This window comes from Malaclemys terrapin, chromosome 12, assembly GCF_027887155.1.
Source record: "Malaclemys terrapin pileata isolate rMalTer1 chromosome 12, rMalTer1.hap1, whole genome shotgun sequence".
Classification (NCBI taxonomy): Eukaryota; Metazoa; Chordata; order Testudines; family Emydidae; genus Malaclemys; species Malaclemys terrapin.
Genome location: NC_071516.1, coordinates 4,909,790 through 5,030,397, shown reverse-complemented (window position 1 = coordinate 5,030,397; position 120,608 = coordinate 4,909,790). Strand labels below are relative to the sequence as shown.

Here is a 120,608-nt window from a genome sequence, read left to right as displayed (position 1 = left end):
CCCACTTCATCAATGCGGAGAAGGCAGGTAATCCGGAGAGAGAAAAATGGTATATTGTAATGTTAGGGCATTTACTTCCTGTTGTTACCTTGGCACATCATGATGCAGCATGATAATGGGATATCTGTATGTCAGCATGTCCTTCTCATCGTCAGAACATCACTGCTACTTCACTTTGCCCCATTTCCATTTCCCCAATAAAGCTACCCAGGTTCGCTGGAATGAATCTCAGCTCCGCTTCATAAAAATGTCCTTGGCAGAACTTTCAACATATTCTGGCCTGAGTGTGACAGATTTGTAGCAAAACCAAGTAGAATTGCTTTAAAGCTGCATTAGAAATATCACAGAGTTCTACAAAACTCCACTGCATTGACTCAACTCTCAAGTGACTACTTTCCCACTGTAAGAGGCTTTTAAGAATTTGTTGAGGAGCAGAGACTTTTCTCTGTGAAATCTTGATGGTTCCTGATGGCCTCTGCTCTTGTGTTTACCACCAGATGGAGCACTTTGCACATGAATTTGTCCATCAGAAATAATCGTCTTTCAGACGCATAGTTGAAGAGGAAAAGAAAGAAGCTAAAGGTTCTTTCTGCGTGTCCATACTTAGCATTGAAACCCACCTTTCTGAATGAAAGCATATGAAATCTTCACACTGTACTTCTTACCAGAATTCATTCAAAACTCAAGGGGAAAAGGTCTTCATAGCTTGAGTAAATTTCTATCCACTTTTCAGCCTAGTGATTACAGCCTAGTTTTGTACATCAAGTGAACTGGTGTCTCATCTAACAGACCTTTATGAGAAAATTAATTCCATATCTTAGCTCTCTGTATGAAGTTAAGTTTAATCTGTGTGGATGTATTTTGCTATATTGCTTATTGAAGGGATAATATCCATGGCACTGATATATGCAAAGCAAATAATTGAGCTTGTTGTTGATTAAATGCTGAAGTGGAGCTGTGGCATTTAATCAACAGCAAGTGCCATTTATTGCAAATATGGTTCAGGACCATGACAATTGCTGCCATTGTACTACTAGAGAGCACTTTTAGGAATCTATTCTTATTTTAGAAGGGTTTGCAACTAGTGGGTTGCTATCACCATCTTTGTAGGACTTTACAGTGATGTTTATATCTGGGATAAATCTTAGCTGAATAGGTGGGTGGAATGAACTATTGCTGCTGGCTTTTAGGACCCTCAAAATAAGTGAAGTCCTCTGTCCCCCTCCATTCCTAGTAAGCCTCAAATTGCAAAACAGCAGGATATTTTACATGGGGTGTGTTGCTGTGTCAGTGCATTGATTACAGAGGGAGAGGGAAAGGAGATTGAGAGGGGTGCAAAGAAAGATGGATTAAGGGGATTTATGGGGCATGTGGAGGGAAGAAATTATGAAGGCCCTGACCCTCCTAAAAAGTCATGCTGATGTCCCCCAGAATCCTAAAACTGGTTCCATTAACTACTGATGAAGTGCCCGACAGAAAGTGAATAGCTGATCTAGGGTGGGTCTTTAATGTGAATAATTGATCAAGGGTGAAAGGCATGTGGGGAGAAAGGAGTGAAACCACTGGAGATAGGGTCTGAATGTCAGTAGTGGTTTCAATGTCATGAATAATGATAGTGCTCTCTCTTCGGGACTCCATTTGGCTTAGAATATTCTTTTCTTCTAGACTGTGCTCAGTGTCATTGTTATTAGTTATTATTTGCTTGGCACTGGCAGTGTGCTCAGTGCTTTATCCCATGTGCATGCAGCAACCTGGGGCAGCTGGAAACAACAGCAGTGGATACATATATACTTTGGCCCAGAGCCACAAAATTACTTAGATGCCTAAACCCCTGACTTAGGCGCATGAATCCCAGTTTTAGGCACCACTACAATCCACAAAACCCCTGCTTCAGCGCTGCCTAACCCTGGAGGTGCCTAAACTCACTTGGTGCCGAAATTTCCACAGGTGCCTATGTTTCTGCCTCTGAGCATGCGCACCGCTGCCGCCTTCTCCACATCTAGATACCTATATCCTACATAATCCCTAGTGTGAGCCACAAACCAGGGGCAAGATAGGCGGAGGAGCACTTCTCACCCATGGGCACAATCTGGTAGGTGTGCTGATAGCAGGGATCGGCAACCTTTGGCACGTGGCCCGTCAGGGAAATCCGCTGGTGGGCCGGGATGGTTTGTTTACCTGCATCGTCCGCAGGTTTGGCCGATCGCAGCTCCCACTGGCTTGCGCCGCTTCCCACAGCCCCCATTGGCCTGGAACGGCGAACCGCAGCCAGTGGGAGCTGCGATCGGCCGAACCTGTGGACGCTGCAGGTAAACAAACCGTCCCGGCCCTCCAGTGGATTTCCCTGACAGGCCGTGTGCCAAAGGTTGCCGATCCCTGGCTTATAGCCTGCCCACTGGATTGGGTCCCATCCAAATTCAAAAGCAGGTGGTGGTTTTATAATTTATAAACCCAGTGGTTGTGGAGACCCAGGTTCAAGTCCCATTTCAGGCAGAGGGGGAGAAAGGATTTGAATAGGGGAGTCCAACACCTCTTGGGAGAGGGGGTGTTAACCACTGAGCTATTCTGGTGTAGGTCTCCCTCACGCTTTCCTATGGATGCCACTGTCAGGACCGGCTCCAGGCACCAGCCGACCAAGCACGTGCTTGGGGCGGCACCTTGGGGCAGGGCGGCGCTCAATTTTTTATTTTATTTTATTTTATTTTATTTTTGATTCAGCGGCATGGCGCTCGGAGGGGGAGCGGGGGCTTCAGGCGGCGTGGTGCTCGGGGGGTTGGGGCTTCGGGCAGCGTGGTGCTCGGAGGGGGGCAGGGCTTCAGGAGGTATGGTGCTCGGAGGGGGGGCGGGGGCTTCGGGCGGTGCTCGGAGGGAGGGCGGGGCTTCGGGCGGCGCAGCGCTTGGAGGGGCGGGGCTTCGGGTTGCGTAGTGCTGGGGGGGCGGGGATTTCGGCGGCACTCACGGGGGGTGGTACAGTGGGGTGGCGCTCTTCTTTTTTGCCTGGGGCGGCAAAAAAGTTAGAGCCAGCCCTGGCTGCTGTATTGTGGATTAATAATTAAAGAATCACTGGAGCAGTGAGACAGGAACGTGGGTCTCTCACATCCTAGGTGGGTGCCCTCACCAGCAGGCTATAGAATCATTCTTCTGCTGGCTTGCCCAATGACTACGATCATTGCAACACATAACGCCCTTTGTGGCTCTGGACCCTTCTAAAATGTTTCCAAAGCTGTTTCGACCAGACTCCATGGTACGTTTTGCTTTTACTGGATGTTCTGTGAACTGGATGTCCTGTACCTAATGCATCCTTGCATATACTTACTTGATGTTTTGCTTCTTTGCCAAAATTAAGGCAAGTACCCAGAGACAGGACAAGGCTTTATGGTTTTTTATTTCTTCCCCTTGGCGCAGAGCAACATTTTCAGTTTTGGCTCAGGGCAGCAGAAAGAGCTTATCCTCCGGCAATTGTAATTCATGTTGAATATGCCTCTTAAAATATTTTTATTGTGCAGTTATTTCACTTTTACAACATGTGTGTATGATACTGTAAAAACGAAAAGTGAAGTTGGACAGGACTAGCGTAGCTGAACTTAATCAAAAGCAACCCAAATAAGTCCTTTGACAAGGGCTTTAATATCTCTTCAGCACTATTGCTTTGTGGCACCACAGTTCTGCTCAGAAGATAGAAGGAGATCGTAATGCTGGTCACACTGTTGCATGGACAATCCCTAATGGTATAAGTCCACCCTCCCCATCAATGCTGGCCCAAGGCCAATCATGGATGGTACAAACTGCCCAACCAGGACTGCTTCACAAATTATCCCTGTTGAGGCAAGCCCTGCTATAGAGACTGAAGCAAGATCAGTGGCATAAGACTCCCAGTGGAAACTGCCCCTGGACAATACCTGGAGCATTTCCAAATAGTTCCGGAGAGAGCTTACAAAGGACAAATTTTAGCATCCCCAGCCATGCAATGAAGACTGCTTGATGGATGGACCTCTTTATATGTGCTAACTATGAGTTAGGGCATCCAGGTCTAAATGATAGCTCTTGTCCTCCATTTCATCCCCAAATATTCATCCCTTTGGCATAGTCCAAATTTTAAGCTTCTCAGGAGACTTAGTAAAGAAGGGGAGTCCACATTGCCTAAATATGATAAAAAAACCCAACGCTCTCAGTGCTGCTCGCTTTGCTACATAAAAGGCACAATAGCTGAAAATAAGTATCTAGGACTAGATCCTTACCAGGTGTAAATCAGCGTATTTCCAATGAAAAAAATGGAGCTGGACCAATTTACAACAGCTGAGGAGCTGGCCCATAAGAAAGAGCAATAGCAATTTCCTAATTTGTGTCTAATAATGAGAAAATCCTAACAGATTCATGCCATACTGAACAAAAGACGCGTGCATGCATTTAAATAACGTGGAGCTTTTTGCTGATTAATTACAAATTGGGTTCTTCTTCTTTTGCATTTCCAATTAAGAGTTGGAACAGATGGTGAAAGCTTAATTTAAACTTATATATCCCTCGAAATAATCAGAATCTCCCTGTGCTGGGGTTTCTGCTACATCAAGAGGCTTTGAAAAGAATCAGGAGTAGAGGAGAAGTCGTCTTTTATTAGAAATTTATGATTGGGTTAGCTAGATGACCCAGAGGTATGCTAATGTTCTGTATTGCCTTTTGCCTGCGTATCACCAATTCAAATCCATTCCGAGGCCGTAGACTGAAAGTTGTTGACATCAGATGGACGGTTGTGTGGTAATGACTTCAATCTAGTTTCTAGGGGACAAAACCCACATGATAAAAATCATCATCAAGATATATGCATCCGAAGAAGTGGGCTGTAGTCCACGAAAGCTTATGCTCTAATAAATTTGTTAGTCTCTAAGGTGCCACAAGTACTTCTGTTCTTTTTGCGGATACAGACTAACACGGCTTCTACTCTGAAATCATCAAGATTGGCACCCTTGCAACCAGTTTTCATCGCAGCATATGCACAATGTGCCTAAGGTAGCATGTGACCAGGATTCATCACTGAATTTGGTCCACTGGTTGGATCCTTAGCTTCCCCGGTCCAGGCCAGGTACTGAAAGGGAGCACGACATGGACATTGATCCATGCCCTCCCTTGGGCCATAGTTACTGAGTTACCCTCTGCCATTAGGGCCTGAACAGGCAAGTTGCTGAGCATTCTGACTTCAGAGCATATCAAAAAGAATGGAAGAAGAAACTGCTTTTAAAAGAGTAAGGTCCAGAATTTCAAAAATATTAGGCTTGCAAAATGGGTGTGCAACTGCATGTCATATTCCTGCATGCAGATACCACAGATGAGTGTGCAAACGGAGCAATTGCACATGTAAATATGCTTAATTACTATTTGCCTATGCAATCACCCAATTTGCAGAAGCTGTTGTAATAACTATTGTACTTGCACAAAGTGGGAGTGCAATTGCACCTATTGTGCTTTAATAAATCTGCCTGTGAGACTGTGCTAGCTGTAACTCGCTGGTCACAGGTAATTGTGAACAGAAAAGATCACAATTCAACTGTTATGGTGGAGATTGTTGACACTTGGGGGCAATGGCTGGGTAGTGAGGTAATTAGCCCAATAAGGGGACGGTATACAATTGTCAGGAATAGGACCTAAGCGGGGAGCTCAGAGTGAGTTCTGTGGAAGGCTGTTTCAACCGGAGTGCCATGTTCTGCACTGCTTGGAATCTAGTGATTAAAAGTACATAACGGGGGAAAGAAATGGACTGTATGTTGTGGGCTCTGCAATTAAAAACAAAAATCAGACTTCTCCATTTCACTGAGGGGAGTACAGCTACTGACAAGAAGTCAGTAGTGAAATGCAGTGTGAGGAACAGAAGGCTTCACCCTGAGGAACTATTGGGATGCGTTACAGTCTTTCCACACAGGAAACTGAAAGAAGGCTGTGGAATTCTGAGCGAGGACCGGCTCTCTCTGCTCAACAGCTTGGTAAAGCTTGTCAGAGTGCAGTAGCCAGAGAAGAGCTTTAAATACATAAATAGATAAAGATTGCAGGTTAATGCAAAGCCTGCACTTTTTTTTATTAAACTACAGTTTCCCAGTGTTTTAAATAAACAGTTTTAATGAGGTCTCTGAGAAAGGATTACCTTCTTTTCTCAACTATTACCAAACTCCTCAGCATCCTCCTTCACTGTCCCTTAATTGCCCCGTTATAGTCCAAAGCATATTAGATACGTGAAAGGACACTTCCTTTATGCGACATTATAGCTGGCATAATACCATTATTGCTGAATTCCTCTATGCAGATGTGTTTATGTTTAGGGGATATTTGAAAGGTTTAAAAACAATATTCTCCTGGGAACCATATTAATCATAGTCAGCCTCATGGGCTTGATCTCCTTTCTTAACCATGAACTTTAATACAGAAACATTTTCTAGCACAGCACTTTCTGAACAGAGACTAATTAAGCCCCAGAGCAATTTTCTGTCCAGCACCAGAAGCAGCAGCAGGTTGTCATCAGGTGCAAGTGGCTTTCGTTTTCAGTTTTGTCTTCCCAAAGATGCAGAGGTGTCAGTAGAACGGCTGGCCTGTTGAATGTGAACAGAAATGGAAAATCAGCTTGTCACAGGTAGGGCTCTGCTCCTGCTTTCCAGTCCCTCGGAAACAGCTCGGCCTCCAGCACTTAGATGTCCACACCATGCTGTTTATTTCAGACCCCTCCACCAACACCTTTACAGATCCATGGGGCAATACTATTTAGAGCAGCGATTCTCAAACTCTTAATGGGCTCACCAGGGCTTAGACTTGCTGGGGCCCAGGGCCGAAGCCCAAGCCCCACCACCCAAGGCTGAAGCCTGAGGGTTTCAGCCCTGCATGTTGGGACTCAGGTTACAGGCCCCCACCTGGGGCTGAAGCCCCCTTGGGCTTCAATTCCCCTCCGGTCAGTGGGGCTCGGGCGGGCTCAGGCTTCGTTCCCCTGTCCTGGGGTCGTGTATTGTCAGAAGGAGTCGTGGTGCAGTGAAGTTTGAGAACCCCTGATTTAGAGCATCCCCAGGACCCAAGAGGTTTATCTCCCTTCCTCGAGAGCTCTCTGAGGCTATGTCTACACTAGCACCTTTGTCAGTAAAACTTTTATCAGTCCAGGGTGTGACTGATTGGGAGTGGGGCCAGATTGGATAATTCAGATAATCAGGAGAATTGGTAAAGAGCTTTCTATCCCTTGGGGTGGGGGGGCTTAGGCAGTCAGCCCTGCACGGCTGGGACTCAGGCAGCTGGTGATTTGGTTAATAGGGGGAGACAGATAACGGAGGCGTGGATAAACGGGGTTCTACTGTATATCACTAAAACACCGAGTTCAACTGATACCTGTATATAGTGTGGCTAGGGAAACTAAAGTTCAGCATTTCATTTTAATTATGGAAAAACATGGATGTTTATGTTTTTTTTATCAGAGAAGTTTGGGGTTTTTATCACAGGAAACTAGGATCCCCGCCGATTAGATAATTACACTCTATTCCTCAATCAAACCTCTCCCGGGGAGCCAGTGAACACAGTTTAGGCTCCCTTGCTAGTTCCCAGCGCTGTCACACCATCTCTGAAAACAGACACAGTTCAAATGTATTATTCTCACCGTGACCAAATAGCAGGTGTGAAAAATCAGGACACTGTTTTTTCGGAGGAGGGGTGAGGGGATAGTTGCCTATATAAGGAAAGCCCCTAATATCAGGACATCGGTCACCCCACTCTCAGCTGAGTAGACAATATCAAACGTGGCTGCATTCTCTTTGGTTTACTTAGACATTTCATGATACTTTTGCAGTGGCAAAACATTGCTCAGGGTTGCTGCCCCTCTACAAAAGGCCACACTGATTCCTTCTCTTCACTGCTGCAAGATGCCTTTTGCTTACCGTGAAAATCTTGTGAAACTACACCAGCGAAAAGTGATTTGTGTTTTGCCATTTTGCAAAATTGACAAGAAGCCAAAATAAAGCATTTTTTAAAATGGCTTGAAGTGGGTCATTTCTCATCTGAAAAAGAGGCTCGTTCCACCTAGCAGTGTGTGTTTGTAATGTATATATTGGTTGAAGAAAAGGGCTCCCCTTACCCACTTTGTATTTCTGTTCTTTTGGGGACCCGTACAGTTCTTGCTATTTGCTGGAGCTATGATTGGCTGATTACAAAAATTGCAGAGCACCAATGGTGAAATTCACCCTGTTCAGAGGGTCGGCATTAGACCTGTAACCGCTTCAATCCCATTTAAGATTCATAGGTTTTAAGGGGTACATTAGCCTTATACTGGCCTTCTGCCTAGGGGTGAATTTCAACCCTAATGATCAAGACAGTTTGGAAGGCCAGTCTCTGATGTTGAGGACCAGTCTCTTGATCTGAAGGTCCATATTTCCTGTTGAAAAACAGTCTCCAGTGCTGAAGACCTTTCCCTGATAATCTGTGGACCAGCACAGGTGTGGAAACTGCTTATACATTTTCCCAGTGTTGCTGCACTTCTGCTGTCTCTTGGCCTGACTCAAAGCCCACTTAGGTCAATGGAAGCCCTTTCCATTGGCCCCAGTGGACTTGGGATCAGGCCCTCTGGGAAACGGAAAAGAAAACAAATTGACCAGATTAAAGTTCTTTGGAATTTAAATCTTATGGGGATCTGACATTCTACTGAGATCACTGAAAGCTTTTGCAAGAGCAATTATAGAGTTCATTTCTAATCGTGCTGGAGAGAGAAAGACCTACTGTGCCCTTGTCCTTTTGATATATGGGTTTCCTCTCCTGAGCTAGCCTTCTTTTCTAAGAGGATTTTGTCCACAAATGTAAGCTGGTTGGGTAGAGAAAGAGAACTTGGCTTCTGCTGTGCAGATGGAGTGACTGTAGGGAGTACCCTGATTCTTTCCTCCACAGCATTGGACAATGCTTGAGAATAATATCTGGAAACATAATGAATTGGGAATGAGCTGCTGGGCTGCCAACGCACATGGCAATAATCTGGGGAGCACTCAGTGATTTAAAGATCCAAGTTAAATATTTTGCATTCATCTTCCAACCAGCAGCCTTGAGATTTGCTCAGCTGGAGCTCACGTCTCCTGGATAAGCTGTTAAAATTGTCAATAAAGGACTGAAAATAGAGAAGGTTTTCAGTGCGCTGAAGGGCAGTACTTAATCTCGCCCGGTGGGGACAAAAAGGGACATTGATACAAGAGCGATTTACATTAACTAGCGAGAAAGGGCTCTGCAAGGCTCCTAGGTATATTAGAAGCTTCATCTTCTTTCGTAGCCTCTTTCTGCAGCAGCAATGACTGTGGTGTCACAAAACCTGAAATGATTACTTTGCTTTAGCATCAAAAACATAGACGAAGAAGAATTTCTGGGTGAGGGGCTCTTATTTACAAGCAAAGTGCAAAGTAAATAGTAACCCCCTCTTCCCTGGGACCAATGCAATGAGCTAGGCGGTCTCAACCCAGTTCCCAGAAGATGACTGTACACATCACAAAATTTAACCAGTCCTCTGCTGGCTGGCTCATTAGAGCTCCAGGACTGAATGGGCATGAAGACTTTTACTCCAAGACTGAGGCAAATTGGTGGGTCCAGGTGTGGACGTTTACTGTCATACATGGTTTACCTGCTTTCTAAGTGTTCAAAGCTGTCAGGCCAGCATCTTTCAGCTGATACAGAATAACATGGCTACCACTCTGAAACCTGTTACTAGAAGGGAAGTGATTAATACACATATGGTAGGTCAATGTAAGATTGCCTAATCCCCAGTGAGGTCAATTCTATTAACATGGAATTTAGACCACTTAGGGCCTGACCTAGCTGGCCTGACTCATACCTAGGGTGACCAGATGTCCTGTTTTTAAAAGGACAGTCGGTCCCATATTTAAGCCCTCTTGCAGGTGTCCCGAATTTTTCTTAAAAATGGGCAAATCGTCCCATATTTTCTGTCTCCACTCCATCAGTACTGGCAGGTCCTGCTGCTAGCCGGATCCCTGTTTGCCAGTCACCCACTAGTGGTGTGGGGGGGGGGGGGGGGGGCTCCAGTAGCCGACGATGGGGGTGGGTGTGCAAGGTTGGTTAGCTCAGGGCACTTGGAGTTGGGCCTTCTGAGTGCTAGGCCTGTCTCTGCCAGTGGCCTGCTTATGACCTTTGCTGAGTCCCTTAACTGCTCTCCATTTCCCCATCTGTAAAATGAAGGCAATAATACTTATCAACCTCTTTGGCAGTTGTGAATCTTAATCAATGTCTCTAAAGTGCTTTGAGATCCCTACACGAAAAGTATGGTGGCCAAGTTGATCAAAGTGACTGGTGATTTTGGGTGCCCACTTTGAGACGCCTCAAGGGTCCTGATTCTCAGAGAGCGGGTGCTCAGTGCTTTCTGAAAATCCAATCTCTTTAAGGTGTCTCAAGTTGGGCCCTCAAAAGCAGAGGCACCCAGACTCACTAGTCACTTTTGAAAATCTTGGCCATTAGTATTATTACTATTATTAATTACATATAAGAGTTAGCCTGGCACCAAAACCCTCGATCTGAACAATCCTGCTGTCAACTAGGATGTTGTTCAAAATCCAGAGATAATTCTGGATTTTGCAAGCAGTCCCTATATTTCTAAAGTGATGATCCAAAACCCAACCAAAATCTGGAGTATTTCAAATCTGGATCTAAAGCTTGCAGGTCAGGCAGAATTTCTATATTTTATTTTTCTGCATAGTGGCGTCAGAAACTCCCTGGATTTTAGAGGACGGGGAAAAGACCATATGGTGCATTCAGCTGTAGTCCAAGTCAGTTTGCAGACAGTCCATGGGCTAGTGCTGGCTAGCCTAGATCCTACATCTGACAGTCTCAGTTGGAGGACAGAGAGAGAATTATGAGCTGATGTACAGCCCTGGGAAGTACCTGCGTCTCTCATCTTCCACGTGAGAGCACTCATTTATCTCTAGAGGAAAGGGAAATGACTCCACGGAGGCAAGAATTTATTACAGAATTCGACCGCTACCATGTCCCTGTGACCTTTACATCAGGTCACATCTGTTAAAACAGCTGTGTCATCAAAGGGTGGAAGAGGTAGCCATGCCTCCGGGGAGGAAAGCAAAGGCCTATCAAAGACTAAAGGCCGAGAGAAAAAAAGAACTATTCTGACTCTTTTATCTCTTTTAGTGGGCTTCTCCTGCTGTTCACCTTAGCCTGTCCCAGGGCAGCTCACCTCCTGGAGGCTTCCGCCCAGCTCCACTAATCTGCCCAGTCCTCTAATTACCCATTTCATGGTTTAATGAGTTAACACATATAACTCAGGGCCTCTGAAGGAGACTGCAGCAGAGGCTTCCTAAACAGGATTATTGTTTGTGTAATCTCTTTAAACCACTGGCAAATGCAGCGTCCTTCATTCGGCGCAATATTTGATTATAAAGTTATTCCCTCGATACAATTGGAAAGATCCCAGGTCCCAAATAAATGAGAGCGTTGGTGAATTCTCAATGGCACACAGCAATCTTGCACACTGAATAATTTCTATTGTTTCCTTAAAAAATTGTTTTTAAAAAAATGTATATGTAGGGGCGTCGCGTCCATTTCCCTCTAGATGTAGCAAAGGTAACACAAATGGAGCGCAGGTATGGTCCAGCTCCTCAAAGGTATTTAGGCACCAACTCCCATGGGAATCAATGAGAGTTAGGTGCTTCAATCCCATTGAGGATCTGGGCCTGTGTATCAGTGGCTAATAAACACACAACACAGATTTAGGCCGCACTCCTGCAGGCAACACCCTGCACTACCCGGAGCCCCGTAGAAGTCACTAGTGTTCCGTGTGAGCAGAAGCGGGGCCCACGTCCTTAGAATACACTGGAAATGCTTCCTAAAATAAAAGGCTCGTCCTTCTGTGGGCGTATAAAGCGTGCCGTTTTGTGCATCCCGGAGGAGTTGGAAGCACTCAGCTTTGTTGCCAAATTTAACCTCTGACTCCCCCAGTAAGAGAGCGCTGTATTATCCCACTTTGCAGAGGAAGAAACTGGCACACAGTGGTTAAGTGACATGCCCAAGTCTTCATAGCAAGTCAGTGGTGGTGCAGCAAATTGAACTCCCAAGCCCCGACTATCCATGCAACCTCCTGCATCACTAGATCACGCTCCCTTCTTTCTGTATCCTTTTAGCTTTTGTTTTCTATTTGCTTTCATTTCCAAAGCCCATCTCAGAAGCTGGAAATAGATATTTTTTAATCCCCTACCAATTTGTTCTTTTTCATTGGTCAGACATTGATTTCCTCCCCTTGCCCCGCATTGTTTCTGACGCGCTTGAAATGACCATTCTTCTATTTTGCTTCCTGTTTGTGCCACAGTGAAGATGACAAAAGCAAGGCCTGCCACAGGGTGGCTAATCATTTTTAATTGGGGGGGCGGGGGGGGGTTCCATTTGAGGATTGATTTTTCTGTTCATGTGCTGGGTATTCCTTTTTCCCTGTGGTAGGAATGTGCTAGCAAATGTGACTTTGAATGGTAGCAAGTTCTAAATTGCTGTAGAATTTCAATCTCTATTCTATTCTATGTAGATTCTTAGACTGTGCTCATCATCATACTATCTGTATCCTCCAGTAGCATATTAACATGACTAACACATCTGTCATGGGTTGTTTGTTTTCTCATCCCTCTCTCCAGGGGCACAAGCATGTGCAGTCGAGTGCCTTGTTTTTGCTGGGATTTAAGGATTTGGTTTGGGTTTAAATGTGCGCATTGCTCTATATTTATGTTAGAAAAGGCAAGACCAAAGAAATTCACCTTGGAGTAGCAGGTAGTGAGGTTTTGTGATGGTCCTTAAGTTTCTCTGTTTCAGATCCTCAAAGATATTTAGATTCCTAACTGCCACTGAAATCAACTAGAGTTAGGTGCCTAAATACCTGTGAGGATCTGAGCCTAGTTTCCAACCCTGCAACTGCATCCATGGATAGGCCTTTAGATGCAGGTGGGCTTGGGCCCACCTGTGCCCTGGGAACTCAATAGGTTCATCCATGGATACAGGCCTGCATGCCCATGCAGAACCCCTGTGAAGTCAACGGGGCTCTGTGGAGGAGGTCCTTTGAACCTCTGCAGAGCCCATTGACTTCAGTGGGGCTCCACACGGCTCCAAGGGTCCACCCACCTGGATGCCATTGCAGGATCCGGGCCCTAATGTATAAATCTTACCTTGCTGTATAAGGAACTACCATGGGGATGCCTGGCTGCTGCTGTCTCATCCAGTTGGATTAGCCTTGTTTAGATCCCAGGTGCAGTGAATTGGCAATCTCTTGGAACTGAGGTTCAGGACGTGCAGGAATATAAAGAGGAAACAGCAGCAGGGTGGATAAGGAAGCTATGAAGAGAGAGTCTAATGCCAGAGCTGGCTAGAAAACTTCAGTCTACTTTAGGTCTAAAGATTTTACTTATGGTAATTTTGTTGATATTCTTGTCTTTGGCTCCTTTCTCTCCGCTAAAGGAGGTTAATATATTTTATTTTACCTTGCTTGGTCTGGTGCACCCTTTCCTTCTGCGTCAAGCCCCCCTTCTTCTCCCCAAGCTATCACTATTGGTACAAGGGCTGCTTGATCTCCTATTTATCAGGAACTGAGCTGACATCTGTTTTCTGAAACCAATTTAGATATTTAGGAGCAGTTTTACAGCCTTGGATTACTTGAATTATCACCTGGGGTCAGGAACTCTGCTCTATTTTTACAGTGTCCAGCATGCTGGGGTCCTGTGTCCATGACTGGTGTTTGTATTCACTCCATAGAGTTAATAATTCTGGTTGATTACCTAGTTTTGCTAACACTAAGGATTAAAAAAAATCATGTCATGCCTCCAACAATTGAGATTTTATTTAAGACTGAGGGTGGTTTTTTTTAACTTGGCTGCTTGTTTATTGATCTTTTAGGGTTCATACTTTCAAACTCTTCGGGGCAGGAACCTGGCTGTAGAATAACCAAAAGCAGAGCTTGAGGTGTACGAGGAGTTAAAACAACCACCATATCGTGTAGGACTCAGCTTACACTTAGGAGAGTTGGCAACACAGAATGGAAAATGCCTGTGATTCTACCTAAGTGATGTGTAATTATCTAGTTGGATTTAAAAAATAATAAAGAAGCCTCTCTGAGGCTTTAGGCACCTTAATGTAATTAATTGCCCAATAAATGCAATTACATTAAAACTCAGCAGCAATGCAATCGATTCCACAGGAAGTTGGCTGGTTGGCCAGTTATCCTTCCATCATCCAGGAAGCATGTCCTCAGCCTTCTCCAAAGACCCTCTCGAACAGGTGACTTTCAGGGTATGCTGCAAGGCACCAGATTTAGGGTATTTTGGACCAAGGCGGGGGATCAAACTCTAAAGTCTTGGAACTCTCACAGGGAACATCCTGCCGGCCACTTCCTTGCTTTCATAACCACAGCTTACGTTGGCTTTATGTGCCAGTAGTCATGGCACGGAACTGGCCTGTGCGCACTGGATTATGTAGAGGATTCAGTTCACCTTGGATTTTTTTCCCCTGGTATAAAATATACTAATAATTTCAAAGCAAATTATCCCTGCGACTATGAAGAGGTTTTTGTGCTCATTGGTTTTGGTGTATTGACTAATTTCATCAGCCCCTTGTCCGTGGCTGCTGGTCTGTCTGGATTTCTTGCACTTTTAAGCCGTGCTGGATTCTAGATCCAACTCTACAGCAGGTTTAGGGGCTAAAATTCCATAGTGTGCAGAGTCCAGCTAAACAAAGTAAGGGGTGGGGTGGAATCTTTCCAAGGTTGGATTATACAACTACCAAGTCAACCATTGAAAACACCGACTTCTCACCTCTCTTTAGACAAAACCCAAGTCCTTTACTTAACCGAGATGGAGTCAGCGTCTGCCTCCCTTACTCTGCAAATAGAAAAGAGCCACTCAAAGTAAGTAAGGGTGGTGGAACGTTGCCCTTGTTATGTCCCCATTGATAGGGTTTCTGCCCACACTGCTTACTATAAAAAAAAGTCTCCCCCGCTTCTACTACTATACAAAGCAGGCAGCCATAACCACACCTTCCTTTCCCCATCCAGGTTCTAGTCAACTGGGCCAACCCACCAATTCGAAAAGTCTCCAGAGTCTAAGGCCAAGGACAAGCAAACACACGGTGTCTCATTTCTGGTGCAGCTCATTGCCCAGGCAACTGGTTTCTGAACTCTCTTCATGCTTCCTCACTGCTCGGCTCTGGCACGGCTATCTCCCTGGCAGCTGCCCAATCAGCCTATGCCAGTGAGCGACTCCACAAAGAAACGCAAGAGCTTGTAAAAGGATTCCACGCGGGGGGATCTCTAAATAGATCAAATGAGACCACGTGCAATGGTGTCACTTTATATGATAGGGATAAACAGTGCGGGGGTTGGGGGGTTGCACTCTCTCTATGACCTTGTCTGCACTGATGATTTGCCCCAATTTCACCCATCAGTGGCCCAGCCATTGGCACAACCCTTCGTGTGGACAGGTTACATTTGCACGAAAGCAATGTGTGGCCAATAGCATCTTCACCTGCCTACGTTAGGTTGAAGTAGGGGCAATTCATCAGTGTCGACCAGCTCTGTCAGTCTCTCTCTTTGTTTTGTGCAGAAAAGCAAAATTCCAGACTTTGTGAAAATGATTCATTTGGTGCAGCCTGCACAAGCGATTCGGGAGTGATATGCATGTTACACCTAGATACAAGGGGAGAAGCCGCAGTTCAGACAATTTATCTTCCTTCAGGCTGGAGCCTGCAGTGCTAGCATGGACACTTGGAACCACTTCTGGGTTATGGGGAGGTGGGTGAGTGGACGTTTGGCACGGCATCCCCCAGAGTCAAATTGATCCCCATTCTGACTCCATCTCTGCCATACTGGCAGTGCGTGTACTGGGGAGCTGTCTAATGGGAGTGGAGTTGGGAACAATCTCTACCAGTTAGCAGCCCATTAAGAGTAGAGGAAGTTCACCCCCTCCTGCTTTGCTGGGTCCATCTGTCTGAAGACAGACTCAGAGAGGCCCGATGAAGTGGGCTGTAGCCCACGAAAGCTTATGCTCAAATAAATTTGTTAGTCTCTAAGGTGCCACAAGTACTCCTGTTCTTTTTTTAGAGAGGCCCTGTTTACCATGAAGATCTGCTGCAGGTTGCAGCTGGGATGGGTAAATGGGGCCTACAACAGCAAATTGTGGATTCACATGAAGGCTCTTCACAACCACAAAGAGCAGAGGCTTCTTTATTTTAATGAAAGCTCAGACTCTGAAGAATTGTGTGTGTGTGTGTGTGTGTACACAATGGAAGACATTAGTTACATAACTCAGTAGCTTAAGCAAAGGGCTGGGATTCAGGAACCTCTCCGTTCTAATTCTGTTTCTGACACTACTTCCCACTGTGGTCTTGGAGTAAGTCACCTAACCTCTCTGCCTCAGTTTCCCCAGCTGTAAACATGAGGTTATTATTAATTTGCCTTCCCCATACGGCTGGTATCAGGATTAATTAGTTAAGATGTGCAAACTGGGTTTGAAGATGACAAGCGCTAAGGGTCAATATCTTTCTGCACAGATGTAACGGGCCCGTGGAGTTGAGCGGCCGTCATCCTAGAACACACTGCGCTCAGCTGCTGTCTGCGGCTCTTCACGAAAGGTTAGGGCCTGGGCTGGGGCCACGTCCGCAGTGCTCATTAAGGCTCTGCGGAATTTGAGGCTGGCATCTGTTTGCAGTACAGAGGCAGGAGTAGCACGTACACTTGAATCTTAGCAGGGGAAGGGGGAGAAATGAAAGACCGTCTGAAAGAGAAAGCCCAGAGAGATTTTTTCTTCCAACAGGCAAGCCAAGGAGCTTGTACTGACTCCCTGCTCGGCGAGGGCAGGGAAAAGAGAGCGCCCTGTGGCTCTGGAGGAAAAGATGAACCCGGCAAGCACAACCTTCGCTTTCCTCACTGTTCTAACAGCCTTCATGCAGGACAGCTCTGCAAACCTCGCTGCTGCTCCAGCCAGTGGCTCCCCCTCTCTTTTGAAGTCCCTGCCAGGTTGCTGAGCTCTGGATTTTGAAGTGTACAGCAGCTGTAGCTAGGACATCTAACTCGATTTCACATACACGTTTCATGTTGATCTGTCTGGGTTTCGTTTTGAAATCGTTCACCTTAGGCGAAAGGTTGGGGTTGCGTGAGGATCATTAATGCTGGGCACGGAACAGCAGGCTTCTGTCGGAGAGGCTGGATCTCAGAGTTCAGATTGACCCAGAACAGCCTTTCAGGTTGAGGGTTCCCAAGCAAAAGGAACAGGGCTCCACACTGCTGTAGGGAGCTAAGTGCCATGCGTTAGCTGCTGCTCTAGGCTGGCAGGGAGGAGATCAAGTCATGAGTTGCCCGTGTTCTCATTCCATCAGCGAGCCCAGAGCTGGCATCAGTTGCCTCCCATTCCGTTCCTGCTTCTGGAAGGAGAGAGGACACCAAGTCGTTGCAGGATCTTCCAAAGTGCCAGCTCCCCAGGAGGTCGCTTGCTTGTGCTCTCAAAGCCAGGCCTGGAAATGACCATAGAGATCTGAGGCTGGTCCTCAGAAAATGGCTTATCTGGCAGCCTCTCCCTAGGAAATCCCCAAGACCAGGAAAAAGCTGTTCATGGGGGATTCTTCCCAGTGTGCGCCAGGCCTGGCTCCAGCCAAGGCAATTAGCCGGTTGCTTTTAGAAATACAAACTTCACCTAGTTTAGGAAGAAAATAAAGGAACTCTGGTTCCCAGAGGCAAATTTGCCCCGGCTCTGTGATTCTTCCTGCCATTAGCATAGCTGCAATAGCTGTGGAGTGGATTGGGTGCTGCTAATCTTTCTTTGTCCTGTACGATCCAGTGCACTAGTCAATTTGCTAAAATTAGATCTTCAGAGAACAACACTGTCAATGCAAGCAGCAGAGAAGAAAGGAGCCCAGCCGCCCCACCCTAGCTTTGAAGTGTCAGTCTACTTAGCGTAATGCCATTTTCTAGACAAATATGGCAGACCAGGCTGTAACCCCTTCGCTGCTGCCGGAATCTGCCGTGTTCTAATAAATGGAAGAGCCGGGCAAAACAGAACGATGCACCTAAAAGACCGGGGCTTGCGTTCACCATGATTGTAGAGGGAAATCTGGTGTTTGGCTAGGCAGTCAGACATGTAGGTTCCCAAACGACCATTTGCATGCTCCATCACTTGCTTTGTGCACACAAATGTAAGAGTGCGGTTGTGGGCTTGGGCCTGCAATTTTAATGTTTGACCCAAAGAAGGGAGGTTGGCCACGCGTGAGATGGGGAAGGATCGTCTTGAGGTTAACTCACAGCAGTGGGAGACATTCGTGGCTTTGCCACAGACTTCCCTTCGTGACCTTGGACAAGTCACCTAACTTCTCCTTGCCTCTGTTTCTCCCTCCATAAAAGAGGGTTAATGACACTGAGCTGCCTCCCAGATGGCGTGTGAGACTTGGTTTGCTAATCATTGAGTGCTGGGAACCGGGAGGGAAGGTGCCAGCCAAGTGCCAAGTGTCATTGCTGGAGCTGGGTTTCTGTAAGGGTGCTCTGGCTGGATTGCTGGGGTGCGAGATGGATCATCTCTTCCCCAGAAGGTATGAGGCAGGGGGCATTAGAAAGTTCACTCTGCGTGTTTTGCAGTCATTGCCTCAACAGCTGGGAGCCAGTGGCTAGGGCTGGCTTGTCCCACTGCAAGCAGACCGGGGTGTGTGGGGGGTCTCTGTCAAATTGTGCTCTCTGTGACAGTGCTCATACTGTGTCAGGGGGGTGGACTTATCATCTCGGGACCTCAAGCAAGGACTTGGGGCCAAGAGGAGGACAGCTCAGTAGTGAAGTGCCTCCCCTCCAGCCCTGCTGCTGTGGCAGACGATCAGGTGGTGGGTTGCCTCCCTCCTGGGAAATCTGGCTGGCCCTGGACTGTGGGCTTAGTATGGTGTCCCCAGATGTACCGTGATCACTTGCATTGCTTGTGCAAGGCTGAGGTGGCATCGCAGTGCTGCCAGCTATCTACCTTTCACCTACACGGGGGACGGGTCACTTTCTGATTGGTTTCTGGGTTTTAACTGGGCAGGGAACACCTGGCTTTCTTGGCAAGGTTGGTAGGTTCCTGGTATTGCAGACCAAGGGCATCGTTCCTCACAGGCCTCCAGCTGAGCTCAGTTATGCTGGGGGGGAGCTGTTCTTGCTGTTGGTCACGGGGCCGTGGCCTGGCAAAAGGATGATGGACCATTGGGTACCTGGGCTGGTTAAAAGTCAAGTCAGGAAAAGCAAATGGGTCAGAGAAGAGGGTGCAGAGAAAGAAGAGAGGAGAGGATGGATGGGCTCAGAGGAGGGGAAGAAGGGGCGGGGGAATGGAGAGGCACAGAAGAAGGGGGAGAAGACAGCATAGAAAAAGGAGAAAGTTGGGAGGGGAGAGAGGAGAGAGGCAAGAGGTCCAGGGAGGTAAAAGAATGAAAGGAAGGGGGTGAGAAGAGAAGGTAAGGAACGAATTCATGTCCCCGCTCTCTTCCTGCCCCACAGCCAGCGTTCTTTCCCCGCTCTCTGGTATTGGAGGAGGGGAGCTCGCTGCAGTACAGCTGCAGGAGTAATGGCACAAGGGACCTTTCAGACCAGGACCTGACACTCGCTAGAGAGGAAAGGCCAGGCCAAGAGTTGCGTGTGTTGAGGCAGGAGAGACCTTGAAGGAGCTGGCTTTGCAGTCGTCAGAGAGGAGGAAGGGAAACTGAGGAAGAGATGGGCGGAATAAGACAGTGTCCCACCCTTGTTCCAGCTCCTTTCCAAAGAGGGGTTGAGCCGCAGGTTGAGGTCAGCGTAAATCTGTTTTCACAGGCAGCCTGGGTGTCAGGTTAGTACTGTCAGCCAATGTCACTTCAGAAAGCACATCAAACAGTGAGTCATCAGAGGATCCCTTTGCATAAGGCAGACAGGTACAGGCAGTGATGGGAATTGCAAAGGTGACCTTACCTGTCTTTCAGCTGGCGGTGAAGGTTGGAGGCCCATTAAATCAACAGAAGGAAGAGGTGCCACTACACATAAGTCTCTGGGTGAAATCTTAAAAGCTTTAATAAATGTCACTGATAAAATGACTTAGCCAGACCCAGACCTCTCTCTCTCCTGCTCTCAGCTCCTTCCCTCCTCCTCCTGGCTGGCTACAGACACAAAGTGCTGGGCCGTAGATTCAGCTGGGAGAGGAGAAGATTGATCTGTTTCTCCAGACAAATGTGACAATATCTTCATCATCACTGGGTGCAGCAAGTGAACTGTGGACCCTTCCCAGTCACTGCATCTGTCTGCAAGCAGATCTTTTGTGTGTGAGTGTGTGAGTGTGTGTGTGCGCGCGTGCACACGCATGTGCAGTGTTCCTTTTGTTTTTTTAATGTAGAGACCTGGCTCTGAAAAGACCCTGTTGTTCTAAAATACAAAAGGTGGATTCATGTGCTAAGGGAACTAGGCTGGAATCAGCCAGGGCTCACCCCTGCACCCCTGAAGGAAAGGGGGCATATCATTTCCTGAGAGCGCTGTAGGCCCAGACATTCCACATAGACTAAGAAGAGTTTAAACTCTTCACAAAACTACTTGATTTCCATGATGTCTAATACCTGGTGTGGCAACATTGGGTGTCCTTTTCAAAGGCCAGTACAAGGGCAGAGCCTGCAAAAAATACACATCTATTGCACTCATAACATTCACATGGGTACATACAGCCATCCACTGGTGTTAGAGTCACAGACGGAAGAAAAACCGAGACAGAAGTGTCTTGCGGCTACGGCAGGCAGATAGGAGATGGGGAGTCTATCCCCAGCTGCGCTAGCAACCTCCTGTGTGACACTGAACAAGTCACATCACCTCTTTGTGGCTCAATGCCCCCATCTGTAAAATGGGGATGATAGTACCTACTGCACAAGGTGACTGAGGGTACTTTACACCTTGAAGGGTTTAACCCTTTGTTACTTGCCAGCTGGCCTCTTAATATTATTTTCAAGCACCCTTTTACCGCCATTATGGAACTGCTCGGTTTTGATCCCGACTTACAATCAGAGTGACAAGGTGGCCGAGATAATATCTTTCATTAGACCTCTCCCACTTTGTCTCTCTAATATCCTGGTTACAACAACACTTCATAGTACCATCCCAGTGGCAGGCTGCTGTATTCCATGCCCTTTCATATCTTTTTCCTTACAAATCTGCCTAAGCACTGATTCTGTCTTAGGTCTCAAAGTTTTGGCCCCTTGTCGTGACAGTGTATTTCATCTGGCTTGTCTTTCACCGTGTTGATACTTAAGTTGTGGGTTTTTGGAACATAGACAAAACGATTTCTCCTTTGTTATATTGTCCTGGTGCTTTGGGGGCCCAGTCACAGCTCTTAACGTGCTGTGCTGGGTATTGTACAAATATGGAACAAAAAGATGGTCTCTGCCTCAAAGAGCTCCCAGAGCATAAAGCCTTCCCAAGAATACAACGTGAATGACAGTGAGCCGGATTCTGAGCTCAGTCACCGTTCTGTAAATCCAAAGGGACATGAGAATCTGACTCAAGCCACGGAGGGTTTTTTCCCCCCCTTGTTTCACTTGATTCATGACCCACCCCCATAGATGATTAGGAGTGACTCCTCCCTCTCAGCATCAAAGCAGATGGATGGGGCAGGGAGGGGGAAGGCTGCACTACCACTGCCCAGACTGTACCTGTTGTGTGGGTCAGTCAAGGACGTCACTCTCCGAGGCTGTCAGTCTGGCACACGTTACTAGCCCTATACTTGATATTTCTTCTCCAGTCCAGAATATTTATTCTGCCCTTTCAGTTTTCCTTATGAACCTGGCCACTTTGGCCCCCACCCATAGTGCATCAGTGAGGCTTTGGGTGTGGGGTCACAGACCCTGACAGAACTTAAGCTTTCTGTACCCTTGAGGTGCTTATTCCGTGCTGCTCATCGTTATGGTATTTGAGCCTCTCTCCGGAACATCCTCAGAGAATGAGACTGAGGCATGGACTTGCCGGAAAGCACAAAGCACTTGTCCTGGTCGCTGAACTCTGCAGCAATTGTCAGGGGAGTGCTTGGGGGGAAAGATCTCAGCTCACGGACAAGAGTTGGTGCACGTCCACTTTCCTTTGTAGAAGTGGCAGACTGAGTAATAACGCATATACACTGGTCGGGCTTTTGACCAGGGCAGGACGGTACAGCTCCAGGGTCCTAGGCTGGGGAGCTAAGGGTATTTTGGCTGAAGCCTCCCTATTGTTGCTTCATGCAGTGGCTGGTCAGAGCATTCATGAATTCAGCTGGGAGTGGACCCTGCCTGCGGATGTTGCGTGAGGACAAGCTTGAGGGCTTTGCAGCTTGTCACAACATCACAGTGTGAGAGGGAGCCCAGATTGGTGAGACAGAGGGCTCGGTTGTATCCCAGTTCCTGGTGGCACAGAGCCATCTGTCCCGAGGCTGTATGGCTCTCCTCCGGCTTCAGGGCACGCTCCATCTCCCCCACCTCACTGCTGCCTCCGGAACATCGTTCTCTGTCCCCTACCGTGCCAGGTGCACAGCAGAACCACGCTTCCGGGACTGTCACAGTAACTCCCTTACAGACGTAGAATGGGTGTGTACAGCACAAACACAGCCAACAGCTGAACACGCCAATGGCAGAGGGAACTCCCAGACAGTCAGGGTGTCCAAACTTGGCCTTACCAAGGAGCCGCGCTGGTTACTTGCCAGGAGCACAAGGGACAGACTGTAAACTCTTTGCTACAGAGGGCACCGTCCACAGAGATTGAAGGCCCCACTTTGCAATACTCCCCTCTTGAAAAAAGCATCTGTCCTCCACTTTAACAAAGAGGCGAGAGCAGATCCCAGCATCCAAAGCAGCTGTCTGCTTGGCCTGAGATGGGGCACCGCTTGTGTGTTGGGATCCCCAGTCTCCGTGGAACACTGAAGGCAGCTGGGAGCCTGGCTGTCGAACTTCAGACCATGTGACCCTGAGTCACACTCTGGCTGCTCCCACCGGACTGACATTAACACGATGTCATTTCCAATGCCCCCTTTATCACACAAACCCTCCTCTGAGCCTCTGAAAAATCAAATGCCACAGAGGACAGGACCAGACTGACACAGGCCTTTCCTTTTCCATTGAGCTGGGCTATTTTCAGCATTAACCACAGAGAAGGGGCCACCGAGTCGCCCTCCTCTCCCAGGACAACAGAAATACAAGATGAGGAAGCCGGGGTGGGCTTAGCGGGGTTGCATTCATCTGGCCTCTGCCCATGCTGTTCTGTTCCAGCGCTTTGGGAGCCAGGGCTGGTCGGCTATTCCGTCACTCCTCCGCACAATACATGGTCTGTTCCCATCTGCGATTGATTTCTTGTTTTTTACAAATCCTCCAGTGTCGCAGGCTTGTTAGCGGGGAGCGGCCTGATGAGTAGCCCAGCGTCTCCGTGGAGACGGCTAGTGAGGACACCTTTCCAGGCAAAGCCAGCCTGTCCCATAGGACCTCTGTTGCCTTAAGTGCTGCATATGGTATTGTCTTAATATCTTTTGCAAGATCTGTTGTAAACAGTGGAGGGGTTATAACCAGGTTCTGGGAACCCCTGGTTCTTTCCTCCAGGCTTCCAAAGCCGGCTAGCACTTTATCTGACAGAGAGAAACTCAGAATTCTGCATGTGTCTAGAAAGTAATGGAGCTAGAGTACCATGCACTTCAAAGCCAATGGATAACGAGTGATTATCTCTCTCCCCCAAATCCGGGGGTTGGTCCCAGGGTAGTTACTTTAGGATCTCCAGGGTGTAGTTCCTGGGCACGAGCTAGCCTAGAGAGGATAACAATAGCAGTGAGGACAGCGCAGGTAGAACAAGTCCAGTGTGGCCCCTGGATATGTCCTCAGTGCAGAGCGTGCTGGCGAGCCATCTTCACTGCTGTTGTTACTCCTGCTAATTGAATCAAGCTAGCTCGGGTCGGCGAGCCCCGGCCCAGTTTTTGGTGTGTAGACATACAGACTCCTGGAGCTTCGGGGTAATTACTAAGGACCAAATCTTGCTGTTTTCTTTACATGGGCAAACCTCCAATGGCCATGCCTTGCCGATGCTGAGCAGCTCCCCGTTGATTCCAATGGGAGTACAGAAGTCAGTGGCAAGTAGCCATGGTCTCCAAGGAGAAGGTTCTCAAAGAGTGTGGCAATTACATGCTTAATTTGCATGTGTAGTTACCAAGGTTGTTCATGCAAATAACCAGCCTTAGTCATTTGCGAGTGCAGTTAACTAGTGTGTCTGCACAAAGTGATTTTTATGGCGTAATTAGGCCCATAAATATATGGTGAAAGGTTTTAAACCCAGGCTGGGCTGCTCTACACTACAGCCCTATACAGGTATAACTGTGTTGCTCGGGGGTGTGAAAAATCCACACTTCGAGTGACATAGTTACACCGACCTAACCCCCTGTGTAGACAGTGCTGTCAGCGGGGGAGCTTTGCCTGCCAACATAGCTACCCCCTCTCGCCTGGCGGTGTAGAGCAGCTTCATTAAAGCACTCCAGCAGCAAAGCAGCGTTTCAAGTGTCGACCAGCCCTCTGTTTCTCTCGCGCACACACACTATGACTTGTGCACAACATTAAAGCCGTGCCTATGCTTTGAGCTGGGAGGGTGGGGGGGGGGGGGAAGAGGGGTGACTCCCAGCTCGTGTGCTGATTCTCCCGTTGAAAACTAGCGTATTTATAAATAGCAGTCTAGCGACAAACCCAGCCATTCGGCCCAGCTCAGCCATGCCCCCACTTCCCATGCTACCATGGCTTTGCAACCAGAGTCTGTGCACACAAGCCGGGAATCACACCCCTAGTTCGGAGCACAGTTGTAGGCTGCAGGTGGCTCCTTGGAGGTGTAAGATAGGGACCGGGTTGCAACTCATGAGGGAAAAAAATGACTGTGAGGTGTCTCATGCTAACAGAGATGTCAAGCCCAGAGCCCAGGAGGTAATGCCAAGCCAAAGCTGGGGAAATTGGCACCTGCACTTTGCAAATAACTCGCTCTGCTTAGGTGTTGCTGCTTTACAAGCCTCAATGTGATGATGACTTAGATATCAGCTAGGAACGTGAGAGAAAGGGCTATAAAAAAGGACTTGTTTTTAGTCCTGTGTCTGCCTCATCAACTACTAAATTAACACTTCTGGAAACTATTCTCACTTGATCGGTGCTGCCGAATTCTCTGAAGACAGGATGTCCTACTTAGCGAAATCAACTCTGCATTAGGTAAATATACTTCCTGAAATATTAAGTAGTCCCATGCAGCAATCCTGAGGGGCTCCCTCAGGATACAACTACCACATCAGCTTGATTCAGGATGGGAAACAGATGCTCAAAACTTGCCGACCGTAGGGGAGACTTTCAAAGGCACAAATGGTAACTAGCTGCTTAATTCCTATTAATGTTTAGGGAGAATTTGGAGCCTTTGAAAATCTCCCCCAAGCCCAGTGGCAGAGCTAATAAGAGAGCCATGGATGATGTCTGCCACCCGCAGTGTCCTTCAGATCTATGAGTGGCACCTTTTCGAGCATATTATGCAATTGACAAAAGGAATTGTCTGACGCAAAGGCTGCCCCATGCTCACCTGGCCTGTGGGGCAATGCCCGGCTTGCTGCTCTGAGCATTGCAATATGGTGGAGAGGGTCATGTGGTGCTGGGACCCCATGTGCCAGGTCCCAAAGCCACTCACTCATAGTTGGCCCAGACATGCCTCTGTCATAGCTGGGCCAAACCTGAATGGCGTTACAACCCCGTGCATCAGGTCACAATGCCTGGAGTTAGGCGCCGAGCCTAGGCCTGTGAGACAGAAGCCACTGCTGCTAGGTGCACGTGGGGAAGACTCACTGTCCAGCCCACCACCAGTGACACATCACCATCCCGGGCTGCAAAACCTGAGTCTGCCATTGCCTATGCCTGCCGATATCCCAGAGACAATTAGCAGGTCCTGTCTCCTAAGTCCCCTCTAAGCTGAACGGTCACGCAGCAGGCTATAAAGGGCTGCCTCAGCGCGGAGAGGCGCCTCTCTCCCGGCCCCAACCCCAAAGCTGCCCCAGTGGGGAGAGACGTTCTCCCCCGACCCCGGGCTGCTGCAGCGAGAGAGGGCTGGGGAGAACCCTCTCTCCCTGCCACAGCCCCGGGGCAGGCTGCACCCCAAACCCCTCATCCCCACCCTGGCCCCACCCCAGAGCCCGCAGCTGGAGCCCTCACCCCCTGCACCACAACCCTCTGCCCCAGCCCTGAGCCCCCTCCTGCACCCTGAACCCCTCATCCACGGCCCCACCCCAGAGCCCGCACTCCCAGCTGGAGCCCCCACCCCCAACCCAACCCAACCCTCTGCCCCAGCCCTGAGCTCCCTCCCGCACTCTGAATCCCTCATCCACAGCCCCACCCCAGATCCCTCACTCCCAGCCAGAGTCCTCACCCCCCCACACACACCCCAACCCTCTGCCTCAGCCCTGAGCCCCTTCCCACACCCCAAACCCCTCATCCCCGGCCCCACCCCAGAGCCCACACTCCCAGCTGGAGCCCTCACCCCCCACATCTCCCCAACCCTTTGCCCCAGCCCTGAGCCCATTTCCGCACCCCAAACCCTGCAGCCCCATTCCCACTACACATCACCTCCTTATTGGTGCGCATAACAAAATTCATTCTGCACATGGGTGTAAAAAATTAGAGGTAACTTTGCCTGTCTCTAAAGCTTCCTCGGTGAAGAGTTTGCATCCTCTGAAATGGTGCAAACTGGGCGAATGTCAGCTAACAGCTTCCTGGGAATAATCCCCATCTTAGGGACAGCCCAGAGGAAGCTAAAGGGCAGTAGTTCCTTGCCAGCAGCCAGCTAATGATAATACTTAGCATGGCTACAGCACCATTCCTCCGGAGATCTCAAAGGACTTTACCAAATAAAGCCAAGATTTATCACAAAAGAGACCAGTGATTTTGAGGCTTGAGATACCGTAACGATTTTCAGAAAGCACCGAGTTCCTGCCCTGTGAAAGACCCTTTAAGGTGTCTCTAGTTGGACACCCAAAATCACTAATCACTTCTGAAATTCTTGGCTTACCTGTGAAAGAGGAGACCTGTTATAGCCATTTTAGAGATAGGGGAAACTGAGGCACGGAGTAGTTAGTTGATTTCTCAAGCCTTCCCAGCTGGGAGTAATAATACTTAGCTCCTTCACATAAATTAATTATTCGTAAAGCACATGGAGCTGATAGTTGCTATGAAATATTATTAATAGACTCAAAACAATCACTGATCAGGAATATAGAATGTATATGGGACTGCTGGTTGTTGCATATAGAATGATATGTGGGTCTGCAACAATTGAGCGAGCTCTCCAGACAATGCTCTCCTTTACCCTACAGCCCTGATTCACCCCCAGAGAGAGTCCAACCTGTACACTGAATGAAGTAGGGGTCCTGTGGTTAAAAACAGTATGTGACCACATAATAAAAGACTGTATCATAATGCATATGCACAAGGGGGCTGAATTAAGGTTGCACAGGCATCCTTAATTCTGGCATTTCTTACATTTTGAGGGCTGGACTTTGCAACCTCACTAATGTTCTTTCAGTGTGAGTTTTTTCGGGGTGTAATATAACTATATAGCAGGCTGATGGTTTGCGGTTCACAAGTACATACCTATCACTTATCAGATCACGTAACACCATGCAGTTATAATCAGAGCACAGCAAATCAATTCAAGCCGTCCTCTACCTTTTATAATCAAGCAGTGTAAATAATAAATCAAATGCCATACGCAATTAAAGATAGCAAGCAAGCACTCAAATCACAGTCCTGCAATGGAGTGAGAACTTCAGGTCACGCGTACGTATATAACTACTATACTTCTCATGCCGGTTAGCAGCTAGGTGCTTAGAAACCCTTCTCGGGTAACTTTGTAGGGCCTTACCTTACTAGGCACATAGCCCCATTGAGCTCAGTGGGGCAGCTTGCAGAATAAAGGACTAGTCATTGAGAGTAAGGCTGTCAGATTCTGGCCTCTTGTGCTTCACAGGGTTACATACTGCCATTTCAAGGGCAAACTGTGGGGCATGTACTCACAGGAGTAGCCCCACTGCCTTCACTGGGACTCACTTGCGTAAGTGCTCGCTAAAGGTACTTACAATGGACCAGCTGGTCCTTAGCTCACCCCTCCATTGCGGCTTCCAGACTTGGACTCTTTACTGGGGTTATGGAGTTCGCTCGCATCCGGGTGCCGGTTCTCAGGGTCTCATCCATGATGTGCGGTGGTTTGGGGCAAGACTCTATAATACCCAGATGCCGTGTCCCTGGGGGGTCTAAGTCAGGCAGGAGGTTCAAGGCCAGATTTTTCAGCCATCCAAGAGGGTCGGGTTTTCTGGTACCGCTTCCCTTCTTGGCTGACGAGTCCTTGCAGAGTGCTGATCATCCTCTACAAGGTGATGAGCTCTCTCCATTCACAATGAGGACAATAGGAGTTGAGGGCACTTAAACTGTAAGCTGTTTTGGGTGGGGACTGTCTTTGTGTTGTGTGTGCGTGTGATGAAAGCGAGGAGCACGAAGCCAGCAGTATAATTTAACTGGACTGAGATAGGATGCTGGGAGGAGAATGAAGAAGCACGAATATTGCAAGATTATAGCCCCAATAAAATTGCCTCTCTGCACATTTGTATTTGACAAAAATACCTTTTCCCCCTTTGCCAAAGCCATGGCTGACGGGGATCACCTTCTGTAGCCTGCAGTGAAACCTGATACAATCCCTATACTGAGACCAGTACTCATTTATAGTCAATTGGATTTTTTATTATTATTTGTTTTTGCTGCCTTGACATAATCCTGATTCATTTTTCATAGCCCTGTAGACTGCTACCACTACAGTTGTAAGCTGGAGTTAAAGGTGAACTTTCCTCCTCCTTTAAGCATGCTGAGTATAGATTCCTGTCTCTCAGGTGCCACAAGGACTCCTCATTCTTTTTGCTGATACAGACTAACACGGCTACCACTCAGAAACCTGTTTTTAAATACAGTTTTGTGACTTTTTCCATGCAGCATTCTCACTGTTGAGAATATTTGTAAAGCTCAGAGAATATTTTGGCAAGGACTAAATTCTTCAATGAATTTAACCCCTTTTTATGCTCATAAAATATCCATACCTACCTACCCACCTACCTGGTCATCCAGCCTTGGAATCATTCCCAATTCTATGTCCTCTAAACCTCTGGCACCAGCAGCCGAAATCACCAGTTGCCTGCCTGGAAAATAGCTCTCCAACACCACCTTCTGGCTTTCTGGTCCCTATAGGACAGTCACCAGAGGCTGTGCAACCTCCCACAGAGGTGAGGGGGTGGGGATCACAGGTTAGGCAGGAGGGCACCCCAAGGGGGGATATGGGACCTGATTATAAGCTGGGACAGAGGACGATTTGTTGCTTCTCAGGGGACCCCTCCCCCACCACAATTTAGGGCCTATCCTGTTTAAGTACAACGGAATAAAAATGAGAGACATCTAATGCGGCTGACTCATTAGCACTGATGGACCTTGGCATAGTATTGAATTGAATGCTGATGGTGAAGGTTAATAATATCCTTTAGATTCTAGATATACTTAATAGCCTTTTTGATTTATTCCCATCATGTGCTATGATTTTTCCGGCTGATGAGAGGTTTCCATTAATGAATGTGTGAGTGAAGTAACGGTGAAATTATCCACTTCTGTTCCTGCATTTTTCTCCTTATACAAATAACTTCCGGCAGAAATCTTTTTATCTTATCTTCCTCCTTTTAAGATTGCATCAAGGGCTTAGGCTGGAGGGAGGAAAGCTAGTGCTTAATTACTGTCTTTCTTCTATGCAAAATGAACTTGCTGAATCCTACTGTTCTTATGCCCTTCCCGGTAAGGTCTGGAATTGGTGAAGCAGCGTGGTCTAATGATTGGAGTCGGGGAAATAGGAATTAGGATAGTCTGGGCCTTGTTTTTTAGAAATGTGCATGCCAATTGCTGCTCTAAAAATCAGGTCCCTCAGTTCTACTGCACAAACCAATTCACTGTCTGCCCTGGGGCAAGTCATACCCTCTCTGCGATTCCATTTCCCCATCTTTAAAGTAGAACTAATAAATACTTACCCACCTTTAACTGAGTACCTCTCATGAAGGGTGTTTTGTGAGTGCACAGCTATTGTTAAACAGACAAAAATCTGTGTAAATGGTATTAGCGTGTATATATGGAGCTACGAGGCATAAAACTGGAGTACCACTATTGTGAATTAGGCCCTTCATATTTACCCACCTTTCCTGAACTCACAGTTCGTTCGCTTTTAATAAACCTACATGAGTAAATATTATATGGCACTTCCCCAAAACAGCCTCACCAGGATCATACTCAGTCCTGTGTTCTGTAGATACACTTTTAATTTAAACCAAGTAAATATGTTGTAGCCTTGTGTGATTCTCAATCAGTTGTATCAATTTATTTGCCACTGAAGGTCTCTCTAGAGTAGCAATGGGTGAACCTCAGAGTGCTTTGGGTTTCCCAAACCTCCCACATTATATCTGGGGTTTTCAAAAACAGGTTAAATTCCCAGACCTTTTTTTCCTGTTTATTTTTCTTTAACGTGATTAAGTAAACAAACAGTTGCTTGCTAGCTCAAGAGGAACCTGTCCGTGTAGTATGGTGAGAAGACTATTATTTCCATCAGCGTGTTTTGTAAACAGTACAGGGACTTGTGACATTCCCCAGAGTACACCCCGAACTACTGTGTCCCTTTAGCTCTCCAGCCTGGGATGCCTTTTACACTGCTTTGCTAGTGAACAGCCACCCTTCCAGGCTCTGCTCACTCGTAGCCACCAGCATCCAAAGTCACTCGCAGCTGAGTACATGAATGCTAGGCACAGCCATCCCTGAATTACATATAGGGCGACACCCGCATATCCCTGAATACCAGCCTTGCTGCCCCAGAAATGTGCCTCTTGTTCTGTTCATTAGCCCATTGGCTCATTTCAACAATGGGTAATGAATACGCACCAGCCTTGTTGTCTCAAGTGGAGGTTCCCAAACACTTCAATTAAGCACACTAGTTTTGATAAAACAATAAAACAAGTTTAGTAGCTAGAGAAAGATAGATGTTAAGTGATAATGAGTGGTAAGTTAGAAATAAAAAGATAACACCACAAGCTAAATCCTAAACTTTGCCAAGCTAAATAAAATTTGAAGCGCAAACACCATTCTCACCACATCGGATGCTGTAGGCAATTCTCAGTTCATAGTTCACAGGCTGAATTTCCTTTCAGGCTGGGACCACTCCTCTTAAGTTCAGTGTTAGGGCATGGCTACACTTGCAGATGTAGAGCGCTTTGGGTTAAACCAGCCTCCGGAGAGCGCAGTAGGGAAAGCGCTGCAGTCTGTCTACACTGACAGCTTCAAGTGCACTGGCATGGCCACATTTGCAGCACTTGCAGCGGCATTGGGAGCGGTGCATTATGGGCAGCTCTCCTAGCATGCAAGTGACTGCAACGTGCTTTTCCAATGGGGAGGGGGATGGAGTGTGACAGGGAGTGTGTTGTGTGTATGTGGGGGGAGAGAGAGTGGGTTTTTGGGGGGCTGAGAGCATGTTAGCATGCTGTCTTGTAAGTTCAGACAGCAGCAGACCCCCCCACACCTCTCTCTCTCTCACACACACAGCATTCCACATTAATGGTTACTTTGTCTCGGTGCAGATAAGCAGCCGGCTGTCAGAAACAGAGCTTTCAAACGGCATATCCGCATTCCTACAGCGATTCAAAACAATGACAAGAGTGGCCGCTTGATTTAAGGGGATTATGGGACGTTTCCGGAGGCCGATCAGAGCGCAGTAATGCAACACCTCGTTCACACTGATGCCCAGGCATTGTAGCCAAGGCGCAGCAAACGTTATTCCACTCGCCGAGGTGGAGTACCAGGAGCGCTCTAGCTGCGGAGACAGAGCGCTCTACGTGCCTTGCCAGTGTGGACAGGAAGTGAGCTAGGGCGCCCGGGCTGCTTTAATGCGCTCTAACTCGCAAGTGTAGCCAAGCCCATAGTCAGGTATTCATTGATGTTATGAGCAAAGAGGTGTAAGATGGAGAGGAGAGGAAAGGGTCTTGTGGATGCCACTGTCATTTATTTTTATACCCACCTCCTCTCTTGGAGGATTACCCCCTCCCCCTATCCCCATGGGGTGTAAATAAACAGTCCCCTTGTACAAGAGATTCATACTATGTCTGGGAGGAAATGTAAATTTCTTGTTTACACTTCCCCTGCTGTTAAATCTCTGATTAATCAGGTAATGGCTCTTTAGCACTTTGCTGGCATGCCCATGTATCTTTGTCTCTGAGGAATTGTCTTGGGGTGTTACCCAGAATTACAACATATTTCAGTAACAATCATACAGCAAAATCTCATAATTTCATATGCAGTGTTGTTACACGCATTTCAGCAGGATAATAATATTCAGCAGATTATGAATTTTCAAATGATACTTCACAAGGCATACTTTGTACAAAATACATCATAACCATGTAAAAGTGGTGACACAGGGTGACACAGGACTGTAGCTATTTTTTCAACAGTCTCTCTCTCCTCCTCTCTGCTCCCTTTTCCCACAGTCTATCCTAGTATGATGTGAATCCAGGAATATTCAAGCCCAAATCAAACTTCTGAACCTATGATGGTCAGTTGGGATTGAAATTAGGCACAAGTTTGTTGTCCCTGCTATAAATACATTGAAAAATAGTTAACTGAATTTCCACCGGCTCCTTTGAAAATCCCAGCATTGGTGCCTAATGTCCCAGGATCCATATCCCATAAGGAGCCACTAAGAAACATTTGATAAAATAAGAAGTGCAATAAGCATATAAAGAATGTTAGTTTGATACATATGTAGGACCTTATACAGCAAATGAGATATTGTGGGCAGCTGTCCCTTTAAAAACAAGCCTTCATCTATATTTTATGTTCTCTATTAACTTCCTTGAAATGGTGATGCTGGCCTTCCTGACACCTAGCATTGGTCTAGCAGTTTTCCACAGAAAATGCTATTTTGTTGAAATTGAAACATTTTGTGGGAACGTGTCAATTTCAACGAAATGTTTGATGGAAAAGGTTTGAAATAAAAATAGAGTATTTCATTTGGATACATATTCTGTTCTATTAACATACATGTCAATGGTCCTTGTTGTAATGTTTTGCCATTACTGAAACAAAACGTTTCCATGTTTCTGAATCGAAATAGTCCAAGATTTCATCCCAGTTCTGGACAAAACAAATTGCAAAACGTCAGAATTGACAGCAGAATGGAAATTCCATTTTCTGACCAGCTCCACTGATCCCAGTCACTTCCCACTCCAATCCTTGGAGCCACTGATAGCTCAGCTAGGGTGGCACCTGTCTGGGACATCAGGGAACACCCCTGCACTGTGCACGGGGAGGGAAGTGAGCAGTACTAGGCTCGTGTACGTAGGTGCATAGGTACCATATTGACCCCATCCCTGCTAGTTTCTGGATGGCTCCTTCCAACTGGGCTGTTCTTAATTACACTATAATGTCAACTCTGTATAGCAATTCGGAGCTGATTTTGGGGAGGCTCTCACTAAAACACAAGCGCCAAGGAATTCTACTTGCACCACCTGCCATTTCTCCTGCTAGAAGCCACTGTGCCGCTTTGCTGTACCGAGGCAGAGCTTCAGAAATGGCCCCTCTCTCCACGCTTGGTAGCACTCACCCTCCACTGCAGGCTGGGAAGGGATAGCTCACGGGAGTAAGGGCCCAGAGGAAGTCCCCTCCCTTGCAGACTGGAGACAGGGGCAGCTGCTGGAGCCCACCAGGGAAGTGAGGAGACTGGGATCATGGGGGGCGGGGGGGAAATACGCTCTGGGAACTTGCCAGGGGATTTGGGTTCTGGGTGATTGGGTGTCTGTGTGAGCTGGCCAGGAGCTTGAGAGCTGCAGGAATGGGGAGCCTGCCAGAGGGAATGGGGGTTACAGGAACCTAGTGGGGTCAGACCCCAAACCAGGATTTATTCTTTGGCCTAAAAATCAGGAGTGTTTTTTTTTTTAATCTCATGATTTTAGGGGTTCTGTCTCATGACAGCGCAAATGCTGGGATTGGAAGTGCTGATTACCTTGCCCCAATAGAAGTGGCTTGGAGCAGAGACTCTGGAGGAGGAGGAAGAAAATATGAAAGCAATCATCCAAAATACCTCGACTGCTTCCTTTATAAGATGGAGGAGGGGATTGACCTAGAAACCGAGCCCTGACCGTCTGCAACATTTCACTGGAGCAAACAGCCATTTGCTTCACTGGAGTGCGAGAATGTGACTGAAAATAGCAAACTTCCATTTTAAAAGATCATCTAACTTTAAAAATGTCCAGAATGATTATGAATTATTATTTTATTCTTTATTTGTTATTATTTGTTTCTGAAGTGGCACCTGTGAGAAATGTATTTTTAGGGTCAGACTTCCTCTGATCGCTCTCATCTCAGGGCGATTGCTTACAGTTGCGTTACGCAGTTTTATATAGGAAGTGTGTAAGAGACACTTCACCACTGGCAGGCATCTGGCTACCTCTGAAAATGGGGTTAGGTTTATAATACAAGAGCCCAGAGTGTATGCACGCCGAGTTCTTGTTCCAACGATTGTTTGCTTCTCAGTGCTGCACACTGGCCCTTCGTTTCAGCAGCTTCCTAGATAAGGAACGTTGCGGAGAAACAAAATGAAATTACAGGTTAGTGAAATGCTGCTCTACAGAGACACAGTCCTGGATTGCAGCTGAACCTCCCACTGACGTCAAGGCATTCAAGAAAGGACCCTAGCTTTTCATTTCATAGAATGGGGTTGATGTAAAAGGCATGCCAAGCCCTGTGCCCACAAACGTGTTAGAACTTCCCCTGAGATCCCTGATTGCTGCTAGAACAGTGTGAACAGTATGAATTCAGAACAGGGCAGCACTTATTTTGTAATCAAGACAGTTTGGCTTGGTCTGCAAGCGTTTTTCCAGTGCTGTTAGCTTCTTTCTCCCCAGATCCATTTTTTAAGCACAGTTCTCTTAGAAGACTGTGGACATGGTGTGCAGATAGAGCCTTAAACTACTGGAATTTAAAAAGTAATAGATAACAGGGTCTGTAAACGGAGGGAGAGATATCTACAGAAAACTTTCTTTACCTATATTCCCCCACAGCATTACCTGTGGTGGGAAAGGAATGCTGGTAGCAACCCTGCTAGTGTAGATGGGATGTCGAGCAGCTATTGGGATCTCATCTATCCTGGCAGGTGGTTAGAATAGTCTGTGCTGCTGCTCCCAGGTTTGCAATCTCCAGTTCAGCTCTGTGGCTAGTAATGATGATAGGAAACTTGGGGCAAACTCCCTCCAGATCCTAGGCCCTGATCTTGCAAAGACTTACACTCATGTTTAACTTGATATTTATATCAATAGCGAATAGCCCCATTGACTTCAGTGACATTACACATGAGGCTAAGCGCGTGCGTAGGTGGTGGTAGGCTCGGAGCCCGCATGTAGATAACAGTTTCATGGTTTCTGAAAAACAACAAAAAAGTTCAATTTCTGAAAACCAGAACATTTCCGCTTGGCAAAGCCGCCGTGGCGGCTCATGGAAATTGCCGTTCTGCTGCCTTGTGCCTCCATTTTTCTCTATAAGCTGGGCTCCCTGGCTGGACAATGTCCAAGGTGAACGGTGGGGCCAGTAGAGGTCCCCAAGCTAAAGTCAGGGTTGGTGCTGGTTGAGGTTCTTTGGGTAGGGTTGGGTACCCCAGGGCTCACTGGCCAAGGGTTAAAGCTGGGGTCGGTATGAGTTCTTAGGATGGGGACTGTAGGGTTAGGGATGAGTCTAGGAGGGCTCTCTGGGTTAGGGACCGTGGTTGGCTGGTAGGGGGCCCTGTACTCAGACTAGGTTGGGGCTGGTATGGCATTCTTGAGTATGGTTAGGGTTGGGGCCTGTTGTTGGCTATGTTTAGGGTAGGGCCACTGGGGCTATTTGACCAAGAGGAAGTGGTGGAGGTGCTGTTGATAATGGTGGTGTTTCCCATGCTGGAGCTGGGGCTGGGGCCAAAGTAGGGCTCCCCAGTCTAGAGTTATGTTTGAGGTCAATCAGTGGCTCCAAGCTAGGGTTATGTTATGGCTGAATAGGTAGCTCCAGGCTAGGGTCTGAGATGGCTAGTGGCTCCAGGCTACCGACAGGGTTGAGGTCTGATTATTGCCCTGGTCATGTGGCCTCAGTCGCTGGCCTCAGTCTAGGGTTGTAGTTTGGAACAGTTGGTCAACCTTTGTCAGGGTTTTGGTTGGGTCCCCTTGGTAGCCTCAGCCTAGTATCAGGGTTGGGGTCGGCAGGTTTCCTCACGCTACACTTAGCGTAGGGGCTGGTTGGTGGCCGTTTGGGGCTTGTGGGTGATCCTGGTCTAGCATTACTGTTGGGAGGGGTGGGGTTAAGGGTTTGAGGGGCAGGGTTGGGCAGGTTTGATATCTCTGGCTAATGTTAATATGGTGTCATATTTATTAATCACCATGTAAAACTCTGGAAAGTGCCTAGGGGTCTAACCCCGTTTTTATGGGCCTAAGTCCCATTGATCAGAAGAAGAAGAACAGGAGTACTTGTGGCACCTTAGAGACTAACAAATTTATTAGAGCATAAGCTTTCGTGGACTACAGCCCACTTCTTCGGATGCATAAGATTGATCGGAAGGGATCTTATGCCATAATGAGATTGGTTTATAACCAATATTAATAAAAGCAATGTGCTGCAGTTTATAGCAGCATCAAGGTACTTTATCACCATCACTGCTTCGCAGCTGAAGGCAGACTACTCAGGAAAACACAATAAAAGCTAGGAAACGCTCAGTCCTTGCTTCTGTTACAGAGGTATTTGTGAAATACCCTCCCCCCTCCAGTCGCTTGCAGGATTCCTTTGTTGCACAGATCAGAAGAAACTATTCACTCCTCATTTCACTTCATAGCACCTTGTCAAGAAGCTGCGCAAACTTCCAAGTATGTAAATCCTGTACATCTTTTTGGATCTCGAGGGAGATAATAGAGGCTTTGTGCCGTGAAGAGACTGGGGCTTTCTGATAGGGAAGGGGGTTTAGTTTCCAGTACCTCTGAGGATTAACTGGCAGCGTTTTGCCCGGCCATGCTATGTTATATACCATGCAGCAGGATGATTGGTTTTCACCCACCCACCCATGCTTGATGGGGTAGAAATATTTTGTTTATATCTCCCTATCTGCCTCTCTCGCAGTCATTTGGGCACGCCCCCCTGGCCAAGCACTCCTTGATGGTTAACTGACCGTGCTTCCCTAATGATATGCAAATTAGCGGATGGCCTTTTCAGACCATCCCCTCGCTCGACGCTACCGCCAAGGTCCTGCCCTTCAAAGCGGCGCCTCCCAGCCCAGGTGAAATCGTGTGTGGAAGGGAAGTGGGTGTGTCTCTTCCCTGCTCCGGGGGCATAATGCCGGGGAGCCCGGAGCATACCTGCCGCTGGTGCCCTGAGGGGGTCAGTCGGAGAAAGCGGCGCACGAGAGGGGGCTAATCAGCTGGAAACGGAACAGCTTCCCCTCGTCCGTCTGGATCAAGCTCAGAGCCAGGATGAAACCAGCCGCGGCGGCGGCGGCACATGTGGCCGAGTGAAACCTACCAGCGCCCCGCAGGGCGCGCGAGGGAAGGGAGCGCACAGCCGCAAAGGAGATCCGCCAGACGCAGCGGGCCTGGGGGTGACCACTGCACCGCTCCCTCGATCCCCTCCACCCCGGGGCGCTGGGCGGACCCCGGAGCAGAGAACCCCGGCGCCCGAGCGGGAGGAAGACCCGGCCGGGCGGCCCCCGGAGCCCGCGGATCCTGCGACCAGCTGTTGACGGACTGGCGAGCGCCGAGGGAGGGCGGCTGCCTGGGGACTCTGCGCCGCTGGCGCACATGGGGCAGCGGGCGCGGAAGGACTGACGGGCTCTCGCCGCCAGGCTCCTTCCCGAGCCGGATCGGCCAAGGAGACGGGGCCGGGGGCGGCGGGGACATCGCTCTGGCGGGGCTGGGCTGGTGACCTTGCTGGGATGCGGGCGCCTGGGCAGCCTCCCTCCAGCCAGCCGCGTCGGGGGGCTCTCAGCCCGGGGACACACAGGCCGGGCAGCCGGGCAGCGGTCGGGGCTGGGCAGGCGGATTCGTAGTGCCCGAAGTGGGATCCCCCGGGGGCAGGGACAGGCAGAAGAGAAGCAAGCGCCTGGCTGGATGCACACACGCCCAGGGGGAGGCGGCCGGGGCTGGACTTGGGGCAGCCGAGCCGGAGGAGTCGGGCTAGGTGGCTAGGTCCTTCCCCAGCACGGTTCTCCTCCTCCCGCGAGGAGCCAAGCGCCTGATGTTCACCGACCTGCGAGCCAAGCTCAGCCCCCCGAGAGGCCGAGATGGGGCTCTGAAAATGAACTGCGGCGGCCCGAAAGAGATGGAAGGTAAAGGGCGGGGGGCGCTGGGTCGAGGCGGGGATGCTCTTGCTTTCTCCCCAAGCCACACACGCCGCTTGCTAGGGGAGGGGGGTGGCAGACCCCGGGCTGGCTCTGGCTCTCCGTGGGATGCACCAGGTGGAGGGAGGTTCGCAAGCTTTCAACCTGGGTCCCCCCCCACACCCCTTTATCTGAGCCTCCAGAACTTGCAGGCATCGGTCCCCTGTGCTGCAGCGCCCCAGCGGGGCGGGTGTCTTGAGCCCCTTCCAGGCGGTCCTGAGTTTGCAAGACGGAATGGGGGCGCAGGATGAGACGGGGCGGGCGGTGGAAGCAGGTGGGCTCCTGGCCCGTTTGCTGAGCAGGGAGGTGAGTGCTAGGGAGGGGCTGCGGCTTAGCTCAGGGGTTAGGGTGCCGGACCCCGCTTTGTTCGTGGGCTGGACCCCTCGGGGTGAGGGGGTGTCAGGTGGAGACGAGCGTGTTCGCTGGAGCGATATGAACCCGGGGAGGAGGAGACGTCAATCGCCTGGGGGTAGAAGGCCGATGAGCGAAGCAATTGTCTCGCCTCGGTGCAGCGGACAGCCCCAGGGGCCGGTTTCCATGCACTGTGGTCTCTGGCTCCCCCCGGCTCCGCTCTCCCATCGATCACATCCAGGCGGTGCAGTTCCCAGGAGCTGCCCTACGCCCTGTACTAAAAGTTTGCCTCCGGTGAACAGCCCCGAGGGGAATGTGGCCGCTTTAGCTAACCATCTGCTCTCCTTTGTCTGGGCACGTCTGGCTGTTCCAGGGCATCTTCCACCTTCTGTCCCCATCTCTGCAACTGACCCTGGCTGGGCATCCCTAAGACAATTCACCCCTCTGTAATGATACTTCCCTCCCTCCCAGGGTGTTTGTAAAGTGCTTTGAAATCCTCAGATGAAAGGTCCCCTGTAAGTGCCAGGCATTATTTGGGACTCCACCCAAACCCAGCGGACAAACGCTGTTCTTTCAAAAGACTTTGATCCAGAGTCTAGATCAGACCTCCCTAATGCAGCAGCCTAATCATTGACTTCAGGCAAGGCAGGAACAAGATCTCTGAGCTAAATCCTGACACGTACTGAACATTAGCAGCTCCCATGGTCCTGAGTGCCTGGCCACATGTGACCCTTGGTGACTAGATTTTCTTTAGCCTTGTTCTGGGTGGAAGGAAACACCAATGTTCCTGTCTAACTGTCAGGGCCTTTGAAATATTATCTGTCCCAGATATTTACGAATACATTGTCACTCAAAACCAGTGCAGGCAACTCATGCGGGTAGTGCCTATCTCCCCTTGGTATGCCCGCAGACTCGCTGGGTGCCTTCTATTTCTGGCCTGGGGGGAAATCTTCTGAAATTTGCAGCTAAATCAAGCAGCTCTATTTTAGCACTAACTTTCGGCCCGATTGCCCTCATGTCAGCGAGCACTCACTTATAGGAACAGGCCCATTCTCTTTTGTCCTTGTCACTCCTTGCATATCACCTGGCCCTAGCTTTAATTTTCAAATCAAAATCAGGAATTCAGTGCAGGAAACAGAATAAAGCAGGTACGGTTTGTTTTCTTTTCTCTCTTCTTTCTTCTCCCTCAGATGAAATAGCAGGAAAAGGCATCGACCTGATCTCTCAATGTAAATTAATTTTAAAATAACAAAATGATATTGACAATGTAAATATTCAATGAGAGAGCTTTAGATGAAGACAGTATGGAATATTGGTTTAGCATAATCCAAGGCCCTGATACACACTTAATGGGCCAAATGGGGCCATAGTGTAACTTCACTGACAATTGAAATGAATTGGTTCTTTGGTGTCAAGCCGTCCCTTTAAAGGCATGTAATTTCACTGAAGCCAATGGGGATCTCTGGATACAACGGAGGGTGGAATATGAGCCATATGTCGCATTGAAGCTTGGGCTGGGGGTGGGAAGGCCATGTCATAATTTGAAGGGTCAATGATCCGATGTGCTAAGAACCACTCTTCTCAGGGGAGCCACGTCACTCACGCCCCAGTGCCCAGGAATCTTTCCCAGAGGGTCGAGTGGAATTCTCCATCCTTTACAGCATTTTAAGATCAGCTGAAGGGGAAAAGTAAAATAACATGAAGGCCAATTTATTTTGTGGTTCACATGGTGAAGGTGTCAAAGGCGAGGCATGACCTCTGGGGACCCATTCCATGAGTGAATGATGTGATTTATTCACCAGTCCTAAGAAGCCCCAGAAGAACCTGAACTGTTTTTTCTTTTCCTGCTGCAAGCAATGAAGGAAATGCAACGGGCCTCTAGTTAATCTGAACCACAAATCCATCTTCTTGATTGCAGGCTAGTTTCTTGCACCATTAGGTGCTAAATGTCTCTTTCCCATGGGGATGTTGGAAATGCAGCAAAATGACAAATGGTTTTTGTTCATCATAACGCACACTTCTCTAAGGCACTGTAGGAAGTTTATACCCAGTAGCAGAAATGCTAATCTATTGTAGGTACTTATGTGAGCCCCATCTCCATAGTATCTGTGCACATCACAGTCTTTACTCCTCACAGCACCCAATGAGATGAAAGTGCTATTATCCCCATCTTACAGATGGGGAACTGAGGCACCAAGAGACTAAGTGATTTGCCCAAAGTCATAGAGGATGGTGTGGCGTAGCAGGAACTCATCCCAGGTCTCCCATAGCCTGCCTATCACGCTGACCACTGGACCCAGCCTTCTTCTCTGAGGAAGTTCAAGATTTTGGGGCCCAGATTTCCCAGAATTGTGTGTGAAAGAGACATTTGTGCACTCCTAACTTGCATGTGCACGTTTTACTGCACACAGCTGCAGTAACTGTGCACACAAAGTAGATGCAAAGGCAGTGCCTTTGTGTTTTGTAGGAGTTTGAATTATTTGCTTTGGGCTTTTTTTTTTTTTTTTTTAAATAAGAGACTCTGAAATAAGTTTTATGGCCCCATATTTAGGCCCCCTATTGACGTTTGTCCCACTGTGTAAACCCCCTTGAAGTCTGGCATGGTTCAGAAGGATTGGCAATTGAGAGAGGAAACAGGTGCATCAAAGGGGCTATCTCCGGCGGTGAAGGGAAGATTGGAATAGCGGGAGTGTTGCAGGTGAAGACTGAGGCACACTGGGTGTGGAATAGCAGGGCTGCAGTACGTTTAGGAATTATCTGCCTTTCTCCGGGTATTACCTCTTCCTTTTCATGAACAGCAAAATCACTCCCACATTTTAAATGGAGCAATTCACCTCTCTAACTGGTGTGCTAATGTTCTGCTTTTCTAGATCTGCACAGGGAGGGAGAGCTGGAGCCCTACAGAGATCTGCCATTTTTATTTTGCACTTAACAGGCCCCTATTCCCATAGTATCTGAGCGCCTCTAAGCTTTCAAGTAGTTATCCTCACAACAGCCCTGGGAGGTCAGGCAGATAAGACCATTTTATAGCCTGAGGTTAAATGATTTGCCTGAGGTCACACAGGAAATCTGTGGCATAGCAGGGAACTGAACCTGGGACTCTCCGGATATGTCTACACTGCAATTAAACACCTGTGGCTGGCCTGTGTCAGCTGACTGGGCTTCAGCTGCAGGACTATAAAATTGCTGTAGAGATGTCTAGGCTCAGGCAGGAGCCTGGGCTCTGGGACCGCTCCCTTTGCAGGGTTGCAGAGGCCGGGCGCTAGCCCAAGCCTGGAGGTCTACATGCGATTTTATAGCTGAGCCCTGCAAACCTGAGTCCGCTGATGTGGGCCAGTTTCAGGTGTTTTATTGCACTGTGGACGTATCCTTGGGTCCTAGGCTAGTGGGCTAACCACTGGGCAATCCTTCCTCTTTGCCAGGGGATGGGAATCTTGCTCCTAATTTGTATGCTTTTGATATGAATTTGGCTGCTTGAAATTTCTCTCTCAGGGGATGGTTGGTAACATCTGCAAGTGGATTGGCAAAACTGACATATCAAGTCTGTTCTAAGCAAATTTATAGCAGCAGGTAGCGGTCAAACTGCATCCGACTCAAAACACTAGGCAGCCCCTACCCTGAGACACTGCCACTGACTGTCTGTCCCATTCAGTGTTTTCAGGTCCTGGACTGAACAGTGGGATCTGTTGTGGAGGATTCAGAAATCATACATTTTCCTCTCCTTCCCTGCCCAGTCATAGCGGTTGTTGCACTGAGCTCGTGTAACATCTATTTTTCATCAAGACGTAGCTATTGCTAAAAGTGACTTGGGGGGGAAAATTGAAGCCGCTGTGTATTTTGAAAGTGAGTTGAGTAAACTCCATCTTCCTGTGCTGTTCTGAATGGCAGCTCCCAACCTTTTTCTAGCCAGACTCTCACCCATTCTGAACCCAACCAAGATGCATGCACAATTAAGAAGCTCCCTAGGCTGTGAATTTATATGCAATGCCTATGTTTCTATCACCCATCACAGAAAGCAACAGCTGCTATGGGTTTCCATGCAGCAGGTTAGCCTTGTTCTGTCTCTCTGGCCTTTCCAGCATTAGGGGAGAGGCACTGAAATACAACAAAGTGCAATGAGAGAAAACGCAGCGGGGGGATCAGCCAGTGTCTTTCTGTTCAGAGCACGCATGCTAACCTGTTAGGTGAAGTCTGGGGACAAAAAACTATCTCCCAGGAAGATTTAGGACAGGCTCATCTCCAGTCACTGCTGGTGGAGGCTGAAATGCTACAGGGATGGAATGAACCAGGTTGATTAAAAAATAACCCTTTCTCTTCCTGGTTCGACATGTACTGCTGCTAAGCATGGCAGCTTGGCCTGGTAGGGGGAATTGCAGCAAGAGGGTACAAGAACCAGTGAGGTCTAGAAATCCAATGAAACCTACTCTAAAGGAGGGAGTGTTGTCTAGTAATTAGACTTGGGGAGGGTGGGGGGGGCGGGCAGGTCAGAACTGGAATTCAGGACTCCTGGGTAGAGCTGGGTGAATTTTTGGAGAATAGTAAATTTACTGAAAAAGGCATTTTTCGGGTCACCAAAACTATTCATGAATTTGGATCAAATTTGACAAATACTGTAGTTTCATGCAGGAAAAAAATGGGAAGGTTTTTTTATTTGTCAAAAGTTCATTTGGAAATGAAACCTTTTGATTTTTCTTTTCAAAATGTTTCACGTTGACTTTTTTGTTTCAAAAGAGCATCTTGTTTCAAAACTTAGCTAAATTAAGAAAGAAAGAAAGACACCCAGAAATAATCTGAAACCAAAACTTCACTTTGGGTTAAACAAAACATTTTGTTCAACCTGAAATGGTTTCTCCCCCACCCCCCACCCCAGATTTTTTTGGTTTGGCCCCAAACTGAAAAATCAGTTATTTGCTCACATCTAGCTGTTTAAGGGGAGTGAGCTCTATCCCTTAGAGCAGAGGACTGGAAGTCAGGAGGTGTCCTGGGTTCTATTCCCACCTCTGCTCCTGAATTGCTGTGAGACCCTAGGAAAATTACTTAATCTTGCTGCTTCAGCTTCCCTCTTTGTATTTAGCTCCCAAAGGTATTGCAATATTTAATTAATGTTAGTCAAGTGTTTTGCAATCTTTGGCTGGAAGCCACTCTAGAAGTTCTAAGTATTATTATGATTACAAAAAGACAATAAATCAAAGAGAATAATTTACAAGTTTTTTTTTTTTTATTGCCGAGTTTCACTGTAGGCAAATGATTGGTTGACTGACCCCAGCAGAGATGTTTTGAAATGGCAAGAACCCCATAAAGCGAGGAGGGATCCCCTGCTCTGAGGCGAGCTGCGGCAAAGGAACAGATCATGAGTATTTTTTTTTAGGAAAGGAAGTATGGTGGGAAAGAGGTAGGCTTGGAAGAACATAGCTGAAGCCAAATAGCATTTTAAGAGGGGTAAGGCAGGATAGTGAGATTGTATAGGACGAATAGACCAGGTGAGGTAAGTGTCAAGTACATGTGGGTAAGTGGAGATGCATAGGAGACAAGAACTCCTGACCTGTCACTCCATTTCTGACATGAACTCCCTGTGTCTATGGCCTTGGACACCTCATTTTATCTGTGAAGTGGAGCTAATGATATTTGCCTGCCTTACAGGGGTGAGGGGGCTAGGGGAGGATCCTGGGTATGTAGGTGGCCCCCAAAGCAGGGTGTGTGGCCAGGCTGCAGAAGGCCCATACAGGGTAGGAGAACTTTCTCCCCCCCCCCCCCCCCCCCCCCCCCCATGCCATATGTGAGTGAAGAACTTGGCCTCTGACTGCTGTGGAGAAGGCTGCGGGCAGAGGGATTTGGGGTGAGAATGGGAGCGGCACAGGCCCAGCAAGTGATCTGGTGACTCCCCTGGATGTGGGGGAGCACAGGGGATGTGAGTGTCCCATGGCACTGGGTTGGTGGAGGAGAAAGGTTACATCCCTCTGAACCCAGCTGAAGTCTCCTGGCTGAGGGTCCCTGACAGGCTGTGTCTACACTACCGACTTCTGCTGGCATAGCTGGTCGCTCAGGGGTGTGAAGAGGTGTGACACTCCTTCTCCCCCACCCTCCACCCCCCCGGCAGAAACCCCTCATGTTGACACAGTTATACTGGAATTAGCAATACCAGTAAAAGCATGGCTTGGCCAGTATAGCTGGGTCCACACTAGGAGCACTTTGCTGGTGCAGTATGCCTGTGATCCCATCCCAGCAAAGTGCTCCGAGTGTAGACAGCCTCAGGCTCTGCCCACGGGTCCAAGCCTTGACCCGGTGCTTTGGGGATGAGAAATGCTCTGTAAAGAGATGTGCTGGGTTGTTGGGGAGTCGGGATGAGCTCCGTTAATACAGGCGAGGGAGGCAGAAAGCTGAGAAGATTATCCTACCTTTTTCTCTCTGTGTGTTTCGTACATGCCTGCTAAGTAAAGGAGCCAAAGTCTCACAAGCAGTGAGTAAAAATGACAATTAATACTCTGCGTTTCTGTAGCGCCTTCCATCCCAGCCTCTCACTGCCCAGTTTGGATGAGCCCCTGCTCAGGGCTAGGAGGAGGAAATGCACCTTTGCTCACCTGGTCACTCCTAGTATGCCCCTGAGTGCAAGGACTGCTCCAGTTTAGTGGCGGGACGGTGCTCGGCTCCTGAAGGCATTGTGCTGCAATGAGACGATCTCCCTCTGGGACAGGACGGTGCAGCTCTACGCCAATCCCCACCATAGATGCTGGAACTAAGGGGGCTGGCGGTGCTATAGCACCCCTAGCTTGAGGTGGTTTCCATCATATACAGGGTTTACAGTTTGGTTCAATGGCTCCAAGCACCTCCAATATACAAATTGTTCCAGCCCCCCTGCTCCCCGCCCACCCCGGGCTCCATGGTGCCAGCACGTGGCGGCCCGAACCAGTGAGGCCGCACCACGAGAGTCAAGCGGAGGACAGAAATTCCGTCCCCAGGAGGATTTTGCGATTTCAGAATTCGATTTCATTCTGATTTGGAACAAACCCTACACATGTTGAAATTCTCCATGGAAGCGAAATTGACGAAAGAGCTGTTTGTGTGCAGATCTCTTTAAAAACTGGAAATGCAGTGGCATTTGGAAAAGAAAAATTGAAATGTGGATTATGTCAAAATGGGACATAATCAAACTCACCTCCTCCCCTTTTGTTTTCCTCTGAATTTCCTCTGAAATCCACGTGATTTAGCAAAGTCCTTCGATTCGGGGGGAACTGCGTTGTTCTAATGGAAAACTGTTCCAGCCCAGCATTCCTGATTCAGCTCTATGCACAGCATCCCAGGGGAGTAAAATGAAGAGCCTAACCTGGGGAAACGGAGGCACGGAGATAAGGAGCATTCAGCAAGTCTGGGCTCAAGCCAAGAGCAGAACTTGGATCTCCTGGAGTTTAGCCCCGCGGCTAGTGTTGCTTTCCTAACTCTCAGATGAGTTCCGCTTTCCAAACAGCGCGGGCAGCTGGTGACCCCTGAACTGTGACATACAGGAATTCCACAGGCCCTCACCCTCCATTTTATTTGTCGATTTGGGTTTCCACTGGCAGCTTTGTCTCCACTGGGGAGCTGCTGCGTAGATGCACCGAACAAAGCTCCTTCCCCTCTTGGAGAACTTTCACCTCCGTGTATAATCTCCACTTGACACAGGATTAGAAGGGGCGAGCAGAGGAAGTGACAGGCAGATATTTAGATCTAGTGGTAGCGGGTTAAGCCCTTTTCAGAGTAGTTTACATTCTGTCCTTCTGTGTCACTCCCTGGCCATGTAAATGAAGGAGCTTAGAGAGGGGGTTGAGGGTGGGGGGTAGAAGAGGGGATTATCTAAGGACAATAACATGGGGGGGGGGGGGAGGGGAGCTTTGGCTGTGCTGTGAGCAGGAGAGTACTGTGTATAAAGAATGCCAGGGTCTTAATCCTCCTCTCTGCATTGCTGATTGCTGGTTGCTGCCCAGCTCGCAGAAAAAGCAGAGGGTACTGAGTGCTGCATATTGGCAGGAGGGCTGAAGCGCCGATCAGCAGGAGTCAGTCAGGTATGGCAGAGGTCTGAGGGCAGAAGGGACTCACCCAGCGCTGGCTCGCTCTCATTCGTTCATCCTCTTCTGAGGCCGCAGCCAGGGCGACCACCCATCTCCCACGACGACGAACTACGGAGCCGTCGCGGTGCAACCCGGGAAGGCTGGGTCTGGTCTGGTGAACCTGCGGTGCAAGGACCCAGTTCCCTGTTGGTGTAAAAGGCTGGTGCTCCATTGAAGTCAGTGGAGCTCTGCTGACTTGCCCCGGCAGGGAGATGTGTCTGAGAACAGGAAGGGATGGGGTCATGCCTCTTTGTGTTTGTCTGGAGGTGGGCAGAGGCGTCGTTGCAAACACTGGCTCTGGAGAAGCGGGCCCAGGGGCAGCCTAAGCAAAGGGGTTCTAGTCCGTGCAGAAGGAGACAAAGGCCTGGCTGATTTTTGAATTTGTTCCGTTAGGGTCATTGTAGGAGGAAATCAGTTGATGCTTTTGGTTTTGTGGCTCTGCTGTTGAGCGTTCATCTGTGTGGCTTTATTACTGTATTTACTGTAGTGTATGAGAGCCATGGAGTAGGGCCCCACTGAGCTTGGCCTCTGTACTTGACTATGAAAAGACAGGAAATCTCTTCCATCGGGTCCTGAAAGGAAAAGCTAGGGCTCGCTGATGTGCTTGTACCTTGAGCCCTCTTGCTCTAAAAAGAATGGACTCTGGCCCCTGCTGAGCGACCCCTTGACTTTTGCTCCTGTGCTGCAGAACTAAGTGCTGTTGATTTACCAGAGAGTTGAAACCCGAGGGCTGGTTGGGAGAAGAGAGCAGAAGGTTTCTAAAGAACTGCCTCCGAGCTCTGGGATAATACAACTGCTGCCTCTCTCCATTGGAGCATAAACCCATCAGGGCGCTCCGTACGCTGCCTTTATTCAGAGCGCTTTCATTTTTTTGCCTTTCTCCCATCTGCTGCCTGCTCTCTGACACTGTGGGCTCGTCTCAGACCAGGTTTGAATACAGCAACCTGAGCTCCCAATACTTCTGTTAGTCTTAAAGGTGCCACAGGACCCTCTGAGCTCCTGTGCGAGCCTCAGATACTGTGGGGATGGATGCAGGATAATGACCTTTGGAAACAGGTCCCTGTCTTTCAGCTTCAGGCCAGGACCCCTAAAGGAGTCCTTTAACAGAGCAGGACCCCTGCTCCCCTGCGTACCCCTTCTGTACTACATGCCACACTAGCTGCAAGTATTCTGGGAAGGGACGCTAGTCCTGCTGCGGGGAAAGCTGAAGCCAGCTTCTCCTTACCCACCCAATTTTATATATGTAAATAACACACACATTGTGGGTACGTATGTGGATGTCATTACACAGCACGTGAACTAAACGGGAGGGGTCCTGCAGTGGAGCTGTCTATCTTCAACAGCCTCAGGGTAACAGCAGGACCAGCTGCTAGCTAATAATGGGCTCTTCAATCTAGCAGCGAAAGGCCTAACACAATCCAATGCCTGGAAGTTGAAGATAGACAAATTCAGACTGGAAATGAGGCATACATTTTTAATGGTGAGAGTAATTAACCACGGGAGCAATACACAGAGGGTCCTGGTGGATTCTCCATCACTGACAATTTTTAAATCGAGATCGGCTGTTTATCCAAAGGATCTGCTCTAGGATCTGCCTGTGTTATACAGGAGATCAGACCAGATGGTCAGCATGGTCCCTTCTGCCCTTGGAATCTAAGAATTACGGTCCCATCAGCAAAGGAAGTAAGCAGCCAAACATGGCATGGCTTTAGAATCTAATATCCCCCTAATGAGGGTCTATAAAGACAAATGATTCTAGCCCGAGCAATCCATCTGTGGGTGCATCATGTCTGTTATATAATACTTTTGTTTTTAAAAAGGGAAAAACCCCAAATTCTTGTCAATTGGCTCTTGTGTTTCTGAGGGCGGCTGGTAACCTCTATCACCCTGGCTTGGAACGTTCAGCCACCAGTGCGGCTTTTACTTCTGTGACGGCCATCTTATAATGCTTAATAACCTGTGGATGAGGTCAGCATTTACATCTCCCCTCTAATTTAAGAAAAGGTCCCCTCCCATCTGTGATGTCAAAGTCACATTACACGGCGCTGGCATCAGAATGATGAAATAGCCCTTTCCGTCTGAACCTCTGCACTTCTTCAGAACAGTCCTGTTGGCTTCTCATTGTTCCCAGTTACTGATGCCTTTGGTATTTACCTGTGCCTGGCTTCTCCAGCAGACCCTCTTTGCAGTGGGGTGGCCTCTATTGCTCGGCCCTTGCACTGATTTGACTTAGCTCTCTATCTAAGTACCTACACGGCCTCCGAGCACCAGGTTTCGCTATGCAGTTGCATTTGCATGAAAGACTCCGCTCCATTTGTTATATTAAAAGAAGAAATAATCACAAGAGAATTGTTGCAGTGGTTTACCGAGCAATAATCCCATATCCGCTCATGATCCATCAGAACCTTCATGGCGTATGGAGGAGAGCAGATACGTTTAGCAAGCCCATTCTTAGATCAGACCAGTTTCCCATTCCGTTTCCCCTTATTCTCTTAGCTGGTTTATGTCGTTATTAATTGACAAGGGCTTTTCTTTATTTCTGAAAATTAATGAAAGGAGGACATTCCCTTTCAGGGACCTATAGTCCTTTCAAGCTGTCATTTAGTTCCTCCCTTGGGGACCAAGGTAAGATTGCTTTCCACAGTGTGTTCCCTAAAGGTTCCTTAAGTCAGATTAAAATGTCTCAGACAATGGCATTTCCACCTCATCCCTTAGGAGACCATTCCACAGCCTAATGGCTCTCACTCTTGGGAAACGGTTGATATTTCTCTCTGCTGAATGCGATCCCATTCCTCCTCGTCCTATTCCTTGGCTAGGTTTAGTTCTGTACAACATATCATTTGAGTGAGTGGCATTTTCTTAGATTTCAGTTTCCTGTTGCACAAGGGTTGACTTTTCTTTTCAAGTTAGGGATCACCCCTAGAGATCCCAACTATAGAAGTGAGGCTTTTTACCCATGAAAGCTGATGCCCAAATAAATCTGTTAGTCTTTAAGGTGCCACCGGACTCCTTGTTGTTTTTGTGGATACAGACTAACACGGCTACCCCCTGATCCTTAACTATAGATATTAGCGTCCAAAGGAATGATGGTTTTCTTGAACCCTTTCATTCCTACAGTGCCTCAGGTATCCTTGGAAAGACGCTTCTCTTTGTGTGGCTTCAGATTGTTCATTGTAGTCTAAACAGTGAGATCTTAGTCCAGGGATGGGCAAACGACAGCCCACGGGCCACAACCGGCCCGCGAGACCATCCTGCCCGGCCCCCGAGCTCCTGGCCCGGGAGGCTAGCCCCGGCCTCTCCCCTGCTGTCCCCCCTCCCCCGCAGCCTCAGCTCGCTCGCTCCACCGCCGGCGCAATGCTCTGGGCGGCGGGGCTGTGAGCTCCTGGGGCAGCGCAGCTACAGAGCCCGGCCTGACCTGGTGCTCTGTGCTGCATGGTGGTGGCGGCGTGGCTGGCTCCAGTTGGGCAGCGTGGCTGTAGCGCCGCCAGCCTGCTCCAGGCAGCGCGGTAAGGGGGCAGGGAGCAGGGGAAGTTGGATAGAGGGCAGGGGAGTTCAGCGTGCTGGTCAGGGGGTGTGGATGGTGGTCGGGGGGGCAAAAAGGGGGTTGAATGGGGGCAGGGGTCCCGTCAGGAAGGGGGGGGGGGTTGGATGGGGTGGCAGGGGGCAGTCAGGGGCAGGAGTTCCGGGGGCAGTCGGGGGGGGGTTGGATGGGGTGGCAGGGGGCAGTCAGGGGACAGGGAGAAGGGGTGGTTGGATGTGGCAGGGGTCGTCAGGAATGAGAGGAGGGGTTGGATGGGGCGGCGGGGGTCCAGGGGCAGTCAGGGGACAGGGAGCGGGGGTGTGTGGATGGGGCAGGGGTCCCAGAGGGGCTGTCAGGGAACAGGGGGGGTTAGATGGGGTCCCTGGGGAAGGGCAGATAGGAGGTGGGGGCCGGGCCACAATCCCCTCCTCTAACTGGCCCTCCATACAATTTACGAAACCTGATGCGGCCCTGTAGTAGGTCCTAGCCGGGGCTCGACCCTTCCGGACAGGAGGGGAGCCACACCGACTCACTACTGTGGGAACAAGTAGTCAGTTAGTCCCGAAACTCCGGCTCTTTAGTGCAGAGTCGGAGCAACCACAGTTAAAGCTCAGGCCCTTGACTGCAGGGGCTGAGCGAGCAAATAGTTCGGAGCCCAGGCCCTGGGTCAGGGCGGGGCAACCACAGTTAAAGCTCAGGCCCTTGACTGCAGGGGCTGAGCGAGCAAATAGTTCGGAGCCCAGGCCCTGGATCAGGGCGGGGCAAACACAGTTAGGCTCAGGCCCTTGTTTGCAGGGGCTGAGCGAGCAAATAGTTCAGAGCCCAGGCCCTGGATCAGGGCGGGGCAAACACAGTTAAAGCTCAGGCCCTTGACTGCAGGGGCTGAGCGAGCAAATAGTTCAGAGCCCAGGCCCTGGATCAGGGCGGGGCAAACACAGTTAAAGCTCAGGCCCTTGACTGCAGGGGCTGAGCGAGCAAATAGTTCAGAGCCCAGGCCCTGGAGCAGGGCGGGGCAAACACAGTTAGGCTCAGGCCCTTGTTTGCAGGGGCTGAGCGAGCAAATAGTTCAGAGCCCAGGCCCTGGAGCAGGGCGGGGCAAACACAGTTAGAGCTCAGGCCCTTGACTGCAGGGGCTGAGCGAGCAAATAGTTCAAAGGCCAGGCCCTGGATCAGGGCGGGGCCAACACAGTTAAGCTCAGGCCCTTGACTGCAGGGACTGAGCGAGCAAATAGTTCAAAGGCCAGGCCCTGGATCAGGGCGGGGCCAACACAGTTAAGCTCAGGCCCTTGTTTGCAGGGGCTGAGCGAGCAAATAGTTCAGAGGCCAGGCCCTGGATCAGGGCGGGGCCAACACAGTTAAGCTCAGGCCCTTGTTTGCAGGGGCTGAGCGAGCAAATAGTTCAAAGCCCACGCAAGGCACGCCTAGGCTTGCTGTAGCCGAGTGTCGGGTGAGGGGGATGCCTGCCACCCGTGAGTGGGGGTGGCAGGGGGGAACGCAGGCCCACCCACTCCACTGCGTTCCAGCCCGGGGCCCTAACAGCGGTTGCTGCCGCTGCTGGTCAGTGGGGTATCCAGACCGCAACACACTGACATAGGCTCACATTCAGTTGCAGCCGGACCGGGGTCGGCTATCCCCGGGCCACTTCCGTGATCCCCCTCAGATCCTACCTCGCTCGTCGCGCCGGGCTCAGGCCAGTCCACCTGCATGGGCTCCTCTGGGCCGGGGCTCGGTGGCAGGTCCGGTAGCTCTGCCGGGAAGTCAGGCCAACGGTCCCCAGGCGGCTCCTCTGGGTAGCAGCAGGGGCGGAGGGGTTCGGGTCCAGTCTCACCCTCAGGGTTAGTGGGGTCCGGTTCCCAGGGGTTCTCCCAGTGGCGGGCGTGAGCGGGCTCCGGCGGCTCCTCTTCGTAGCGGGCCCGGGGTAGCTCAGGCCAGCCAGGGTCCAAGCCCCGGTCTTCAACGGTCTCCTGGGCAGGAGCTCCCGGCCGCACGTCTGCTCCCTGCGGTGGCTGGGCTTCAACTGAGCTCTGGCGGCCGGCCTTTATACTTCCTGTCCCGCCCCTTGACTTCCGGGGGGCGGGGACAGGCGGTGGTGGTCCCACCCACTCTGGTGCCGGCACGTGGGCTCCCTCTTCTGGACAGGAGGGGAGCCACACCGACTCACTACAGGCCCTCAGGCCAAAAAGTTTGCCCGCCCCTGTCTTAGTCCCTGCTTTGTGGGATCCATGTGGCTTATGCCAAGCCTCCCGCCTTTTATCTAGAATAGATGAGCGTGTGACTCTAGTACTCTAGTACAGAAGGATTCATTTTCTTTCCCCCCCAAAGGAAAATTTTACATTTTAATTGGAACAAATGGAATAGCCCAAGCTTCTGAGCAACCCAACGGTCAATTCCGAATGAGCACAATTACTTTCCTTTCTCACCATGGTCGTGCATGTGCAGATGCTGGCATGCTCGCACATACGTGTGGTTATTCACCCACACATGCAAATACACCCTTGTGTGCATGTACTCACATTACCAGTACATATGCACACACACGCACATGTGCCTGATGTGAATTCAAACCTGTGTGTACCCCCACATCTGTTCAAAGTTCACATGTGTGCATGTACTCAGAGCTGTGTAAGTGATCACACATTCACAGACACACAGGCATTTCTGTAAATGCTCTGATTGGTGTCTCATAAGGATTTGGAAGAGGAAAGGGGCAGGATCTGCTGGGCTTCATTATAATCTCAAGAAATCTCCTTGACCCCTGAATTGTCTGGGGATAGGAGGGAGCGGATGGAATTTTATCAGAGAACTCCACGGGATGGATTGACCACTCCATTGCACCAGTCTGACACTTTGGAAGCAATGGGCCAGATACTCAGCGCACAGAAACTGGCAAAATGTAGCTCCTTTGAAGTCAGCGGAACTACCCCAATTTACAGCATTTGAGGACCAACCCAGTGCATACACACTTGCATAAAACTGGTGTAGCAAATTGGTGAATCAGACCCTTTGGGACTCGCTGGCTGGAAAATTGGTGTCAAAGCAAGCTTTGCTGGTGCTAGCACTGTGGGCAAACGGCTCGGGCAGCTCTGTTCATTTCATCAGAGCAAGCTGGCGTAAGCAATTGTGGTTGCGGGCTGTTCGCTTCTCTTTGAAAAGAAAATAAGGGACTGGTGGGGGCAGGAAGACATTTAAACAGCATTCAGGGTATGACCCAGCCTGGCAATGGAAAGTCCCAGCTGATGCTGCATTTTTCATTCCCGTCCCCAGAGTCTCCTGGTGTTGTGAACAAGAGCACGAGTTAGGGGCTGAGCCAAGACGAAGAGGAATGGTTTCACTTGTAGAGCGCCATCGGCCAAGAATTTCAAAGTGCCTCAGTTAAGGAATCACCTCGCTGCCTTCTGAAATGCAGCCTCCTCAGAGGTAGCACATACACGGAAACGTTGCACAACAGCTTAGGGCAGAGTGTACAGAAGAATCCTGTCGTCACTGGAAATTGCGGGGGAGGGGAGGGTGTGTGTTTCAGGGATGTAGAATATAAAAATCCATGTTGGCATTTGGCCAGGGCCGCCCAGAGGATTCAGGGGGCCTGGGGTCTTCGGGGCACTTCGGCGGTGGGTCCCGGAGCGAGTGAAGGACCCGCCTCCGAAGACCCAGAGCGGAAGAAGCCCTCGCCGCCGAAGACCCGGAAAGGAAGAAGTCCTTCGTTTGCTCCGGGTGTGTTTGGCGGCACTGAAGGACCTGCCGCCGAAGACTCGCCAAAAACTCTTGTGGGGGCCCCTGGAAACTCTCATGGGAGCCCCTGTGGGGCCCGGGGCCTGGGGCAAATTGCCCCACTTGCCTCCCCCGCCCCTCCCCGGGCGGCCCTGCATTTGGTCAAAGGATCAAGCTTTATATCCCTCCTACTAACAGTCAGTGCCATGGGACCACGAGAGACCATGCGGAGTCACTGAGGCCCGTGGCTTTGACCGCATCCCGAAGGCTGTGCCTTTGCAGTTTGTATTGCGACCTTCTGCTATTGTAATATCTATGCTACGCAAATCCACCAGGCACCCAGAGTTGGGGTACATACAGCCCCATGCATGAGCACCCACAGACGATACGCCCGTAAAGCCCGTACAGGGGTACCCACAGCCAGTGCACTCTCAGACCACGCCTGCCACTCCTTCAGTCCAAGGGGCTTCGGCCTGCTGCTCACAGCCTTTCACTGGCTCGCTAGCGATGAGACGATTGAGGCCTCCTATCATGACACGGTTACCAAAATCTCTGCACAGGTTCCTCCATCAGGTGTTTTCCTTTGAAGGAAAACTGGGCTGGGCTGTGGGAAGGGAGGGGCTGGGGGGACTGGCATCAAGTGGTTGGGGCCGGGGGGGTTAGCAGCAGGACTGGGGTAGTGCTGGGAATGCCCACAGCGCAGACCCACTGTTACTCAGGTTGCAGAATCTGTTGCCGTGGTAACAGCAGCCATCTGAACAGACAGGATGGTTTCACAGGCGTGAGGTGGCAAGAGGCAGCACCCCCAGCACTCATGATCCTCCAGCAGCCAGCCAGACAACACAGGCCCGTCCTGCTCTACCCACCAGGCCCCCAGCCCTCCTCAAGTCTGGTTCTGGGAACCGCAGGTAACAAGGGCCTGTTCATAGCACTGAGCACGGGACCCCGGGTTATACAGACCCTGTCTGGCAGTTTCGGGAGCAGAGGTGTACGACACACACACACGCACACTCTCTCTCTCTCTCCTGTTCTCCTATTTTTACTTCCTGCCCCTCTCTGAACTGGAGCGTGGTTTCCACGGATCACGCTCCCAGCACGCGGCTCCTGGGATGTTGCCTTCTCAGCATTTTTGGTGCTCAAATACCCTTGGAAAATGCACCAGGATTGCCCAGCAATGGTCCGAGACCCTGCTCCTGCCCCGTTGCAAGCCCTGGCCTGTGGGCTCCTCACTGCAGAGCTCTCTGGCATTTCGTCAGGGTACGGTACGTCTTTGCTGGCAGTGCCCGGACTGGAGAAGTTTTAGGGGATCCATACAGCAAAAGGGCACTCCGTCCCCTCCCCTCACACGGGAGAGCGGCACGTGTGGGGCAGGCCAGGCCAGTCTAAAGCTCAAGCCACAGCTGCAGAGCTCCACACTGCACCTCCCGCTAGGACTGGCAAGGGAAGCAGCTCTTTGCTCAGCCTCCTCTGTGCTTCCCCCATCCCCCATTACAGCATGGGGCCCCGCAGACCAGAAGGCCAGTGCCAACGCGTTTAAGGCACTGTAGCTTCTAAAGGGTTAATGGGTCCTAGCTGGTCACATGGCTGCTTGGGGCAAACTCCCCTCCAATAAGCCTTAATTTGCTGGGACACTAAATGTAATGGTATTGCCTGTGTGCGTGTGGCGGTTTCAGGCCCAGGGGACCCAGTTAGCCAGCCCTGGGCTCGGGGCAGCTCCACGTCAAAGCCTCCAGACTCAGCACCGATGCAGCACCTGTGTCCGACCAAAGCGCAGCTGAGCGAGGGGCTTAGCGGCCCACCTGCCAGTGGGAGAGGGGCCGGGGAATGCATCTGGTACGCAGCTCCATAGCCAGCCCATTTCCTCACGGAGCTGGGGTTTGCGGGCGGAGGTCCTGCAGCCTGAGTGCATGGCTCCTCATCAGCGGCTGCGGCCCCATTGGGTGTCGTTGTGCATTTAAGCGCCTGCGGCCCTGTCTGCTGGCAACCAAAGCTGGTCACTGAGAACTGGGGCTGATTTCCTGTTCCTTCAGAAGAGCTGGGCTTGCTAACATGCTGCCTCTGCTCCCTGTGCGGCCCACAGACAAGCTTTCTTCCTTTAGAACGGCCTCACCGGCTTCTTACTGGAAAATACTCCCTGTCCTCCCAGCAAACCCTTCTCCTGGCCACAAGCGCTGCCATAGCAACAGCCCTCTCCTGCATGGTTGCTCTGGGACTTGTAGAACAGACTTCTGCCACCGCAGCTAAGAGCAGGTAGCAGTAGTAGGCTGTTCTCCTCTAGAGGACCAGCCACCGGAGGGGAAAGCAACACAGGCTTTGCCAATGTGGTGCACTTCCACATCCTTCTCAGATCCTTCGGCCTCAGGGGCAGAGAAGAAGACTGGAGGACGTGGACTCGGTCCTGTGCCTCTCGAGCAGCAGCGCATAGGGCAATCTGGGCAGCTGTGGGAGGACGCTGGTGCATGGGGTATGATTCTTGTCTTTCTGATATAAATCGTTCTCCTCCCCAGCCGCTGCCGCGCACTTCAGCTTCTGCCGGAACCTCCTGGAGCACACGGTGTCGGCCGAAAACCTCAGCTACCGTCTGCAGCGGAACACAGGCAGCAGCCTCACCTGGCATGACGGGCGGAGTCAGAGGTCAGCAGGAGGCAGGACCGTCAAGCTCCTACAGCAGCCGGGAACCGAAGGCTCACAGGTACCAGCCTGTCACGAGTGCACGTTCCTCGCCTCTTATGGGGCGTTAGCCATGTCTACGTGCACTGCTGAATGGCCCTTTAGGATAGAGGGGCCCTTCCAGCACATTTCCAACATGCTGTCCCCCCTAATCCCCACCCCCTGCCAATGCATGAGGTGTCACAGTCCTAAGCTCTGACTTGCTCTGATCTCTGAGCTCGCACTCCTTTTGCCTGCCTAGCAGGGAGAGAGAAGGTCTGTTCTCCCAGACTGTTCCCTGTCATGTGCTGAACACCCTCCCAACCTGCTGACTTTAAGGGGAGTGTCTCTCCCGCGGAGCTCAGCACCTCGCAAGAGCAGGCTCCTGATTTTGCTTTACATTCTCATGATGAGTTCATAACCTGCAGAATTTAAGAGCTGATTATTGAAAGGGGACTTTAAAAACCCACCGTGTGGAAGGAGTAGGGGTGGGGAGTGGAACTTGGAAGCATTGTTAATTCTCTTTTTTTGCAGGGCTTTGAAGCTGAAAAGAGAAGTGGGACTTTTATTAGACAGGCTGCACCTGCCGCTGGGGTTCAGTGGCACGTGGGTTCATCAGCAGAGTGCATGCTGCTGTCCTGCACCGAGCAGGCGTGGGGACCTGGAGTGGGCCTGGGTTCGGTGTTGTACACACCATGCTGCAGTGTTCCCGTAGGGTATGTCGCTAGTGCAATTGGAGGTGTGATTGCGGCTCAGGTAGACATACCCAGCCTAGCTTCAGTCTAACTAGCATGGATAAAATACCAGTGAAGACACAGCCGCACAAGCTAGGAATGGAAGTATGTACCCAGGCTTCCGGGCCGGCTCGTACGGCCTTTGCTGCCGTGTCTTCACTGCTGTTAGGACCCATGCGAGCTAGATTAAAGCGTTTCAATCACACACCTCCAACTGCAGTGTAGACTGACTCTAAAGCCTGCTTTATGCACGGCATTCAGTACCTGCCACTGAAGCCATGGGGGTGTAACGCTAGATCTCTGCAGCAGAGATGCGGCTGAGCTCCAGAGTCTGGACCAAACTCCCCCAAAGTCCGGGGGGTTGGTTCTGGCCCCATCTCTGCAGTGACTGCCCCGGCGTTCTTTCTCCATGAAGCTACCAAGTGGCAGCCTACTGCATTTTGCTCCAGCCAGGACTGGGGGCGCCTGCTGTCCTTTCATTGCAAAAGGTCTCACTACAGTCCTGACTGGCCTGTTGGGGAAGGAAGTCGGCAGGTGAACCCACAGGGGCATTGTATTCGTTATTACTAGCTATGAATGATAAGGCACTAGTCAGTGCTGCCTCATCACTGGAGTGTTCCCAAGGAGGGAGGTAAAAGGTGCTGACCCCAGCAATTCTGCATCATCAGGTCTTTCATTTCCAGTACAAACTCCTGTCCATCAGAGGCTGAGTTAAGGGTGCCAGAAGCATTTCGCTTCATGCCTCCAGCTCAGCGTCACTCTGTGCAGAGAGAAAACCATGTCTCTCTGTGCTGAATGTCTTGGCCTCTGATTTAATTCTGCAGCATTAAAAACCAACCCCACCAACTACAACCAGGCTGTAACTTCCTTTGGTGCTTAAGGACCACTGAAGACCTGGGGAGCCTTGCCATTGACTTTGACTCAGACCCTAAGAAAATATGCAATGCACGCGTCTGGCTTTAAACTTGCAATATCTCATTCCAACTGTGTGTTCATCCTGCCTCCTCCTGGCCAGGAGGCAGCTGACGTTTAATTTCCTTTCCCCAGTGCTCAGTACACACTAGGAGTGCCTGGGGGACAGTTCAGTGGCCCCCTCCCCTTTGTGAAATGAGTTTGGTGGGTTTCAGTCAAGCTCTGGGTTTGCCAAGTGCCCACAATCCAGTTTGTACTAATAGGGGCCCACTTCCACTTGGCAGTGTTGGCAGAGAAGTCCAGGGCTTGTCCATATGGCGGCTTAGTGCACGGGAAGCAGCGGTGTGGATGTGCAGCACGCTAACTGGCTGCGCGGACCCTGCTGTTGCGCGCTAAAAGGTCCCTGGTGCACTTTGACCCGCTGCTGCTTGACATGGGAGTAGGTGAACGTGCGCTAGGAGACATTTAGTGCCCAAGAGCAGGGACCACCCGGCCAGTCTGTGCACAGCAGATTCACACAGCCTCAGCTTGCCACGCGCTGAGTCTCTGGGTACATAAGCCCTAGATGACCCATGGAGATTAAATTCCCATTTCACCCTCCTGGGCAGCAGGGCTGGGTCTCCATGGACGGGCAGGCCAGCATGAGGTAACTGTGCCCTGCTGCCGCCTGTGCTGAGCCCATCCTGTCAAACTCTGCTCAGGACCCACTTCTGCATCCATGGACTCGCAGGCTCCTTTCTGCTGATGTCAATGTAATTTGCTCATCAGGGACAGTCAGAGGTCTCAAGCGTTGGGTGAGATTAACAGAGTCTTGATGAGAAAATCGCCAGCCCTTCCAGCTGGAGCTCCCCAGTGACCGAGCTAGAGACAGGTCTGATGGCTGCAGCAAGTGTGCTTTTATTTTAGTCCCTGCAGTGAACCCAGGGTGGCCTCAGGAGATGCTCCCTGGAGGGCGTTTTTCTCTGGGATTAGAAAAACAAAGTAGATCTCACCCCCTCCCTGTGGCGATCCACCTCTGGGTGCCTGAGTAGTGGTAACCCCCAGACTGTCAGCTGGGGCAATGGCTCAGTGGAGAAATGCAGCTGTGGTCAGCGAGGTCTCTTGCTAGGAGAGAGGAAAATTTAAGTGGCTACCATCGGAGAAGGACCAGGCAGCAACTAGGGCTCCAGCCCTGCCCTATGAGCCGTGGGTGCCGCCCCTGACATTCCCAACTCTGTCCCAAGCAGCCATCCTTGTACCCCTTTCCCTGAGCACCTGTGCAAAGGGAGGGGGAAGCGGAGCTGAGGTTGAGTCCTGGTTCACTGGGGACTAGGAAGCAAAGTTGCTGCCCCCTGTCACGCAGTCCCATCAGAAATGGGCCATGGCATCCGCTTGGCTTTTAATCCTAACTGCTCTGAAGCTTGTCTTCTCTCCCTGCTGGCTGACTCCACGTCCCCAATGCAGGCATTCAAGGTGAGAAAGGTTTCAACTTTTGTTATCCCTGCAAGCGAGAGAAGCTAATGAAGGAAAGCCGGGTGAATTAATGCAAAGCGATTTGACTGTATTCGAAACCCTGACCTCGCAGCCCTTTCACACGTGGAAGGAGGACATTAAAAGGCAGATACTTGCAGATGGTTCCTTGGTCTCTTCCCAGTAGAACAGCCTTTAAGGCAGCCTCTACCTCAGTCCCTGAAACACCAGTGTTTGATATTCATGGCTGTGAGTTTATCAGAGAGACAGTTTAGTTCAGCCAGCTGGAAGAAGAGCCATTGATTCATTACACTTCCTCATTTACCACCTTCAGGAGCCCGGGGACTCATGCCGAGCTTCCAGCTGAGCAGAAATAACAAAAGAGAGAACCTGCATTTGAGTAGGGCTCGGTGCCATCCTCAGAGCCTGGTTCTCCGGACCGCCACTAGAGCTTGAGGGCGTCCCGCTGTGACCTTACTGCTCAGGGCTGCAGTTGCCCAGGCCAGCAGAGACAGTCTGAAAATCACTGGGGTGGGGGAAGGAAAGTTGAAAGATTCTCATCTGGAGCAAGCAAAGGAAATATTTTATGATATGCTCTGAAAGAGTTTCCAGGTGCAGGGCTGCATCTGTTTGGCTTAGCGGTCACGTTCGAGGTGTAATCTCAGCCAGTTACGGGGAGAGGCGATTTCAGACAGCTTGCCAATTTGTGCAAACGTGCTGAACCGCCAGGAGTTCTGCAGGGCTCGCTCCTATCTGGGGAAATTGTGGGTTCCTAAGTGCCTATTACCCCGTGGGTGGGTTATTTGGTTAAGCGGTGCTGTGGTTTCAGCATTGTTTCTTTGTTTGGTTTTAAAGAGCCATTGTTATGCTCAAGCACTTTGTTTTCCTTCTCCCATCATTGCTGGTTACTTTGATATCTGTGGGCAAACAGTCGTGTTCTGCATTAGAACCAGGTGTTCAGCGGGGTGTGAATGGGGGTGAACTGTGGGGACGCAAGCCGATTTTGGCCTTAATGAGGAAAGGCTCCATACAGGCACATAACAATCTCCTTCCTGTCCATGCTGCCCTTGAGCTCACTGGAAGATTTGCCCATGTAAGATCGTAATCTGGTGAGTCCTCCACGATGGGGAAGAGACATGCAAAAATGTGCGGGGCATTTAAATGAGCAACTTGCTTAACACATGGAACTGAATCCATTTGGCATCTTTGCTGATTCCTGCCCCCAACAAATTCATTCTCCCAACACCCCTATGAGGGAATAAGGGTTGTGACCATGGAGAAGTTAAGTGGTTTGCTCAAGGTCACAGCAGGAATCCGAATCAGAGCTGGATTAGGACTCTGGATTCTCTGGCTCCCACTCCTGTGCTCAAACCACTAGGGCGGGCCTTCATCAGAAAATGTGTTGGGTACTGGAGAGAAAATGTTAAAGCCCAGAGTCCTTCCCCTCCTTACCCACCTCCCCGGAATCTGAACCTTCGGAATATGTCTTGTTGCATTAGTTTCCGTGAGTCGTGGGATATCCAACAGAAACTCTTTGTGACTCCTGGGCCAGATTTCCGAAGGGTCTCAAAGCGCACCCCTACGTTATGCGTGCAGTTAATGTGACTGTGCATGCAAAGTGGGTAACGGCATGTGCAAATGCCAATTCTGGTAACTAGTGTGTGCAGTTCCCCAATTTGTGCTCACAAAAATCCCAGTAACAGTGGTGTATAGTTAGGATATTCAGTGGCTATTCAGATGCTTTGAAAATCTTGCCCTCCTGTACACACAGCCCCAACGCTCATGCATGTGCCCACATGCACCTGAGCTAGTTTCCCAAAATTCCCCCGAAAGATCTCAGGAGGGATTCTCCCGCCCCTTATAGCCCCTGTCTGATGTAGGGGTGTACAGAGGCCTTAAACGCCTCTAAGATGGCCAGGGGGAAATTCTCCTGGTGCAGGCACCGTCGGCAGCTGATGGCGGCTCTACAGAGCTCCGTCCTGAAGTGCTGATGGACAAGGCTCAGGATAGAAAGGTGCATGTCGAACGCTGGAGCAGTGCTGTGTTGTAGAGCTGCCCTCTCCGGGGTCATTTTTGCCTTTGACTAATCCAAAATCAGGAGGAAGGAAAGGTGGCTTCCCTCACCTGCCCCTGGGCTGCGCCAGTGTGTGTTATGCCACCTGGAGGCACCACGCATGATCCCGGCCCTCGAGGGCAAAGCTGCCGTTCAGCCTCCTCCATCCTCGGATGCCAAATTTGCTCTAGAAAAAGCGCCACTCATCTGAGCACTCCTCGTGCAGCCAATTGCCAGTGCATGAAGGGGGTGGGTTTGGGGCATTCCTACCCTGGTTATTTCCCAGACAAAAACCTGGCCACGCTCCGACGCCTGCGGCTGCCTGAAGGGGAGTCACAAAGTAGAACATTTAAGGTCATGGGTGATAAAAGGCACCGGATTGTAAGCAGGGACGGGGCAGCAAGTTCGTGTCACCGCTGCCCGTGGCTGGCTGGTGTTTGCCATGGCAAGGATATGGGACTAGTTTTAGTAACCCTGGAATGTCTGAGTTCCTGGTGCACGAATTGTCTCTCTTCGCCTGCTTCATTAGTCAGTGTTCACACAAGGAAGTTGACGCTGCACATTGCAGTACAAACGCAGGTGACCTTCTGAATCCCGGCAGATTGCTACTTGCCGCTTCCAAGCGCCACTCCCTCCTTCTTGCTGGCCCCGAACATGCCCCAGCTATATTCAGCATGCATTGGCCTTTCCTATCCCTCCAGCCCAGGCTGGGAATTCAGCTTCCGTCTGTCTCCGAAAAGCTCAATCTCAACGAAGACTCGGAAGAGAAAGCTCCTTCTTTCATGGAGATGAGGACACGCAAAGGAGGAGGTTCCCTGTCCAGAATCCAAACCAAACTGGAAGAAGGGTGTGGGGTGGATAAGATCCTGCTTATCTAGGAGCAGGAGAGCAGTTCTATGGTCCTTCTCCGAGCTGCTCCCCCGACCCGCGTGTCATCCAATGTGCTGTGACACATGGAGGGGCCAAGAAGTTAAATAACTTGTCCGAGGGCAGGGGGTAAGTGTGTGGCAGAGTCGAGAGCACAATCCTGATGCCCAGTTCCCTGCTGTAACTACTGGCCGACCCTTCCTCCCCTAACACCGTGGCTAATAAGAAACATTTAAAAAATTCAGCCCTGGCTCATATGGGCAGTGAACGGGACCTGTGATCATTGGTGGAAGCTCTGTTTCTGAGCACGGTTTGACTCAGGGCTTCTGTGCACAGGGGCGGTTCTATGTTTTTTGCAGCCCCAAGCATGGCAGTCAGGCGGCCTTTGGCGGCACGCCTGTGGGCGGTCTGCTGGTTACGCGGATTCAGTGGCGTTTCTGCGGGTGATCTGCCGGTCCCGCGCCTTCGACGTACCCGCCGCCAAATTACTGCCGAAGCCACGGGACCGCCGGACCTCCCGCAGGCATGCTGCCGAAGGCTGCCTGACTGCCGCCCTCACGGCGACCGGCACGCCGCCCCCCCGTGGCTTGCCACCCCAGGCACGCGTTTGCTGTGCGGGTGCCTGGAGCCGCCGCTGTCTGTGCAGAAAGGGGTCTTCTTATGGCCCCCAGCCCAGGTAGTTCCTGCGATGAGCTCTCCCAGAGCCCATTGCTGTACTTGTGGACTGTGTCAGCCTCCAGCCAAGGCTATTATTACCTTCCTTTTCAGGAGCACTAAGAAGGAACTGTGGACTTTGGTCTCCCAGGCCTATTTCCTCACCTAATTGGGCTGACTCCTGACAGGAAGAGAACTCCTGCTGGCCAGAAACCTTTTCTGTGAAGGATTGGAATAGTCAGCGCCCTGCTATTGCTGCTCGGGACATGTTATTTGCTTTGTACTGAGCTTAATCCAGGTTGCAATGACCTTGCAGCGCTGAAGTTTCTGTAAAAATCAAATGGGAAGAAGAAAACTTTACCACAACTCCAGAGCCACCTGCAGGCTTCAGAACTTGGCCAGGGCAATGAAGACACATGATGTGCACCCAGGGCCAATGCTCCAGTCCCTGGTGGGACATTCTGGTCTGCATGACCGCGCTGTCCAGAATCAGAGTGCATGGGCCAGCTGCAGGAGGCAGCTTCTTGGGTGGGAGAGGGGAGACTGTGTCCCAGGTGGGTGAAGGCGAAGGCAGGAATTCGGTGTGAGGAATATATTTGTGACATAGCCTAGGAGGCAAGTTTAACCCTATCACATTGCCACCAGAATGAGTTTGAATCTTGGACTTTTGTTTGCCGTGGAGGGTCTGCTGGAGTGAATGAAAGCAGGGATGTGCCATGTACCTCTGGCTGCACTGAAGCCATTGACAAGCCAGGTTCTACTGAATGTTGGCTGGGACACCATGAGAGTAAGGCCTGAAAACGTCTTGGGATCCTGGGTAAGGGACCGGATGTGCCTTTTTGTTCCCCCCTATGGGGCTCTACAGTCTGCTTTTCAATGATGTCTCTTCCCATATTGACCACTAAGAGAAAAGCTTCAAGCAAGATTGACAATGAGTAAGGCTAGCAGGTAGGTCGTTGCTCTTGCATGGCATCAAAGATCACTGCGCTCTGAGCCCTGTGTTTCTCCATAAGGAATCCCATTTAACAGCTAAGGGAAGCAAGACACAGAGAGGATGAGCGATAAACACTTGTCAGGGATGGTCTACATAATACTTAGTCCTGCCATGAGTGCAGGAGACTGGACTAGATGACCTCTCGAGGTCCCTCCACTCCTATGATTCTGTGACTTGCCCAGGGTCGCATGGCCGTGCCAAGATTCCAATCCAGGCTCCCAGCCTCATGTTCTTAACCACTAGAGACGCAGGGGAAAGAAAGTGGATGCTCGAGGGTTCTCTGCCTCCTAGTGCAGGGAGTTTATTGATAAAGAGTTTCTGTGGGGATATTTAGGAGATCCACGACTGGGGTGGGGCCCTGAGTGGTCCCCTGGAGGGTGAGTGGTCCCCTGGAGCCTCTGTTTTGGGGGGTTTCCAGTTGTTAGCAGCCTGACTACAGAAAAACTCTTCTCACCAGCAAGCCGGCAGGTCCACCAGGACCAGAGGAGCCTTTGCTGGATCTCAAGCTGTTCTTGTACTCTTCCATCCTCTTCAGAACAACAGGGTCCAGGTCCACTGCGCCAGCCCAGGCCATGTGCTCCCAGCGCCATCAACAGGGTTTTTGCATTTTGCTGGAGGTAACTTGCTGGTGCCTGGTTGACAACAGTGGACCATAGACAGGTCTATTGGCTAAGTCATGTGAGCTGCCGATGCAGTTCCAGCCCCTATCTTTCTGTTGCATAATGGTCAATGCATCCATCCCTTCACCTCCCATCATTGGCGACTGCTTCTTTCTGCACTGAGCAGATTAAATCAGCCCAATCCCTGCAATCTGTGAGGGTGGCCCCCTTGCTCTGGAGAGAATGGGTGCAGTGCACGTGCAAAGAGCTAGTCACCTGTTCCCTCACTCTGGCTCTTTGTGAGTGTCCGAAGCCTGGGATGACTTCACTCCCAGTGCAAGTGGGATAAAGAATTTGGGGATGAGATGGAGACCGAGAGCTTCTTGAAGCCAAGCAAGGGCCGGATGCCCAGCAAGCATACCAGGATGGCAAAGGATGGTGGGCTGCAGCTTCTGTACCCATCTCGTGAGCATTGCAAAGCACAAGGTGGTTGTGCTGAGGGGGAGGGGGTTTCTAGGCCGCTTTAGTGTCTCAAATGTTGGGAGAAAGAACAGGAGTACTTGTGGCACCTTAGAAACTAACAAATTTATTAGAGCATAAGCTTTCGTGGACTACAGCCCACTTCCAAATGTTGGGCTTATTCTGAAAGGACCATCCCTGGAGCGGGCTGTGAAATGTCGCTTGAACTCCCCATTTGAATCTCTTGGCAGCATTTGGACATCCCAATCCAGTGCTGGGTATGTGCACTCAAACCACGAGGCTGAGCATCGAGGGGGGCGAGTCCCAGCCTGTTGTTGTTTCCAGGTCACACGGGGTGCCGCACACTCAGCCCTGCTGCTTTAGGACAGTGCTGGGGAGTCTTGCGCTCTGGCCAGGGCCGGCTCCAGCTTTTTCGCCGCCCCAAGAAGCGAAGTGGAAAAAAAAAAAGATAAAGCCACGATTGGCAGCAGCTCTACCGCACCGCTTCATTCTTCGGCGGCAATTCGGCGGTGGGTCCTTCGCTCCGAGAGGGACTGAGGGACCAGCCGCTGAAGACCCAGAAGACCTTTCCTGCATTGGGCTGAGCCAACCTCTAACTGCCAGGGCAGGGAAGTGACTTCCCCATGAGCAAGCGGCCCCCATGGATGGAGCTTGCACCTTCCTCTGATTCACCTGGCACTGACAGCTCTTAGAGACGGTGCCTGACGGCTCTGCTCTGGCAATCCTTACAGGGACAGCAAGGCACCAGGCACTGCTGGGAAATGTCCTGGCTTGCTCAGTGGGGCACGTATAAGCATTCAGGTCCCCTTTGGTCAGGGCCAACGTCTTGTGAGTTGGGAGATTAACCCTGTCCCCTAAATGCTCCTGCCAGGACAGTGACCCTGCACCACTGCTCTTCCTCCCCGCTGGACCTAGGGAACACACTGGAGAGGGGGGCTGATTTTGCAGCTGATCCCCTTGGTGGCTGCAGAAGGTCCTGGATGAGCCCTGTAACTGCTAGACCTGGGAGCTCATTGCTGTTTGCCTTCAGGCACAACCCCCCTGGGAAGGGAGTTGAGGAAGGAACTGTTATCTCCCCGCATTATGTGTGACTGAGGATTTCAGGGCAGGTGGAGGCAGGGGGAAGGATTAAGCAAGTGCTTTCTGGCCAGTGCATTAGTGCGTAACAGCCCTGAGCATTCGTTGTAATTGGATTCCTAACTAGCAAAGTCACGGCTGGCTGGGACATCTTTACAGAACGGTTCCCTGGAACGTCACATACACTCTTCTGCGAAAGGGAAGGAAACAGCACGTGACAGGCCCCCCTTCCGTCCCCCGCCCCTCATCAAGCTCTAGCACAGCACCAATTTTACAGTAATGAAATGGGAATTCAAAAAGGTGGAGCTCTTCCATTTACCCAGGGGAAGATGCAGCAGCCACGCCAGCATTAAATCACACCCAGCGGGGGAGTGGGGGTGTGACATCCAGGCACCCCCTTATTCACCACTGTCATGTCATTAGGACATGTTTTGTACAAAGTCTGCCTTGTGAGGTATCATTCTAAAATTCTTGATCTGCTAGACAGTAATATCTCCTTGGATTGTATGTGCTATCGTTGTATGTGAAGTTATGAAGTTTGGCCATGTGTGTGTTACTGAAACATGTTGTGAGGTTGAAAACACCCACAAGCAGCCTTTCGGGTACAACAGGAAAAAGGCCAAACAATGTTAATGGCTTGTTGAGGAAATGCACACAAGCACAAGGATTACCCCAGGAACTGCGTACAAGAGAAACCTCTGAGATAGCACCACCATGGGAACTGTTTGACCCAGGTCACAGCAAAAGAGTTTTCCAGCAAGGGGAAGAAGATATAAAAGGGGGAAATGATATTATGATGGTATCTCACTCTCCCTACAACAACTCGCTTGGAAACACCTGAGGAACAAAGACTGAACTGGGGGAAGTGATGGTCCCAGGCTAAAGGGATTTCTAGCCTGTGTATGAAAACCTGGGAAACCCAAGCTGCAAAGCAAAGGCAACTTGTGCCTTCAGAATCTGCCAACCTGTTTATCACTCGGGGTGAGAATTTGCTAATTCATATCCTACCTATGTCGTATGTTAAGCTCAGTTTGTGGTTTTGTTTATTTACTAGGTAATCTGCTTTGATCTGTTGCTATCACTTAAAAGCCATCCTTTTGTAGTTAATAAACTTATTTTGTGTTTTAATGCAAACCTGTTTGCATTTGACTAAAGCGTCTGGGGAAAATCTCAGCTTGGTCACCAAAAGTGTGCATGGCCCTCTTCACATTGAGGGAGAGGCAAACCGGCTAGATTTGACCAGGGCAGGATGGTACACCTCTGGGGTCCTAGGCTGGGAAGCTGGGGGCTAGAAAGCCTGCGTGTAACTGCAGCTGTGTGAATGCTGGTCCAAGTGCAAGCTTGAGGGCTTTGCATCTTGTCACAGCAGCGCTGTGTGAGAGGGAGCCCAGGCTGGTGGGTCAGAGGGTTCAGTAGTACCCCAGTTCTAGGTAGCACCCAGGGGGAGAACCCATCACAGGTGGCTCAAGGATCGGCAATTGGAGAGGTCGCCTTTAGGCCCCGGGTTGCTGGTTCTCGTCCACCAGAGGTCGATGTTGATGAGGAACTGTTTGCAGTCTGTGTGAGGAGTTGGGCGGGTCTCAGCCCTATCCTCTCTGGACAGGTGCCTCCCCCAAACAATCCTCACCGCTGATACTGATTGGCAGCCTGCAGGGGAAGGTGCTGGGACTGGTGGATATGGAGGGAAGAGAGATGACAAGAGTTATTTGTTTGGGGGAGATCAGAGTATTGGCTTGAAAGGTTTTGTGGGGCCCAGGTTGCAGTTACTCTTGGGAGCCTGCCTGCGCTGTTCTCTCCAGACAGAGGCCCTCATGCAAGAAATGCTCTGGCGAAAGAACCTCCATGATTATGGATGCAAATTGGACGAGTGCGCCTCCGAGGGCTAACAAGGCTGGGTCACGCTTCACTCGCCACGTGCAGGTGCATTTACCCTGTTTGCCCAGGCAGCTCCAAGCATGTGTGCTCTTGTGAAGACTTTTTTTTTTTTTAAATATAGGTGCAGCTGGGCCTCGGCTGTTTGAAAAGCAGTGGTAAGTTGTGGAGGGTGCTTACTGGCGAGTAGCTGAGCACAGGTGCTATCCGCCTGTGCACGCTCCCCAGCTGAACGAAGACACACATTGAGAGGTACTGCCAGGAGCAATGCAGACCATCAGGGCAGTACCAGGAGTGACAATGCTTCTGAGACAAAGGCTGCTGCATCACCTGCTGTATTGTTATTAGTCTGTATGTAGGCAACCTAGGAGCCCTGCTCTGCACCCCTTTCTGCTAGCCACTGTGCATACAAAGAGGGAAAGACGGTCCCTGTCCCACACAGCTTGCAATCTAAACGCAGGATGAGGTAACGGGCAGAGAGAGCAGATGGGGGAAGGACAGACTGACAGGGAAATTATCCTGATTAGTACAGTAAGCAGCAGTCATGGCATGCCCATGCAATGCAACATCCTTCCTGAATGCCGGCTTTCTGGGAAAGACAGGAAAATGCAGGAGTAGAACACGCAGCTGGGGCATAGTCAACTGGCTTGCCATGGATCTGAGTTCTTGTCCCTCTCCTCTCTCCCGTTGTTAGCTTCTGTCCATGCAGAAGGTTTCCTACAACTCGGCTGAGGCTGCTTCTGGACAAGCCAGTAAGAAAAAGACCATTAGGAGGGTTAGGATGATCTTACAAAGTAGCTTGGGCAATGTTATGCAGGCATTGCTGCTACCAGCAGTGGGGTTTTCCCTTCCAGACTATCCAAGCATCTCTCTCTTCTCCAGCGATGTTTCAGCCTGGCCTCTGTTCATCCCATGGCTGAGGTTTTTTCCTCCTGGTGGTACTGAAGTCCATTAACACCCTCCCCTTTCTCTGTTTCTTGCTTCAAAACCTCTGTAGGGTCGTCCCTGTGATCACTATGGCATTTACCATACCAGCCCCACGCTAGGCAGCCTTACCAAGCCGGTGGTGTTATGGACCCAACAGGATGTGTGCAGATGGCTAAAGAAACACTGTCCCCATAACTATCTCATCTATGTGGAGGCCTTTTCCCATCACGCTATCACAGGTACAGTAGATGCTCCCTCTCCAGCTGGTACTAATTGAAAAATGCTGACGATGAGTAAAAACTTTCGGTGGTTGTTGCATACAGGTGGTTTGGTTTATTAACGTAACTAGCTGACTGTGATTCACGCTTCCCCAACACCTCTCCCTCAAGACAGCTCAGTCCTCACCTGTAGCTAACACCATACTCAGAGCTAGAGGGGAGCCTTCAGCCAAACCCCTAGATCCAAATACCATTTCAGGGGCTTGGAATCAACCCCTAGATCTGAACTCTGCACAAGACCCCTACCTCTATGAATCAAGCCAGAGTCATGCCTCTGTAGTGTAGGGTGCTGGGCCCAGCTCTGATCTGTCTGCACCCAGAGCCAAGGCCATTTAAAACCCTCGCTGGCAAGCGTGGTGGAAGTAGGGCATTGCAGGGGGAATGTCTTGTGACAGGCAAAGTTGGTCTTTGGGTGCTATGAAGGCTTTGATATCCCTGATTTAAAGGGAAATCTCAGCTACCTTTCTTTCTTTAAGTAAGTTTCTCTTCCATTTCCCTGCTCAGGCAGCCATGAGGAGAGGCAGCAGCAAAAACTGCTTCACACTCCCATCCCAGAATGCCAAGACCGGCTCTAATCAGCTGAGTTTCTTCCTGGCCCTCTGCTAACCAACACCTCAGGGGAGCTCCTTAGCCACAATCTCTTTACGCTGACGGGTTCTGGGAAGGGCTGGGGGCTGTGTCAGGATGGGTGAGCCTGTAGCAATCTGTCACAGCTGTCTTTTAAAATAAACAGTAAGGCGAGATCTTATGTTCAAGTGTCTGTCTAGGCCCCTGAAGGTGACTTAGTGAAAGACAGATCTTCCATTGTTGTTTGCAGTGTAGCTGTAGTCGTGTTGGTCCCAGGATATCGGCGAGACAAGGTGGGTGAGGTAATATCTTCTATTGGACCAACTTCTGTTGGAGAAAGAGACAAGCTTTCGAGCTCCACAGAGCTTTTCTTCAGGTCTGGGAAAGGTGCACATTCCATATCTGATCTCCGTCCTCATCCTCAAAGGAAACCTGCAGCCCACCTTCCAAAGACAAGCCTGGGAACTTAAATTCATTACTGTGCTAGACATTCAAAATCATGGACTCAGTAAAAGACATTGGATTTATAACAATCTGTAAGGCACTATAACCCTCTTTTGTCCTACAGCTGCAGTGGTGTTAAGCTGCCCACTTCATCTTGAATGGTCTCTTGCAACATGTGCTAACTCCTTAAATTTAACAGTCTGTCCCACTGTGACCCTCTGAGCCCTGGTCTACACTGCGGGGGCGGGGGGGAATCGATCTAAGTTATGTAACTTCAGCTACATGAATAACGTAGCTGAAGTCGGTGTACTTAGATCGACTTACCGTGGTGTTTTCACCGCGGTGAGTCGACTGCTGCCGCTCCCCCGTCGACTCCACCTGCGCTTCGCGCGGCACTGGAGTACTGGGGTCAACAGGAGAGCACTCGGGGGTCGATTTATCGCGTCTAGTCTAGATGCAATAAATCGATCCCCGCTGGATCGATCGCTGCCCGCCGATCCGGCGGGTAGTGTAGACATACCCAAAGTACGTTTCCCAGACCTGAAGAATTGCTCTGTGTAAGATCAAAAGCTTGCCTTTTTAATCAACGGAAGTTGGTCCAATAAAAGCTGTGGGTTTTGTGTGAAAAGAGGAAACGGCTGAACAGAAGGCTGTCCTCTTTAGAATCCACTCACGCCAGAGAGTCTGGCCAGCTAGGTTCTCCACTGTTGTATCTGAGCACCTGGTAATCAGTCACAGACTTTTATCCCCTACACCACCCCTGAGAGGCAGGAAAATATTAATCCCATTCTATAGATGTGGGATTGAGGCTAGGTTTAATTAAATGACTGGCCCAAGAGTCAGGCTGAGTCAGGAATCGAACCTCATGTTGTGACCCTAGTTACTAAGCCATTCTTCCTATCTGCCTTCCTGCCTATTGGTCTGCTCAATGCAACAACTAGACTCATCTCATGTAATATTAATAAGGCGCCTGATGTGACCAAAAAAAAATGGGAGTGACTGGAAAAGTCATTAGAAATGCAGAGATGACTGAGGATTAAATATTAAACAAATTTCCTGTTCCTCATAATATCAATTTCCTACCTCATCATTTGTTGCTGATTGCATTGCGTGCTGATAGCTGTAGGGTTAGACATGGGAATTTGTTCACCTCTTCATTCTACAGCAGCCACGGAAGAGGCAGAAAATGCCATCAGAAACCTTTAATCCAATGAGACACTGGACAGTGGGCACTCTGCACCTCAGATATGAGCAAAACGTGGAACTAAGAGCCTAAGGAACGCTTTGCAGAATGTACATAATGTGTGAATGGGACTTTTTGCTCTGTTCTCTATATTCAGATTCAGTTTACTGTAGGTTTCAGTTGAGTTCAGATGCATCTACAAGGCAAATCATGCCTAGGTGTTGTGTTAGAAATCAACAGCAGCAAAATCTCATAAACTGTTCTTGCAAGAATGTTGACCCAAACTGTCAGGAATATCATAAGATCAGCTGGAAAAAAACCTTTTGCAAACAATTTAAAAATGTCTAAGTTGTTTCTGCTTTGCAACATTCAAAACAGACCTATTTTTTTTTCATTGTCTGGATTTTTTAAATGTTTTTTTGTTTTGTTTTTGCAAAACATTTTAATCTATTTTCATCAAGATCAGTTTTCAATACATAAAAATATTTGGATAATGCTTTTGATAAAGTGTTGTGAACATTTTTTCACAAGAAGACAAGCTTATAAAAGTCACCAGTTTTTTGTGAATTTCTTTGTTTTCTAAAAGGGGCCATTTTTTTGTTTTAAGAAAAATAAATTTAGCCAGCTCTGCTGATATTCTGATATTTTGTCCATCTCAGAAGATGTAAATCTAGTGAGATCAGCAGCTATAGTAAGACTTCCACCATCTTCAGCAAAAATCTCATCAGAGCGACTGTTCTCGCAAGATTTTGCTACATCCAAACAGAAACCAGAAAATACCCGAGGCCTCTCCCAGTTCTGGATCCAACCTAGAACTGAAGCCCTAGGTGCTGGGTTAATATGTGAGGATCCACCCGCTTCTCCCTCAAACTCTGAAAGGCTTCTGATCTGAGATTCTGCTACTGTCCTATGTCCCACACACACATACTATAGACAAAGTTCTGCCCTGGAATGTGTACACATGAATCCCTTTCATTTCAATGACAGGTTTCAGAGTAGCAGCCGTGTTAGTCTGTATCCACAAAAAGAACAGGAGTACTTGTGGCACCTTAGAGACTAACAAATTTATTAGAGCATAAGCTTTCGTGGACTACAGCCCACTTCTTCGGATGCATATAGAGTGGAATACCACTCTATATGCATCCGAAGAAGTGGGCTGTAGTCCACGAAAGCTTATGCTCTAATAAATTTGTTAGTCTCTAAGGTGCCACAAGTACTCCTGTTCTTTCATTTCAATGGATGGCTACATTCCCATTACCAAAGGAGGACTCTAATCAGCTGATGAAGGTTCTAGCCGAGCTGTCACTGGGAATAACCACAAAGGCCAGCGCTCATTAGCTTGTTACAGAAAGATAGTCCACACCAGCTTTTTCCCTGCTCCAAAAATAACAACAAAGCCAAGCAATAACCTAGTTCAAGAAAGTTTCATTATAGTAAATACCTGCAGTTCTCAAGCAGTTAAAAGGTCTTTGATATTCAACTTCATATTGCACAATCTACCTACATTATTCAGGTATTGGTATCACTGCACATCTGGCCAGGTGTTATTGCTTACATATGTATTTAATATCTAGGTACCTGATATGGCCATATAAATTACACTTTTTTTCAGGTGTTAGACTGTAGCAGAGTATCCTAAAATAGTAAATCGGGGGCTGTTTGATCTGAAGAACAAAGGGATGTTTGTAGAAGAACATCAAGAAAGACAGTAAGCGAAGCTGCAGAATTAATGTTTTCAAGTTTTCAATTAGCTAGCTGGGTGTTGGTAGTCAAAGTAGTGTCCGCTCCACGGGTGTGTCTGTCTGAGAGGAGACCCAGAAAATGAATCCAGTCCCCACAAAGCAAAGGCGATGGACTCAGTCCCGGCCTTTTTTCCCTCCCTCTCCACCTCACACAGAATCACTAGTCTGCAGCCTGCTTTGTAAAGCAGAGATGGATCATAAAATGCTTTGCCAGGAGAAGGCAGCGGGGAAGGGAGCGAGAGAGATGGGAAGCTGTATGCCTTTGTCTCATGCCCTAGAGGAATGACACGGCACTAATGTAACAGCTCACCCAAGTCCTTGCATCAGAAATAAAGGAAGTATTAGCGAATGTACTCTGGGAGACGGGGACAAAAGCTGGCTGTAAAACCCCTCTTCTGTTAGCCCCTGGACTGGAGGAGAATGGCTGTGACTAAAAGCACTGATGGAAATGTTAATGTGTTCCGATGGGTACTTCTAATTTAACTCCTCACATTGCCAGCGTACCAGAGAAGAGCGGAGCCGGGGCATTCCAAATAATATGTCCTGATGCAGGAGATGGAGCTGACAAATAGAAAGCGCCTGCCTTTAGGGAGTATGTGATCTGAGGGGCTAGCACTTGACCCAAACTTCAGGATTAGGATTAGGGCCACTTTGTGATTGGCGTTGCTGGAGCGTTGCCCTTTTCAGGATTGCCAGAGGATGGTGAAGGGTGCCCAGTGACTGTTCGGTTCTGTTTGATTTAGCCCGGCCTTTAACAAGTAGGGTGAGCGACTAGATCTTTTGCTGAGACAGAAGCTGGTTCTAGCCTTGTGTGAGCACTCGCACAGCCCTCGTAGCTGAGTTGTGGGAGAGCCCCGCGGGTTAGCCTCTAGGGCAGGCTCCCGGAACCCACAATGGAATGTTTACACTCAGTGGCGGTGCACATTGACAGTTGTGCATTCAGCAGGATACCCCCTGATGGAAACAAGCGTGCCAACACGGCTTTATTTGCAGAAAAACACCTCCCCCCGTTCCTGATTTTACTTTCCATGACCACCTGGAATGGGCCCCAGGTACAGCCCAGGCTCCGGTACTCCTTGCATGGGACTCAGCACAATAGAGCACTTACTGCAGGCAACAGAAGTCATTCTGACAGACCAAAAGCTTGTCAGTGCAGGGCTGAGACTCTCCCCACAAAGGGAGCTGGGGAGAGTCCTCAATATACAATTCAATTGACTAACAGTCTTACCGGAGCTGCATTACGATTCAGCCTAAGAACGTGATACGGCAGCGGCAAACACTACATGTGTGCATCTCTGGTGTAATTCTCTTGTATTGTATGGTGGCTGCTGCATTGCTGTGTTAGGTGATCACTGCTGGAGGGGGCTGCATTTGTCACCATTTCCCTCCCCGTCCCTCCCTTCTTGCCTTTCTGATGAGCAGAATTCAGGTGCTTATTTGTTCTGCATTATGGGGATGAATTTTCAACACGCCCCTCCCCATTAGCAGATGCAAATGCCGGGTTATGCATGTGGGTGTTTGATGTTTGCAGCTTGATCCTATGGGCAATACTCCTGGGGCACTTTTGAAGCCTGTTTGGGTACCTGGCCTTCGCTGTGCTAGGACTCTTCCTGATGGCTGCCTTTTGGAAGCGTGCACCTTTTGACCCAAGCGGTTAGCCAAAACTTCAAGGTCCTGTGCGCTGTTCCAGTTAGGAGGAGAAATTGGTGATGGAGTCAGGTGATTCTCTGATGCAGTCCTGTTGATTTGCATAGAATGTACAAAGTCCTGTTTCCCTAAACACAGCAGGAATCAAATAACAAGAGACGGTGTCTTTGTTCCAAGCCCCTTTTCCTGCCAGCGCTTAGCCCAAAAGCTCTCTCTCAGCTTTTCTCAGGGCCATGTTGCCAGTGTTTTTTCTGACAGCATCCTTGGCTTTCTGCTGCTTCTCACCCTGCTTCTCTGGTCTTTTTCCTGTTTCTCTGAGACACCCAGACACACACAGCTCCACCAATCAATGCCCTATCCCCTGTGTTTGCCACAACAGTTCCCAGGGAAACCCCTTGGGCCTCACACTTCCATTTTTACTCAAGCCTTGCCAGATGCCTGTTTTGGGTGGTGGCTCCTATTGTTTGAGCTATCTGGTGATAGGAAGGAGCTTAGTGGCTTTTTTACATCGATCCTGGCAGCTGATATACCCACCAGCTCCAGCAATGTTTAACCCAGCCCAGAACACCCTGCACCTGCCTATGGAAACCGGCCGGTGTTCCCAGCGCCTGGCTTTCCTTAGCACGCACCATTTCGCCGCTGATGAGAGTCGGAGTGGTGCTGCTCCGTCACTCTGAATGAACGCTGTCCCTTCGCTTGTGTTTGGCAGGTCGGGCACTGTTGCGGCTGAACGCGGAAAAGCTGCAGCGCATGGGCATTATTCACGAGTCTCAGCGGCAGGAGGTCCTCCAGCAAGTCCTGCAACTCCAGGTGCGGGAGGAGGTCCGGAACCTACAGCTGCTCAGCCAAGGTACATGGGAGGGCGAAGAGGGGCTGTGAAGCAACCGCCATGAATCCTTTGGTGACTGCAGCGGTATGTGCCTGGCTCTGCAGTCAGTGGGTAAATGCCAACGTTCTTGGGGCTTGAAAGGGGAAAGAGGGCAGATGGCTTGGGATAGGTAATGGACTGTGGCATGTTTCGTCTGTAGGTCACTGGTTCAAATCCAGCCCGCGTCGGCTCTGATTGAAAGTTGTTGTGTCCGATGGCTGTGTGGTGGCCTGCATGCAATCGGTCTGACGATGTCAGCCCCCTGGGGATAGGTGACCTTCTCCTAAAAGCAACCCCCTTTAAATACTAAATAGGATCCCATGCATGAGAACTGTGCTTTCTGCCCTGGACATTGTCACTACGGAACAGGACTCAGCTACAGGGTGGAGCTTCTGCTTTCTTGGAGATTAGCAGAGAGCATCAGTCAGCATAGGCAATGCCATTGTTCCTTTCGCAGCTGTGTCTTAGACCCAAGCCACAGCCGCGGACCCTCCATGGTGCCCTAGCCTGCTGTCCCAGGATTTCCCAAGGCTCAATCCCAAAATGAGGACAGCAAGGGAATAGAGGGGGAAACTTGGAACAATACAGGACTGAATTCTCTGACACTTTAGCGCCAGGTGCCTAATGCCATATTCCCAACCTAAGTCACAGCAAAGATGGGTCTAAGCCAAGGGCCCCTTCTGTTAGCTCTGAGGGGCCGCTGGCTCTGTGGGGTGCAGCAGGGCATTTGTGGCAGCGCTAAAGATGCAGCAAAGTTCTCTGTGCTTTGCAGTGGGCACGCTCTCTAAGGCCTGGTCTGCACTAAAAAGTTACAGCAGCCCAACAACGTCGCTCAGGGGTGTGTAAAATCATAGTTAAGCTGACCTAGCCCACGGTGTAGCCGGGGTAGAAGAATTCTTCTGCTGATCTAGCTACTGCCTCTCAGGGAGGTGGATTACCTACTCCGACGGGAGAGCCCCTCTCTTGGCATAGGTAGTGTCTACACTCAAGCGCTATAGTGGTGCTGCTGGAGCCATTCCGCTGTAGAGTTTCAAGTGTAGACAAGCCTGTCAAGTGTAGACAAGCTTGGTGTTCATCCTCTTCTCTCTTTCCTTCTTATTCCAGCTTCTTTTGGAAACGTCTCCTAGCCGAGCCGTCTGCTTGGCAGATTGTTCCAACACTGTGAACCGAGCACCTCTGGGATGGACTGTGGACCACAGATATGAAAACCTGAATCGCATGCTTGGAATATGAGACGGTTTCCAAACCACTCAAGGGTCTTCTCTCCCACCTTCTCTCTTTCTCTTTTATTAATATTTTCCTGTGCAGAGATAAGACATTTTCTCCAGCAGACATGGCTGACAATTAGAGGCAAACTAGGACAATGGTCACCAGGACATGTGACGTGCTCCCCTCTGGGATCCAGTCAATCACAGGGGGAAAGACCTCAAGATGAATGTGGTAGCTGGAGACAGTTCATTTTAAGAATGGAGTTGCAACCCGGTCATTCTTGGGACTAATCAAGCCAATGCACCAGGAAACCTCATGCGCCCCAATGACATGTTTTAACCGGGAGGGCCTCTGGGCCCAGTGCAGCCTGCGGATGTCCCCGGACTCTACTGGTGTCAATACCTCAGAGCTTACTGGGGAAGCTTTAGTTCTCTCTTCAGACTGGGCTGTCTTCCAGTGTCCTAGGAGATAACGTTAGCAGCAGCAAATAAGATGACTGGACAAGCCAGAAAAATGAAAGGCAGAGCCAAGCCCCTGGAGATTGGCTTTGCTTTGTGAATGAAAACAAGAGCTGAGTCACTGAAGCCAGAATGCATACCCATAAAAGAGCAAATGCAGGATCCACACTCTCAGTGAGGTCACTGCGGCCTCTCGGAAGCAGCACCAGGAAACGTTCATTGGGTTGTCCTTGTCCTTATTTATGGGCATATGGAGGAACCATGATTAGTTGGTTGGCTTCATCCACCTTTGGCACCACCCACCTCTGTGACTGGTTTCTGCACTGCTGATGCAGTCAGAGCTGAGGGAGAACAGGCAGTCCTCTTTGTAGAGCTCAGAAATGCTGGCCGAGAGAAACTATGCCGTGGCCAAAGGCCTCGCCCGACTGTTAGCCTACAAAACGGCAAGCTCCTAACAGTTCGTGAAGCTTACGCTGGCTGCATTTATAATGCTGTGGAGCCTCCGGGGTAGGCTGGTTCAATAGGATGTGGTGGCGGGACTGGGCAGAAGACTGGCTTAAGAGCTGAGAATCAAGGGTTCTTTGGTGCAATATTCCATTGCTTTTGTGTCCTCTCGTACCCTTCATTTAGAGAACTCCTTATAAACCTTCATGTTCGTTTATATTTTTTTCACCTGGTTCATTTGCATTTCGAGCTTTCACCCAGTGTTCTGTTCTGAATTCTGATTCTCCACCGCACACAATAATCCAGGTTTGAAGCTGGAATTGCTATCCAGGAGTATCCTGGCATTGCCCTGGCTCGTGAAACGCAGGCGCCTTTCTGGCCTCTGCGACATGATTAGTACCAGCAGCACTCCTTTACCATCACACCTAGCCCCCTCCTTTTACACCCCACCCTGATAACGCAGGCGTTGCTTCTGGGACAGTTGGCTGGTATTTCACATTTCACAAACTGGCAGGCAGGTAAGAAACTATGAAACAAACCCTGGATTTTTGTCTGAGGCGTCTCTCTGGTATGTCTCAGACTTTCCATTCTTTTGTAACTTTCAGTGACTTGTGCACCCAGAAAGCATCTGGGACCAGGGCTTCTTGCTGTACACGCTCAAATTTCTCAGGCCAAAAACAAAAACCAAACAAGGCTCGTCTTATCTGCCCGTTGTCTTATCTAGAGCTGGGCAAACTATTTGCAGTGAACAATTTATCCTATGAATCTAGCTGTTTTTTCTGTTAACAAAGGAGCTGGCTTTGCTTGTTTGTATGGATTTGCCCGTTATTTGATATTATTCAGCAGATGGTTTTGTAAACATTTCAGGATATGCAGCACAGGAGCCGATAGTTGGAAGCGGAAGGTAGAAAAATTCAAACCGGAAACAAGATGAAAAATGTTAATAGCAAGGGGAATTGACATCTGAAACAGCTTACCCAGGGCTGTGGTAAGTTCTCTGTCTCTTGGAGTATTTCAATCAGAATTGGATGCCTTTCTAAACAAGATGCTCTAGTTTAACCACAAGTTATTAAACTAGAGGGATGAAATATTGTGGTCTGTATTATGCAAGAGAGCAGACTAGATGACTGTAGTATAATAGCCTCTTCTAGTCTTCAAACGTATGAATCAGTCACAAACAATTACCTTGAGTATTCACATATCAATATCTGTGTGATTGGTCACTTAAGTCACATGGTATTCTTGCTGCATCCTGATTGGATGACTCATGGGGATCCTAGTTTTTGGTGATTAAAAAACAAAACCAAAATTTTTTGATGAAAAAAACCTATAAAAATCCATGTTCTTCTGCAATTAAAATGAAAGGCCGAACTTCAGTTTCCCTAGCCACAATATATGGCGCTATCAGTTAAACACAATATTTGATTGAGATATTTACAATTTTTAAGCTGACAGCCCGAGCCCTGCCCGTTCTCCTGATTATCTGAATTTCTGATTATCCGATCTGGCTCCTGTCCCAATTAGATGAGATAATCGGGGTTCCACTGTGTATCTTTTTATTTGTTCACAAAATGTAAAAAACTAAAGATTCTCTGTAAAAATGCAAATTCCGCGTTTTTCCATGGCAGACGGATTTCTAGGGTCCCTGCTCATGCGTAGCTTTCAAGATGGTTGTGCAAACTCTCCTGATCCAAATACTAGGGAAATGACTCCTTCATAGGTGTATCCACAACGATTACTCTTTCCGTGAACATCCTTGGGAATGAAATAGGCTCGCACACATCATCCCACAAAGGGCTAAAATAAGTTGCGAGTACCATCAAAGGAAATTTGTGGGATTTATAGATAACCCTTATGCCTCATTCACCCAGCTCTGGCCCTGTCTCTCTGGAAAGCAAATGGACTTGCACTTGAGCCCTGTTGACTCAATGCAATCAGAGTTTGCTAAGAGACTATTTGTTCTTTTAAACAGCCCAGCACAAAGTACTCAGAACGTCTGCAGCTTCAGGACCAGCCTGTTGACTCTGTAGTGATGCTGAGGGCACCTATATAGATGACCTCCAGAAAAGCAGCACACTTCAGAAGTGTCGCTTGGGGGGAGATGCAGGCAGGAGGGAGGGAGTAAGGGAGTCACAACTCTGAGTGCCTCCAGTGATGGGCAGGCGTGGCTGTGGGCATCTCAAAAGAAAGACTTGGCCTTTTAATTTTTGGGTGTTTAAAATCCAAAACAATTCCACAGAAATGCTGCAGAAAGGAGAAGCAAGAAGCCTGTAATCTTTGCCGCTGTGGGAGCGGGGGGTTGTATGTTTGCTCAGAGTTAATAGTTCAGTACAGCTAACAACGCATGGGAAAGGAAAGGCCGCCAGCTTGAGTGGAAGCTGCATTTCCAAAATGAATGTGTCGTGGTAAGCAGAATAGAAGCACGCAGTGCTGCACCCACTGATTAACTCGTCCGACAGTGCAGGCTGCTAGTTGGCAGGGAGCTGTCAGGGACATGATCTGCTGAGTGTCACTAAGGAGGAGAATGTGATGTATTGAAAACTGTTAAAATTATAAACAATCACTCTAAATTCTCAGGGGGCTTCCTGGTCCTGCTTGCAGGCTAGGGGGCTCTGTAGGGAAGCATGTGATCTGGATCTTCACTCTTCAGAGTCAGTCTGCAAAGAGCCAGGCTAAAACAAGATGGGTTGAGTTGTGCCTTGCCATAGGGAGCAGCCTGCTCTGTCTCTCTCTGTTTTTGGTTCAACAGTATTTTATGTTTTTTATCTAACTTCTCTGCATGTATGTTGTGAACATGACAGAGACCGTTTAAGTGTAACTGGAAGGGAGCTGGAGACTCTCATGTTTAAGGAATTGGAAAAAGTAAACTGGGTTTTGATGTTTTAGCCCAATATGGTGCCAACACCACAGAGGTGCAGCCTGCAAGCCATCCCAGCGCTGCAGCTGGCAATATCAGGGGTATCACAGAGGTGCAGCTAGCAGCTGAGAACGTGTGCAAATACCCACCACCCGTCTGCTTCTCCTGCACTCTCCCCAGAGCAGAAGTATCATTGCAGACAATTGCATTGCAACAGCTGGGCAAATACTGCCATTTTAACTTCCACTTGTTAAAATGTTTAAATGAATTTGTTTTGGCCGTGTGTGCCCCTTTTGTGTTTGCTCCCCGCGGATAGTCTAGCAAATGAGTTTACTGGCAGAAATGTTTGGGAATTTCAGCAAATGTTGTGGATTATTCAGAGATAGTGAGTTTCAGACTCATATTTGCACCAGAAACTTGACCTTACATTTATCCAGTCAGGGACCAGAAAAATACCATGTGACCTGTGCCCAATCCAAACCACTCAAATCACTATTACTCTCTGTTAACTGCTCAGGGCGGAGCAAGAGACAAAGAATTATTAGTGGAAATTCAGTGACTAATTCTGATTAACAGGGAAAATCACAATCTGTTCGTGGACAATTTGCAATGAGAAAAAGATGAGGACTTAATTATTTGTTATTAATTATTTGCCCAGTCCTCGTAACGACTGTGATCACTTACAGAGCTGGTGCTTTGCACTCACGGAAGTCAATGATAAAGCTCCCATTGACTCACTCTGGTTTCTCTTCAGATCGTATAAATCTTTAGAGGTGCAGTATCAGGGCCTGTGAACATGGAGGTCTAGCAGTGTGGTGTTAAAATACCATATGAAGTTGTCCCCAATGAATGATGATGACACTCCATGAAGCTATATGGCCCCTCAAAGTTGGCCAAGAGAGCTGTCTTATTTGCTAAAGTAATAACCACAGCTCACAGAAACCAAAAGAGTCAAACAGTCTTTTAAGTCCCCATTACTCCATACCCACTAGCCATCGGTCAGAAAGGGGACTAACTAGTGATGGGTCCGTTAGGAGTGAGGCATATTAATGTCCCCCAAATCCCAAGCAATTTTCAGCTTTACATCTATTTGCCAAAGAACCCCCTTTTCCCCCTGCATCTGGGGGAAAATCCATTCCTCACGATGCAATGAAGCCATGAAAAGTGGACTCCTTTGTACATTTGTAGTCATTCCATGACCGTTCACCAAACCCTCTTGCAATGTGCAGCAAGGGGCTCTCCTGCGTTAGCCAGCAGATGGATTAGACGATCCGACAGCCCCTTTCCAACCTCTAATTTCTGTGACGCTCTGCCAGGCTGTTAAAGGGCCCGAGTCTCCTCTCGCACTGGTGTAAATCATGGATAGCTCCATTGCAGCCCAATGGAAAGTGCTCAGATACTATGGTGATGGGCAGCAATATAAAACCTTCAGATAAGCTCCATGAGAGGAAAATTGGGTCCTGACCCTACCCTGCTGAACAGGTGAGCTCCCTCCAAAAAGACATGGAAGATTGCCAAGCCCTGCATCTTCCCTGAGGCCTTCAGCGCGTGAACAGTGCGATCTGTCTGTGCTTCTGCGTCAGTCACAGCACTGCTGCCCTGCGCAAGGTCGAGCGGAGGATGAAGGGTCTCGTGGAGGGAAGGGGCTTGGAAGCTGCAAGCTCTTTGGGGATATTGCCCATGCAATTTTAATCAAACCCTAGTATGTTTATGTTAATTGGTTAATTCCATTCTACTCTTGGCTAACTCCAGCTCAAGTGCATTGGCCGGCCTAGCAGGAAATGGACTGAGGCTTGGGAATTGGGATTTTGACGGGAACTTTGGGGGGGGACGGGGGAGGAGAGGGCTGCAGGGTTTGATTAGGATCCAGAAAGGAAGCTGTGTGGGGCCGGTTGTGTCTCTCATAGGAAAGTAGTGCCGGCTCCAGGCTCTTTTTAATAATGCACAGAGCAGGATGGCTGGAGCTTCCTGCCGGTCCCAGGCTGATTCGCTTCAATTGCCTGGGTTGCTTAGTCACATTAATAGTAGCAGTTTCAACAGAATCTTTCGGGGGGGGAGGGGGCTTGTCCCTCTCCGTTCCCCCCACAGCCACCTGCCGCTGTCCCAGGTCATCCTCGGGGGATGGCAGCCCCGCCGGGGCAGCTGATGACTGCAATGGCTTAGAGATCCCATACAAGGCGTTTTGGTCTCCGCAGTGGACTCAGGACCCCTGCAGCTCAGGACGGAAGATGTGAGCATGGAAGCCAGGTGCCGCTGCGGAGTCACGGCGCCAGGCATTCAAAGCCCAGACCGGGGAGCCGGGCTCCAGCAAGGACTCGGGATGCCAGGGGTGCTCAGTGACCGTAGTACGCGCTCTCCTGGGTCAGCTGGCTGAGAGCCCACATTCACGGGGTCAGCTGAGACCAAGCAAGACTCCTCAGCAGGGTGCAGGTAAAATGGCCAGTGAGCCATTGGGCCAGAGGGGGTCCCCAGATGCAGGCATGGCCGGCCGCCTCTGCAGGCAGGTCTCTCTCGCCCTGCCTGTTTGGAAGAGATGGCGTGACCCCTCTGGAGCACTATCCCCCCTCCCTTGCATGCCCCTCTGCAACCCCCGACTGCCAGAGTCGGGGGATGGGAGCCAGGATTCCTGGGTTCTATTCCTGAGGCTGCCACCAGCTCACTGTGTGGCTGTGAGCCAGTCCCATTAACTTCTCTGCTCCCTTTTGTCCAGCTGGGCACTGGCGAGGTGCATGGTGCCACTTTGGGGTTTTAGGAGAGGTGTGCCCCATGCAGAGCATGGGAGGTGAGGTATGATCATGTTCGCACTAAGCAAAAACCAGAAACGTCAACGTACTGTACCAACAACTGCTCCAAATGTAGGGCCCAATCCTGCCCTCCGTGTGCAGCTCCGTTAACTGCACTAGGCCTGTGCATGGCTAGCTGAGAACCCATCCAACCCGGGGGTCTTACAGTGCTGCCGACCATTGCAGTTTTATCACAAGTATCATGATAGTTTGTATCCGAGGGGTAGCCGTGTTAGTCTGGATCTGTAAAAAGCAACAGAGAGTCCTGTGGCACCTTTAAGACTAACAGATGTATTGGAGCATAAGCATGCGTCTGATGAAGTGGGTATTCACCCACGAAAGCTTATGCTCCAATACATCTGTTAGTCTTAAAGATGATAGTTTGTGTTAGCCAGGCTGCTCAGGGATGGTGTCCCTAGCCTCTGTTTGCCAGAAGCTGGGAATGAGTGACAGGGGTTGGATCACTTGATGATTACCTATTCTGTTCATTCCCTCTGGGACACCTGGCACTGGCCACTGTCGGAAGACAGGATACTGGGCTAGATGGACTTTTGGTCTGACCCAGTCTGGCGTTTATTTAAGTCCCTGCTCCTAGGGGCAAGTGACAGTGTGAGAATTCCCCTGAGTTTCTAGCCTTCATGTTGAAAAGATGACCGGAGTGTCCCCTAAAGGTTAGAAAAGCAGAAGGCAAATAGAAAGATCCCAAATTTATGATTTAAACAAAATCTCGTGACTTTTAAGTCGATTTCATGATTTTAAAGGGGGCCAGATTCATGGGTGTTAATGTCTGGGTTTGGCAAGGCTGGTATTAGTCGTTCAGTCTCCATCCATCTGAAACCTCTCCTCTCCCCTCCAACTCCATGGGAGAATCCGAGCGCTCAGCTCCCAAGCCCTGCAGACCACTCCATCTGCATGGGGGCCTGGTGCCACCCCACCAGCTCTGGGGACCCCTACGGGTTTTCTCCCGGGTGGCCCGTCATCATTGGAGCTGAGCCCCTGTGTCAGGCGGCCCAGGGAACCCCTCGGAGTGGGGTGCACAGAGCTGGGCACAGAAATCTGTGCAGCTCAGGCCTGACTCTAGCATTCTGCTTTAAGGTGAGAGGAGGCAAGACCCTGCCCAAGTTTAATCCCCTTACCGCTAATCGCTGGACCAGGGGTATGTGGCGCAGAGACACGGGTATTCCAGACTGAAGGGATCTTTTTTCCAGGTGGCTCTCTCCAGCTCCCATCCTTTTATGCTCATACCCCCATTGTCCTCAAGACCCTGCACATAACCACACCCTGTCCCAATAAGACAGGGTCCTGTCCAGGGTGTGCCTGCACCGCAGACTAAGCCTGCGTCTCTGGAACCGGCGCTTGTGGACTCGGTGTTCCCAAGCCCATGCTTGAGCGTCCTCACTGCATGGCAAACCTGGGCTTACACTTGCTGGGCCCGTGAGTCACAGCCGCGCCAATGCGTCCGTACGGCGCTACGCAGACCTCGGACTCAGGTCTGGAGCTTGTGCTGCATCCACGCTGCAAAACGATTGGGTCTGGACTCGAGTCACGATGGGACTGATGCTCTGAGCAGGGCGGTAGGCTCCCGGTCCTGGTTTCTTGCTGACCCAAGTCGGACTCAGGGGACCTGGGCTCAGGCCTGGGTCACAGCCCAGGTGTCGTGTGCAGTGTAGACACACGGTTCCCTCGTGCTTCCCAGCCCCTCACTCTTCTGCAGAGGCCACTAAGCGCATCCCTCTCGGAAAGGGGCTCTGCAGAGCTCCCAGCCCAGGCACCCAGTGGCTGGATGGCATGCTGGGGTTACTCGTCTCCCAGTGTGGTGCAGTGCCCCTAGGGCCCCAGCCTGGCCAGCCAGCCATGAAGAAATGCTTCTGATTAGCTCTCCGGCAATCCGTCTTCCACAATAACGATCCATTTCAAGTGTCCCCAGTGATTTCCCTAAGTCATCTCTCTGCTAAATCTCACTGGGATTCCAGATCAGCAATAGGGCAGCTTAGGAGAGGCCAGCAGAATCCCCTGGGAGGCTAGCCACCTTCGTTAATCGGCCTTGTCACTCACGCCACCAAGGAGGGGGATTAGATCTACCCAGCAGGGCTCTCCCAGGCCTCCGTTCCCAAGGCACCCAGATTCTGTTATGCTCACAATCAGCTTTGCTACGTGCTTTTCTGGCACGTGCCTGTTTGGTTCTTCCAACGTGGTGTTTTAATGAGGATGCCGATTTTGCAAGAGTCACTGAGTCCTGCAGGACTGTTGAAGGAAAGCTGTGTCCTTTGGTGTGACTGGCCAGCAAAGGGATTTTACCCAAGTATAGCCGCGTTTTCCTCTTCCTCATCAGCGGCTGGTCTATCAGGAGGAAGAGGCAGAAATACTAGGAGCCAACAGCACTGGTAGCAAAGGGCTGAAACCCCAGTGCTTCTGCAATAAGCTGTGCTAACCATGGGACCTCCCAGCCTGCTACGGTATTTCAAACTAGACAAGGGAACTAACTGCCCAGCCCTGTGCCCATGGAAGTCACTGGGGAGTTCTGCCATTGACTTCCAAGGGAGATGGGGTGTACCCCAAAGAATAAAAGTTACGGGGCGACCTCTTGGGCTTTACTATCCGAATGCCATTTCCCGCTCTGTAAGTGAATGGAGGAGGCATTCTGCTGCAGCTTGTGTCCAACATCCCAGGCACAAGAGAGGTTCACACCGAGAGAGCCAGGTGTAGGATCATGTGACCTTCGTCCTGCTCCATGGCCTTAACTCTTGCTGTCTCCTGAGCAATGCTGCACATGATGTAATGGCAATCATGGTCTTGGCTGAATGTATTTAAGAGAACTTGGTGAGAGGCAAGGTGTCTGCGAGTTTTCTCTTTTGCTTTGTGGTACCTGATCCTTTTCCCGGGCTTTGAACGTGTGTAAGGTTTGTTCATTTGGTTTTGGTTTCAGCAGGGAGTTAGATTAAGAGATGGACAATAGCTGGGACGCTTCTTTTTATACCTGACACAGAGATCAGGAATAAAAACTGGTTCTTACATTGAAAAGCTTTGGTTTGGTTAATTGCTTTGACAGACGGTGCTTTGATCTCAGAGCCAAATTCTGCTCTCAGTTCCGGCAGGGTGACTCCAGTCATTTCCGTGTTACTCTACTGTCACCAAGAGGTGTTTAGCATCCTTCAGCGTGGAGTCAAAGGTCTGATGTTGCTCCGGAGGCAACTCAAGGCTCAGATCAAACAGCGCTCTTCCAAAGTGGAGAAATGTAGACACTGGTCCAAACCAAAACACCACCTCCAGGCTCCCCTCTTTCTCAAACGTTGGATGGCTCCTGATCCCACCCCGGGGGCTCAGTTAATTTCCATTTGTGTTTGATCCCCTGCAGTGGGTTGATTGGAAGAAAACCGCCAGCCTCCATTTATACGGAATGTTTTTTTCCATCTGAATTTCCTTCTCTGCTTACTTCTGACCTTTTCAGAAATGTAGCTGATGTTGTCTCCTGCCATCTCTCTCTCACTCCGCAAGGCGGCAAGGCTGACGGGGTTGTATTTAGTTATTTATTTGTTGGTATTCAGCTTCACTCTGTGCAGCCCGAAGATCTCAGCAGGACTTCTCACAGCTGCGGGAATTGTGTTGATTAACAAGCTCCTGGGCAGATACCACCTGAGCAGCCCACATGTTGTTTCTTGGTGCGTCAGGATGTAGCAGTCAGCAACGGGCCCTTAGTCAGAGGCTTTCTGGGGGCTGTTCTTTCCTCAAAGCCCGGGCTCAGAGAGAGTGGGTTTCTAAGCTGCTCCAATACAGACCATGGCCAAGCAAGCGTCCGAAAGAGAGAAGCATAAGATTGAGCTGACAAAACAAGTTAGAGCTCTGTGGAGATAGAAAAACCCCTCTGAGCTGGGGAATAAGCTGCCACGGAAGGGGTGGAGAGGAAGAGGGTGAAAACATTTCAGCTAAAGGAGTGCAGGGTGGGTAGTGGCAGCCAAGGGAGAGTTCAGAATGCAATTCCTTCTTGAGAACAGAATGGTTTTCCAGACAGAGAGTGCGAGGGAGGGAGGGCATGGAGGAGATAAGTGCATAAAAGGTTGTTACAAGGAGGAGGGAGAAGAATTGTGCTTCTTAACCTCTGAGGATAGGCCAAGAAGCAATGGGCTTAAATTGCAGCAAAGGCGGTTTAGGTTGGAGATTAGGAAAAACTTCCTGTCAGAGTGGTCAAGCACTGGAATAAATTGCCTGGGGAGGTTGTGGAATCTCCATCACTGGAGATTTTTAAGAGTAGGTTGGACAAACACCTGTCAGGAATGGTCTAGATAATACTTAGTCCTGCCATGAGTGCAGAGGACTGGACTAGATGACCTCTCGGGGTCCCTTCCAGTCCTACGATTCTGTGATAACTGCAGTTCTTGGGCATGCAGGTAGATTTGCTGGACGATGGCCCGCACTCTGGAAGAGAGGCCACGGAGGTCAATGTCAGGTGCTGTGTCTGTGTATCTACGCATGTTTGCATGCACACACATGGCCAGCAGTCAGCAAAAGCAAAGCAAGCAACTTCCTGGGCTCCTAATCTTTGGGAAAGCCTGCCCCGCTGTGAAACCTCCGTAACTCACAGGTAGCCTTAGCTCTGTGCCTAGTTGCCACGGTGATGGGCAACTTTATATCAATACCTAAAATAGCCGGATTGATCAGATCTCCCTCTCCAGCAGTGGAAGCAGATAGAAGGAAGCAACTTGCCAGCAGAGAGAGACACACGCACACATAGATACACAGAGCAAAGGACTCCGTGCAGATCCATGTTTTCCCCATGGTATTTAGCAGCAAAGTTCCTTGGGAAAATAATCCTGTTCCCCAACTGCAAAGTGAATTAAAGAAACGTAGAATAAAGAAACGGGCCTGTTCCGTCAGGGGGCCGAGTGATTTCAGATCCCTTCCCCAGCGTCTCACTCATTCATTCTGAACTCTCTTGCACCCACATGGGCGCATGCACACCCACACACCCCAGCCTACTGTCATCTAGCCTTGGACCCCCCTCTGGGTATTACAGACAGACATTGGGAGCCCGGATTTGTCTTAGACACAATAAACTCAGACACTTCTACACAAGCACCGTATTTCAAGTCACATCCCTTGAGAAATGTGACCATTATCCTTGTTTGTTTGCTCTCTAACGCTACGCTCAGTGCTGTACGAGACAAAAATAAAAACAGCGTCTGCCCCAAAGAGGCTGCGCTGGGAAATCCAGTGCGTAAATGACTTCAGGTTTTTTATTGTCGTGACTGTTACTGTTACGAACATGCACCTGGTGGGCATGGCAGAAGAAAGGAGTTATTAACAGGGACCTGAATGAGAAGAAGGTGGTGTTTTTGTGAACCAGGCCTGGGGGGTCATTCTCTGCCTTGGGGACGACATGGAGAGGGAAATGAAAGAGGGAAATCCAGGCTGGCGTCGCTGGGAAGGCAAATTGAAAAAACATACAACGGGAGGATAGCATGAGTGGATGGAATCATAGGACTGGAAGCGACCTTGAGAGGGGATCTAGTCCAGTCCCCTGCACTCATGGCAGGACTAAGTATTATCACAGCTGGAGCTGTGCACATCAGACGTGGCTCAGTATTTCCAGCAGCCCAAGGTTTGGCGGGATCTAGATCTAGGGGGTTGGGCTCATTACCGAGGTAGCTGGCCTATCAGAGCACCGCTCCATTCCCCAAAAGGAGCAGGGCTGGGATCTGGGATCTAATACTGAGAGAACAACTCAAGCAGAGGAAATGGCCCAGGTAGCCTCCTGGGGCCTTCCCACACCCACCTGGGGAGCCCCCGGTTCTGCAGACAGAGACAGCCATTGCGACTAGGTAGCTGTAGTGCTCCAGTCGGCCTGCACCCTTTCCAGTGATCTCCTGTATCTCTGGCTCAGTCTCTCGCTACCCTCCTCCCAAGGGTAACTCTGCTGTGTTTGAATGCTCTGGGTCTCCCCCTGGGTTTTTGGACAGTGACAATACCGCTGCGTCGGGCCCGTCTCTCGCTGTCGGAGAGCATTGTGTCATTAGCGGGAGATGCTGCGCCGTGATTTGAGAGCTCCGCCGACGGAAAGAGGAGCGACTGCATCGTTGCTGGGTTTGGCTTCAGGCCGCACGACCCGCTACTCTCAGTCGCCGTCGGTTACTCTCCAAACACAACCTGGGCAGGTGGCTGCTCGTTTCAAAATGACGCTTTCCCCGGGCGGCGTCTGGGCCTGCGCTGTTTCAGTTTGTGACCCTGGGACAAAGACCCCGGGTTCCGCACCAGCCAGCTGGAAAGTGGTAGGGAGCAGCAGGGAGACCAGCGGGTCCTCAGCTTCATGGCACATTGAAAGCTAAGAGCCCAGCCCCACCAGGGGTCATTTATACCAGCGTGTCTGTTCTAGCCCCTAGGTGGCAGCAGTACGCTTCCACTCCAGCCATCAGCCTAGGCACCCGGCTGTCCTGTGCCTCTTATTGCCCCGTGGCAAAGTATCACAGAATATCAGGGTTGGAAGGGACCTCAGGAGGTCATCTAGTCCAACCCCCTGCTCAAAGCAGGGCCAATCCTCAGACAGATTTTTGCCCCAGATCCCTAAATGGCCCCCTCAAGGATTGAACTCACAACCCTGGGTTTAGCAGGCCAATGCTCAAACCACAAGTAGGGTGACTAGATAGCAAGTGTGAAAAACTGGGATGGTGGGGGGGAATAGGGTCCTATATAAGACAAAGCCCCTAACGTCGGGACATCTGCTCACCCTATGGCAAAGGGCCAGGGGCTTTAACGTCCCCAAGCGGTGAGCAGGGGCGACGTGAGGGAGTTCATTTTATCTGCTCTTCTATTGCCTGTAGTTTCTTCCCATCCCGCATCTGGCTGGTGCATGGCTAGCACAGTGGCGGGCAAGGAGAGCGACCCTGGAAGCCATGCTGGGGCGGGTAGACGCTTATCATGCCCTTAACACCTGGGTTCAGCCCCGCTACACCTGGTGGACAGGTCCCCGCATTGAGGATCCAGGAGAAGCGCTCGGGGACAATGCAACTCTTCCCTGGGGCCAGGGGAAGCCAGTCTGCCTCCAAGCAAACATTTTGAATCCACTCTGCTGCCAAGACGGATCGCAGCTGGATCAGCTGTGGGGATGTGGGACCACGGGGGGGACAGCTCGCTGGGTTGTTGTGGGTCCATGCTGGCGTATAGTAGCCTGGGTCATCCCGGGTCACGGATCCAGCCAAAAACTAGAAAGATGCACGGTGGACCTAACATGACCCAGTCACCGCTGAGGGGCAGGCACGTGGCCTGGCGGGACGCAGCACTTCCGGACAGGCCGAGAGCCTGACACCAGCGCTTTCCCTGCTCCTTCTGGACTTGATCTTCTAGCACTGGTGCCCTCGGGGCTGGAGCCTCCCCTGTGGAAATAAATCCCAGTGGTTTATGCTGGGTTAGCTTCCAAGCTGGCAAACGGTGGCCCTGAGGGAGTGCGGTCGTAGCAGCCCCTGCGGGCTCTGCCTGCCCCCATGGCCAGCCTGCAAAGGGGCTGATGCCCTTCCCCGGCAGCCCCCAACTCAGGCCATTGCCCAGGGACCCGCTCTGCTGTCCGGAGTTAGAACATGCTGCCCCTAGCCCCTTTGAAGGCCGTGGCCAGGTTAGAAAGCTCTGTCCCAGCAAGCCAGCCGATTACTGGTCCCGAGCGATGAAATGCCATTGGAGGTAGCGCACGGGCCTCGTCGGGCTCTCCCTGCTCCGGAGGAAGAGTCTCAATACCGGCCCTCCCACAGGCCCCCAGTGAGGAAATCCTGTCTCAGTGCTGGGGGCAGGCACCCCCATTAACAGCCAGACTCCTTCCTTTTCTGGAGTAGGTGACCGTGGTTGGAACGGCTCTGGCGCCATCTAGAGTCCCCTGGTTTCCATGGCCCCTTGCCGGCTCCTTTTAGGCGTGGATATGGTGAAGGGCTGCTATGGTCCCTCTGGTGGACCATCTCCTAGCAACTGCCGAAGGTCGGGGGCCTATAATGACCCCATAGCACTACCAGCCGGCTTTGATACTGCTGACCACGAGGTGTGGGTCAGGTGCTGGCAGGGTGCGACTCAGTGGCTTCATTCTTGGCTCTCTAAGGACCCTAGTGGGTGATGCTGGGCGATTGACTGGGCACTGCATGAAGTTGGCGCATGGAGTGCTGCAGGGTTCTGTTCTGTCCCCCCCCATCCCCGTCACCGTGTGTGCGAGGCCATGCAGGGAGACTGCCGGGTGTTCTGCCAGGCCAACCCGGTGTCTTCTCTTCAGGCACAGTCTGTGCCACCTCTCTCCTGCCCCAGTGCCTGACTGAGAAGTGGAGGTGAGCTGGCTGTAGGTCAGCCCTGCCAGGAGGCAAATAGAAGCCTCTGGAGGATTTGATAGGGGCTGTGTCTGTCTGTCTGTCCTCTCTACTTATCAAAGAAGGTCTCCAGTTAGGGCCCCTCTGGGTCCACACCTGTGGCTGGATTCCCAGGTGGCAGCCGCACCCAGAAGTCTTTTTCTCCATCTGTTTGGCCCAGAGCTTGTGACCTTCCCTCTCAGATGTGGACTGAAGCAGTTACTCATGGCTGTCACCTCAACATTGAAGCCCTGCTCTGCCCTGTGCCTGATGCTACTAGAGATCCTGCATCAGGACTGCTGAGCCCACACCCTAGATCCTCCCAGAAAACCACTCCCCCTCTCTTATCTCCTGAGAGGGTAACGAGTCAGCAGAACCCTCTTAACCCTTTCCCAGCAGACTCAATGCCTGTTAACGAAGTGGGGTGTTTCAGGCAAACCCTGCCCACCTCGATGCCTGTTTCAAAGCTTCAGAGATACCACCAGAGGGTCCTGAGGAACAGTTAGAAATAGAACCTCTCACCTGCTATGGCAACTACTGTAACAGCATCATGAACTTACATTTTTAGAGACACATTCTGCCCTGTTCCATGGCAAGTATATCAGCACCGCCAGGCATATACACGTATTCCCAAGGTCATGAATCCCATTTGTGCAAATACTATGTGAATGGAGAGCACGTGCGCACACACGCACACCCTCCTTCCCCCCATCCCCAACTCCTCAAACCCTTCTAGAGTCTTTTATTTTATTTTTTTGGCGTGATGCCTCTGCCATTTCTCAGCTTTCCCAGAGCAATACTAATGACTTGTATTTATCTAGCGCTTATCTGCCAATAGCATTCCAGGCTCTGCACCAAAACCAACACACAAGCCAATGAAATGCAGATTAATAGGGCTCAAATTCATGCAAGATTAAAAACAGACAACAATTAAAATAAACATAAAGCAACAAAAATCAAATCAAATCAATGCCGTGCGAAGAAGGACTTTGGCAACCGAAAGGCTTTTTTGAAAACAGAACATTTAAAGCTCGGCCTAAAGCAAACAGAACGGGAAATGGGAGATATTGGGGGCTGTTTGACTTTGCATTATATCTGATTGACTTTTTCTGCTTTCGGCTATTTTTTGTAATAGGCTGGAAAATGCACCATTGCATCAAATACAATGGTTATCATTTTCTTTTCCCTAAACAATAAGTCTCGGTGACAACGCTCAGTTATAAACTGTAAAGCTATCACGCTGGGTTTTTGAGCAAGTAAAGCAATCCAATTGCATACGCAAAATAAATGCCAATTTGCACACATAGTTACCAAGATTGCCTGGGCAAATTAGGTATCTGCATGCCTGCAAATCTGGCTGATTATGTCTCAAATTCAGCAAATGCTCACTAGCCAGCAAAACACTTAAGTACCTGCTTAACTTTAGGCACGTGCTTCGGTTCTAGTCACTTCAGTGGAGTTTAAGCATGCTGAATGATTTGCTGAATAGGGATGGACATAAGTGTGTACGTAAGGGCTTTGGTGGATCAAGGTCTGTTGGTACCTGGAAGACATTCCCCAGTAGATTAGACACCAGATCAAATTTAAGGTTTGAATACCTAGACTTAAATTAAACAGGTGTCCACCGGAAATGACAAACCCATACTTTATCTAAACAAAACCACTTTCTTTTCATCAGTATTATCCTTCTAATAAAGGAATTTGTACACAGGCAAAAGCAGTGGGGAATGCAAGACGGCAGGAAGTAATAGAACAAACTGGCAGGTAAGAAACAATAAAGTCAATATTACAGTATCACATGACAGAACGGGAGAGCCCTTCAATCCCAAAGCATAGCATGCATCTATAACAGACAGGCAATGCTCTTTGGTGGTAAACATTTATATAAAAGGAGAATCTCAGCTGGGGAAAAGCCAATGCCTACTCGCAATCATTTTCCGGTATTTCTTATCAGATTGTGCACACAGTGGAAAAACCAAAAGGCAGAAGAAGCACGCACGGAGCATGTGCAAATCCACTGTTGCCAACAAAAATTACTAAATGCAGATATTGATTTTCTTTAGAGTTCTCCAATACAAGGACAGCTGCAGTTGTGTATCTAAATAACCGGAGTGTGGGGCAGGCTTTAATGCTTTTCACCCATAAGCAGATCTCAAAGCCCTTTACAAAGTGAGTGAGCATCATTCTCACCATCTCACAGACGGGGGAACTGTCAGGCCAGAGCTAGCGTTTGTGTGGAAAAGCTCCAGCCGTGCTAATGAGCCGCTCCAAGTTACACAGTGAAGCACTCGTTCCCCTGAAAGACATAATATATTCACAGAAGATACAGCCTGGGCAGCGGAAGGGCTGGCTTCCCCGACATCACTTGCCAACGGATCTGAAACATAGGCATACCCTCTGCACCGATGGCTGAAAATGAACATGTGCAGGGTCAACCAAATTCCCCAGCCTTTGTAGCAGAGAGTAGTCAAGTGGAGAGTTGAACACACTTTGCTACCATACAGCTAAACCTCAGTGGCCCCAGCCGGATCAATGACAGAACCATATTAAAACATGAGCTTGGACACAGTCCCCTGTGAAACCTGGGCTCGGATCCTCAGAATTGCTCATGGCCCTTTCACGTACACTACATCTGAGACTGTGGGGGTTGTGCTCCAATAATGACCCATGCATGAGCTGTCAGCAAGGTTGGAATGTGGAAACTACTGCATGAGCTAAAGGAATAATTCTGTTACCCAGTAGCAGTAGTAGGCTGTCATCCTCCAGTACCGTAGCCACTGGAGAGAGAAGTAGCACACATTTTGCTAATGCAATACATTCACTCTTAGGCATGTGCATGCAAAAACTTTGGCTTTGATGTGCCTGGCATCCAGTGCTCATGGGTATGTCCGCTGCACACAGAATTGCCTATTCACACTTTCATGCACATTATTGTTCCTATTTTTTTATTTATTTAATGTGTTTATTTATGTATTTATTTATTTGCATCACTGTAGCACTGAGTGACCTCAGTCCGGGATTGGGTTCCACTGTGTGAGGTCTCCACATACCAAGAGAGCTTGCAGTCACTTTCTGATGGCCAACACAGCCATTTCTGTAATGCAGCCACAGCCTGACACTGAGATCTCTGTCTCTCTTTTCTCTTCTTTCAGGGCTGTGACGCTGGTGGTTCCAGCCTAGTCCCTAGTGGGCATTTCTCCACATCACAGCACTGCCACCCGATGGTGCATACCTGGGGCCCTTCACTTAGATCCAGACTGGAGCATTACAACACTGGAGCGAGGACATGGCTGCTGGAACTGCGGCAGGGCACCTTGCGTGGCTGCAGCTCACACTGCGCTGGGATCCTGTCAGTCGCGTCTGTTCATCAGCAACAACCTTCCGAAGGGAAAAGCCGCACTATCCTCCACCTCAGGAATGGAAGCAGTCGCGCCAGTTCAGTGCTGATAGGATGGCTCCAGTCTCCTTTACTCACGGCACAATGGGAAGAAGCTTGATAGACACCCCATAATGGAGACTAGCCTCCCCTACAGGATTTTACTGGCGTATCTGTCTGAGGGACATGAAACTCCTTGAAATGGATTTCACCGGAAGCCTTACAAGTTATAATGTCCTTGCTGGTATTTCCAGGCCTAATCAATCTCGATTCCTTGCTAATGAACTCAGAACAGTGCCGGGATGGATCAGATGCCATTCAGGACGAGATTGATAATATCATTAAGATTTCCTCAAAGGTCCTTTCTTTTCTACCTTGTTAATTAAGCTGGTGCAGAGGAATCCACCACGCAGAATGCAGAATGAGGCTTGGCCTGCCGAAGGGGGACCCTGCTGTTAATGGGACACAGAGTGGTGTCAAACTCATCAACCCGTCTGTGTGGCGGGGATAATGGGCAAGCCTTGCCCGGGTGGCTGAATGGAATCGTTTTTTCACAGGGGTGGAGTGGAGCAGGATCTGAGAGGGGAAGTGACTGTATCTTTTGCTCTTTACATAACACAGCAACGTGAAGCGGCCACACGGCACAGAACTGTATTTACTAAACAGATACAAACCTGGAAGGCCAAGTTAGGTCCGCACTGTTCTCTGACTGGTTTCTGGAGGCCTCTAAAACCATAGAACATGGTGAGCTCCACTGGAGGGCTCACAAACTATTTAAAACAATACTACCCATTCCTAGTCACTGCAGAGGCACCCACAGGAGTCTTACGGTTCTGCTCACAGACCTTAGGTCAGGAGGAATCTTGCTTATCAATGGGGATTTCTCTCAGCTAGGACTAAATTATGCCTCACCCTGCGGGGTGGGGTGAGGATGGAAGTGGGTAAAGGAAGTTTTACTCCTTTGCTTTGCAGCATTCTGGTTGCAGAATCTTGACTCTTGCACTCCTGATGCACAAACACAAAGGGAGTGAGGCCCTGATCCTGTGGCAGGACCCAGGCAGCCAGAGCCCTGTGGCACAGCAGAACCCCCTGAATCATGATGACATCCAGCGAAGAATGCCGTGTTGACCTGCCCCTCACATGGCAGAGAGAGGACTGGCTGTAATAAACAAAAAGAGGATCCTTTATCGAAGTCACTGTCCGTGGGCAGGGCCCTGTAGTTCCTTCTAGCTAGATTCCCCAAAGTGGAGCAGGGGCAAAGTGTTCACCCCCGTCCAACTCCCATGCACACCTTCGCCAGCCAGTAGAGCTGGGCCAGAGTGGAAGGGAAATCACACTGCTCCCTGTAAGCGTGGGCAATGGACTGCTAGCCCCTCCAGTCTTCCTTGGCTGCCACGCCTCTGGGAGCAGCAGCCAGCAATAAGAGTAGCCTGATCCCCAACATGAATAAGTCCTAAACCCAGAGGGCTGAATCCTCTTTTGCGTTGAGCCAATGCACAGTGCAATTTAGTGGGTAGAAAATGGTGGTTTTGCTTCCTGTGCAGGCTAGGAAACAAAACAGCCCACACAAATCAGAGCATCCTCAGGGCTGCTCTAGCCAGGGCCAGCTCCAGCCAGGGCCGGCTCCAGGCACCAGCCCACCACGCTTGTGCTTGGGGCGGCACCTGGAGGGGGGCGGCGCGGTGCTCCGGCTCCGGCCGCCGGGGAGAGCGGAGCCCCAGCTGGGCTCTCCGGCCTCCCCCCGGCACTCTGGCCGCCGGGGAGAGCGGAGCCCCGGCCGGCACTCCGCCCTCCCCCCGGCGCTCTGGCTGCCCGGGAGAGCGGAGCCGCGGCGGGCTCTCCGCCCTCCACCCGGTGCTCTGGCCGCCACTCCGCCCTCCCCCCGGCGCTCTGGCCACGGGGGAGAGCAGAGCCGCGGCGGGCTCGCCGCCCTCCTCCCGGCGCTCTGGCCACCGGGGAGAGCGGAGCCGCGGCGGGCTCGCCACCCTCCACCTGGCGCTCTGGTCCTAAACCCAGAGGGCTGAATCCTCTTTTGCGTTGAGCCAATGCACAGTGCAATTTAGTGGGTAGAAAATGGTGGTTTTGCTTCCTGTGCAGGCTAGGAAACAAAACAGCCCACACAAATCAGAGCATCCTCAGGGCTGCTCTAGCCAGGGCCGGCTCCAGCCAGGGCCGGCTCCAGGCACCAGCCCACCACGCTTGTGCTTGGGGCGGCACCTGGAGGGGGGCGGCGCGGTGCTCCGGCTCCGGCCGCCGGGGAGAGCAGAGCCCCGGCCGGCACTCCGCCCTCCCCCCGGCGCTCTGGCTGCCCGGGAGAGCGGAGCCGCGGCGGGCTCTCCGCCCTCCACCCGGTGCTCTGGCCGCCACTCCGCCCTCCCCCCGGCGCTCTGGCCACGGGGGAGAGCGGAGCCACGGCGGGCTCGCCGCCCTCCTCCCGGCGCTCTGGCCACCGGGGAGAGCGGAGCCGCGGCGGGCTCGCCACCCTCCACCTGGCGCTCTGGCCGCCACTCCGCCCTCCCCCTGGCACTCTGGCCACTGGGGAGAGCGGAGCCGCGGCAGGCTCGCTGCCCTCCCCCCGGCACTCTGGCCGGTCGGGGAGAGCGGCCTGCGGCCGGGCTCAGTGCCCTCCCCTGCCGCGCTGGGGGGCGGCGGGCAGCGGGCGGCGGGAGGCTTTTTTGCCTGGGGCGGCAAAAAAGCCAGAGCCGGCCCTGGCTCTAGCTAAAGCCAGCTGGAATAATCCCTAGGATTGTTTTGCCGGTCCAGGATCACTGGAGCTACACAGTGGCTCCACCTTCTCCCACCCCGATGCACTTCCTTCCCTCCCTCCCAACATGCGCCTACGGTGGTGTGGAGAGGGAGTGACATGAAATATTCCAAATTAGGATTCTCCCCCCACCAGTGGAATCTCAGCCAGCCATTTAAGAATCCCTTTGCGCTGCTCAAGTAGTTAAGGAACCAGCCCACAATCTTGCGGGGAGGGGCGGGGGGTGTTTTCAGAAGGGGCATGGGCAAAATGGAGGAGCTCATAGAAATTAGGGACCAAGTGTTTGGGGGGTTTTAAGCTATCTTGATAGTTTTGAAATAAAAGTTCCAGTAGATGTAGATGGTGAATTAATGGGCACTTAGTAAGGGGGAAAGTTTCCTTAATTGGAACGCATCGAAGCAGGGATAATTGTTTCATTGAGGTTGGGTTTTTTTAAAAAGGATTTCCTTCAATTTTAGACTCTCATTTTTAGCTCCTAATTGACCATGCTGAGAGATTTCTCCTTTGAACCATTCTAATGAGACTCCCAGAAAGTTAGCAGGTTTGAAGAATGAAGTCACATGAATAGGAATGAGAGGGGGTCAGAACCAGGAGAGCTCAGCATTCTAGCTAGAGATTTCCATCTAGGTAAGATATAATCAATACACACAGATCAAAACAGGCATCTTGGGGGAGATCTTGATTTCAATGGGACTGCGACTCAGGGCAACATAGGGCTTACAGTGAGTCCGGGGGAGACTGAGGGGAATCTGGCATTTCATCTTTACCACCTGCCCTGAGAAATTTCATGGTCACTTAAAAAATGTAAAATCGGATCTGGAAGTTCAGTGGGAAGGATTTGAAATAAGTAATTCAACTGGGTGGCCATTTATGGGGAGCTTGGTCTCACCCCCACCTGTGATATGCCTAATTTGCCTTCGCAGGTGGGGAAAATGAGTCATGTAGCTCTATCAGACATCTGGGATAACTGCTTGAGAAAGCTGCCAGAAGCAGAAGGCTCCTGCAGGACACCCCTGAGACACTGGGGGAGAAAAGACTTCAGCCAGGTAGGGCTGGGAGTAGCTTGAAAGACTCCAAGCAGGAGGTCCTGTGCGGGGCTTGGTGAAGAGTGGGGTGGGATGAATATAGGACTTTCTTGTGACTGGTCTGTGATAATAAACCAGGGTATTATTGGCCAAGGGAAAAGCCTTTGTAGAGTTCTTAAGGAGCCCTGAGGAGAGGGAAACTGAGGCAGGGATGCCTCAGACTACAAGGGTGTACTCTGGAGGCAGGGACCCTGTTACATCAGTAGGAAGGACCTTTGTTTGGGGCAAATTCACCCTGTGCAGAGGGCCAACAGAAGGCCCCTTCATCATTTAAGTTCCAGTTAATCCCTCATGATAGCATGTATTTTGCCTGTTAAAAGGATTAATCCTAGCTCTCCGGGAAAGCATCAAAGACATCCAGCCTCATGAGGCTTTACTTGTTTGGGGGGAGGGGGCAGAAATTGAATTCACATAATTCCTCTCATTCTGGAGACAGGAATACTCCTGAATCAGTAACTGAGCCCTGCACCTGCCCCACAAGGGAGGAACGAGCAGGGGCCGCTGGTGACGTCAGGAAAACGAGAGAGAGAGCGCCAGCAACTCCGTTTTACCTAGACTGATTCTAAACCTGGCTAAGAAGTCAAAGGTTCCACGTGCCCTTATGATGTCTGGCAGAGATAAGGGGACTGTGGTGAATGTGTCATCACCAGGCTATGCTATTTGAAGAGCTGTCTGTGATTTACAGTAAAAGCTGAAATTTTCCTGGCGTAACCACGTCAATGGCTCTCAAGTCAGGGCATAGAAAAGGTAAAAGAGGGGAGCCTTGTCTAGCAGCTCCAACCAGCACAAGCCACTTGACTAGCACTCATTGATATTTATGTTGCTTTTAGGATTATTATATCTAATCCACTGAATAAAATGTGGGCCCAGGCCTGTATCCTTAACTGCCATAAAGAGGTATGGCCACTTCACCCAGTCAGAAGCCATCTCGATGCCTTGAGGTAGAAGCCCATTGTAATGGGGTAGTGGCTTTTAGTGCCAGGGGAGGTTGTCTGGGAGGCCCGTTACCTTGTTCTGTGTAGCCGGGGAAGGCAGCCAAAAGCCAGAAAAATACCAGGCACAGTCACTGGGCGAGAAGATGGCCCTAGGGAGCAGTTAGTGTCTGGGACAGGGACGGTATAGGGCCCTCCTAGACTGTTGTTCCCTTAAGGGCCTGAGACCAGGAGCCCTGTAGAGTGGATGGGGCAAGACTCCCCTCTCACCCAACCAACACAAACGGGTTTGAGGTTACTTAGACCCACCGGGGGAGGATCATGAGAGTTATTAGTTAACTGGGCGGGGTACTCCAAAGGAGACGCTAAGCTTAGTGAAGGGAGGAGCTGCTGAAACTGAGAGGAAGAACTCAGCTGGGATACAGTCCCAGGAAGGAGGGCTGTGAAACCCTGAACCTGAGGGGAGAGTCTACACGTCAAGGAGGCCAGGACTGGAAATCACACAGCCCCACAAAGGAGGATGGTGAAGACTTTGAACTTGAAGGGAGAGTTCACAGACTGGGGACACTAGGGCTAGAAGCACACAGCCCCAAGGATGGTGAAGTCTTGCCTCCAGAAGAGGAGCTCTTTGTGGGAGGAGCTGGTTAATCTGGTAGAGAGGGTAAATATTGTTCTTAAAGACGCTGGATGTAAGTGGACTATTCTTGGAATTCATAGGGAAACTGAGGCCAGGTGACTGCAGGGCCATTTCAGGCCATAAAGGGCTGCACTGGGACAATAGCTGCCTATACTCACAGTCTCAGAATTGTGCACAAATGTATGTGAAAACATACACGTGCATTTACTGTATTCAGTTACTGACATGCGTACAACCGTAGCAAAGTTTTGCCTGAATAAATAGACCCGTAGTTTAAATCCCACTGAAAATTTGGCCCCTTTATGATTGAACTAAACTTTTTTTGCTGAGTTCTGTAAAAAAGCAAATCCCTTGGTTGAGATGCAGCACCATAGCCAGTGGTCCGTGAGGCTGCCATCTGCCAAAGGCATGCACTGCGGTGGTGGGATGGGTGTGTCTGTGAATGTGTGTATGTACCCTGATTCACGGTGTATAGACACAGTAAATAACACCCCGAGCTGTTTCAGAAATGCAGAGAGCAGCTTCTCCAATTCAGTCCCGGTCTCTGGGGCTCACAGCCTCCAGTGCAATATTTCAGCCCCCTGTGAGCTCCTGCTGGCATTTTACTCTGTGAAGAAATTAGCTTTGCCTACAGGCCTGGTTGCTCCTGCTCCTGCCCTGGTGGCTAACCAGAGCTCCAGAGATCTAGGTGCTCCCAGTGTTCAGTTACTGGCAGGAACTCTTGGTGCATTCCACAGGACCTCCCAACTGTCACCAAAGATAATGGAGCGGTCACCCTGCAATTCCAGTACTGACCTGCACCCTGCTGGTACTGCGTGGGTTCATGCCAGGGCAGGACCAAGGCAGGCAGTGGAGAGAGTGACGGAACTGCCTCCAACCTGTGAACTCTCCCCTCTCCAACCTGCCTGTAAGTTGTCATTCTAGCTACATTCCAGCAGCGCATCTTCTCAGCTGAACCGCCGTACCTGGAAGTGATCTTTCCAGCCAACAGTGCCAGCAGTGAATTCTCAGTGGGAATCCACAGGTGTTCTACACAGTTTCCGGGGAAGGGGGGGAGGGGGTGCAGCATGAGGACACTTGCTGAAGTCAAGGGGAGATTTATTATTGGGAGGCAATGTGACCTAGTGCCTAGAATACTGAGACTTGGAAGACCTGGGTTCTATGCCTGGGTCTGCCACTGGTCTGCTGGGTGACCTTGGGCAAGTCACTTCCCTGCCCTGTACCTCAGTTTCCCATCTGTAAAATGGGATCATGATACTGGCCTCCTCTGTAAAGTGCTTTGAGTTCCACTGATGAAAAGAGCTGGGTATTGTCATTGATTTCAGTGGGTGTAGGGTAGGTGGCGAGCACATTCCTTGTCATACACACAGCCTGTTTGGCTGGGTTGCATCTTCCTTGTGCCAGGTATAGCTAAGATTGCAAGACAGTGATGTTACAGTATTAGCATGATCCTAGCATTCTAGTAATGACGTTGTGTCAAGGATTCCCTCCAGGTATAGGCCTCTGAGGGACTCTGTCTGTAGGGGAGTCGCTCACAGGAAGAGATGGCTTAGATTAGCATGGCTGTTTTCATCTGATTGGTTCATGTGGTCTGAAATATACCTCGCTCCAGGAACTGCTCACTTTCTAGTCACCCTATAACCACTCATGGCATCACTTTTCCTCTGCGCTGGCTTCTGGCAGGCCCAGAGTGTGAAAGTGGGAGTGGGTTGGGAAAAGGTGACTGCAGATTGTGAAAAATTGGGATAAAAAATGTTGTTCAAATGTTTCTATGACTTATTTACCTATTGTACTTGAGACAAGATTTCTCGAGGAAATATTTTCAAAATATTTCATTTTATTTCAGTGGGGAAAAATAAACTCTGCTCACTTTCACTTTTTTTTTAAACTTTCCTTCCTTGGAAAAGGGGGAAGGGAAGTCTAGGAGTGAGTTGAAGGGCGATGGTTGGTTTGTCTCCCTCACCCAAGCCAAACAATTGTTCAGGGCGAGGGAGGGGAATCCAAATTTTTCTTTTTGAAAAATTGTCCAAAAATAAAAATAACTTCAAAGTGATTTTTTGTGTGTGTGAAAATTTTCATTTTGGTCAAAAAGACATTTTCCATTGGAAGACAAAAGTTTTTTTGGAACACTTTTGACCAGCGGTAGTAAAAACCTTCCCACCACTAAGAGAGAGAACTGCTTCCCCAGGGTAAGGGTGGAACCCTCTTGCTTGGGACCTTCATAATTCGGCTGGACAAAGCAGTAGGAAATGTAGGGGACAGACCTGGAGTATCAGGGTGCTGGACTAGGTGTGGCAGAGCAGATCGATGCATTTCCATCTCCAAGCTCTGTGGCATGCACAAACAGAAGAGAGTTTCTGGATGCCTTTGACACAGGGCTAAGTGTATTATGCGTTTAACAAGCACCGGGCAAAGATCACTGCATCATAAATCTTGATTAAACAACCGCACTCCCCCCACCCCCAAGTCAGCACTTGATTTACCGTGGCTGCCGGGAAGCTGTTGAAGGAAGCTCAACGACACGAGCTTGGCAAACATAATTTATCCTAACCGCTTTGGCTTGATTCATTTATAGGAGAGAGACAGGCCATTCGTTTCCAAACAATTATCCAAGCAAAGGGCAGGACCAGCTAACCTTCCCACCAGCCCTCCATAAGTCAACCCTCCCCGACCCGCATATCCACGCATGCTGACGCTCGGGTAGGCCAAAGAGTTCCAAAACGTGCTCCCAGGCTGCAAGGTGGGCAGAACCCGCCGGGTCGCGAGCTCGGAGACACAGACAGACGTTATGTGGCTGACCGAGAGGCCGAGTTTTGTGAGCAGAATCATAATCCTGGCTCCCTGTGGTCCATGAGGACTGAGGTCCTTGCAGACATGGTTTCACAGGGAAGAGGTGTTTGTTGTTTTTTGGGAGGGGTAGGGAGAAGCTGAGGAAAAATGAGTGGCATCTTCAGCATCCCCTGCTAGGATGATGTTTCATACCTGAATGTGTAAAAGTAAAGCGTAGAGCATCTGCCCTATTTGATAGAAAGGTACCTGTGTGCTAACTATAGGGAATTCCCGATCTTTGCATTCTAGCTCTGCTTCCCATTAACCACTCTCTTTATGCCTTTTGCTGCCGACTGTAGACTTCAGGCGACATTTTCAATGAGTTGTGGTGTGCATTTACCTGGCTTGTGTGGGTAACTGAGTATGCAGTCCCAGCAATTGTGCGTGTCAGGTGGGTAACTGTGAGCAGAAACCCAGGAACTGCATATGCAAATCCGGTAGTTGTGCATGCTGTCCCAGCAAGGATGTGTGCAAAACTGGTGTGCAATTGCATACCTATCCTATTTGAAATTCTGTCCCTTTATCATCTTTCATGCTCCCCATAGGCATAGAACAGCCTCCCATTTAATATACATCAAGCTTTATCACTTCCTAGCTTTGTAAAAATGCCTCTAACCACATCTGTCCCACAAAACATTCCAACTTTAATGCCATGTTCCCCCTTGGGTTTGTTCTGCATTGCACCTTATCAGACCAGCTTTTAGACTGTAGTTTCTTCAGGGCAAGGGTCTCTATGGATGGTCTCTGTTGCCTATCATACAGTGCACCGATAATGCCAAATAAAGAATAAATAACTCAGTGTTTTGATTTCTGTGGCCTCATTTCTCTCTTCAGGGAGGAACATTCTCCATTAACCTTCCCCTCTTTTTACTTCTCTGCTTGCAATCGCAGCCATTTTGCTTCCTCGCTCTATCTAAAATTAAATCTGGTCGGGTTTGGGGTTGGGTTTTTTTTTTGCTTATATTTGCTGAGTGCATGCAAGCACAGGAAAACATCAGCATAATTCATACCACACACAATCGTCTTGGCCTCGGTTTGCAATCAAAGGCAATGCTGCGAAATAAGTGCCTTTCATAAGGAGGTCTGAAGATAGCCCGGGTGCTGTTTCACAAACCATTAGCGATTCTGTCTTTGTTCTGATATCGCACTGCCTCAGCCTAAACCATGAGCAACCTCAAATGTTTCCGAGCTGCGGCTATGACACTGCCAAGCTGCACTCGGTTGATTTATTTATTTTTATTAAGGGTGATAGCAAACAGTGACTGTTGTTGATCCCTTTGATCACTTGCTACCAGTCTCTCTAATCCCTGTGAACTGGGCCGTTGTGGTGAAAAACGATGGTGAGGACTGTTGTGTGCAGGAAACAGCAAACTCCCTCCAGGGAGAAAGTGAGAGTCTGAGGTGAGGGACGTGGCTATACGCTTTATGATTGTGTCTGCGCTGCATGGGAGTCCGTGCATGGCCAACGAAACATCCCAAAGGCCTGGCCTGGGATAGGCAGCTACCATTAGCGCTGGCCCTCTGGCCTGGAAGATGGAGAGAGACTTGGAAGCAGGCTGAACCTGCAGCCCCACACAAAATCCGTTGTGCTGTTAGCGGCACCATTCCTTGAACGACCCATTAAGCCAGACGTTAACTGCTCTGTTGCTATTCCCACAGCAGCCACCAAGTGCTGACGTTCCAGTGATGCACTTTAACCTGCAGGCAGGACCTGCCCCTGTTCCCGAGAGCCCAACGGGATTGTTGTCATTGACTAAAATTGGAAGGAGGATCAGGGCCATACTGGTCCGTGGGCAGCACTGGAGGAGTTGTTGCCTCGTTATGTAGCACTGAAGCAGCTAGAGGTCCCTTTGCACTGAGGAGAGCAGATGGCCACCTGCCCTCATCAAAAGTGTGCATGTGTATGCAGACTTCACGGCCACTTCATTGCCTATATGGTCCCTGCGCTCCTAGGAGTTATTGTTACTTTGTAAAGTGCCTCGAGAGTGCTGGGGTATGAAAGATGCTCTATAAATCTAAATTCTATTTGATTCTAACAGATTTAATGGGTCTGAAAGAAGCTGTTACAGCCTATTGGGTATTAACATGTGTTTTAAAATTATTCACCGTGTAACAACCTACTTACAGGATAGACCTGGGGGGAAGAGGAACCGTTCCAGTTTAATGAAGAAATAATACACGTTCCAAAACTGGCTTAACACCTACTTGTGTGTCTGAGCAGACGCTGAATTTTCAAAGATTCATCCCTGCACGTTAGGAAATAGCTGTTCTGGGCCATTGGGGCACGTTTCCGACTCCAATATGAAAGCTATTTCGTCTGTTTTTAACTCTCACCCAAGTGTCTTGCCACGTCAGTCTTGAACTAACTAGAGAAATCTGGAGTTACGGCTAAAGACTTGGGGTGCTACTTTGTCCTTCATTCACCCAGTTGTGGGGGGTTGTGTCTTTCAACTGATATTGAGGGCCCAAAGGTGGGAGTCACTAGAAGTGGAGGGTTCTTAGCAGCTGGCGGGAGTGGGCCCTAAGAATGGGATTTAATTTAGGGCATGGGTGTTCTCACCCCAGAACGAGATGAATAAACCACGCGGGCACAGCTGAGTCCCAAAGACCCACGTGTAGGACGTGCACACAAACATCGGAGGCCTAGCTACGTCCGTGCTGCTGCTCTGACTGACTAGAACACAGTGAGCGTCACTAGAGGGCTCACAAACTGTTTAAAGGGATACTACCCTAATCCGGTTGGAGAGAGGGTGAAGTGAGAGAGCTGGATGGGAGAAAACAAAGAAGGGCGAAGTTAGGTGGAACGCAGGAAGTTAGGCCGTTAAATATGGAATTCATCCAATCCGTGTATTGCAGGGGTGGGCGAACCTGGGTATGGAAATTGTATGGCGGGCCATGAATGCTCATGAAATTGGGGGTTGGGGTGTGGGGAGGGGAGGAGGGCTCCAGCAGCGGGTGTGGGTTCTGGGGTGGGGCCAGAAATGAGGAGTTCAGAGTGCAGGAGGGAGCTCCGGGCTGGGGTGGGGAGATGAGAGCTCCGGCTGGGGGTGCATGCTCTGGGGTTGGGGTGCAGGAGGGTGCTCCGGGCTGGGACCGAGGAGGTTGGAGGGTGGGAGAAGGATCAGGGCTGAGGCAGGGGATTGGGGCCAGGAAGAGGGACAGGGATGCAGGCTCCGGGCAGCGCTTACCTCAAGCAGCTCCCGGAAGAGGCGGCATTTCTCCCCTCCGGCTCCTACGCAGAGGCATGGCCAGGTGGCTCTGCACGCTGCCCTGTCCACAGGCGCCGCCCCTGTAGTTCCCATTGGCTGTGGTTCCCAGCCAATGGGAGCTGCGGGGGTCACGCTTGGGGCAGGACAGCGTGCGGAGCACCCTGGCTGCCCCTATGTGTGGGAGCCAAAGGGGGGACATGCCGCTGCTTCCGGGAGCCACGCGGAGCAGGGCCAACCCCTGACCCCACTTTCCATCTGGAGCACAGAGTGGGGCAAGCCCCAGACCCTACTCCCCAGCAGGAGCTCGAGGGCCAGATTAAAACATCTGAAGGGCCAGATGCAGCCCCCGGGCCATAGTTTGCCCACCCCTGATGTATTGTCTACAATCTGCTATTGGGCTTGTTTTGTTGTGTGCACTTTGAGTTTAAGTCATAGTAAATATTTTTTGCTATGAAAAAATAAAAATATAAATTATTTTCAAGATGCATAAAGCACCAGCGCAGAGTTCGGGACACCGTTTCCAAACACTCCAGCAGTAATTGAGCGCACCTGTGCAAAACCACCACATTTGTGATGCTGCTCTAAAACTGTGCATGCAAATCGGGTGCTTCTGGCTTTTTGCAAATTCAGCTACTTCCCTGTTGGCATTTGCAGTTCTCCAGTTTGCTTGGGCAGACATGGGCACTTATGGATTCTGCTTTCAGAGTTTGTGACCCTTTGTCCAGCCCCTCACCTGCTGCAAACCGTTTCGCACCATTGAAGTCAACACAGCTCCACCGGCTTACTCCAACTCAGGAGCTAGAGTTTGAACTGTGGAGTTATTTGTTACTTAAACAAGCAAAATCAATCGCTCTTTACAAAATAAATAAAATAGGGCCAGATCCTCAGTGGGGGTAAATCAGCAGCGCTTCATTGACTCACTGGAGCTACAAAAACAGGGTTTCAATGGTTTGTGAGCCCTCTAGTGGGGCACTCCGTGTTCTGTGGTTTTTTCAGACGCTGCTAGAAATTTGGCCCATATTTTTATAAATAGCTTGAACCGACTGCCGGCCAAAGATGCCACCCTGACAACCCTGGAGACCGGAGTCCTCTTTGTATCCAGAGAACAGACGGGCAGTGGCGGGGCAAGTTTCCAGAGACTGCCCTGCTGGTGCGTCTCACTCCTGACCCAGCTTGGAGAGGGGAGTTCAGTCTCCATGCTCCATTCAGTCCTTGGCCTCTCTGCGACTACCAACAAGGGAGCAAATTAGCCCCGACGGCAGCGGTGTTCTTCTGAAGCGGATCTGAGACCCCTTGAGCCCTACTGCACAGGCCCGCAGGTGGGGACAGTTTGTGGTCAACGCCATGGCAGGCTGCACCGTGCCAAATCTTGCGGGTGGTTTTGTGATGCGAACCAGAAAGGGCTGGTCTGAGCTCGCCAAACTTCTTGACACTTGAGAGCTAGAAAGGAATCTCAACTCATCTCCAGCACTGGCAGAAGGGTAGGACTTGAACCCTGGAGGTGCTGAGCATTTTATGAGGGGTAATGAGCACCCTCCACTCCCACTGAGTGCTCAATACCTTGCAAGACCGAGTTTGTAGGGCACTGTCCTTCTGAGCCATGGAGATCCCTCCACTGGGACAAGCCAGGAGTGAGAAAAGCATTCAGAGACATGGGTGTGAAGAGGCATTTGTCCCATATGATGCCCTTTCAGGTCACATCGTTTTAGCTCTCAGCAAAATCCTCCCTTGCCAACAGTTAATAAATGATGAGCTGAATGCCTGTGGAACAGCAGGGTTACTAGCTGCCAGCAAAGGCTATCTTTAATATCACTTTAATTTGCCTTTGCCTCTTGAGATGATAGTGGCTGTTTGTTTTGCCCCGCTCTGACTAATGCCCTTGGTTTCCCCCCTTCAAGATCATCAGCATCACTTCTCCGTCCCGCCTGGAAATGCAGGAGAGCCACTGCAAGAGGGAGGGAAGGAACCACAGATGTATTTTAGGATGGAAGAGGATGTGTAAAAATGAAAAGGCTTAAACAGAGAGCATGGTAAGATGGTCTCTGTGCAAATATTTATCTGATCCTGGCCACGGAATTGCTTTCCTCGTCGCCGGGTCTGCAAATCAATTTAATTTACATCCTTTGATTGCTTCATCCTCCACTGCCTTGCACCTTCTGTAGTCATTTCCTTCTGCCCCCCAAAATGGGGGAAAATTGCCACAATTCTAAATTGGCTGTTTCACACCCAATTTGCATGCAGTGTAAATGGGGACAAAGGTGCAAAGCACTGGACAATCAGACCCTCTATGTCAGGGGTAGGCAACCTATGGCCCGCGTGCCAAAGGCGGCACGCGAACTGATTGTCAGTGGCACTCACACTGCCCGGGTCCTGGCCACCGGTCCGGGGGGTTCTGCATTTTAATTTCATTTTAAATGAAGCTTCTTAAACATTTTAAAAACCTTATTTACTTTACATACCACAATAGTTTAGTTAGATATTATAGACTTATAGAAAGAGACCTTCTAAAAACGTTAAAATGTATGACTGGCACACGAAACCTTACATTAGAGTGACTAAATGAAGACTCGGCACAGCACTTCTGACAGGTTGCCGACCCCTGCTCTATGTTATGGGCCTGATTTCCCCACTCCAGTTTTATGCCAAAGTGAATCAGGTGTAAAACTAGACTAAGAGTGACTGACTTTTTCTTCTTCTTCTGTACGTGTACTCTTAGGCCCTCTAATACACATTATAAGAAGAGGCCAAACTCTGATCTGAATCACACTGGTGTAAATCCAGAGTAGCTGTTGATTTCAGTGGCGTCACCTCACACTTACACTCGTGCAATAGATCAGAATCTGGGCTGCAGCTCTCACAGCTGATCTCTAACAATGAAGCGGCAAAGCGCCTTCTCCTGCCCCTGGCTGTGCTGGGCGATTTGCCTTGATGAAATCCCCCACGCTGTGTGGCTCTGTTTTTATGTGCATAGGTTATACGCCAATAATCTTTTTTACAAATCCCAGGAGAGGGGGAAGCTAAGCAGTTCCTCGTGGCTCGTTCCCCCTTTCAGACCTCTAGCGCTCCACCAGCACCTCCTAATTGCTCCGTACAGGACCTCCGAGGTTTCCTTCCCTCTGGCTCCTGCCGCCCCTCCTGGAAGGCTATTGCACATGGTTACAATTCTCTGCCTGCAGACAGCTTCCCAACATCTGTTCTAAATTTGCTGGGGGGATTTCCAAGTTAATTTCTTGCCCCCCTTCCCCTTGTCCCAGCATGGTCTGAAAATAGTATAATATAAAGTCCATCACAGTTACTATTTAAGAGGTAGGTACCTCAGTCAAACCTGCGGTTGGCTGCTATCCGAGCCTACTAATGCTGTTCTAGGTGGTTAGGCTTCCCTTGCACTCATAGCTCATACGTAGAAAATGCTGTGAGCAAACTTCATGGCACCCGAGCAAGGGCTCCACTACATCATGTTCGTAAGGCAATGACAAGGAGGGAGAGCACATTCCAGGGGGCTGGATACTTTCTGATTCCCTTAGAGCTCCTGTTCTGCAGCCCAGTGTGCTGTCCACAGGGGGGGTGTTTCTCAGGAGGTGTGCGTGTGGTAGGCGTGGGCGGTAGTGGAGGAACATATGGGATATTATGGAGGAGCGTTTAAGGAGGCATCTGCACTCGGTTTGCGGCCTTGTCCTGAGGAGGAGTCTCTGAGCGTGCTCAAGATGATTCACGGTCCCACTGGGTGCATGAAACTGTCTGACAGGAACAGCTTTCCCGGCTTCCTTCCCTGCCTTTCTTCACATCCGGCTGCTTGGCTGGGAAGTATGCTGCCCCAGATATGCCTCATTTTATAGCAAGAAGGTGGGCTGGTCCTTCACTTATCGCCCCCTGGTCTAATTATGAGGTATTATTATTAGCATACAGTTATATGCTCGGCACAGATGTTCATTAAGTTCTTTCCTTGGGATGGAGACAAGAAGGGAACCCACTAGGAGATTCCTGACGTGGGATTCATTAGGTGGGACTCCCCCCTGCACTTTCCATCTGAAAATGGCAGAAGCCCGCCCAACGGGGCCCTGACCAAAAGGAGAACGAAAAATTAACAAATCAAAGATTGTTTTCGTGCCTTTTAAGGCACTAGTCACTATGCTAGCAGCTGTGTTTTACTGCGTTCTTGATGGCCGGCTCCAAGCCAGTCTCAATGCATTATGGGTAGGGCCCTACCAAATTCATGGCCATGAAAAACGTGTCACAGACTGTGAAATCTAGTCTTCCCCTATGAAATTTGGTCTTTTGTGTGCTTTTACCCAGATTTCAAAGGGGAGACCAGCGTTTCTCAAATTGGGGGTCCTGACCCAAAAGGGAGTTGCAGGGAGGTCCCAAGGTTATATTAGGGGGGTCGCAGTATTGCCACCCTTACTTCTGTGTTGCCTTCAGAGCGGAGCGGCTGGAGAGTGGTGGCTGTTGGGCAGGCGCCAAGCTCTGAAGGCAGCGCCCCGCCAGCAGCAGCGCAGAAGTAAGCGTGGCCACCTTTACTGCTGTCTTCAGAGCTGGGTGGCTGGAGAGAGGCAGCTGGTAACTGAAGGCCCAGCTATGCAGTCAGCAGTAAGGGTGGCAATACCATACCAGGCCATCCTCACTTCTGCGCTGCTGGCTCTGCCTTCAGAGCTGGGCTCCCGGCCAGCCGCCGCTGCTCTCCAGCCGCCCAGCTCTGAAGGCAGCACCACCGCCAGCAGCAGCGCAGAAGGAAGGGTAGCAGTACTGCTACCCACCTACAATAACCTTGCAGCCCCCCCCAGGCCCCACAACTCCTTTTCGGGTCAGGATCCCTACAATTACAACACTGTGAAATTTCAGATTGAAACAGCTGAAATCATTAAACGTAACGATTTTTAAAATCCTATGACCATGAAATTGACCAAAATAGACCGTGACTTTAGTAGGGCCCTAATTATGAGAGGTTTGAAAGGGCTCGGCTCGTACATCTAATTTCCCCACTAACTGGGTTAGAAAAGCTGCTCTTGTTTTAGCTTTCCGGCATTAACACCCCACTGGCCCATTTCGTCTCTGCCATAACTCCACTGGCCTCAGTGAAGTAGATGCCAGGGATGAATCTGGCCCTAAGTTTTAACACACAGCTGCACGGTATCTTCTGAGATCTCAGAAGGCTCTTCATACTCGCGGTTGTTAATTTCCACTGCCACCATCAAAAGGCGGGGGGGCGGGGGGGAGTGTTAGCTATTCATCTGCACACCACATTGTGCCAACTTCCCCCAGCAAATGAAAATCCCTCCCTGTTCACCCCCTGCTGTAAGCTGACCTGAGCAATCTTGTCAGGGCCAGGAACCATGCAGGAACTTTTCTGAGGCTTTTTTTTTACTTCCAAGGCTTTTTGCAGCAGAAATTGCTAAATTTGGCTCCCCTTCCCTGGGTGTGCTGCTTGCAGCAAGAGGTGGTGGAAAAGTCCTCATAGAGCCCAGAGCTGGGGTAGGTTAGTGTTAGGACATAGGCCTCAGACTCCTGGGTTCTGTTGCTGGCTTTGCTAACCTTGGGTTGGGGGCAGTCCTTAGGAGCATGCACGCACACATATAACTTTACTCACGTGAGTAGTTCCTGTAAGTAGTTTCAGGATTGGGCCCTATTTTATCACATGGCTCTGTGACTCAGTTTCCCCATCTGTAAAATGGGGATAATAATACTTCAGATGGGTGGCATGAGGCTTAATCCACAAAAGTTCCTAAATCACGTTGAGAGCCAGGGATGAAGGTTCAGGTATAAATGCCGGGTGTGTGTGGTACTACATGGACTGTGACAAAAGGTACTTAAAGGATGGGGTCTGGGACACTGAATGCCTGGGGAAAATCTACCAACCATTCTGCCAGTCTGTGAGAGTGCGCTTGTCTTAAATGCCAGCCAAGAAAGCCAATGGCATTTGTTCTAAGGAGGAACTAGACTCAAGATTCCCAGCATGACAGCTCTCAAATTCTGGGTACAGCTGTAATTTCCATTAATTATCTTTACAGTAACAATCTTTGGCACTTATACAGCACCTGGTCTTATCCTCAATATACAGATGGGGAAATCAAGGCACGGAGCGGTAACACATGTTCCAAGGTCTGAGGTTTCTTAACTCCCCTTTCCCTGTTCCCTAACCACTCGACCTCCCCGTTACGTACAGACAGGTCATGGGCCTAACCTTCCACCCTACCTTCTGACTCCCTTCTAATTAACTCCAGCTGTGGGCGACTCGCTCTTTTCAGGACTTGACACTGGGTGAGACTTTTTTTTTCCTCCCCAGAAAATCATCTCAGTTTTGATGCCAACAGCTGAGCTTGATTTAGCCCTTGCGTGCCTTCGCAATAGCAATAATAATCATTGATCCCAACGGCACGCTGGCTTGGTTCCATCTTCTTCTGTTCATAGTTTCACTGCACTCTTTTTCCACCCCCTCCTCGGGTCAGCTCATGAAGATCTGCTTGTGAGTAATCTGCTCCTGGAGGGCACGATCCTGCCAAACCCTCCCTGCTGTGCTACTCCAACTGAAGTCAATGAGGCCCTTAGACTTTGAACTCTTTGGAAGAGTGGGCTTTCTTCTCCACTGCTCTGCACCTGGTCTCCTTTGCAGTTGGGCAAGGCGGCTGGGAAGCTTTACCCTTCTGATGTGGTGGTATCAGTGGGCACTCCCTTTCCATAGGGTTGTACGAGGACACAAGCTACCTGATAGAGAACAATCCAGACCATTGTCTTATACGCTTGCAAAGCACTCTATGCACACAGGCCCTCCTCCTGCAAATTCTTATCCAGGTGCTTAACTTCCCCCCTCGGGTGCCACAGAAATACTTGGGACAGTACGGACAGGGGTGTTTCTCTTTTATTCCTGAGATAGAAACTGCCCTTTCATATCTTGCTTATTTAATCCAGATTCCTGGGAGCATGTGCCCCCAATTGCTAGGGCTAAGTAACGGGTGGGTATGTGCCAGGGGGTCCACTTCTGCAGAGGAGGGACCATAGGTGCTGGAACTGGGGGTGCTGCTGCACTCCCTGGCTTGAAGGGGTCTCCATTAAATACAGGGTTTACAGTTTGGTTCAGTGGGTCTCAGCCCCCCCTGGGAGGGACATCCCTAGAATTAACCAGGGTGGGGCACAGCCCCTCTGGGTCTAGCCTCAGTAGAGGGAAAACCTGTGGGGAACCAGGGTCTGTTTGCACCCACAACACACAGCCCCATTGTAAATTAAACCCAGAGTCTGGGAGGACCACCGGGGTGGAGGCTGGACTATCCCCTTGATCCAAAGGGGCCTGGGCAGAGCCACCCTCTGCCAGCCAGCTCCAGTCCCCTGCGCCCTCGGGCGCCCAGGCAGCGGGTGCCTTGCACCTCTGCCCCCTGCCCGGCCCCACGTTTGCAAGAAGAGGGCCCCGAGCGCTGTCCACTTCCCACCTTTGGACCTTTCCAAGCGGGCTGCTCCCGGGCGCACCTGCCTCCTGCGCCCTGGGCGCATCGCAGGGTGCCCGCGCTCGCCTCTCCAAGCCCCCCCGTCTCCACCCAGGCGCCCGGGGAGGGGGGGGGGGCGAGCCCACTGTCTCCGAGCGGAGGCTTGTTGCAGTATTAAAATAATAACGCGAGAGTTGCAAGTTGCTTCCCTCTTCCCCGACCGTAAAACTGTCAAAGGTAGCCGGGAAGGGGGGCGCGGGGGATCGCGCACGAGCCAGCGGCGCCTCGCCCGCTCCAAGCGCGCGTGTGTGTGTGTGCGTGCGGGGGCCCTGGAGAGCTCGCCACAAGCACCGAGGTAAGGAGCCCCCCCCTTGGCAACCCTCCTCCTCTCCCCCGCCCCCCCCGGCCCTTTTCCACCCTTGGCCCTGCTTTTACTCCGCCCGGTCGCCCCCTCCCCGGGCCCGGTCGCCCCCTCCCGAGGGTTTTGCTGCTTCCTTTCGCGGCGCGCCTGGGATTCCTTCCCCCCCCCCTTGCCTTCTCTCTCCCTCTCCCTCTCTCCTCCTTCTACATAAAAAAGTCGCCATTTTGCTTCACTGCCTTTTCCTCCTCCCCTTAATTATTTTTCCCAGGCACAAGAAATAAAAATAGTTTTCGCCCCCTCCCTTTTGAAAAAAAAAAAAAAAAAAAAAAAAAAACCAACCCCACCGCCCCTCCCTTTTTCTTAATGGAGGGTGGACATTAAACCCAGGGGGCGGAGGAGGCGATCTGGGGGGGGGCTGGGAGTGCTGGGGGGGCTGGGAGTGCAAGGGTTTTTTTCTTTTTCTTTTTTTTTCTTTTTTTTGCAGCGTTGGCACTTTAAAGAAGGGGGCTTGGAAGTTGCTCCCCTGAGACTCACTGCAGCCTCCCCCAGCAGTGACAGGTGACATCCACGTGGGGCGGCCCCTGCTGCCCACACCTTAGCCTGGGGGAGGGACTGCAAGGCGGGGGGGCCTGCGGCCAGCTGAGCTCCGGAGAGGGGGGCCGGAGTACAGGCAGGTGAGCTCAGCTCACACCTGGGCAGGTCACATGGCAGCCAGGTGGACACAACTGGGCAGGGCAGGCCAAGGTCATGTGAGTCATGTGGCCACCAGATGGGGAACCCAGGGGGATGACAGCCAGGTGGGCACTGGGAGGGGTAGGTCAGGCAAAGGGCAAAGCATGCAGGCAGGTAATGACATAGACAGGGACATGACAGCTGGCTGGGCACCCATAAGGATGGAGCAGATCAGAGACAGTACTTCCAGGTGGCCACTCCCATGGCCCAGACCAGGGATGTTATATCCACTGGACATTGACATGGGCTGGGCATGGTAGGGGCATTTTGTCAGCTGAACACTCCCAGCAGGGACATGGCAGCTGGCTGGATGTTTTCATAGGACGGGCTAGGTCAGAAACATTACAGCTAAATTGTGCCTTCTGTAAAGCCAGCCCAGAGACGTTCTCTCCAGGTTGTCATTGTCGTGGGCAGGCGAGGTCAGATCTGGGACGTTACAGCTGCACGAACATTCACATAGGCTGGGGCAGAGATTTCTATGCCAGGTGGGCAGTCGGCTAGGGAGGCCAGACAGGGCTGTGAATCCCATAAATCAGATTAGGTTAATTCTGTTTAATGTCTTTTAGGTTTCATGCTTTGCCATCAGCTTTGGTGCCAGGGGGCCGGGATCTAATATGTTTGAAACAGAAACTTTAAACCATCAGAAGCTTTGTGTGTGTGTGCGTGCGTGTGTGTGCACACATACGCATTGTGATGAAAGATGGGCATATTGACACCCATTTTAACCTGGTCTTAGGTCTGTCCTTTCAAACCGCAGTACTGAATGATATCCATGGAAAATCTACCAGCCCTTAATTCCAGCGCAGCTTTTGTGTGGCCGTGTTGTTCCTCCACTGCTGGAGAAAGAAGGGAATTAGTCGGTTAAGTGCCGTGTGCCTATAGAAAGCGTCGGGATATCTGTATAAAACACGGAACATTTCTGTAAGAAAGTTACCAACTAGCGGATCAGCCCGTGATTTGGAGAAAGACTAACAGAAATTGCTGTGGAACTAGGGAACTGCTCAGTCCATTCATCAGAGCGTTGCCCTGGTTCCCATCGACAGCCAGAAGAAACGATAATCAATACTGAGGGAAAGTGAATTGTCAGAAACTCACAAGAACAACAAACATCAGTTTAGCCCATTGGTTTCTGCTAGCTGTTGTTTCTGACTCTCTCCTCGTGCTGTTAGCTTCTGCGTTCTCCAGGGCAGGGATTTGTGACCTTTTTGGCACCGTCCTACCCCTGAACAACGCCATGAACATTTGCAGCAGTTTATAAATGATTAATAATAAGTAAAGCAAGTGGATATTGGCCTGCTGCACATCGGGTGTATCCTTTGCACCATGATTAGCACTTTACCTGAGAAGGTCACGCTGGTATGCCAGGGGAAAGGGATTTGTTAAAGACCTACAGGCCATTGGCATGTGGACTCACTGGGGACTGATAGGTCGTGGCAATTAGTAGCTAGTGGGGATCAAGCCAGGAAATGCTGGGTTAGATAGTAAGGGCCAAATTCAGGTGGCAGTGGATGTAACTCCATTAACTTGACCCAGCATATTTAGTGATGAGCGGAAACGGACGGGTTTTTATGCACAGCACTGTTTTCCCTCTTACAGTTAGTGTCATGTTAACTCAAATAGCCATAGATTTCCAGGAAGCAACATGCCAACTTCCTATCTGCTACCTTGAAATGCCAATATCTATGTGTCAACACTGGTCCCCCCGGACCCAGTGACACCAGATCAGTTCACAGGACAGAGAAAAAATTGCCTGAAAAAGTTAAGTTACGGTGGTAGCAGGTTTACCTGTGTAAAACACGACGGACTTTAATAGGACTTGTGCCAGCTTATGCCAGGGTTGAATATGTCCTGCATTAGAGTGAGATACACTCTCCAAGCTCCAATTCATGTTATCCAGACACGTTTGCATGAAAGCAAGTTTGAAAAATATATGTAGATTTTGTCACCTTGTACAATTAGATTTTTCAGAGCCCTCTGGTAAATAGTCTCTCCCTCATTTGCTTTCTCCTCACTCCCATCCTTGGTCTCTGCATTATCGGGACTCCCCGTCCTATTGAGCTTTTTGAATCTTTGCTCCCCTCTTGTTCCGCCTCATCTGGCCATTTGTGTTGGTGAGAGAGAGTTCGTTTTTGGAATAAAAGACATTGCATTGTAGAATGCACTGCTTTAAAAGCCTCGCTGGCATCTCCTGGCCCATGCTGCTCAGGAGAGCGCTGGAAACTTGAACTCAGCTTCCCTGTGTAGCAGTTAGGTCTGAGATCTCTAAATCACAAGGCTGGTCCATCTCTTCTCCACTGCAGGGAGTCCGCTGGGTCAATTTCTTTGTTCCAATGTCATAAACAGAACTCCTAGCGCTGCTATATTTCAGATCTGTCGATTTCCCCCCTTCCTCCCCATTGTGAATCGCAACAGGGTTTCAACCAAAAGCTAAGGAAAGGGTGGAAAGAGGTTGGAAGTAATTGATCACCTGGTTCCAGCATGTGCCATGAAAGAGTGAGAAGTTTGGTTAAAATATGATGGGTTGATTTCTGCTCTGTTACTCTGGTGCGACTCCACTAAATCCATCAAGTTGTACCAGATTTGGCCCCCATGTAGATATAAGTAATTTTGTTATTATTTTAGGCTAGGAGGAAAGGTGTCAAAAGCAATTAGGTGGAACATAAAATATGTTGGAGATTTTCTAAGCTGCCCTCTTCCCCCCCCAAAAAAAAGTTTGTTGTAAGAGAGCGTGTGCATTAAATGGAGTGAACAAAGTGGTTGGTTTGGTGGTACAGGTACATTTTTTGTTTAAAAGCTGTGGTTTAATTTTTGGAAGTGAAGTTTTTCGAGGCATCGATACTCAAACTTCCTCAGGCTCTCATGGTTTAACTGATATTATTAGGAGTTTGTTTAAAGTGCCTGATTTTCAAAGGTGCTAAGTACCCACAATTCCTATTGAAGTCAATGGGAGTTTTCAGGTGCTCTTCATCTAAGACCCCCAAATGCCTGGAGGTTGTCCTTGTGTGTTGGTAGCTGCTTCCCATGTCTGGGGGTGAAACGCCCCACTCTGGCATTCACACCTCACATCTGCAGCCTGACAGGAGACCATGTGATATGATTGCTCTCTCTAAATATATCAGAGGGATATATACCAGGGAGGGAGAGGAATTATTTAAGATCAGTACCAATGTGGACACAAGAACAAATGGATATAAACTGGCCATCAGGATGTTTAAACTTGAAATTAGATGAAGGTTTCTAACCATCAGAGGAGTGAAGTTCTGGAACAGTCTTCCAAGTGGAGTAGGGGGTGCAAAAGACATATCTGGCTTCAAGACTAAGCTTGATAAGTTTATGAAGCGGATGGTATGATGGGATAGCCTATTTTTGGCAATTAATTGATCTTCGACTATTAGCGGTAAATATGCCCAATGGCCTGTGATGGGATGTTAGCTGGGGTGGGATCTGAGTTACTACAGAGAATTCTTTCCTGGATGTCTGGCTGGTGAGTCTTGTCCACATGCTCAGGGTTTAGCTGATCGCCATATTTGGGGTCGGGAAGGAATTTTCCTCCAGGGCAGATTGGCAGAGGCCCTGGGGGTTTTTCACCTTCCTCTGCAGCGTGGGGCACGGGTCACTTGCTGGAGGATTCTCTGCACCTTGAAGTCTTTAAACCATGATTTGAGGACTTCAGTAGCTCAGACATAGGTTAGGGGTTTATTACAGGAGTGGGTGGGTGAGATTCTGTGGCCTGGGTTGTGCAGGAGGTCAGACTAGATGATCATAATGGCCCCTTCTGACCTTAAAGTCTATGTCTATGATGCCTGGAGAGTCTTTCATGGGACCTCCATTCCTTGGGTGAATTTCACTATATGTGCATGATGGGGCTGTGGTTAGAACCAAGAGAGTTCCTGAGTCACAGACTTAGATTCAGTTCAAATTTTCTCTACCGCTCTCTTGCATCTGTTTCCTTACATAGCATGTGTCATTCAGAGTTCACACAGTGAGAGAACAGAGAAAAGAACCCAGGAGTCCTGACTCCCAGTCTCCCATGTAATGGTTTCAAAGGAAATGTTGCTGTCTATCAAGTAAATAATAGACCCTTCATTAAAAATTGTCTAAGTATGTACTCGATTTATGCGACAAACACAGGTATTATGGTCTATTGCATGTCTCATTAAAACACTATAAATATGCAATAGTATGGTATACCTGAGCTATCCTGGTCTGGTAAGGAATGTGCAATTTTATGGTTTATTGTGTTAGCAGGTTGAGCATAGCCATGTCAGGTTGTCTTCTACTGGATCTTTGTCAGTACCGTTAGTAGTAGTTGTATTTATTATTTTGTATTGTCGTAGCGCCTAAAATCCTAATCGTGAACCAGGACCCCATTGTGTTAGGTGCTGTGTGCATGTTTATGCATGTGTAGCCAGATCAATTAAATCACAAAGCAGTTATATGTAGACGATGTCCTGGGTTTGATCTGAACCTGTGCTGGGTGAAGACCTCCACAGTCTCTCTTCGTATTTTGAATTTTCTTCCTTTTTATAAAAAGAACAGGAGTCCTTGTGGCACCTTAGAGACTAACAAATTTATTTGAGCATAAGCTTTTGTGGGCTAAAACCCACTTCATCGGATGCATGCAGTGGAAAATACAGTAGGAGGATATATATATACACACACACACAGAGAACATGAAACAATGGGTGTTACCATACACGCTAGAGTGATCAGTTAAGGTTATTACCAGCTCACCGTAACTGATCACTCTAGCGTGTATGGTAACACCCATTGTTTCATGTTCTGTGTGTGTGTGTGTGTATGTATGTATATATATACTCCTACTGTATTTTCCACTCCATGCATCCGATGAAGTGGGTTTTAGTCCATGAAAGCTTATGCTCAAATAAATGTGTTAGTCTCTAAGGTGCCACAAGTACTCCTGTTCTTTTTGCAGATACAGACTAACATGGCTGCTACTCTGAGACCTTCCTTTTTGTGTTTGCGTTTCTGCGAATGAATTTACTGGAAGGAATTTTCAAGGGAATAGCAGATATTAGAAAATATTTGTGGAAAGGGAACTTTTAAATTATTAATGTGAGCATTTGCTCTAGAAATGGGATTCTAGCT

The 120,608-nt window shown here is 49.9% G+C and overlaps 2 protein-coding genes across 2 annotated transcripts in view; both read left to right on the top strand.

The window, feature by feature from the left end:
• The first annotated feature begins 38,228 nt into the window (after positions 1-38,228).
• On the top strand, positions 38,229-78,432 carry SAMD10 (sterile alpha motif domain containing 10). The gene is made up of 5 exons (XM_054045866.1): positions 38,229-38,395; positions 56,614-56,798; positions 69,444-69,612; positions 75,944-76,084; positions 77,207-78,432. The coding sequence occupies exons 1-5, from the start codon at positions 38,305-38,307 to the stop codon at positions 77,227-77,229; spliced, it is 609 nt and encodes a 202-aa protein (XP_053901841.1). The 5' UTR covers positions 38,229-38,304; the 3' UTR covers positions 77,230-78,432.
• Positions 78,433-114,676: 36,244 nt separating this feature from the next.
• LOC128847108 (zinc finger protein 512B-like) overlaps positions 114,677-120,608 on the top strand; it is a 79,120-nt gene continuing 73,188 nt past the window's right edge. Inside the window, exon 1 of the mRNA XM_054046447.1 lies at positions 114,677-114,761. The gene's annotated coding sequence lies outside the window, so the exon portion shown is untranslated. The remainder of the gene's footprint in view (positions 114,762-120,608) is intronic.

Coding starts and splice junctions, on each gene's coding strand:
- SAMD10 (XM_054045866.1), top strand. CDS start 38,305: ATGTTCACCGACCTGCGAGCCAAGCTCAGCCCCCCGAGAGGCCGAGAT. Junction 56,799..69,443: donor CGGGAACCGAAGGCTCACAG/GTACCAGCCTGT, acceptor AAACCTCTGTAG/GGTCGTCCCTGTGATCACTA. Junction 69,613..75,943: donor TTCCCATCACGCTATCACAG/GTACAGTAGATG, acceptor TGTGTTTGGCAG/GTCGGGCACTGTTGCGGCTG.